The sequence below is a fragment of the Malaclemys terrapin genome, chromosome 6 (genome assembly GCF_027887155.1).
Source record: "Malaclemys terrapin pileata isolate rMalTer1 chromosome 6, rMalTer1.hap1, whole genome shotgun sequence".
Taxonomy (NCBI): domain Eukaryota; kingdom Metazoa; phylum Chordata; order Testudines; family Emydidae; genus Malaclemys; species Malaclemys terrapin.
The window spans coordinates 52391155-52535333 of record NC_071510.1 but is presented as its reverse complement, the minus strand read 5'-3'; the positions used below and the strand labels follow the sequence as shown (position 1 = coordinate 52535333).

The window sequence follows — 144179 nt, the reverse complement described above, 5'->3', positions numbered from 1 at the left end:
TTTCTAATAGTAACAATAGCCTGTGTAGCTTGTTTTTGTTGTGGTACGTTTTGAGAGGTTGACAGAAAATACTTGACTTTGAAGGGTAATGTTGTGGAGGGAGTTGAGAGATATTTTTCTTTTATTTAGATTGTTGTTATCCCTATCCCTCCACAGGGTTTGAGACCCACCAGTTGATGAACACTGAGTGACACTAAACTGATTTCATAAGCCTCTGCTCCTTTAAAAAGAAGGTGAGGGTGAGTGAAGAGCAGAGAGGCAGAGGCTTCAGTCTTACTGATGGTAACAAAACATTGGCTATTTTGGATCAGGGCAAAATGTTACGTTTGAAGACAGAGGCTGGGCAATCACAAGAAATCTGAAAAATGAGACTCATAATAAAATTGTGAGTTGGCAATTCTGCTGCAGTAAGAATTAGTGTTGGATGGAAACTGGGCTTTATTGCCTGTTCTCAATCACATGATCTATATCAAGGTGGTAAAGGTCTGTATACCTGTTACATGACTTGGGGCAGTATTCACTCTCTCCAGCAAGTATTGTTTCATTTCACATGTCTATTTCTGCCACCAAAAGTAGCTATTCAAACTGGAACACTGTTTACCCAGCCCAGTTGGATACTCAGACATTTTTGCCCTGATAGGTCTGAATGTGGTACAGGGAGGGGAGGGATAGCTCAGTGGTTTGAGCATTGGTCTACTAAACCCCAGGTTGTGAGTTCAGTCTTTGAGGAAGCCACTTAGGGGTCTGGGGCAAAAATCAGTACTTGGTCCTGCTAGCGAAGGCAGGGGGCTGGACTCAATGACCTTTCTGGGTTCCTTCCAGCTCTGTGAGATAAGTATATCTCCATATATTAAAAACTTGACCTGCTTTAAGTTAGGATGTGTATAAAAGCTAACACTCAGTGATATTGTGTAGGTTGTAAATGAGGTAATATTTTATGCACATAAGAAAATGCAAAAATTGGTTTCTATTCAAGTAGGAGTAAAGCCAGTAATGTTGTCAGAGAATGAGCTGCCATACAATTTAAACAAAAACCTGTTCTAATCCTAAGTGTACAGATTGATTGCCCTAGCCTTAAAAAGTTTTAAACCTCAATATAGTGCTTTTTATAAATACTCAAATCAACAGCATCTTAGTTCCAAGGACCAGATTGCTATGGAGACTGGATAAAAGTGATTTTATGTTTTTAGAAAGGTTCATCCCAAAGCACTTTACCAGTTAAGATGTGAACTAAGAGGTCTCATTTTACCCACCACTGAAGTACAGCCATCTCTGTTGTGAAACAACCCAGCTTCTTATGATAGGTAGCAAAGAATCTTGAAGCCATTACTTGCATAGATAGGCAGTATCTCCTGTCCTATTGTCAAATATTCACACCATGGTTAGTTCTACATAATACTAGCATCTTCTGCTGTAAATATAATAAAGTCCACTTAATCACGATGTACTTAATTGGGAAACATTTATGACACATCCCCAAGAAGTGATTTACTCTGAGGAGGAGGGAAATGGTAGTGACTACTACTTAATCAGGACAATATTAGTATAACATCCATGTAATGGGAGGCATTCAGTCATTACCAAGGGATTATGGTGTTTAACCAGCTGTTAAATAACTGTAAAACTGTTTGTCTCTTAATACAGAAGTTGCCAAAAGATTAAGTGAAGTGAATGTCATTTGCATTCTTATCCATTTACAACATTGTCATTTAAGTACAAATTTTTAGATTGAAACCTAAGGTCTGAGAGCAAAGTATTGCTTGTAATTGCATGCCTCTATTTGTGTCCATTACTACAACTGTACCTTAATTACAGCATTTATATGTACAACTGTGCACACAGACTATTGTTTTCAAAAATGCCTTCTAATCAGGAAAATCACTTGACCAGAACAGTAGGCTATCAACTCAGATTTCCCAATTAACAGGATTCTAGTTTTTCTAAAGGCTGCTTTAAGTTACACTGGGGCCCATTTCAGTCCAACTGGCCCAAGTTCCCTTATGCCTCCCTCCCACCCCCTCACCCCCATTAACCACATTGAGTGTAAACTCAGTGCAGCTGAGGACTGGTCCCTTGGATTTAACTAGTTTAAAGTTAAGCAGGTGAGAAGCCATACCCAAAAAGCTATCAAAGAGGAGCCATTGTCAAGGGGCACAAGGTGGTATAAGCCATGAATGAAGAAGCACACTCATCATGAGCAATGTAGGAAGAATACAAGTGAACTGGAAGAATTGTAAACATTGTTCTAATTTGTTCTCTCCTCCCTCACCATTTGCTGTTTGCAGACACTTGTAATCCACAAAGCTGAAGCAAGAGTTATTAAAAATATTTGAGTCTTAATTATTACTTTGTCGTGCTATTATGGGTTCTAATCAGATTCCAGAGGGTAAGTGATACATTGCATTGCTTAGAGAATCCCCAGAGCTCTGGAGGTCCCAGTCTGTGCCTGCCCTCTCTTCTCCTGATGCAACATCCAGCAGCTATTTGAGAGGGAAGGAGTGCAGGCTCCTTTTTAATTCAAAGTCTCCATTGACTGGATGTCAGATCTTAGATGAGGAGAATTCTATGACCGTTTGGATTTCTGAGCTGTCATTTTTCCAGGAATGCTGCTGGCAAACTTATTTGAAAAGGGGAGGAAGAAAATCAGGTGTATTTACACAGCATTCACTGTGTACACTTAGTACACTGCTTGCAGTACAGCTGCTTGCTTATTAACAGCAAGCTTGCATAGCAAGGAAAGTGCATATTCAAGAATTCTTGCCACAGCAACAATTTGATCTGATTTCAGTTTTCAAAAGGCAAGAAAGTTGGCTTGCTTTGGTAATACAGTGTAAAAAGGATGCCAGGCCATTTGCTGTTTGGAGACACCTGTAATCCACAAGAGGTGCGGTGAGGTACACCGTTCTTACGAAAAGATTTGTCTGATTTATGAGTTTCCTGTCTTGCTATTCTGGGTTCTAATCAGATCCTAGCACAGTTTAGCGGTATAGTCATCTATTTTACATTAGTAATTATACTGAAAAGAAAGAACAAGGAGTACTTATGGCACCTTTGTGTGGCTGATGTGATTAGGTTCTATGATGGTGTCCCCTGAATAGATATGTGGACAGATATGCAATGGGCTTTGTTGCAAGGATAGGTTCCCGGGTTAATGTTTTTGTTGTGTGGTTGCTGGTGAGTATTTGCTTCAGGTTGGGGGGGTTGTCTGTAAGCGAGGACTGGCCTGTCTCCCAAGATCTGTGAGAGTGAGGGATCATCCTTCAGGATAGATTGTAGATCCTTGATGATGCGCTGGAGAGGTTTTAGCTGGGGGCTGTAGGTGATGGCTAGTTGCGTTCTGTTACTTTCTTTGTTGGGCCTGGCCTGTAGTAGGTGACTTCTGGGTACTCTTTTGGCACTGTCAATCTGTTTCTTCACTTCAGCAGGTGGGTATTGTAGTTGTAAGAATGCTTGACAGAGATCTTGTAGGTGTTTGTTTCTGTCACATATCTATTCAGGGGACACCATCATAGGACTTAATCACATCAGCCACACCATCAGAGGCTCATTCACCTGCACATCTACCAATGTGATATAGGCCATCATGTGCCAGCAATGCCATGTACATTGGCCAAACCGGACAGTCTCTACGCAAAAGAATAAATGGATACTAATCAGACGTCAAGAATTATAACATTCAAAAACCAGTCGGAGAACACTTCAACCTCCCTGGTCACTCAATTACAGACCTCAAAGTCACAATACTCCAACAAAAAAACTTCAAAACCAGACTCTAATGAGAAACCGCAGAATTGGAATTAATTTGCAAACTGGACACCATTAAATTAGGCTTGAATAAAGACTGAGAGTGGATGGGTCATTACACAAAGTAAAACCTATTTCCCCGTGCTATTTTTTTTCCCTACTGTTACTCACATCTTCTTGTCAACTGTTGGAACATGCTGATTATCACTACAAAAGTTTTTTTCTCCTGCTGATAATAGCCCACCTTAACTGATTACTCTCATTATAGTTAGTATGGCAACACCCATTTTTCATGTCCTTTGTGTATATATATCTTCCTACTATATTTTCCACTGCATGCATCTGATGAGGTGGGTTTTAGCCCATGAAAGCTTATGCTCAAATAAATGTTTTAGTCTCTAAGGTGCCAAAAGTACTCCTCGTTCTTTTTGCTGATACAGACTAACACGGCTACCACTCTGAAAATGAAAAGAAAAATTAGCCCTAGGTTTGATTGAGGAAAGCAGTGAAGGAAAGAGTCTTTGTTCAAGGTGCAAGAGCAGGTGTCAGGAGATTTTGGTTATAGTCACTAGCAGAGCTAGGAATATATGACCCTAAGCAAGTTACTGAATCTCCCCATGCCTCAGATTCCCCATCAGTAAAGTGTAGATATTGCTTATTTACTTCACAGGGTGGCTGAGAGGCTATTAGTGTTTGTTTAAGATCCTCTGATAGGAGGTTCTGTGGAAGTACAAAGTATTATTGAGATGATAGATTCTGATTGGATATTTGCATATTAGCAAGTTATTGATGCTACACACCATAATATGCTGGGTATCTTAATGTTAAGACTATGTAAAGTGGACTACTTTTGGTACAGAGGAACAGTCCAAGTGGATTTGGCAAACCATGCTTGTTTATTTTGGTGCAATTCATGAGGTTTCTTACCCTCCCTAGTTTTCTTTTGTGTTGTGTGGTAATGCACTTGAAAACATGCTGAGTTCTGCACAATTTGGATATGAAACCTCATCTGGGAGAGTCCATATTATTGTAGTGTATTCTGGGACATCAGAGCCTGGGTCCATATGGAGTGAGCAGTAGAAAGATAGATAGTAGCCGGAATAGAGGAGCACTTTGTGATCCTGGAGAAGTATGAGGGACAGGCAGAAAGAGAAGAGGGAAGGTCCTCTACTCCTTTTAATGAGGTCTAAATTGCTGGTTGCCACTGAGTAAGAGCTGTTATTGCTCGCTAAGAAGCCCTGAAGAGAAGGGCCAATTAGAAGGCTACATTCTGCTCCCCAAAGAAAGCTAGAAAAAAAGGGGAAGAGAGAGTGATTAGGTCTACCTCCAAATGAGAATAAAAGGTAAAGGAAATGCAGCTGTGGTGAGAGGAAGATAGTCCAAAACCAGGCCCAGCTTTTCAAACATCCAAACCTTTCAGTGAATTTGCATCAAGTTTCTCAGCTGTTAAAAAAACCCAGAGCAACAAACACAAAAAGGCTCACATATCCCTACTTAATACATTCATAGCTGACATACTAAATGTAGGGCTACTCCAGTTGCCTAGTAACAGTACTGTGCTGGCCTCCACTACTAACTTCTTACTCCCTAGATAGGAAGCAGCAGACAAGAGGAAACAAGGCTTTGGGGAACAAAGGCCATGTTATTGGACAACTTGTTCTAAATACAGTATTTTCCCAGTCCTGTTAGGTTTGATGGTCATGATGAAGGGACTGATGTGGTAAGGTAAACAAGAGGGATCATCATAACACACTGCCATTGAAAAAAAGAGCCTCACTGAGGAAATCTAGGCCAAGTGTATGGATTACTAGACAGGTCTCTGTGGAAGTGTTATTGTGTTAGGGGGCACAAAGGTATTGGGGGAGGGAGGAAGAAACCATCTTCCCATTCCTGCACTGACCAGCATCTTCTCTCTCATGGATGAGATACAGATGAAAAATAGGGACAAAGGAGGAGATCAAATACATTTTAAGACTAAAGAGAGCAGGAAGGGCAGTCTGTTCCTGCTAGCTACAGCAAAGAGGCCTTCCTCCAAGATCAAGCCTTATATTGTATAAAGCTTCTTTTTCAAACCGTAGTGTTCCACTGAATATATCCAGAAGGTTCTCCAGTGTCTTCTAAGAAAGAGCCCAATAAGCACAGGTGCCATCATAGACCAATAGAGGTTGGAAGTGGTGCAGAGCCAGAGATCTGTGGCAAAAAAAATTCATGTGTCCTGCAGCTCCATTGAGAGGTACATCAACATGATGGTTAATGTCCCCTGAATACTCAATCAGGACAAAGGAATTATTCCTTTATTCTCCTCTCTATAGTTGTATCTATGGCAAGCAGGGATTTGTCGTTGGAGCCATGTTCCTATAAATACGCTGCTGTCATTCTTCAGGGCTTTAACTGTTATTTTGTCCTTTAATAGGAGAATAAAATTGTAGTCATCCATATTTTCTATTTTATATGCCATGATTTTGTCTGCTTACACTAAATAGGTCTCCTGGAGCCTTGAAATAATAAATGCACTCCTGGAGCCTTGAAATTCCATCTATCCTGTAGAAAGTGTCTCTTTTCCTAATAGGAACTCAATGTTATTCAATAGAATTCACCATGCTGCAAAGGAAATTCCCCAGCAGACAACAGTGATTAAGACTTCAGGTGTGTGGGTTTGTATGTATTTATTAATCTCACATGTATTTGTTTTCTATAATGCAAGTTTTCCTGTGTCTATTTTTCCTGATTGTTTATATCTCATGGATGTGAGATCCATGTAATAAACAACAGAATCAATTTATTGTACAGCTATGACCGGTCCTCTGCTCACTAACTCATCTCCCTTTTTAAACATTCCAAAGCCCTGAGCAGCAGCAGACAGCTCCTTTTTAAAAAAAAGTTATACATGCATGCAAGCAAAGTATTTCCCATTTTGCTCCCCTTTCAGAAATTTCCTCCCACAAACTACTTGTCCAGGGCACAGGATGGGCAAGATTCAGTCTTGGACCAGCAATGGGTTTTCTAGAGAGTGAAGTTGTGATGTTCCCTTCTGGTGTTATCTGGACCGGTGATCTGCTAGGTCACCCCAATCCTCAACTCTGGGAGCCAGCCTTACCCTTCTCTGCTATAAGAACCCCCACCCCTGGGCTGTTCACGCACAGCCTCTGGCATGTAAGCTTCTCCTTGGATTGTGCAATTGAATGACACTAGCCAATATCTCCGGTCCCAGACACAACCCTAGGAATCTCCATCTTGCAGTGTCCAGTTATGCCCGCTGGACACTGCAAGCTTATATGAGTTCATCAATTTAACAAAGAAATTGATATGCACCAGGCTTGTTATCCCAAGGGGAGTCTCTGACATGCTTCAAACCAAACGCAGTGCTTCAGGTAGAATAAACAAACAGATTTACTAACTACAAAGATAGATTTTAAGTGATTATAAGTCAAAGCATAACAAGTTGGATTTGGTCAAATGAAATAAAAGCAAAACGCATTTTAAGCTGATCTTAACACTTTCAATCCCCTTACAAACTTAGATGCTTCTCACCACAGGTTGCCTGGTTGCCCTTCAGCCAGGCTCTCCCCTTTGATCAGCGCTTCAGTCACTTCGTGTGGTGTCTGTAGAGGTAGGTGGAAAAGAGAGAAAGCATGTCAAACATCTCTCCCTTTTATCATGTCCTTTCTTCCCTCTTGGCTTTGCCCCCCCCCCTTCAGAGTCAGGTGAGCATTACCTCATTGCAGTCCCAAACTGACCAAAGGAAGGGGGGTGACTCACTCGAGAGTCCAACAGATCCTTTTGTCCTTGCCTAGGCCAGTATCCTTTGTTCCTGTGAGGCTGGGCTTGGTTTGTCCCATACATGCCCTGATGAGGTGTGAACTGCCCCTCTGCTTCTCAAGAGTTTTTTGCCTGGGCTTGCTTTAAGCCATGAGGACACATTTTCAGTCTCATAACTATATACCTGAAATTACAACCTATAACATTACTATAACAATGATTACTATAACATCACTATAACAACAATGCTCAGTACATCATGAGCCTTCCGAAGACACCCAACATGACAAACTTTGCATTAGATACCACACAATCATATTATAAGGATGAACATGGGGGTGCTGGGTGTTCCCCTGAGGTACAGAATGTCACAGAAATATCACAGTGTATTACCGTATGGCCTGCAGGGCTAGAAATGGGAACCTCCCCTTTCCAGAACTCAATTCTATGAGCTATTCCATGGCTAGAACAACTATTTGGGTATATTTAAGGTGTTTTTAATAGCTCCTCTAAGTCCTTTACAGTTGGAAAAATGTTAACAGGCAGAGAGAGAGAGTAGTCAAGTATTTTTATAACTAAAATATTTATAACAACTTCTCTAACATATACTCTACACAGAGCACACAACAATGTGATATAGTAAAGGTTTCATCTGCACTAGTCTGATATAGCCACATTAACCATCCCAAATTACTGCCCATAAAACCTTTATACCAAACCATCCCCGTAATGAATTCTCTCTGAGGGTTGCATTTAGTGACAGTGATGTAAGTTCCATGCATCCAGCATACAGTAGTAGAAAACAAGTGGATATATGTGGCACAGTAGTGTAACTCACATGATTTGGCTGTATGTAATTTACATACCAAGCAGGTAGAAGCGGACTGGGAGCTGTAGAAAGAAAATCTGCAAACATGAGGACACCCTTCTGCCCCATTAGCCTATAAGTTGTTTTTCATACCCACTAACGAAAAATTGATTTTCAATTTACATTACTTTACCATTGTTGTCCTTGTCAACTTATATGCAGTGTCAAGTTTACATTACTATTTATAGCACTAACGAATTTGGCCCAGAGATTTACATTGGACTTGCCCTATTGCCTAATAGTTGTACTAACCACCCCTCCCTGCCTTTTATTTGAGGGCTATTGACATTCCTTACCCTGCTATGTTTCCACATGTTTTCCCACTGACTGTTAGTCATATGACAGAGGGTTAAGCCATCCCAAGAATAAGTGAGTACAACTCTGTTGGATCAAATTCAACTCCACAGGAACAATGGGATACAAATCAGACCCCTCCACATCCTAGGAGCAGCTGTACCACAAAGGGCCCTGTCTCATGAAAAGACAGCTTTAAAATCCATCCAGGCATCCATGGCAAGTCAGTCTGCCACACTGGTTTCAGTGGCATTGCTTACACTAGCACTGAATTTGGCCAAAGGCTTACACTTGCCAATTTCCAAGTCTGTAGATTATAGCGGAAGACAGGTGAAGTTGCCATCAGGGTATTGCCTAGTAGGTCAGGGTGGCCTGACCACCTCAGAAATGAAGGAAGGAAGCCAGAGAATGTAGCAGTTCTTAAAAAGGGGTATATTTTAATCATTTACATCCACTTACTTTAGTCTCATTTTTCCTTAAGTTTTCCATACTGCAAACCCAAAGCCTTTATAAGGTCAGAGGCCCTAGCCTGTGCCCAAACTCTCCTTATTAATTCAGTACCTTATTTTTCAAGGTTGCTTTTCTCAGATACTGATCCAGCGCTGCCTTTAACACATGCCTCATTAGGACTGTTTCCCAGGACATTCCTCCAGCAGCCCACCCATCTATCCTTTATATTATTTATTCTCCTACCACAGTGGATGAGCTGGGTCTGAATGATACAAGCCCCCAAACACATCCCATTCACAGCAGCCTCTAAGGATTGGTGGTTGATTAGAGCCAGTTGCAGTGAACCCCAGTTCTCATTTACAGGGGTAGTCCTCAACCTCTAGCTACTTGGGGGGTTGTTTATTTTTTCCAATTCATATGACAGTTCACATCTGAGACTGGGATAAGAGCTCACTCTCTTATGAGAGAGACAGGCTTTGAAGCTTATACAGAAGACCTGAAGAAGAGCTCAAAAGCTTGTCTGTCTTACCAATAGAAGTTGGACCAATAAAAGATATTACCTCACCCACTCTGCCTCTCTAACATCCTGGGACCAACATGGCTACAACAACACTGCAAACAACAATGACCCAGTATGTCAAAGTGACTGCTACTTAGGCACATTAACTTTGCATACTAAAAGCCCTTAGGACATTTTTTATATGAATTATTTTTTCATGCACCTGCACAGCAGTCAGGATCCTAAATGAAAGAATGTACTCTTTGTATTATTTCTGGCAAAATAGCAAAAGCAATTAATCACCTGCATATTTTCAATTAAAAAAACACAGCTGAGTTTTAGGAGTATTAAAATTGTCTCTGGAAGCTGAAACAATAAAACCCTAATATTTCTCTAAGTCATATAACCTGAAAGTGTCAAATATGGAGACAGGCCCAAACCAAGACCATAGATCGGGAGCAATATGTCAACATTGCACCTCTAAGTGTAGAGTGACTCTTTTTTCCTGTCTAGGGGAAAGACAAAAAATGTTCCTGATGGGGACTTTTAGGCACAAGTGTTCAAATTAAGCATGCACAATCACAATTATACATTTGTTAATTCCTAAATTACATGCAAAAATGCTATCCATGTACACACCCAGGCATGCACATGGACCAGTGGACACTCAGCTGGCCATGTGTATCTAACTTGTGTATGTCCAGTTAATCACATAGAAGAGTGATGTATGCCAAAATGAATGGTCACATTTACATATATAACTTCATCAAGAAGGTTGGTCTTGTGGTTAATGTGCTAGATTTAGCCTCAAGAGATCACTGTTCAAGTCCCAGTTCTGCCAGACTCTCTATGTGACAAAACAGTGTCTCATCTTTAAAATGGAAATGATACTTTTCTTACATCTTTTGTCTGTCTTATCTATTTAAACTATAGACTCTTTGCAGCAGGGACTGTATCTTGTGAGTATATACAGGCCCAAAGCCACAAATGGACTTAGGTGTTGCAAACCTAACTTTTAGGCATCTTTATAAAAGAAAAAACAACAACACTGGAATCTACAAACCCTTGGGTAGGTACCTAGGCTCTGTGTACAAATGCATGGGGAGAGATAGGTACTTGGGAATGTGACAGTGTACCCCATAAGGCTTCATGGGGAGGGGGTGCTTATAAAGGTATGTATGACATAACTGGAATATGTTTTGTGCTGCCTGTGCCATGTAACATATCTCCGTAAAGGTTATGGTCTACTATATCTATTCATCCTATTTGTACATATATATCATTTTCTACTTGAAGTTAAGAATATCGGCTGTATGCTGGCTTGGTTTCTAAGTAAGCTCTGTGAGGCATTTGGTCAGCTTCTTTAGGAAGGAATTCGCAAGGTTAAGTACCTGTTCAGGAAACACTTGGAGAACAATGCATCTTGGAATGCTCCAATCTACATAAGAAGTCTTCCTGGAGACATGCAAGATACCATGTGGACAATGGCGTCGGCCTGTAAAGACTGAGTCATGCAGGGGCATGTGACTCGCCCAGGTGACTCCAAAACTCCATCTTGGAGCTGGACTTTGCATAGGAGGGGGAGCCCCACCCACAAGAGTCTATTTAAACCTGTGGGAGACCCCTCCATTTTGTCTTCAGCTGGCTAAAGAAGGAGCCTCTCCACCCCCACCAGGATACTTGAAGGAGACTGAAACAAAGGACAGTAACTACAGGGGGTGTGAGTGATTGCTGGACCCAGGCTAAAAGGAGATTAGCCTGTAAAAGGGAGTGGAACTGGTGAGGAAATCATCTGTATTTAGTTTGATTAGACATAGATTTGCGCATTTTATTTTATTTTGCTTGGTGACTTACTTTGTTCTGTCTGTTACTACTTTGAACCACTTAAATCCTACTGTCTGTATTTAATAAAATCACTTTTTATTTAGTAATTTACTCAGAGTATGTATTAATACTGGGGGAGCAAACAACTGTGCATATCTCTCTATCAGTGTTATAGAGGGCGAACAATTTATGAGTTTGCCCTGCATAAGCTTTATTTATTTATTTGGGTTTAGACCCCATTGGGAGGTGGGCATCTGAGTGCTAGAGACAAGAACACTACTGTGAGCTGTTTTCAGGTAAACTTGCAGCTTTGGGACAAGTGATTCAGACCCTGGGTCTGTGTCTGTAGCCAGATGGGAGTGTCTGGCTCAGCAAGACAGGGTGCTCGAGTCCTGAGCTGGCAGGGAAAACAGGAACAGGGGTAGTCTTTGCACATCACGTGGCAGCTCCCAAGGGGGTTTCTGTGATCCAACCCGTCACAGGGAATAACATACACGCTAGGCAGGGAGCTGCCTAAGCTAAGCAATGGGAGATGCCAACTAGAGGGCTATATTCTAAAACCTGCCCCTCTCCTAAAGGTACGTCCAGGCTGCAGGGAAGTACCTATATCTACTTGCAATCTGCAGCCAGGAACCCCTCTTCAGATGACTGGGACACTTAAGCACTTTCTTGCAAGAAACGCCTGAGAAGGAGGTGGTGGTGCTTCCCTTATAGTTTTTAGTCTAGCAGGCAGCACACTCATCCAGGATGCGAGAGAACCAGCTTCAATTTCCCCCTTTGCTTGATGGGGAGAAGGATTGAACAAGGTCCTTCCTCCACTTAGGAAGGGGCTCTAACCAGTGAGGTATGGAATAGTCTGATGTGTGTATCCCTCAATCTCTTTGGTTGAAGCTGTTGCATTTTGGATAAATATTGAAATAGTCATTGGGCCAGAAAGTGTGAGAGAATGATTCTATAGCAGAGGTTCTCAAGCTGAGGGTTGGGACCCCTCAGGGGGTCACAAGGTTATTACATGGGGGATCGTGAGCTGTCAGCGTCCACCCCAAACCCCACTTTGCCTCCAGCATTTATAATGGTGTTAAATATATAAAAGTGTTTTTAATTTAAAAGGGGGGGTCGCACACAGAGGCTTGCTATGTGAAAGGGTCACCAGTACAAAAGTTTGAGAACCACTGCTCCATAGCCTGGTGCTTCAGGCACCCACCTGCGAGGTTGGAGACCCAGGTCCAGTTCTCCTGCTCAAATTATTCTATAATAGTTATTATTCTCATGGTGCAGAGTCCCATAAAGTCATATCACAATGAACAGTAAACAAAATACACAGTAGTCATTGGCCAGCTATCTTCCTCCACATTTCATGGTCTTCACACAGCCTTGAGAAGCTCTGCATACTGCATCCCAACCCATCAGCCACATCAAACCATGCTTGCCACAGACACCCCTGGTACTTGTCCTTGCAAAACTTGTTTCAGCAATTTTCCTCTGACTCACATTTCCATCTGACTCGCATGTTCTGCAAACTCAAGTTTTATTTGTCTGATCAAATTGATAATATGAGATATCACTCCAGTTATGCTGTAAATTCAGGGGATTACCACTATATTAGTAGTGTCTGAGGTATAGTTAACACTCAGCCATCACCTGTAGCATTTCACTTTGAAGACAGGAAGCCTCTCTTAGTGTCCTCCTAGCAATAATATGGCTCAGAGAGGACAAGTTTAATCCTTAGGCAAATAAATCTGAATGTCTCCAAAACAGTATTTGATGGTGGGAACATTAACAGACACTGAATCAGAGCACCTAATAGACCCTTAATTATAACAGCACTAGTGAGAATCTGTGGAAAATAAATGAAGATGATGGAAAGATGAAGCATTAGAAAGAGGGAAATGAGAATATGGAAATAAGGCTCAAGTGATTAAAAACATTAGAAAAAAGATTTATAAAGTAATAACCTCCAATTGTTAATGAAACACAGAAGCTAGGCCATTGCTACTGTACATTATCTTAAGCTTAATTTTATGCCTGAAAGGAACCTGAAACGGGCAACAAAAAAATGGACTCCGTAAACTAAGTGATTTAACTGCTGGCATTCAATATTGATATTCAGTCAGGTGGAGGCAGTCCTGCAGCCCATGGTCTTAATTTGTATCAGCCTGCAGAGGTTTGTTCTCAGCTTCATTTTTGGTGTCTCTCTCTCTCTCTCTCATTCTAAATCAATACTCAAAGCAACACTACATTAATAGTCTGGCTTGAACTCACGAAAACCAAGATCCTGATTCTTAGGGCTAGACACAAAGCTCAATGCAGGACCTTAGGGTTGGGGGTATTGCTGATTCTGAGGTCAGCAGGAATCAGTCCAGTCCCAGTTATTTTTATTTTTAAAAAAATGTACTCAAAGGCACTAAAGTTCTCGTCCTGGACTAATGGAATGCAAAAAAAAAAAAATGTTTTTAAAATCAAAGTTGGTTTTGAGTTACAGGAGCAGGAAAAGCCCATGAAACCACAAACATTTGTATGTATTCCAATAAGTTTTAAATGGCAAACCAAATTAACCATATTTGGTAACAAACAGGAAATGAAGCCTACAGGCTGAAAGCTCTAGTGATAAATTATTACATGGATTAGATATTTTACAGCCATTAGAAATGCTAGAAATACTGTATCTATCTGTCTAGCACTATAAAGTCATTGGCACTCTGACAGATGGTTGGACAGACAAACTACTTTTGTTGTACAAGTGGGACCAGTTATAATAGTACTTTTTAATTGAGTGCACAGGTCCAGATTCATTCCAGGGTTTGTGCTGGTGGCAGACAATGTAGTCTCTAGTGGAAGGAAGGCTCCAAGATTGTAGCAATGCAAAGTGGAGATACTATAAATCCCAGCTTCCAGAGGATGGCAGTGGGGCAAAATGCTACCTTCTCACTCTCTGGAGTGAACCCCCCAACTCACAAGTGTACTGAGGTGTTTAACAACACCCATGTTTCATCTAAGCAGCATAAGACTTCTAGTCCAGTCATGCTTAGATAGTAACCAATATATTGTACAGTAAGTGCCAGGTACAGCTGCACAAAAACCTTAATGAAAAATTCAACCCCTTTGGCTGAAAAATTTCAAAACTGGAAAATTTTCCACCAGCTCCTGTGCCAGGTATATGCTGAAGCCTCTTCTCAATAATATACAAGACCTATTTAGTGAGTGGAAGGGAAGAAAAGTTATGTTGCTCAGTATTTCCAATTTAACAGCTCTGTGAATAAATTAGATGGTACGTGAACTGTTTGTGGAGGTGTATGGGACATGGTCTCTATTGTCAGTCAGCAGCCATGATAAGCTTGTGGTCAGGAGCTTGCTTGGTGTTAAACCACTATGGCTACTGTTTCGTATCTCAAGTGCCAGTTAGGGACCCAGTCTTGTAATGCTGAGCATCTGCACCCTCATTAACATCAATGGAAGAGCAGACTGTAGATCAGCAAGTCACATTACTGAAGTGCACTGGTTACTCTTTTGGGTTATTGTGTGGGAACTTCTATACATAGAGCTGTCACCACTGTAAAATCTTTGGAAAGCATCAAGTGTGTTTAGCCCTAAAAACAACAACCAATACATTTTTATCAGGAAGCAGTCACTGACTGGAGAGTTCCTTTCATTCTCTGCTTGTGCCACAGCAGGCTCCACTTTACAGTGTGTACTAGCAAAGCAGCAGGAGCAGCAGCAGTAACAAAACAGCCTATTCTACAAAGAACCACTTGTTTTGCTGGCTTTCCACAGCATGTGTGAAGTATATAAGACTGACTGCTCTCCAGTGTTCACCCACTCTGTGCTGTACTTGCTGCAGCTGTGGGTGCATATAGGTCTACAGTATAAAAATGTGTTGTACACAGAACCTCCATCACATAACACTGTGCTAATTATTTTTACCAGATTTCCTGTTCAGAGTACCCACCTTGCCCCATCCCTTGAAGGATCCAAATCCTTAGCACATACTTTTGAGTTTGTGCCATCAAATGTATTCACCTTTGGATGGAGAGTGGTGAAATGTCCTAGCAGTTGGGTGGTCTCTGAATTAGGCCTTGTGGTCCCTGGGTGGCCAACTCTGTGCCAGATTTCTCACCTATGATGAAAACATTGATCTGCTTCTTATAAAAGAGAAATGTAGTAATTGATATTAAAAGGATGCTGTAAGGTAAACCAATACCTAAAAACAGTAAAAATATTTCTAGGATTTCCCAGCCCCACCCCACCTAGCCCCAGATGACTTTTGTTCACTTTAAACAAAACCAAAAAACAAATCTCTTATGTGTTTGCAAACCCAATATTGCAACATTTGCTCATCGAGCATCTAAACAGTGAAATTCTCTAGAAACTCATTAAAAGCAAAAATATTATCAACTAGCCTGTTCTCATTTTCTAAGCTAAGAAAAATGAGAAAAATAAACAAAAAGAAAATACATTTTGAAGTTGTTTGTTTTAATAATTGGTGCTGGTATTTCCACAAGTGAGGAATTTTTTTCTTTTTAACTATATAATGGGGCCTGATTCTCCACTGCCTTACACCTAATGTAGTCACTGACACCCATGCAAAGTGAGTGTAAAGTGGGCCTAAAATGCCATTGAACCAGAATGGTCCTATTTTATATATGCTTTGCACAAGAGGAAGGGCCCAAACCAACTCCCATTGAAATCAATCGAAAGGTTCTCTTAAAGGAGCACTACAAGTTGTATGGCAGCAGAGAATTTGTCCCAAACTTATACAAAATCAAATGTATTTTTTCGTGTTTCCATTGTTTACTGAACAGCACCCAAACATAGAAGATGTGTTCTCTTGCTGAGAAGTTTACAAATTCATTTCAGACATGATGCAACAATGGGATAACAGGGCAGCAAGAATGGACAAAAGGGCAGAAGTTTGCTCTTCAGTAAGGACTAGGACATAGCATGATGGGGGTAAGGATTGAGCCCTGTGGGACTTTGGTTCTAATGGGAACTGGGTATTCCAGGAGGTGCTCAACATCTCACAGGAGCAATAAACCATTGTTGAGACGCTAGTGACCCATGAACTAGGGGAGATGTCATTAGTACCACGCAACAGTTCTTTGTTAGCTGCAGGTGATGCAGGTAGATGAGGCATGATGCAGTGTTTTTGAGGGGGGCAGTTACTTGGGTTGACTATAATTTTTCTGTCTTTTTATTCCTGTGGTAGATTACAGTAGTATTCTCCTTGAGCTGAGTGATAAGTGAAACTCATTAAGTATTGTCCTTCCTACCATAATTATCTCAAGGCAACTTCACAGTTAAGGCCCTAAACCTACAAACACTTATGCACACACTTAACTTTACAAACAGGAGTAATCCTACTGCTTCAATGGAATTACTCGCATGCAAAAAATTACTCAGTTGCATTAGTGTTTGCAGATATCAGCCTAAGTTTGTAACTAGTTAATTGCAACCCAAATACCTTAAATGTAATGTTTTGCCAGAGGGAAATTTACCCCAGAAAGTTTGAGATTGCTCAGCAGACATGTTTGGGGAAATATGTGAATTTGAAAAATGAGGTTTTTCACTTCTGGAAAGTATTCTAACATCTTGGAACACTGAGATCAAAAATTGCTTTATCTATTACCTCCAAATTTATTTCAATCATCTGTCCTCAACTAGTGCCTATCATTAATATTGTAGTCATTTGCTAGGGACTGAATCTTTCAACAGTCCATGCTCTCTGTAGGGTTTACACAGTCCCCAGTGTTAAACTTAAAAGGACATTAGGAAGTCCTTAGGGGCCAAAGGATTTACAGTCCAGACTTGAACCAGACAGTCTAAAGTCTTTCTGAAGTCTGTAGACATAGTGGCAAAGAAAATTCAGTACAGTTCTACAAGTGGAAGACAATGATATACAGTTATCCTCTAGCATGTAATCAAATTTGTACACTCGGTGAAGAATTAGATACTTCCTAATAGCAGGGATATAAATATTTTCCCTGGACAATTTTTTATCAAAATCAAGGCAATTTGTATATAAAAAAACTTGGTTATGATTTGGGATATGCTAAAGGATCTGGATTTGGTTTCTACTTTATGTAACAAAAGCCAGAGGTTGTTTTGATCTGAATTCTATTCTCTGAGCCACCAATATTCAGGTCAGTTAGGGAAAAGATTCCAGTCTTGGCCAATTCTTTTAAGTCAGAGATGTAAGTGTATATATGTTACTTAAGAAAACCCCTACTGGAACATTGCAGTTATAAGAAATAGCTTGTGAAAGCCAAGAAATTCTAAATTATGTTATGAAAAAAACATACATCTTTGGGTTTGGAAATTCTTAAGAAAGATTACACATGCAACCTTAACTCCGAGCTCATAGCAACATCTAACTTCTACTTGAACAACAACTCCTCCTCCTCTGTACTCAGTTACCAAAGCCACTTCTCACACTTGCCATAGACCACTGATTCAAACACAAACCCTCTTCCCCTTCAATCGCCTATATTTTCACAGTCACTTCATCTCCTCTAATGCTCCACTCCTCTCTTACAGCTCTGCCTCAGAACCACTATTTCATTATGTGCCAGACACCAAAATGTGTCCTGTATATCAAGACTGTAATATACCAAATAATTGATAGGATTCAGAATACCTGATATGGCTCAAACACTTCAGAGACTTATTTTATACCTACATTCCTACCTGAAATTCCATAGAAACTACAACATGTTGGGCTTTACAGGTAAGAGGTTTAGGGGAAGGGTGGTAGTTACATACCACAAGACCAATGAGTCATCAGGATCTTCATCTGGAGGCCACTAGTAGTGTTAGTCCTGTCCTTTACCTCATAGATCAGGGAGAGGCATTCAAAGGATTTTTGTTTCTGGGATGTAGTGTCTGCTGCAACTGAGGTCAGAGGGGAGCAGGTTTATTTTTTTGTGTTTGTGGTTATTGTCTTGTCTACGAACATTTCCAGAAAAAAAGTAATAGGCATATGTTATTATTAGAAGAGATATAGTGTCAGAATTAAAGTTGTTTGTAGAACCAGGAAACAACCATTCAAACCCTTTTTCTTCATTTGATCCTTTATCTTTATGTTGGGTTTTTCTGGTTTTCAAGAGTTTAGGTTTATTCTAAATAATCATAACAGTCTAATTCTTTTTGACTTAAGATACTTTGTATTTGACAGTTTTACCTATCACTAAGATATTTGTCTGGAAGTAATACTGAAATTTTGGCATGACTCTTCTTAGCCAATAAAAGGGAAAATGCACACTTGGTACTCTCCATATAAAACATCTGACGAAGTGGGTATTCACCCACGAAAGCTTATGCTCCAATGCTTATAGTTAGTCTATAAGATGCCACAGGACTCTTTGTTGCTTTTTCCATATAAAACGTTAGGGATAAAAAAAAAAATCAGGAAAAAACAAAGGAAAGAGACTACAAACTCCAAGCAAGTGACTATATTGCCAGGTGTTTTAAATATATGTATGCAGTTACAAATAAATGGGGGGATTCTGCAGTGTAGAAATTGGGGCAAAGGTTGCCCCTGGCCTGTGTTCTCAAGGATTTGTATCACCCTTCACAGTGACTTTGTTAAATATAAGTATGTAATTAGAAAACAAGGTCTGTGTATGCTGATATTAATGTATTTCCACATGTGTAACATCCCAATGGTTAGAACTAGATTTCTTGGTTTATTTTCACTTAGTAAGAGTTAAATATTGGAACTTAATATTTATTACTGCTGAGGTCTTCCCAAAAGCCTCTGTGAATACTTTTTATGGACTCAGTGTTATTGCTACTATCTGTTTTTCATAGCTATGCAGGGAGGTTTTAGCCTCAAAATGTTGCTATTAATGTAGCTAATTGATCTTTTTCTGGGTAGCAAAACTTTTAATAGAAAACAGTCTCTGTTTCACCTTTCATTGTAAAAATGTATTCAGCAGGCAGGTGACAGCATTATTCATTTTTCACATTACTTCAAAACAACGTTAAAGCCTAGAGCAATTATCCTGTAAGCAGGTAATCAGTGTCATAGTACCTTAAGGTAGCTAAGAATTACGGGAATAAGCCCAGGGCAAGAATTGACAAACATATCCTTAGAAAATGATAATGCCTATAACCTGTATTCCCAAAGGTGCTGAAGGTACCTGGTATAAAGAGCAAAAGAGGAGAATGAGACATTAGTATCAGCTATCCATTTTTATACATCTTTCTTGGATTGGGGGGGAATAGATGAAAACTGCCAGTTTGAAGAACATAATTTAAGGCCTCGCTCAGTTCATTCAAAGAAATGCATTTAGAACCACAATAGTGCCAAGTACCCATATACCACAGTGGTGTGTCTGTGGCATGATGTTCTAGAAGGATTCTAAAAACAGTCCTCAATGTGACCAACAAGGTGTTCAGCCCCGGCATGTAGGGAAATGCCAAGGACTCTGATTTGCAAGCTGGCTGACGCTCATCTTAAAAATGAACAGGAGTACTTGTGGCACCTTAGAGACTAACAAATTCCTGTTCTTTTTGTGGATACAGACTAACACGGCTGCTACTCTGAAATCTTAAAAATGGTACAACACGGTGCCATGTAACCAGTGAACAGGCCAGGTGAGATGGCAGCTGGCTATGAGGGAATTTAAAAAAAACAAACAAAGAACATAGAATCATAGACTTTAAGATCAGAAGGGACCATTATGATCATCTAGTCTGACCTCCTGCACAATGCAGGCCACAGAATCTCACACACCCACTCCTGTATCAAATCCGTGTCTGAGCCATTGAAATCCTCAAATCATGGTTTAAAGAAGGGGTAATTTTTCCTGGCACGCAGCGTGGGCTGAGCCACTCAGCCCCGCCGCCACTCTGGAGTTCCAGCTGCCGGCTCCTGCGGGACCCGCCGTGGGTCCAACTCAGCACCTGCTGCTGGCCTGGGGGGAAGGAACCCCAGGCTGGCAGTGGGCTGAGACCTCGGCTGGCAGGAGCTGCTGGAGAAAACCCCAGAGCCGCGGCGGGCTGAGCTGCTCAGCCCGTCCCGCTCTGGAGTTCCCGCTGCTGGCTCCTGCCAGCTGGGGTCACACCGTGGGTCCAACTCCGCACCCGCTGCTGGCCTGGGTGAAGGAACTCCAGGCTGGCAGTGGGCTGAGACCTCAGCTGGCAGGAGCTGGGGGCAGAAACCCCAGAGTGGCGGCAGGCCAAGCCAGTCGCGGCTCTGGGGTTCTGGCTGCTGGCCCCTCGCCAGCAGGGGTCTCTACCGCACAGCTCCATTCACTTTGCTTCCAGTTGGAGGCTCTCTTGCAGACAGGGTCCAGGCCTCCAGCCCTGCTCAGGCCTACCAGCCACCTACTCCACTCACCTCAGCTGCCAATCTTGGTTTCCAGCTCTTGCTCATCCTGTTTTCGGGCCTGGAGTCCCAGCAGGCCACCCTTTACATATAACAGTAGTTTGGTTATATATTATAGGCTTATAGAGAGACCTTCTAAAAAGCGTTAAAATGTATTACCGGCATGCAAAGCCTTAAATTAGAGTGTATAAATGAAGATTCGGCACACCACTGCTGAAAGGTTGCCGACCCCTGGTTTAAAGACTTCAAGGTGCAGAGAATCTTCCAGCAAGTGACCTGTGACCCACGCTGCAGAGGAAGGCGAAAAAACCCCAAGGCTTCTGCCAATCTGCCCTGGAGGAAAATTCCTTCCCGACCCCAAATATGGCAATCAGCTAAACCCTGAGCATGTGGGCAAGACTCACCAGCCAGACACCCAGGAAATAATTCTCTGTAGGAACTCAGAACCCACCCCATCTAACATCCTATCACAAGCCATTGGGCATATTTACCGCTAGTAGTCAAAGATGAATTAATTGCCAAAATTAGGCTATCCCATTATACCATCCCCTCCATAAACTTATCAAGCTTAGTCTTGAAGCCAGATATGTCTTTTGCCCCTACTACTCCCCTTGGAAGGCTGTTCCAGAACTTCACTCCTCTGATGGTTAGAAACCTTCGTCTAATTTCAAGTCTAAACTTCCTGATGGCCAGTTTATATCCATTTGTTCTTGTGTCCACATTGGTACTGCGCTTAAATAATTCCTCTCCCTCCCTGCTATTTATTCCTTTGATATATTTATAGAGAGCAATCATATCTCCCCTCAGCCTTCTTTTGGTTAGGCTAAACAAGCCAAGCTCTTTGAGTCTCCTTTCATATGACAGGTTTTCCATTCCTCGGATCATCCTAGTAGCCCTTCTCTGAACCTGTTCCAGTTTGAATTCATCCTTCTTAAACATGGGAGACCAGAACTGCACACAGGGTAGATCAGGGAGAGAGGTCACAGGGTTTTGGTGGAGGAAGATTAAACCTAAAAAATACAGTCTCTAGTTCTGACTTTCACTTACACTAAACTGCTCTGGAATTAAGTAAGTAAATTATATTTATGCCCTTTTTTAAGGCTCCTTTGCTCTGTTAGAGCAGCATAATAGGGCTTTAAGGTAAATAAGAATCAGGCCCTAATCTTCTTGAAGAATTCTCCAAGAGCTAAATCCTAAATACCTCACTCAGACAAAGTTTCCATTTACTTCTGTGGTAGATTGCCTGAGTAAGGATGTCAACATTTGGCCAAACATATGCAAAGGATGGGGGTGTAACGTAAAGCCTCACCTTGCATGAATAACACTGGCAATGTCTACTGCTCTTTTTTTCTATCAGCAGTTTTCTTTTTTAGCAGAATTTAAAATAACTTTACATATCAACATATGAACATTGAGATTGTGCCCTTCTAAAACCCTAACCTAAGCATTGGTACCAACAGCAAAGAACATGGGATGTGTCTGCGGGGAAAGTGAGAGAGTAGGTTTTTGAATTACAGATTTGGTGGCAGCAAGCACATCAGTCTTGAAAGGCTGTGTTGTTTATTGTCAATTTTCCAGTAATCCAAGCTTTTCCTATGCACTGCCCACCAACTGAGGCTGTCTCTCGTTGTGCTGGAATACTGAATGTTCTGCCTTAACATTCACACTGTTCCAACCAACGTGTTCAAAACAGGTAATTTACATGCCCATATTGAAAGCTACTTTCCTGTACTCCTCTGCCAACTCTGCCCACATGCAGGCTGCCACTGCACAGCCATATATTTTGGACCTTCTGGATTAAAATTCCATCCAACTAATACTAATACATCTGATTTTTTTATTATTGTTTTGCAGAAGATCAGCAGTGGAAAAAAACAAAGTCAACCTTCAAAAGTTGAAATTGTATCCTGGGTGTCAGTCACAAAAATAACACCCTTGCTCCAGGCAGATACATTCTTTTCTTGAATGTGTCAAAGACGACGCCCTGTTTTTTGAAAGGGCCTCCATTTGTGTACATGCCAACATGCACATGCAAACACCTGCACTTTTCTGGCACTAACACTTGTGCACAGACACCTTAGAATCTACCAACTATGGAGAGAAAGCTGTGCACACACAATACCTCTCTGCTCACAAAACATTTCCCTGGAAATGTTTAAAGGCTATTGTCCTTGGCATACCCCTGAAAGCTTTATTGTGCATTTTCTTTTTATTGAATGAAAACCTTTTTGTAATAGCATCTTCTTTTCTTAGCTTAATCTAATTGCATTACCAAAAAAGAATATCTTGTCTAGACTAACATGTTCTTGACTACCTTACTACTATGTCTGAAATGAAAATTCTGCCTAATCCATAGACAAATAGTTGTATGATCCAGATTCGAGCCACTGCAAGGCTGCTTCACCTGTGCAAGTATTTGCAGGCTGTCCAAGACCCAGATTCAGTAACTACCATAGGAATGTTGTTCTCCTCTTGACCAGCAGCGATGCCAGCTGCACATGGGCAGACATCTTTAATACGGCTTGACTCACTTGAGGTGTGTCTTGCTAGAGGAAAGGTTCAAGCTGCAGAGCTGCTAGTGTAACGAATGAGAATTGACTAACTGATCCTACTAAATTATCCTCTGATACCACTTTATTATAGTGGTTATAATACAGCTTCCAATCCCAAAGCACTTCAAAAGCTTAACACAAGCTGCACATAGGGAACACTCTACCCCTGAAATATCGCCAAGCATGAGTGAAATGAAAATATCTCTACAGAAGAGACAGTGACAGGAAAGTGCCCAACTGAAATAGAAGAGATTTAAAATGGCAGAAAGCAACTCTGATATAAATAATAACAAATCCATTGGAATCTGGCAAGCACATAAAGGGTAATCAGGGGAAACATCAGGGGTGAAATCCTCACCTTATTCAAGTAAATGGGAGTTTTGCTATTGACTTCAGTAGGGCCAGGATTTCACCCTAGATATCTAGTGACCATAAGTTGTCAAGATCTTAATCATACCTATAATCTGATAGATGGCACCTACAGCAGCATTGTGCTCCTGGACACCCTCCTAGGACATTGGTTCAGTACTGACCCAGGCAGGAAAAGGTGGTACCTACTGATTCATCACCACCACTTTTTTCAGCACCTAGCTGTGCATCTTCATGGGAGATCTGCCGTCCAAGTATATAGATAACCTAAGACTGCTTAAGTTGTTTGGTCTGAGCTGGACGTTATCACACTTCAAGGTGATATGGTAGCAAATCTCTCCTGCTTTCTGGAGCCACCTGCTGGGTAATTTTGTACACTGCACTCTTGGTAATGTAGGAGCATGTCAGGAAAGCTCAGAACAGATTGTTAGTTCCTCTTTATGTTTCTTTTAAATTATTTGTATTACATTGTTTCAAAGACATCATAATGCAAGAGGTTTTATATAGAATTGGTTATAACAGTCTGTGTATGTTTTTAGGTCAGGAACCCTTTCTTATTTGATTTATCAGACTTTTGTATGTACACGAATAACTCTGTCCTTCTGAGAAAAGAAGCAGACATTCCATTAATTTTCCATCTGAGTTTGTAATTCATGCTTTTTGTAAAATTACCATGAAAAACATTTTAGCTATAAAGGTCAGATGTGTAGTTTGCTTAATGTTAACAACTGCATGTAAGGAGCAGAACAGAAATCAGTAGACAGTTTCCAGCTCTGGTATTATAGAGACTCTGTAAAACCTTGGGAGTAGAAATTTTTTTCCCCATGCATTCATTCTAGTATTGACTGCATACAGACCTACCATGGCATTTGGATATTGCTTTCTGCTTTTTTCATCTGAGAAGCAGACTATCCAGGACATAGGGAGGGCTTTCTAATAAACAGAAGTTAATCTCAAGCAGTCTTCTCAAAGTGACTATTTTCCCAGTCAAATTTGATAGAAATTGATTCAGGAGTATAGTTCCTAGCCTATCTGGGGAAAATCCATTCAGCTCTTGCTAGGAAAAATAGCTCCATTATACTAGTACCTGGGCCCCTTCCTAACACTTTCACAGTGTGGATCTCTTTTTAATAGACAAATTCACCCATGGACTACCTCCCCTCCCATTCACAAGGGCATAACATAACTACAGCAATTGCTTACAAGGAAAATGACATTAGGAAAGTATTTAATGTATGTTTTAGCTTCTTTCAATGAGAGTTAGCAGCTGGAAACAAGGAGGACTCATCCCCATGTGACCATACCAATTCTCCTTGGACCACCAATAAGTGCCCTATGGCTGACAGCTGACAGGGAATATCTGCACTATTACCCACCCCAGGTAAGAGCCATTGGTGTCAACAATGTAGGGGTCACCATTCTGGCTGATAGGGAAGGCTAATTGTTCATCATCAAGAAGGGGATGAAAAAAAGTGAGCTGGAAAAAGGGTTAACTCTAGAAAGAAGTTGTGGTGTTCAGTGATCACTCAGCGCTCAAGATGCTTGCAAGAGCTCTGCTTTATTCTGTGTTTGGTTCTAACTCACTGTGCATAATAGCAAGCACTTCACAATGCCTCACCCAGACTCTCTATCTGGGAAGCTCAGCCCTTAAAGGCACAGTCCCCAATACAAATACATACAGTTGGGAGGAAATTTTGCTTCGGTGAAAGAGGCAGCAGAAAGTGGAGCCCCTTTCTCATTCTTGTGATGGCTCAAAAAATGAGATTTATGAGTGACATAATATCTGCATGCATCCGAAGAAGTGGGTATTCACCCACGAAAGCTCATGCTCCTAAACGTCTGTTAGTCTATAAGGTGCCACTGGACTCTTTGCTGCTTTTATAATATCTTGCTTTCACAGTCAGCTAAAGAAAAGGAAAATCTCTGTTCCTTAGTCCTGTGCTTCTTGCCAGGACCTTCTTTAATGTCTGAGTTGCCCTATTTAGCATTCAGAAAGCATAATTTTCATTCCCTCAGCACTCACAGAACTATTTATACACAGAATTTGTACCCTCTTGTGTGCTCTGTTTGGGGGTCTCTATATTAATCACCCTTTTTCTATGCCCCACTACTTTGAGGTCCTTTTGCTACCCTCTAATCCTTTCCTTCCATAAGCCTCCTTAGCTACTGCCTTGAGAATCTGACACTTTTTGGCCTTCGCTGAAACCTTTTTAGCAATGTATATCAATTATGCTGTGACCAGAGGCAGAGGGAACCTAGCATAGGGCTATTTTCAGAAATAAAGTACATTTATTTCCAAATCTTTTAGACTCTTGCATTAGAGATTCACCTCTGTGAGGCATCTGTCTTCTAACTTAATCAGAAACAAGACGTGCTAGTCAGGCCTGTTACTTTTCAGGTACATTGTAAGGGCAGTTTACTCTCACTCATGTATCATTACCATCACAGCTCGCTCCTGTGTCATTACCAGCCATGGAAAAATAGGAGTTCCAAAGTGCCAGGAAGCAGTTCTATTACCTGTCAAGTGGCCACTAAACGAGTCCCAGAGATGCTTTTCATGCAGGATCTTGCATGAAAACATCATTTTACATTGGTTTTGAAGGTGGCCCGGAGAGGTTTTGTTGCTGAGGTCACTGAATTTCCAATCACACGGTGAATATTTGTGTCTTGAAAAGTGTGTTTTCAGCATCAGCAGTGAGAGATAAATGATACCTTCCTCTGCTATTTGAACCACATGCTGAGTCTCAGATGCATGAACCCTTAGAGATTAGAAAAGGCACATCCCCATCCCACTTACTCCTGTTTTATAGTCTGTGTGGAAAAATCCACCCTCTCTAAAACATAGACACCCGGTGCATAGAATTAAGTCATCCAGACCCTACGGAGGAGAATACAACAGTAATTACAGAAACATAAAGGAAGTGTTTTCAGTATCAGAAACATAAGCCTTCCACAGCTATTTCTTTCAATGCCAAAATCACTCCAAACTATGGTCTACGTGGTGTATTTGTATTGTGGTAGCAGCTAAAGGCCTAAACCAGGGATTATGGTCTCTCTGTATACACAAGGAATAAAAAAAAAAAAAAAAAAAAAAAAAAGAGGTAATCCTGGTCTACAATCTTAGCACAGTGAAGAACTTGGCAGAGATGGAGATTTCACTGGGCTACAGTGATTTAGGTCAGTAGTTCTCAACCAGGAGTCCGGGGCCCCCTATAGGGCCATGATCAGGTTTCAGGGGGTCCACCAAGTAGGGCCAGCATTAGACTCACTGGGGCCCTTGTCAGAAAGCTGTAGTCCCACTGCATGGAGCTGAAGCCCAGGGACCTAATCCTGCCACCCAGGGTTGAAGCCGAAGCCTAAGCAATGTGGCTTCACGGGGGCTCCTGCTTGCTTTCCCCTAACACTGGCCCTGGCTTTTATATGCAGAAAAACAGTTATTGTGACACAGCTGGGCTGTGGAGTTTTTATAGCATGTGGGGGGGGGGGGGCTCAGAAAGAAAAAGGTTGAGAACCCCTGATTTAGGTGATGTACATGTACAGCAGGATGGTCTCAGTGTAGTGAAACAAAATGACAGCTTTATAATACACCTGTAGTTAAAGTGCATCATCATCAAGAGTCAAGTTTCAAAAGGAGACATAATGCCATCTCTAAATATGTGCATTCTCTTTTGCACACACAATTATTTATACATGCAATTATTCATTAATTAGACATCTACCTAGCTCCCACAAGGAATGAGTTCAAGCTGCAAAATTCACAAGCAGATTTTTAATTCTGCAGAGTTAAAGTGGGTCAGTTTAGCTCATTATAGAAATAGGGACCTGCTGAACGGATAGATCCAGGATTTTGGTTCAGGCCCAGCTCTAATTTGCATGTAAATATATGCAGTAATTGTTAGTTTTCCAGGTGCAAATGTATAGGTACAATTTAGCTCCAATCTGGGTACAATAGGCTCCAGAGTGTTGTCATCTAAAGACTTGGGGCATTAATCACCAGCATTCTGTTCTGAAGGTACATAATGTTGCACAATTAGTTGCATTGCTGATCCCTTGCAGTTTTTTAAGCAACAGACGTTGGTTTCAATAAGGCATGATACTGGAACAAATGGACTGCTAGTCTGCTATAGTGCAGCAATTGCTATCTCTTTAGTTCCAGAGGAGTGGTACATATGACTTGTAATAGGCTTCCTCCATACTCTATCCTTCATGCTCCTCAACTCTAGCCTCTACACGCACTTGTGCCGTAACCTCCTCCACGTCACCTTTTAATTAATCTCTCCGTAATAGCTTCTCATACAACTTTTCTGCAAAATAAATGTGTTGCATACACAATTAGTACCAATAATTATATTTACACTGTTTATTTCATTTAAACAAATGGGTAATCAGTTTTGTTCACAAAGCAATTTCCTGTGGATCTTTTCTAAATATTAAACAAGAGAATTTAGTTCTTATGAAAATGAGGTACTAATAACATGGTCTTGTTCCAGTGTGACCCACTAGTGGTCTGCAAAGCCTTGGTCCACAGGGAACTGATTAGTTTCATGGTCCTGGCTCTCCCCCTTGTTTTTAGCTGTGAGGAACAGAACAGATGGGTGAGAGTGATGACATGAAGAGAAGAAGACAGTGTGATTAATATTTTTCAAAAAGGAACTAATGCAATAAGTGTTTTTACGGAAGATAAAAATACATTAAACACTAGCTTATTATTCTTCCATCTAAGCAGATATCCCAGTTCACTGGAATATTGTGTGACTGTGAATGGAAGAGAAGATGGCCCATGAAACAATCTCTCTGGTAAATTGAGGTCCTCACTATGAAAGTTTGTTATAAAAGCACCCTATATTTCTAGCGAAGAGGTGTTGAGACCCTGTCATAGTCTTGGGCTTGTCCTGGTCCACATCCCAGTTCTGGGCCTGGACCCTGCCAATGATATCCTTCTCCTCTCCCTCCTCCAGGCTTTTGACGGCATGTTGCTATGTGCCTGTGCGCTATCCAAAATGATGTTTGGCTCCATAGAGTACTTGAGTACTGAGAGCGAGCATTAAAGACTCAACTTTTTCTCCTTGCACTAGAGCAGTGGTTCTCAAGTACGCAGAGGTCTTCCAGGGGGTACCTCAATGCATCAAGATATTTGCCTAGTTTTACCACAGGCACTAGCAAAGTCAAACTAAAGTAAAAACTAAAATTTCATACAATTACTTGTTTATACTGCTCTATATACTATACACTGAAATGTAAGTACAATATTTATATTCAAATTGATAATTTTATAATTATATGGTAATAATGAGAAAGTAAGCAATTTTGCAGTACTAGTGTGCTGTGACACTTTTGTATTCTTATGTCTGATTTTGTAAGCAAGTGGTCTTTAAATGAGGTGAAACTTGGGAATATACAAGACAAATCCAACTCCTGAAAGGAGTACAATAGTCTGGAAAGGTTGAGAGCCACTGCACTAGAGCATCAGCCCAGGCTATATAGTACTAGATTTTCAGACTCTATCTTCTCCCAGTCTTTGCAATGCCTAGCTGGGAAAGATGCAAAATGCTCAAGAACCCAGTCATAAATCAGGTGTTCCGAGTTCAGCTGAATATCTATCTCCTCATCACCATAGCTGCCCTACATCCATCTTACAGTCTGCTCATCTGGCTCCTTCTGAGATATGCTCTTAAACTGGATTGGTAACACAAATTGCAAAGTGAATGCTTACAGGAAAGTGCACACAATGATATCTGGCATTTAGGAAGGCTAATTTGCACAAATGAGGAGCTTCCAGAAAGCTTGGCCCCAAACCACTAGAGTAGAAAACTCTACCAAAGATGCCATACAAGTAGCATCCATGAGGATACAGGTGATTTTGGGGATTCATAAAGCTTGTAGCCTCAGGTTCCTCCCTGTTTTCTGGGACCTTTAATAATCAAAGCTAATTTCAACTTTTTTAAAATAAATTTCTAGTCATGTGGGGGGGGGAGGGAAAGTAGCCTTAAAAATAAATTGATCATTAGTGCTGAAAATTTGTCAGTCTTTCCCCCCAAGAGATCACAGGTATCCACAGTTCTACCTATTGTCATCCATTGCTGACCGTTCGAATTAGCCATGGTTTTGAAGGACCCCAGATCAAAATGCAGCTGAAGGCAGATGGTTCTGTCTGAGCTGGCACTGACAGTGCTAGGACTGACACAAGCTCCCTCACAACTATCAGCCGATTGCCTCCAGCTGAACCCTGCACCTTTGCTGGGCAATCAGCATAGTCTCTGATCACAAGAAGGACATCTTAATACTATATTTAAACACAAAAGGCTACATTTGTTTCAGAGGTGAGTACAGAAGTGTGCACGTTACATGCACAAATACAGGTTTTACACATATGTACATATAGGGGATTTGGTTTGGGTTTTGGTGCAACTTTGGTGCTCTTATTTGAAAGTTTGTCCTAAAGGTTATCATTATTACATCAGTAGGATCTACATCAGGCATGACCAAACTATGGCTCATGAGGCTCTTTTATAGTTGAAGTGAGATTCATGGAGTCCCCCACGCACTCTCCCATTCTCCACCTACCATACTGGGCGGGAGGAGCTCTGGGTATCTGCCCTAAGGTAGGATGGTGGGACTAGGGGCTTTAGCCCCAAGTGAGGCATTGGGGCAGAAGCCCCGTGCCCCGGCAGGTGCTACCCCACAGGGCAGGTTATGCATGTTTTGCTGTTCTCAAACTTCTGAAAATTATTGTATGCAGCTCGGAGGATCGGTAAATTTGGCCACTCCGATCTACATGCTAAGTAAATACTAATAGAATATGAAAAGAGTTACAGAAGTGCTGCTGTGTTCCAACTGCAATTGCAGGCAGATAAGCCAAGAACTGAGTTTATGTGGTAAATTAATTCTCACATCTGTGTGAATTCCTCTGTTTCATCTAAAAACTCTGTGGCAAACATGATAAATTATGTTTAGCTGAATCTAGAAGAAATTTCCCTTTGGGCTTGACTCCTTGGCAGATTGTGACATGAAGTGTTAAGCAAATATATGCTCTCTCATTCCCATATGCTTTTAACGTATTGAAAGAGTTATCAATTTGTGTTACTACTAGCAAATCTGCCCTACAGTTATCTCTCCTCCAATGACATAACTATAACTAAAGTAGCTTCGGCTCAATGCTCACTTGTATAATCAATCAACAGTATCTAATTATCATGTTAAATCTGTTACATGAAAATGATATTTTAACTAAACCAGCCTGGGCATATTTCTTTTTCCAATAGATATAGCAGAATTCCCATCAGCAGCTAGAGAGAGTTATGTTTCATAATGATGGTGCCATTAGGAGCCTATATTTCACAGCTGCAAATTATACCCACAAAATACGACAAGTTTAGTGTGAAGGAAACCCCCCAAAAACTTTAGAGCATTTTAACCAATCAATTTGTTGTACATAAATATGCATGCAGCACCCACCGTGAACATTACACTATCGTCTGCCCCATCTATTTTATATACTGTAAATTATAACCATTCTGTGCATTTCCCAGTGTATTCTGGTCTGATCTTTGTCTTCTTGGTTATAATCTCCTCAACGTCTGCATCTTGTGTACCACTGACCACACTCAGAGCTTAACAAATACATAATGAATAACTAATGACTAAAGCCACATGGGGCGACCACAAATCCCATAGTCCCACTGGACTGTTCCATAACAGTCTCAAAATGAAGAGTCTGTATTTAAAAAGCCCCATGACTGTAGTAACAGCTGTCAGGGCCAGATTCTACTGGCCAGGGTGTGTCCAAATGTGCAGGATGGGGAAAGAGGCAATAAGTCTTTCTTCCTTTCTACTGCCCCTGTGCAGAGAGTCTCCGGAATCCTGAGTGTGAGCATTATCCCTGCATCCTCTCAGCACCCCTGTGGGTGCTAGATGCCTGAAAGAGTGAGAAAGAATAGGGCAAGGGAAGGATTAAGGTTCCAAACCCCCTTGCCACAGTGGCTATGCAGAGAGGGGGAACATGCTACACCCTTTTCGGAGAGGTGAAGGTATGTTGGAAGAAAACCCAAAGGAGTCATTCCTCGGGGACTCCAGCTGCTGCAGCACCCTGCCATTCCCATTCTCATATAAGGGGCCTTGAAAAGAGAGAGTTTTCCCTTAATAATGCTATAGTATATTAGTAATTCAGAGGGAGATGGTCCAAACCAAAATTCCAGATGGGAACACCCACAGTCTCTGGAGAAATTCAAATGCAGCTCAGGATAGATTTGGGGGATAGATTTGTGTTGAGGCCTGGGGAGTTGGAAAGTGTAGTTGCGCAGGTGGAGAAATATATAATGAAGGGTGTTTGCTGGGAAAAGCAGGAGAATTAGTTTAAAGGGAAGGTTGACGCTGGGCCAGGAGAATTGATAAGCAATGGTCTGGAAGAACCAATGAGGAAATATACTGGGCAGGCAAGGGGCATGGGAGTTTGTGTCATTGTCGAGGTAATTTGTGTGTGAGCTGGAAAAGTTGCTGAGTTGCTGCACAAGAAATTGTAGGAATAGGTTGGGATTGCTATTGTGTGTTAGCTAGTTCGGTAGATTTGTTGCAAGGAAGTCAGACTTGGTCACAGGAAGGCTGGGAGCTTGGGAATGGGGGAAAGTAAGACTGGAATACTGACTCTTGGGTAGAAGCTCTGTTACCTGTCAAGAGTCCCAGATATGTTTTTAATGCAAGATCTTACATGAAAACAACATTTTATAGTGATTTTTAAGTTTTTTTGAGTTAAACAGTTACTGTTCAGATGTAAGAATGATAGTACCTGATCCTTATCCCACTTAAGTCACCAGGAGTTTTGCCACTACCTTTAATCAGTTGCATTCTGACTCCCTCATTTATATTGAGTAATATTTTATTCCTCAAATAGACCTATTGATTACTAGGAGACTATTCACATGGCAAGGTATTTCTCACAGGAGTACAGTTGTCAGAATCTGGCCCAGCAGGAGCAGGAACTGGACCAATTTAAGGGTGTGAATTTCAAAGATAAATAACAACACTAGAAAAGTATCAGAGGGGTAGCCATGTTAGTCTGAATCTGTAAAAAGCAACAGAGGGTCCTGTGGCACCTTTAAGACTAACAGAAGTATTGGGAGTACAAGCTTTCGTGGGTAGGAACCTCACTTCTTCAGATGCAAGACTTCAGACTTGCATCTGAAGAAGTGAGGTTCTTACCCACGAAAGCTTATGCTCCCAATACTTCTGTTAGTCTTTGAGGTGCCACAGGACCCTCTGTTGCTTATCACTAGAAAAGATGCCAACAAGGTTCAGGATATTTAAAACTAAAAGCAAGATACAAATTAAATGGAGCAATTCAATTTGTACATAGAATTCCAGGGTAATGGTACTGTTACAAAATGTGCTTTTTAAAAAAATAATTAAAATAACTAATCAATGGCTGTTTTTTTAACTGTTGAATGATCTATCATATATGCTAACAGCAGGGCAACTATGGATAAGGCTCTGCCGGCACATCTTGGGGTGTTGATTACATTATAAACCACTTAGCTCCCTAACATGGTTCCCTGTCATGAAGTGCCTTATCTTGCTCACATTGAAGTCAATGGGAATTCAGTCATCAAAACCACTTGATGTGTCTGTAATTATACAGAGCTAACTATGAACACAGATTTAACTCTACATTTGCTAACCAAGCAAATCTTATATTGGCAAAAGGTTCAGGAGAATTAACGTTCATATAAAGCTTTAGGTCCTGATTCCGCTCTGCAGCTGAGCTCAGTTCAACTTGGTCACAGGGCTAAGATGTCTAATTCCAGAGGGAGCTAGGGGTTGCAAGGTGCAATCCCTGGCATAAACTGGAATACCTCAGGGGTTGCTCTAACTTACACTGACTACAGTGGCTCCTTATGGGTGCCCAGCAGCCCAGAATAGCCAGATCCATCCAGCCAAAACTCCTTCCACCCACTTTGTATGGCTTTGGCATCCCCTTGTACAAGACCTATAAGAAAGGCCAAGCCCCACCTCACTTGAGAGTCTCAGTTATGTAAAGGCTATTCCCCAGTGAGATCTGCCAGGCTCATGGCTCCCATGTGCCCATAAAGCCAGGGTCCCTGGCATATAGGCAAGCCCACATTCAGTGCCTTAGTTAGTGGTAAGATCAGTAGAAAATGTGTATTAGGTTAAATATAGATGACAGGGTCCAAAATAAAGCAACAGTATGTGCACAGAGTACTCTCAGAATGTAGTACTTCCAAATACAGAATTGCACAGCTCCAGTGTCTGCTCTTCCAGGTTCACCCATAGGATGATGCATTCACTGGTCTATTTTATCTATGTTCTCATCAAGAGTTTTGAAGAATATTATTCCCTTACTTAAAAAATAAATAAAAGTTTACCAACCATCTAGTTACCAGATGTTTGCAACTGCTCCTGGAGACAGCCACTGCTGCTTCAGCCACAGGTATGCTGGTGCCTTTTCCATTCTACTTTTCCAAACAAAACAAGATGATTTTTCTAGAGAAAGCCATACATAAAAAACTGGGCTGTACATTAAGTGACTGTTTGTACAGCTCATTGAAGGACTGTTAGCCTGCAGGAAGATGCAATCACACCGAAGGAAACGTGGACAATGCAGACCAGGGGTCTGTCCTGTTTCACATCTGTAAATGCTTCTATTAGAGAAAATAATCACTGTTGCTTTTCTTGAAAGACAAGGAGAGGAACAGGGAAACATACCATGCACTATACAAACACACATCTGTTAAGAACTGCAGAGCTCTTGCTAATTATGTAGCTTTAAAGTTTACAGCTGCTTGTTTGCAGTTAAAAGGCTTTGTCTACACTACGAAGTCTGGCCAAATTGCTTGCCCTGAGCTCATTAAAAGGTTGAATAATGGCAAGTCCCTTTGTGACAGACCAAGATCTTCTCTGCTGTAGCAATAATAGTAGCACATTAGTCAGAGAAAAGGAGACATTTTCACTTGCCAACTGATTCATATCTATTTGTAGCTATATTTATTCACACATCAGTTCAAGTGCTTTCCTTTGGAATATTAGTCCCGTTTGGAAAAAAAAAACTTGTGTAAAGCCCCAGACCTTATTAGTTTCCTTGAACAATGGACAATATCAGCTGATACCCATGTAAAGCATTAACTCTAAATATTAGAAATGCTAATGCATTAGGGATTATTCAGGAACGCTTGCAATAGATTTAATGTATACAGGTGCATGGGACTTGCCATGGAGAATATGAAAATGGCCTATTTGTGCAGCTACTATTTTCATTAGCATTGGGCATTTCTAGGGCACTGTAAATGTCCATAGGGATTTATAAAACAATAGAAAGAGGCTCTGCCCATTAACATTTAACAAAGACAAGACAGAACATGGGACTATAGTACCTGCTGTATATATTACATGGTGGGGATCCTATAAATGGACGCATTCATAAAAGTTTTGCTTATTTTGTTCCATTTCTAGGACACCAACATGAAATTCCCTACAACCACACTAGATTACAGCTGCCCTAGAGCAAGGATACCTAGCAACTGGTGGATTCACCCTGCAGAAGAGACCCAGTGGAGGGAGAGAGCTGCAGTAGCAGCTTCATACCATTCCACTCTCGCTGAGGCCTGGGCAGAAGGAGGATCCCTGCACATTGACAGTTCCTGTAACAGCAATTCAGGACTACAATTTAGCAGCCAGCACAAATTTAAAGCAGCCTGAAGGCTAATCTAATTTATGCCAAGGGATTGATCCAGCACAGCAAACCAAGCCTCCAGGAAATGCAAATATGGCTTTAAGAATATCCTCTTGGCTGCCTTGATTATTCCTCAGCTGCAGCTGAGGATCTGGCCCCCTCTCTCCTCTCTTCACAGCCTTATGTATGAATTCACAGCTAGAAGAACTGACAGTATATTAATAAATGGAAAAAAGTATCAAGGACAGTGAAATGAATGGGCCAGGACTTAATGGGCAAAAGTGTCAACGAATAACTATGGGATTGTTTAGACTTGAGGGATGGTAACGGAAATGTCTCTAGAGGAGAAAAATCTGGGAGTACCATGCTATCTTTCAAATGAACATTTAACCTCCTTTGCACAGGGGAGAAAGATCTGGTCTCAAACAAGCTTGTGCACTTTCCTAGTAGTATACAAAGTTCCTAAAGAGTTTGGGTACTGCGTTTCAAAGCTTGCAGAATCTTGCTGAATTACATTGCTTTCTTAAATTGCTGTTACAGTCCCTTCTGAATCACTAATGCTAATATCTATGATTAGAAGTAAGCATATCACATTAATTTCGAGCCTTTTAGGGCCAGATCCACAAAAGGTACATAGGCACCTAAAGCCCAGACATAGGCATCTACCTCTAGGATACAAATACAGGTTTACAAACACCTGCATTTAGGGGATGGCTGCATGTGTGTGTAGTGCAACTTTGGTGCCCTTATTTGAGAATTTGCACCAAAGATTTTCATCATTATTACATCAATATGACCCATTTATGGACCTGGGCCTCACTTGCTATTCAGTTGTCCCAAATTGGGAAGTGTGGGGGAAGAATGTATACTAGGGCAAAAATAGGTTTAGCCTCTCCTTTCCATAAGTTAGAATTAAAAAGGCAATTTGTATTTGGAAAGGACTGACATTTATATTGTAACATTATCAATATTATTTGTGTTTTGTATTCTGGTAGTACATAGAGGTGCCTACCAGGATTAGTATCAAGGGGTAGCCATGTTAGTCTGTATCTACAAAAACAACAAGGAGTCTGGTAGCACCTTAAAGGCTAACAGATTTATTTGGACATAAGCTTTCGTGAGTAAAAACCTCACTTCTTCAGAATACTACCAGGATTAGGGCTCCATTATGCTAGACACTGCACATATATATGTAGTGTGACAAAGTTCTGTCCTTGACTCCGTGGGTCCTGCATTTCCTGACGGATTTTGCTAGCCTCAGAGGCTCACTGTGACCCTCCACATAGCCCTTCTCTCTCTCTAGAGGCAAGGGTCACAGTCTACTGAGCCATTTTCATCATAAGCCAGCAAGGGAGGCAAGGAGAAACAACCCTCCCTCATACAGTCTCTGTTGTCTCCCAGTATCAGTGATTAATCAGGGAGGGGAGGGGGGAAGCCCAGGCCCACCCTTTACTCCAGGCTCCAGCCCAGGGACCCTAAAATTAGCAGCTAGGGAAGCTGACTTTTTGGACATAGGACATGTACAGTTCCCTGGGCTACTTCCCCACAGCAGCCCCCACTCAGTATCTTCTTCACAATTACCTCAGGGCCACCTTCCTTGCACCTGATATGGCTTCCTACTACTTCATTCCTCCAACAGCACAACTCCCTCCTATAACTCCTGACACCCACACCACACTGACTAACTGGGAGGCTTTTAACTAGTTCCAGCCAGTCCTTGATTGGCTTCAGGTGTCCCAATCAATCTAGCTATCTCCACTGCCTTCTAGAAGGATCTTAATTGGCCCCAGGTGTCTTGATTAACCTGGAGCAACTGCCATTTGGTTACCATGGTACCAGGGATTTGTTTAGCCTGGGGCTAACATACCTGTTCCTCACTACTTTACTGTAGCCATCTGGCCTTGCCCCATCACAGTAGTTAAATCTAGACAGTACCTGCCCCAAGGAGCTTACAATCAAACTTAGACAAGACAGAAAAACAGAAATAGACAATCACAGGACGGACGGCCCAGCCACACCAGCTACCTCCCAGCTGAGATTGATCAAGTAATTATAAAAGCCAGCAAGTGCTTGCAGTTGAAAAGGCCTAAGAAGAAGCTGAAATGGAAATTGTCTTATAGGCTAGAGACTGGTAGGGTTAGGGCTGAACAAAGTCTCCTACAGCCTGCCTTGTTCAGGGGAACAGTGTTGTTTTGGACATTTTATGAGTTTTATGTTTGAAGAATAACCTGTGCACAACCTTCTAGGCTGGGGAGACAGATAATATATGAGCAAAATAAGTGGTGGATGTCTTCATAATTACATTTCTAATAAGCAATGCTAGCTACCCCCTAAACTTACCCTCCTCAATCCCATTGTCTAGGGGCTACAACCAACTTGTTCTACTGCACTGAAACTATTAAGTATCTTTAAATATTTTCCAGCCCCTTAGACTGAAAAAACTAGAATAGGATGGAATGTCTTGAGAAGGAGGGAGGTAGGGGTGTTATGGTTAAGGCACTAGGAGTGGAGACCTAGAAAAGCTTTTGCTTTTAGAAAATAAAGTTTAAAGAGTGAGTTGAGAGCCTTGGATGAAGGTATTATATAAGTGCTATTAAAATATTATTAAAACAGTGCTTGTGGGAATCTGAGGGTAGGGAATTAGCTGTTGAGAGGAGTATAGAACTTGTCCATCTAGCAATTAAGTTCAGTGATGCACATACAGATTGGCTGATAGGTATGTGCATAGCCTTGAAAATGTGTCCTACTGAGGTCAATTTACTTAGTTCATACAACTCCTTTATAAGAACTAAATAAATGAAACCATTTCCATTGGGTATGTTTGCAAAAGTCATTTATATGAATCTAGTGAAAAGTCATATCAGGCTCCTGATAGAAAGTGGGAAGAGTAGCACAGACAGCACAGGGTGTGGAAGTCTTTGCCTATGCTACATTGTGTTTGGAGCTTGCTAGAATTCCTTCTAGTTTCATCGGACTCTAGCCTATGTGTGAGACTATATTTATTAGTTGTTTTCACTGAGCATCTGGAATTCATGCCTGTTTGTTATGATGCTGTTGAATCCAACTGTTATTTATTACCCAGTGTCATTGAGCTGTTGATTCTCATTGTCTTGAGCAGAAACTTAAAACAGATCTGCTTGCAGCCCCCTGAGGAATAAGTGCTATGCATTTTAGTCGCACCAATTAATATCAGATCCTGCTAATGACAGAGGTACACAATAATTCTATGTAATTGTTAGACAGCAGACCCACTATGCACCTGCTGACTACAGTGGGAGTTTTGTCTGGGTAAGGAGCATAAGCCTGGCCTCACCCCTCAGACTGCATTTGTTGTTTTCTAACCCTTCGTACTGTGTCTGCTTTCCAAAGAAATGTTCTGTGCCCTGTGAGAAGCTGTAATGTTATTGTTATTAATATTGAACATTTATACTGTGGTAAAGCTCAGAGACCTCAACCAGACAGGGGCCCTACTATGCTGGGCACTGTACAAACGTGGTACATGACAGTCACTGACCCAAACATCTTAGAGTGTAAAAGTGGTAACATTTTTTATAGAATGAACTGAAGGAATGAGGGGGAAAGTCAGGTGTTGTTAATGGGTATTTAACACACAAAAAGTATGTATAGTGTATATAAAATGTGTATCATGGATGTGAAACTTGTACCGATCTTAATTATACCCCTGTCCCTCATACACTGTCTTTTATTTATCGATCTTGGGTATTTATATGGCCCCTATTACTGTGGTATCTGACCCCCTCACAATACTTAGTGTATTTCTTATCAGAGCACCCCATGAGGTAAGGAAGTGCTATTATTCCTGTTTCACAGATGGAGAACTCAGCACAGAGAGATTAAGTGACTTGTCTTAGGGGGAGCAGGGAACTGAATCCACATAACAGTGAGCTCTTCAGGGAAGCATAGATACTTTGGTATATGTGTAGACTATGTCCAACAAGCTGTGGGAGCTGCTAGAGTACAAATAATTTATCATAATAATAATTACAGCCCAGATCATGACTTGCCCTTACATGGCTGCAAGTGGCAAGGGAAGCCTGCAATAATTTTCCTCTCCCATATGCTCCATGAGTGGGTCACTCAAAATAGCAAGCAGGAATTGCATCCTTCATATACTTGAACTGTAACCTCCTTGGGCAGGGACCATCTTTTTGTTCTGTTTGTGCAGCATCTAGCACAATGAGGTCCTGGGCCATACCTAGGTATCCTAGGCCCTATGGTAATACAATAATAATCATCATCTCTGGAAGAACAGGGGGACACTCCAAAAGGAGACGGAAGGAATGGGAGCATGCCCATTTCCCCTCGTCCTGCGCCCCTATTAACCAACGCAGGAGTTGTGTTTGTAACCTGGGTAACCTTGATCCTTTAAAAGAAGTAACATCTGTTTGCATCTTCACTTCCCAGTTCCCTTTAAGATGGATTCAAACCTCTAATATAAGATGGGGAATATATCTATTTGGACCAACATGAAGCCACAGAGCTCAGAATTGGGTTGAATTTCCCAGATAAATTATAATAGCTATTATATAGCACCATGGATACCTAGAAGAGCTGTACAAGTTATAGTAGCTTTTACAGCCTTGTATTTTATAGTTGGATGTCAGGAACAGTATATCATTACCAATGGAGATATTACACTTAGAACTCTAAGGTAACCATTCTCCTATGAATGATTGGGTGATACACCTGAAGTATTACCATGAATATTAATAGGACTTATGCATGTAAATTTCCCTCATCACCTATGTGATTAAAAATAAATCTTTTTTCCTGTTTCTCTCTTCAAATGCTTGTGGAGGGTGATAGATTGTCAATCCTGAAAATAGAAGTCCTCTGTTTATCCCCAGAATATGTACAATATAAGGAGCCTATGTGCAAAGTCTCATCAATGTGCCTCAAATACTATATGGGTGTAGCCCAGGGGAGGGCAAACAATGGCCTGGGGCCGGATCCACTGCTTCCAGAAGCGGCCGGCACCAAGTCCCTGCAGCCTCTGGGGGGAAGGGCAGAGGGCTTGGTGAACTGCCCTCACCTGCAGGCTCCACCCTCTGCAGCTCCCATGGCCGGGAACGAGGAACCGCAATCAATGGGAGCTTTGGGGGTGGTACCCGTAGGCAAGGGCAGCAAGCGGCGGAGCCACCTGCCCCACCCCACCCCCAGGAGCCACTGCCAGACATGGTGGCCACTTCTGGGAGTGGCGTGGGGCCAGGCAGGCAGGGAACCTGCCTTAGCCCCGCTGCGTGCCGCTGTCACCCCAGAGCAGCTTGAGGTAACCCCTTCTTCATCCCGCACTCCAACCCCCTGCCCTGAGCCCCCTGCCACATCCCGCAACCCTTATGCACCCCAACCCCCAGCACTGAGCCCCCTCCTGCACTCCAACCCCCTGCCCTGAGTCCCCTCCTGCACCCCAACCCCTTGCCCTGAGCCCCTTCCTGCACACTGTACCCCCTCCCACACCCCGTACTCCCTCCCACACCCTAACCCCCTGCCCCAGCCCTACATTCATAGCCCTGCATACAATTTCCCCACACAGATGTGGCCCTCAGGCCAAAGAGTTTGCCCACCCCTGGTGTAGCCCCTTGAAGGATGAGAGGGTTATTCAGTCACTCAAATTCAGCCCTTGGTTTCTGAAATGATATCCATGCAGGCAGACCATACACCACACAGAAGTCTACTGAAGTCAACAAAGCTTTGTGCAGGCACAGAGACTCACCCTTTCAGATGAGACTGCAAGATTAGTGCCTAAATTGTAAGCTCACCAATTTGACACAGAGAATAAGAATGTTAAAATGCCACACACGAAAACCTGGGCTTGCTGCTGCCTCGCTGGCAACTCCACCATTCTGCAGAGATGTATTACCAACACAGTGCATGCTGGGCTGTTCCAGAGCATGGTCCAAGGTGGTCCTACACATAGGGGATATACAATTCAGAAGAAAAAAAAAGAATCTGAGAAGTGCTGATTTCCCCTATGGCCCTGACTATCTGGAATATTTAGAGCATAATTCTAAAGCTGCTGCAATGGATGTTTTAAATAACAATTGATTTTTTTTTTTAATCCAACACATTTTTTAAAAGGTTCACCCCCATTCTGAGCTCATCCCCACAGAGCAATTAAATACTGAGAACTGAGCTTGCTGCCATAACACTCTGAAAGACATCCCTTCTCCCCGCCTAACTTTTAACTTTATTACTATATCTGGCAGCTAAACTGCTTTTCATTTATCTGTGGTTTGAACCTGCCATCATCATGCAAACTAGTGATCTAGAACAAATTCTGACAGGTAAAATATCCCTCCAAGCTGTAATGTATATTGCACTGTTGCACCCAGAGGCAAGAAAAAGCCAAAGCTGTATGTTCTGACATGCTGCCAAAATACAAGCAAAAGGTACTGACAGTGAACTAGCTAAATGGACAAAAAACTGCCCACTGTGCCACTATAGATTTACTCTGAAGTTCTCAGAGACCACAAACCTGAGAAACAAAATTCTAACCATCCACGTTTCTATTATAAGTGTTCCGAAGGGGCCTATCACCTTGGTATCTAAGGCCAAGATTTAGCAAAGCACATAATTAATTTTAAGCACAAGTCAGTGTGGGGACCATTCATGATTAAAGTTAAGCACATATTTTGCTGGATCAGGACCTGCATGTCAATACCACTAATCACAATCAGTTCAAGTCTTAGTGTAACACCATAAAAACCATATAACAATAGAAAGCAGAGTTCAGACTGTAGGGCAACAATTCATTTCAAATCAGTATTGACAATTGAGGCCCTGTTTTTCAGAAAAGGTATTGGGAGGAATCAATACAAGTTAGATAACCAAAGTTATATAATTGGAGGAGGCAGTTAAATAAACTAGACAATGATCGAGTTGCACCCTCCAGGACTAGGATTGCACAGACAAATTTTATATGAAATTAAATTGTAAATCTAATTTAGCCTATTACTTTTCTGACAGTCATGTCTCAGATGATGCCTGACTCACACTTTCTGGAAACAGAAAGATTTTAAGTTACAATTGTGGCCTCTAGGGACTGCTATAATAGAGAGAAGGACACTATTCTGCTAAACACTAGAAAGCACATAGTGCCTCTGCCCCAATTAGCTGACCATCTAAATAGACAAGGCATACAAAGAGTGGAGAGATTTGCCCCATGTCATACAATGGGTCAGTGGTTGAGCCAAGAACAGAACCCAGTTCCCCTGGATGCTAGTCTAGCACCTAACCCATCAGCCCATGCCTCCCAGATGCCTTCCTTTTCCTAACACCACAAACTGCTCCCACACATTTCCTGAGAAAAGCAAAGGCCGAAGGACTTGATCACATGTTTGTCCCTTCAAATGTTTCTATTTAAGATGCTTATATTCAGTCAAGGACTAGAAACAATACTATATGACTTAGTATAGTATGACTTGCTATGTGACCAATCACATAGCAATAACAATAAACGCAGTGGATATATGCAGTGACCGGATGCTGTAAGCCATCCAGAGGCTGAAGATTGCTCACAAACTGTTTGTCAAGCAATTAGGAATACATTGAGTCAGAAAAATAAAAATCTCTTAATGAACAATTAGCAAATAGTAAAAAGGGGTAAACTTTGTTAACTTTCTGGTTTTCTATGAATAGTTTGCCTAACCCTACTGATAAGCTCTTTAATGATTCTTAGCGCTTGTACAGTATTTTATAACTTCAAACTGCCGTACAGATATGAGATAATGGATGCCTGTAGCACAACTCAGAGGAAATTAAGTATTATTTGTGATCCACACTTTAGGGAAAACAAGTGATAGGGAAGTTAAGTGACATGCCCAAAATCACACAGGAAGTCAGTGGCAGAATTGTGATCAGAAGGTTCTAGCTCCACACCCTGAGCTCAATCCACTCCATTATTCTGCCTATCCAATGGGTGAAACAGTGTTACTACATTAGTCTAATTTAGAAAATGAATGGGAAAATGTAAATATCAAGATTTTATATTACATATATCCACTCAGGAAAAAATAGAAACAGCACCACAACTAACAAAATAACACAAACATTACATCTTTTCCAAGGAAACAACCAAGTAGGTGATCAAGAATGGTTGTTTTAACATGGATAGAGGATTAAAAGTTTACCCATGAGAGAGCAGGTGGCTTTTGGCAATGATTATACATTTGGTACCTAATACCAGATACTAATGCCGAACACCCTCAAATCCTGATTTAAATCTGTGTTATTTGTGAGTGCTCAACGTATCTCAGGACAGATATTAGGAGATTTATTAATGTTTTTAGCCCCAATTCAGGTAAGCATCCCTGTTCAGTACAGCACTTAGGCAGGTGCTGAAGGCTCATTGACGCCAATGGGACCTACACATGTGCTTATTAGTGAAGCATATGCTGTCCTGAATTTGGATAGACTGAAGCATGTGATTAAGTGCTTTCAGAATTTGGGCCTCAGTTATCTGCAGGTTATTTTTATACAGAGGTTTGAGAAGAATGTGCATTTCTTTTCTTTTTGTGTACAAGCTAATGTTGCCATACTGTCATCTTTGTTGCTATGGCCCATATGTGTCAGCTTTTCCTTTTGTGTAGAAGCTGATGTTACTGTGCTGTCACCTTTGATGTTATGGTATGTGTCAGAGTGAGTGTGAATATCTTTCCTTACCTGAACATCCTCACGCTACTGATTAATGTGTTTTTCAAGGAAGTCGCAACATGACATTTGATTGGAAGATTGAAGAATTAGTTTTTGTTATTCCATCATTGTAGGTGAGTTAAGAGCATTGAGTAGAACTGGTTGAATTGGACAAAAGTTGACTCCTGAATGTTTTCCACAAATGAAAACAATGAGTTCACATCATAATTTTTTGTGGGATCATGTCATGCATTGTTTTCAAGTATTCAGATGACTGCTGGGTATTCAGGAAAACACATGAATCCTGAAAGTTTCATAAATTTTAGCACAAATGACTATTAGTCCAAAAATTCAAACCTGAAAAAAACATTAGCCATTATTCTTTATTTTGGAGTTAATCATTCTCCTGTTTAAAAAGTTTCATTCATCCAATGAATAAGCAGAAACATTACCATCTGACTTTGATGAATAATCACATATCATCAAGAATGATTAACAATAGTCAAAGTGAACAGGTAACAAACAATTCCTAGGCAGAAATTTGTTCATATATTTAATTGCAAATAATAAATACGCTCTCAGAAGTCAGATTGCAAACAGAATAAAGTGCTAAATTAGCTATTAATAATGTAAATTATAATTTGACCAACTCTGTTCTTGACATCACCAGATTTCAGCTCATCTGGTACAATTATCTCCAAAAGCTAATCTTTAACATGATGTAGAAAGAAAACCCAACTTTGGGATTTTAAAAACATCACAAAGCTCTTTTAAATGGAAGAAAATACAGTAGCTTACAAAAATATTGGAAGTATGTATTGTATGTGTGAAGGATACTAGCGACTAAGGTGCCACAAGTACTCCTGTTCTTTTTGCGGATACAGACTAACACTGCTACTACTCTGAAACATGTCATAGATAAAAATCTTAGTCAGAAATTTTCCATTTTTGTTTTATGTAAAGAAGTTGATTTTTTTTCATTTAAAAAGAAACTTGTAAACAATTAAAATACATTGCTGCCTTGTCCTTTTGATTGTCGCATGGCGTTAACAACGTGTTGATTTAGGCTCTGGGATTTTTATTTTAAACAAAACTAGTGGAGCACAAAAATAGTGGCATTTAACTAGAACAAAAACAGAGGCATGAAAAAAATCAAGGAGTTTAGTTTTTAGATTTGTGATAAATATAATGCAACTGAAAAGAAAATATATGACAGCTATGATGGGTGAGTCATGATAATTTATACCCCTTGACAAGATGACACTCACATATCACAAATTTCTGTCTACTTTCACTACTCACTATCTGCAAACATTTTATAAATATTCAGGTACACATAACTCTCAATATGATCTCAATTTAAGTGGACCACTTCTTTGTAAAATTAGTGGTGTCAAGTAACTTTCCTTCTTATCAACCATCCTTTGGAACTATTATAAACTTTTCCATAGAAGTGCTTCAGGATGGGTGGTGAAATTACTTCTTATCTGTACAGGTAGTTTCCTTATCTAGTGTGGAGTGGAGGATATTATGCGGCTGCGTATATATATGTAGACGCGAAAGTCAACAACTAACCAAATATATAAGCCATCAAATATCTTTGCTCACCTAACCACTGGTTTCTTTACAACAGTTAAAAGCAACAGAGGGTCCTGTGGCACCTTTGAGACTAACAGAAGTACTGGGAGCATAAGCTTTCGTGGGTAAGAACCTCACTTCTTCAGATGCAAGACTTGCATCTGAAGAAGTGAGGTTCTTACCCACGAAAGCTTATGCTCCCAGTACTTCTGTTAGTCTCAAAGGTGCCACAGGACCCTCTGTTGCTTTTTACAGATTCAGACTAACACGCCTACCCCTCTGATACTTTACAACAGTTGAGTTAGAGGGGCTGCTCAACTTACTCAACCAGCAGAGGAAAGTGATAAGCACTTGAACAAGTTTAATATGTACTCTATCCAACGCAAGGCTACAAACAAGCCAGTTCATTACAATTGGGTAGGCACAGATATACACTGCAACTACTTATAAGACATCTCTGGTCTGTGGAGCCTTTAGTTAATAATCAATAGAGGTTTACAATACAGCCCTGATTAACAAATCTCCTATAATTGAATTTCTCTGTTAAACAAAGAGTGGTTTCTTTGCCACTTAGATTGCAGTTTTTTTAAGTATTTTAAGCATTTGGACCATGAAGGTTATTTACCTGTTTGACTGCTCTTAAGTGTGTGCAGTCAGGTCAGGAGTTCACTATGCTTTCTGTGTATTGATGAATATTCATAAAATTTTATGAACAAGTTCTCCAGGCAGAGCCACATGGCAAATCTCAGCTCCAATGTTCTTTTCCCCTCAACCTGCCCAGAACTCCCACTGATGTCAATGGCAGTTCTGTGCAGGTACAAAGAACAGAGTATTAGTCAAGGTCCTCCATGCAGATCTGAGATGAGACTGTGGCTGACAATAATGAGTCCATGTTCTTTCCAACTGCTAGCAGATTCCACCTGTGCTAAACAGCAGGCTGGTAATAGAACACTGCATTTACTTTAAAAGTATTTTAAACAGCTGCCCAAATTGACAGGGCAGATGTACATCTGTCTAAATCTATATTGGTGCCACTTTACAAACATACATCATCTCAGGTTTTTCTACAGTGCCCATTACTTCAGTACCTAAGTGCTGCTGCTATCATACATCCATTAGGCACTCAGTGTAAACAATGGGTACATTCTCTCCTTGATTCATGTGCCAAGCTGTCATTAGTTTTATCAGGAGAATTTCACACCCTCACAGTGTCTTTCCCTGCTACTACTGTTTACTGAATTGCCGTTAAAATAATAGGAAAAACAGAAGTAGATATAGTTCAGGGGTTTAGTAACTGTTTATAGAGATTCTGTGTTGTGCTTCTATTAGGCACAGCACAGGACTTGCAGCCCAAAGAGATGTGGGTGGGTGTATAGCAGCTTTAAGCTGCCTTTGCAGCCTTTCAGTCTTGAGCTGCAGGAGACTTCATCCCCTGCATAGTTTAGACCAGTAGCTCTTAACCTTTCCAGACTACTCTACCCCTTTCAGGAATCTGATTTGTCTTGTGTACCCTGAAGTTTCACCTCACTTAGGGCTGGTCTACACTTGGGGGGGGGGGGGAATCAATCCAAGACACGCAACTTCAGCTACGCTACGTAGCTGAAGTCGAAGTATCTTGGATCGAATTACCTGCGGTCCACACAGCGCGGGATCGATGGCCGCGGCTCCCCCGTCGACTGCACTACCGCCGCTCGCTCTGGTGGAGTTCTGGAGTCGAAGGTGAGCGCATTCGGGGATCAACATATCGGGTCTTAACGAGACGTGATATATCAATCTCAGATAAATCGATTGCTACCCACCAATACAACGGGTAGTGAAGACGTACCCTTAAAAACTACTTGCTTACTAAATCAGATATACAAATACAAAAGTGTCGCAGAGCACTAGTACTGAAAAAATACTTACTTTCTCATTTTTACCATATAATTATAAAATAAATATTGTACTTACATTTCAGTCATTGTCTGTGTGGAATTTTAGTTTGTACTGACCTTGCTAGAGCTATTTATGGAGCCTGTTATAAAACTAGGCAAATATCTAGATGAGTTGATGTACCTCACTGGAAGACCTCTGAGTACCCCCATAAATCCATGGTTGAGAACCACTGGTTTAGACAGCCTTGAGGGCCTGTCTAAATTATAGGAAACACCCCAGGCTGCCCAGTGTGCTGCAACATTGCCCTGTATCTCTACAGTGCTGCATGCTGAGGCCATGTCCTTGACAGACCCTCCCATCCCAGCGCATCCGCTATAGCAGGGCTTATAATGGGGGGGCGGGATCCTCAGAGGGCAGTCTTATGTCTTTCCTCTGCAGTGACTGAACCAGGGAAATCTTCCCCTGACCAGATCTAAGCCTTTTAAGGCCGCTTTATGCCACTTTGAGCCTTTTATTGATCATAAAGGGGCCAAAGCAGGGATGTGAATTTAACCCCTTGATCATTCTACTCTGCATCCAGCCCTGCCTGGAAGTAATCTGAAAAGGGGTTTGCTTAACAGATAGACATCCATCACAGTTGGCACCAATATTAGGAATTTTAGAGGACTGATATACTCTGTGACTCCTATACATGATCTCTCCAAAACGAGGTTGAAACACATGGTTAGCACTGTAGAGAAGACTAACTGCTACACATGGCTGTTTTGTAGATAATCAAAAGCCTCTAGTCTGCAGGATTGTAAAGCCAACATCTTTCACAAGTACTTAATACACTCCAATTATTTTTAAAGAAAATAGCATTGATGTAATGTACCTCAGATGATAGATTTGTACAATTAATTTGAAAATTTGAAAATTAATTTGAAGTAATTTATCCTCAGTGTAAAAAGGAATATAAAATAATCAGCATAGCTTTTGTTTTGGTGTGTGCACAAAAAATGTCCTATTTACAACATCTCTCTGGTATTTTCTGGAATACAGAGTACGAACTGTATTATATAGAAGCTCTTTACCCTACTAACCATCCTCTTTATCGCAAATGTTTTAACTTTTGCTGGGAAGCAAAACTGAGTCACACAGCTCTGAATTAATTACCTCTCTTTTTTTTACCTCAGTGGAGCTACTTCTGTGTATTGCACAGTCAGGATGTGGTATCAATGGTTATTTTCATTTATTTCTAACACCATACTGAGGATTTTGTACATTATCAACACGTATCACAAGTTCTTGTTCACCTACCAGAACAGCTACTTCTGTGTGTATGTCATAAAATGAACTGACCCTCCTAGAACAATAGCTCAATGAAACTGCTGACAGTAGGATTTGTAGGAGGTTTGAATCTTGCTTTCCAAATGACACTTAAGTACCATGTTGTACCTGGATCCCAAGTATATGGATCTACTAATTCTGATAGCCCTGATAGTGTCTCAAAATCTGCTGCCTCCCCATTCTGTTCTGATGTCACCCTGCCCATTCTTGAGCAGTGATGTAAAAAGAACTTCCAACATAAACATTTTAAATATATATATATATGAATTTTGAAGAGCATGAAAAGTGTAGAGAGTCCCTAAAGACTGCATAGAGAGAAATTGGCTCCTAGTTGTTTTGGACAATGATCATAGTTTACCAAAGAAATACCTCAATTGTATCTTGCTTCCCATTCAGTTTGACTGCTCAAAAGACCATTCCTTTGATCATGAGACTAGAGCTTGGATCAATCCAAGCTCTATTGGGGCAGGGGGGAAAGGGGCGGGGTAAGAGCACACACAACTGAATGGTAAGCCGGTGGCCAGGGCCTAGCACAGGTCTATATCATTAAGGGAGGGAAAGGGGGTCCAGAGTGCCAGACAAATGTATGAAGTACTTGGGGCTTGGAAACTACTATAGTGGAGACAAAGTCAGTGTCCTACAAAGACAAGACAGGAATTAATAACAAAATGGAAACCCAGCTATTCCACAGAGCTGTGGAGTACTCAAGTTGTGGCTTTGTAACTGGATTTTTCAAAGGAAGGAGTCCAGAATCTTTAGTGGTCTTTTCCCATACCAGACAATCAGAATATTCAGGAAAAAGAACAGGAGTACTTGTGGCACCTTAGAGACTAACAAATTTAATTCAGCATAAGCTTTCGTGGGCTACAGCTCACTTCTTCAGATGCATAGAGTGGAACACACAGACAGAAGATATTTATACATACAGAGAACATGAAAAGGTGGAAGTACGCATACCAATTGTAAGAGGCCAATCAATTGAGATGAGCTATCAGTAGCAGCAGAAGAAAAAACTTTGAAGTGATAATCGAGATGACCCATAGAAGGTGTGAGGAGAACTTAACATGGGGGAAACAAAAAAAAAATTTCAATTAGTGTAATGACCCAACCATTCCCAGTCTCATTTTAGACCTAAGTTAATTGTGTCTAATTTCCATATTAATTCAAGTTCAGCAGTCTCTCTTTGGAGTCTGTTTTTGAAGGTTTTTTGTTGCAAAACTGACACCTTCAAGTCTGTCACTGAGTGATTAGAGAGGTTGAAGTGTTCTCCCACTGGTTCTTGAATGTTATGATTCCTGATGTCAGATTTGTGTCCATTTATTCTTTTGCGTAGAGACTGTCCAGTTTGGCCAATGTACATGGCAGAGGGGCATTGCTGGCACATGATGGCATATATCACGTTGGTAGATGTGCAGGTGAACGAGCCCCGATGGTGTGGCTGATGTGGTTAGGTCCTATGATGGTGTCACTTGAATAGATATGTGGACAGAACTGGCATCGGGCTTTGTTGCAAGGATAGGTTCCTGGATTAGTGTTTTTGTTGTATGGTGTGCGGTTGCTGGTGAGTATTTGCTTAAGATTGGGAGGCTGTCTGTAAGCGAGGACTGGTCTGTCTCCCAAGATCTGTGAGAGTGAGGGATCATCTTTCAGGATAGGTTGTAGATCTTTGATGATGCGCTGGACAGGTTTCAGTTGGGGGCTGAAGGTGGCAGCTAGTGGCATTCTGTTATTTTCTTTGTTGGGCCTGTCCTGTAGTAGGTGGCTTCTGGGTACTCTTCTGGCTTTGTCAATCTGTTTTTTTCACTTCAGCAGGTGGGTATTGTAGTTTTAAGAATGCTTGATAGAGGTCTTGTAGGTGTTTATCTTTGTCTGAGGGATTGGAGCAAATGCGATTGTATCTTAGAGCTTGGCTGTAGACAATGGATCGTGTGGTGTGTCCTGGATGGAAGCTGGAGGCATGTAGGTAAGTATAGCGGTCAGTGGGTTTCAGGTATAGGGTGGTGTTTATGTGACCATCATTTAATAGCACAGTAGGGTCTAGGAAATGGACCGCTTGTGTGGATTGGTCTAGGCTGAGGTTGATGGTGGAATGGAAATTGTTAAAATCATGGTGGAATTCATCAAGGGCTTCTTTTCCATGGGTCCAGATGACGAAGATATCATCAATGTAGCGCAAGTAGAGTAGGGGCGTTAGGGGACGAGAGCTAAGGAAGCGTTGTTCTAAGTCAGCCATAAAGATGTTGGCATACTGTGGGACCATATGGGTACCCATAGCAGTGCTGCTGACTTGAAGGTATATATTGTCCCCAAATGTGAAATAGTTGTGGGTGAGGACAAAGTCACAAAGTTCAGTCACCAGGTTTGCTGTGATGGTATTGGGGATACTATTCTTGATGGCTTGTAGTCCATCTTTGTGTGGAATGTTGGTGTAGAGGGATTCTACATCCATAATGGCCAGGATGGTGTTTTCTGGAATATCACCGATGGATTGTAGTTTCCTCAGGAAGTCAGTGGTGTCTCGAAGATAGGTAGGAGTGCTGGTAGCGTAGGGCCTGAGGAGAGAGTCCACATAGCCAGACAATCCTGCTGTTAAGGTGCCAATGCCTGAGATTATGGGGCGTCAGGATTTCCAGGTTTATGGATCTTGGGTAGCAAATAGAATACACCTGGTCGGGGTTCTAGGCATGTGTCTGTATAGATCTGTTCCTGTGCTTTCTCTGGGAGTATTCAGGGAATATCCTACCAGGATGCCCCTCCTTGCCTGTGCAGTTGGAACATCAAGGCTGCACCACCTTTCTCTAGATCAGTACCTTCGTACAATGTGAGATCAAGATTCGGGATTAAATGGAAAGTGATTTTCCCTTGAATTCTCAAAAGTAGTGTGTTCTAAAAAGAGGTGAAAAGAAGGTGATGCATGGCTGATGCAGAAAGAGACTGTTTATGCCTAATCCATTGGAAAAAATGGTCACAGCGTTATATAAAGATAAATTGGTGGATTGTCTGCACTGCCAGGTTGCATTTAGACAATCTAAAGAAGAGGAGACTTTTGTATTTTTGTACCTTTTGTATTTGCAGCTCATTAAACAGCTCATCACAAAATTAATTCCTTACTCACTGAGTCACAGACATTACCCAAGTACATTCACTTCCTATAGTGGTGTTTCATTTCTGAAAAAAACTCAAAAGTTTACATAGCACACAAAAAGCATCACAGATCAGACCCTGCATAAAAGAGCAGAGAAAATAGTGGGGGAAACATCTTAGCAATATTTTTGCTATTTCTGACTCATATTTCAATCCAGTATGTTCAGACTTTTTGTTAGCTTTTCACAAGAACTCATATATATCAAACTTTGCTCCCATTAATGTTAATAGAAAACAAATGTGTGACTTGTGGTTGAGATTCATTTAAACAAGGAACAAAATTAGTTTATGCAGAAACTAATTTTATTTCATAATTAACTGAAATTCTTTCAGGTAGAAGCAGAAGTAGCTGATAAAGGTTAAGTCATTCAATCAGAGAACAGAAATAATACTATGTGACTTAGGTAGCCGATCATATAGCATGACTAGCAATCTCAAAACACTCCTAGCAAAGAGTTCATGAGCAATTACTCAGTAAAATGTATTTTCACACATGATTAAAGAAATAACTGTGAATAATGAACAGATTATTCCAGATCAAAGCCTGATTATTATTGATCTGTGAACAGAAAAAAAAAAAAAGACTGAATTAACAAGATAAATGAGTCATTTTAAATTGTTGTAGAGCCCCCATCACTGTAGTATCTGGACACTCTTTACATGATTTTGGCCCCAATTCAGTAAGATACCTAAGCTTGTGCTTAAAATTATGCATGTGCCTAAGTACCTAGCTAAATCATAGCCTTATTGTATACCGTGAAACAATAAATGATGCTACCTCCTGACAGGTATACTTGGGGTCTGTCAACTTCAGTGTCCCTGCTGATCAGTGGCCTAGAAAGAGGTGGCTTCTAAAGTAGTCAGGTTAATCAGAATTTTTTACATGAAGATCAGGACATGGAAATTCATTTTTGTATTGAATACATAGTCAATGTAGGGTATGGAGCACTGGCATTGTGTACCAGCTGCAGCTTATGGGTAGCTTTTCTGGTCAACTCCAGGTTTAGCAGGTTAAACTGGCATATCTTGACATGGCTGATATGAATGGGAAAAGTTTAACATCTGCTATTCAACAGTGCGATCATGGAATTCCTAATCTGGGTAGAAAAAAACCCTTTTTGCATTTTTTGAAAATAATCATGATTCCGCACAAAATTAAGAGAGGAGGTGAGTGTTTGGACCAGCTGAAAGTAGCTAGCCACCCTTTGGGACATATGCTACCATTGATCTAGAGCCAGACTTCTTATTATAGATAATAGGAATTGTACATGTAAAATGATGGCAGAATAGTATTTTTCTTTTTGTAGCAAGGGGCTAGAATTATCTTCTAATAAAAAGAGGGGCTAATAAAATAGAACAAATGTGAAAACAAGAAAAATGCAATCTCAACTTTCACAACATGACCTGTCCCCAAATATAACCAGTCCAGACTTCCCTCTTTGGATCACAACAATGAATATTTTCATAGATTCCAAGGCCAGAAGGATCTAGTCTGACCTCCTGCATAACACAAGCAATAGAACATTCCCCCGAAAAATTCTGAGAGCACATCATTTAGAAAAATATCCCCATTTTGATTTTAAAATTGTCAGTGATGGAGACTCCACAACGACCCTTGGTCCATTGTTCCAATGGTTAATTACTCTGATTCAAAAATTTACACCTTCTTTCCAGTCTGAGTTTGTCTAGCTTCCAGCCATTGGATATTGTTATACCTTTCTCTCAGGGCTGGCCTTACCATGAGGCAAACTGAGGCAGCTGCCTCAGGTGCCAAAATGTGATGGTGGGGGTGGTGGGCGCCAGTAGGACCCAGAGTGTAGAAAATTGTGTCTGCTGCTGGTGCATATGTATTCTCTCCGCTCTAGATGCACAGAGATGGTGGAGTGCTGTGCTGGAGGAAGGAGGGCACAAGAGACATAACAGGCAGGCAGGAAAAAGGGTGAGAGGGAATAACAGAAAGCAACAGGAGCTGCAGGGAGAGAGAGGAGGAGGAGCCTCTTATATACCTCTCTAGCAGCCCCAAGAGCCTGGACTGATTAACACCAGCTTCTCAGGGAGCTTCCTGTTTCCTGCTGCTTCCCTGAACCCAATTGAGGAGAACAGGCAGTCAACTGAAGTAGTAGGAGCCAATTAGGCTCTTAAGATGCTGATATCTTCCCTCACTCAGGCCCTGCTACCAGCCTACTTATTTGTCCCCTTTAATTGAGTATTGAGAGCCACTATAGCTGGCACAGAACAGCAGTCATGAGTGAAAGAAGAAAACGCCCCTGTGGGGCAACATTCAGAAAAAGAAAGAAAGCAAAGGAAGCTTTTCTATCTAAGCAGGAAGGAGCTCTTCTGAGATACATAGACACAAATGTTCATGGTGAGCCTTCCGGCCCAGTGAGGATGTGAGTGGTGAGGAGATGCCTGATCTTCCAGTTAGTCAGAGTGCAGGTGACCTGACAGCTACTGCAGCATCCATATCTCCATCTCAGATGGATGTAACCATGCACATTCCTGAAGAAAAGTGTAGATCAGAGAAGAGTGTGGTGGAGGAGCAAGAAACAGTTGCTGCTGAGTTTAGTTCCTTAAGTCTAGATGATCCAGGACTGTGGACCCACTTGAGCAGTAGCCTGAGGGACTTCCTTGTACTGCATGGGCCACAGCAAGTGAAAAACTTCATGTTACCCACAGACAATGAAAAGAGAAGTTTCCATCCAATACATTACTGGTGTAAAATCCCCAATGGTGACAAAGTGGACAGGCCATGGCTTATGTACTCAAAAACCCAGAATGCTGCAAACTGTTTTTGTTGCAAACTTTTCCAGTCTAATGTTCCAGCCACATTCTACGGGAACAAAGGACTGGAAAAATCTGGCATGCCATGAGAAGGCAGCAAATCACCAGAGAGCATTCCATAGGTGGAAAGAGCTTGAGAAGAGACTAAGGTTAAAGGCCACCATAGATGATCAGCATCAAGAGAAGACTGCATCAGAGTCTCTTTACTGGCAAAATGTTCTGAAAAGGCTCATTGCCATTGTAAGAATGCTTGCTACCCAAAACCTAGCACTGCGTGGCACTTCAGATCAGCTGTATGTGCCAAACATAAAATTTTTGGAGCTGATGGCTGAGTTTGATGCTGTACTCCAGGAACATCTAAGAAGAGTCACCGCTCAAGAAATGTACACACACCGCTACCTTGGAAAAACAATTCAAAATGAGATCATACAGTTACTGGCAACAAAAGTCAAACAGAAGATTGTGGCAGATCTGAAGTCAGCAAGATATTACTCTGTTATTCTGGACTGCACACCTGACATCAGCCATATGGAACAAATGACTTTAATGGTGTGTTTTGTAACAACAACAGAACCTAGTGAAAATGTCCTTGCAATGGTGACTGTCAGAGAGTATTTTCTAGAATTTATTGACACTGATGATACTACAGGAGCTGGTATGACAAATATGCTTCTTAAAAAGCTGGAAGATACGAGAATTGTGATAGCTGACTGTGACGTTATTGACATAAACTGGGACCGTATAGATCATTGTTGCAACCAAGGTCCTGTAGTGGCATGCAAATCTTGTATAAAGGGGGTCAAATGGGGTGTCTAGGACAAGGTTATGGTTTACTGGTTATGATTATGCTGTCTATATGTATGTATCAGTTTTGTAGTCGAAGTTATGAATATTGGCTCTATACTGTCTGTATGGCAAACTTATGCTATGCTTCTGGGTGACATTCCAGACAAGCTGAGATTAGCTCTGCCTAGCCTGCTTGATGGCCCATTAAGGACCATCAGCTATACAATGGACCCATTGAGAGAAGGCAGATACGCCTTGTAACTCAGCAAAGTATGCAGGGACTGGCCCATGTGACTCCAAACTCCATTTTGCTGTAATTTTCCACAGTAAGAACAAAGAGGTGTTCTTACACCTGGAAAAGACTATATAAGACTGATGCCTCATCTCCATCTTGTCTTCAATCCTGCTTCTTACCTCTGGAGGAACTTTGCTACAAACTGAAGCTCTGAACAAAGGACTGAGGACCCATCCCAGCTGGGGATGTATTCCAGAGACTTGATTTGAACCTGCAGTTTATTCCATCGCTGCTGCAAGCCTGAACCAAGAACTTTATGTAATTGATGTATGTAAATTAAACTGTATGTAATTGATTCCATTTAACCAATTCTAACTCTCATCTCTATCTTTTTCCTTTTATGAATAAACCTTTAGATTTTAGATTCTAAAGGATTGGCAGCAGCGTGATTTGTGGGTAAGATCTGACTTGTATATTGACCTGGGTCTGGGGCTTGGGCCTTTGGGATCAGGAGAACCTTTTTCTTTTACTGGGGTATTGGTTTTCATAACCATTTGTCCCCATAACGTGTGGCACTGGTGGTAATACTGGGAAACTGGAGTGTCTAAGGAGATTGCTTGTGAGACTTGCGGTTAGCCAGTGGGATGAGACCGAAGTCTTAGTTTGGCTGGTTTGGTTTGCCTTAGAGGTGGAAAAACCCCAGCCTTGGGCTGTAATTGCCCTGTTTTAGCAATTTGTCCTGAGTTGGCGCTCTCAGTTGGGCTCCGCCAGAACCGCATTGTCACAGTGGCGTAGTCGTGCTTGGATCCACAGAACCAGGTCAATTAAGCTTTGGGTCAGAACCCCACGCTATCCAAATTTGAATTTTGGGATTGAGAGTTTTGTTGGTTAAAGAGCTGCTGCAATGGCTGAGCAAAGAGCATATGAGGAACTTGGCAAAAAAGCCCTGGAAAATTTGTGTTCAGAAAAGAGGATAAGCTTTAGAAAGAAAGCTACAAAGGAAGAACTGAGAAATCTGTTAATAGCCAGTGATCAGGGGGCAAGAGCACAGCCCTTACCTGAGGCTGCAGAAGATGCAGAAAAAATTAGGAAGCAAAGGGTGACAAGTAGACTGCAATTTGAGCATGAACAGAAGCTAGCAGATCTTCGATTGCTGGAGAAGCAAAAAATAGCAGAGTTAGAAAGAGAGAGAGAAAGAGGCTGCTGAGAGAGAGAAAGAAGCCGATCAAAGAAAGAAGGAGGCTGATGAGAGAGAAGAGAGAGCTCGTAAGGGACGTCTAGAGCTGCTCGCTGCTGAGCAGGAGACTCACAAGATGGAACAGGAGACGGCCAGACTTCAGCTCCAAGTAATGGAAGAGCGGAGAAAGTCATCCCTACCTGGTACTCCACTTCCCCCCCGCCATGAGAAAAACTGGGAAAGGATGTGTCCCATTTACAATGATGCTGAGGATATAGAGGAGTTTTTGTCTACCTTTGAACGCCTCTGCAATCTGTACCAGATCCCTGAGGGTCAGCGAATGCCTGTCCTGCTGACCAGACTGACTGGAAAAGCCAGGGAGGTATTTAATGACTTGGGGGAACAAGAAGCATTAAATTATGAGCGGTTTAAGGATTCTGTGTTAAGGCGGTTCAAGGTTACTCCTGAATCTTACGGAGTTAAGTTTAGAGAGTTTAAAATGTCTAAGGATTGTACTTTTGTAGAATGTGCTCACAAGCTGATGGGTTTTGTTAAAAAGTGGGTTGTGGGAGCTAAGGTGCATGGGAGTTTTGAAAAACTGCTGGATTTAATAACTTTGGAACAGTTCTTAGACATTGTGCCTGACAATGTGAGAGCAGCTGTGTGTGACAGGGACCCTGAGTCAGTCCTACGGGCAGCAGAGATTGCGGATGCCCATACCCAAAACAGGGCTCGAGAAAGGTGTAAAACCCCGGGGAAAACTAATCACCATTCTCCCCAGTTCAAGAGGAGGGAAGGATTTAAAAATAAACCTGACTCTTCTAAAGGAGTTCAAGGGGGCCTGGAGGGTAGGAACTCACATCCCAGGATGGAACAGGTTACATGCTATCACTGTGGTATCCTGGGCCACATGAGACCAGACTGCCCAACACTGAAGGGCAGCCCAAAACCAGCAACCCCAAATGCCACGGCCAATGCTAACCCTGTTGTTGTAAACTCACAGGCAAGCCACACAGAGCCCAGCATTGGTGCCCTGTGTGCAAATGCTGTTTCTGTGGTCTCTGAAGAATTTGACCTTAAAACTCACATTAAAGCTAAATATGGGGGAAATAATGCAGAGTTTATTAGCAGAAGTGAATGGAGTGAGGTGTATGGCATGGAGGGACACCGCAGCAGATATTACTCTGGTTAAAGCAAGTCTTGTCAGGAAGGAAGATTATTTGCCAGGTGAAGATGTAACTGTTGTAGCCTTATCTAAGTATTTTGTTTGGCTAAAATCCACCTGAAATGGAAGGGATTGGAGGGCACCATGGTTGTGGGAGTAAAAGACATAATCCCTAAGGATATTATGATTGGAAATGATATTAAAGCTATGGTCAGTCAAGTTAATACAAACCAGGCACAAGAGAGGATTGATCCTAAGGTTGTGCCTATGGAGGGTTTCTCCAAAAGTTTGTCTTTGGAAAGTAGCTGTTTGGCTGTGAATGAAGTTTCTGAATGTCTATCTAATGTCTCAGAAGTAAATCTGGAATTAGATCAAGCGAAGGGAGAGGAGAAGAAGGAGATTTTGGATGAGCCTAGGCAGTCTTGTGAGCTGATGGCTTTATCTAGTCAGCAGTTTGGGAAGGCAAGGAGAGTGGAAGATGAGTGTCCCTATACATTATCTGTTTCCTGTGCGAAGAATAGTGACAGTGAAGGAAATGTGCCTGTGTCTGTCAGGGGTATTGACTTGCCTATGGAGGAAGCTACCCCAGTCTCCAAGCAGTTGTCTGTGAACAGCCCGGGGTGCTGGGACAAGGGAAATGAAATCCCAAACTGTATGTCTAGTAAAGGAAAATGCGTCTAGAACTCTTTTTTGTCTGTGGAGCAGACAGAAGGTGCCTTTCGGCCTGTGATGGTTGAGAGTAATTTAGTTGTCTCAGAGTTGGTTCTGGATTCAACTAAAGCCCAGGAAGAGAATGGTCCTAAGTTTGCATCTGCTGGGGAGAATGGCACCGTAACTAGGTTGCATCCAGTTAGTGTCTTAGCAAAATCCCAGAGCAGACAATTCTGGTGCTTGTATTTTGCCCGTTGCTCATGTGTGGTTGGAGAAGGGTGTAGCAACTCTGTCTGATCAGGGTGATACCCTAGCCAGGGCACAAGGAGAGCAGAAAGGTAATTTGGTTGTGGTACCTACGGACAGTTTAACAACTTGTAGCAAAAAGGAAAAAATTCCTAAGCTTGTGTGTGGCAAAGAGAAGGGAAATATTTCTAACCTTTTATCTAGGAAATCTATGGGTTTGCCTGAAAGGGGATTGTGTAGAGATCTGCCTGATGGGCCAAAGGTGATCCTGAATGTAAGTAAGACCCAGACAGAGTCTGTTGTTGCTCAGGAAAGTGTTCCTTTAGAGTAAGCCCTAGGTGAAGAGGGTAAGGGCAGAATTTCTGTGAGGGGTGAATTGCTGCTTAGAAAAGCTCCTGGGGAAAGGAATCTTCATGGTACTCGGTGCAAGCAGTTCCCTGCAACTGAAGGGTGTGAGAGTGATTTAATCAAGAAAGTTTCAGTTCCTAGCAGCCAAAAATTGTCTGTTGTGAATGGATCCACTGACTTTCCTTTTAAAAAGATCCAGTGTGGGTAGCTTTGAGAAGGTCTCAGAGGAAGTAAAAGTTGTTAAGGAATTGAGGCAGCCTGTAGCGGGGCGGCCTGGCTTCCAGGCGCCCCAGGAAGGGATGAGCCAGAAAAGCCGCCAGAGTGGGCGGAGCCACCGCGGCCTGTCCCCGCCCCCCGGAAGTCAAGGGGCGGGACAGGAAGTATAAAGGCCAGGCCCCAGCCCTCAGTAGCTGGCCGGCAGCGGGAGAGGACAGACGCTGGTGCCCGAGCTCCCGCGGACCTGAGCCTGCCGAGAGCCCGGTACCCAGAGGAGGACTGGCCGAGCCGGCCGAGAGCCCGGTATCCTGAGGAGGACTGGCCGAGCCTGCCGAGAGCCCGGTACCTTGAGGAGGACTGGCCGAGCCTGCCGAGAGCCCGGTATCCTGAGGAGCAGTCTGAGCTTCCCCCCGCCGAGGGCCCAGAGGGAGTGACAGACCTACCTGGTGCTCGGGGCCCGGAGGAGCCCATGATCTGCGACCCAGCAGACGGAACTCAGGAGGAGCAGGTACCCATGGAGGAGGAGATGGGAAGTGGCCCGGGGATAGCAGACCCCGAACCCATGTCAGTGTGTTGCGGTCAGGATCCCCACTGACTGCGCGGCAGACGGACTGCTGCGGATAGGGCCCCGGGCTGGAACACAGTGGAGTGGGCGGGTCTGTGTTCCCCCCTGCCACCCCGCGCCGGGTGGCAGTCTCTCCTCCTCCTTGTCCAAGGGGCCTGGGCCCCTGACAGACTATCCGTTGGCTGCCCTGCCCTGACCTAGGGCCTGGGCTAACCCAAAGAGACCCAGCCCCTGCTACAAGGCCTGGGCCTCTGACTGACTATTGGTTTGCTGCCCCGCCCTGACCCAGGGCTGGAGCTGTTAATTGTGTGCTCAGCCCCTGCATAAGGGCCTGAGCTCTAAACTGTTCATTGTCTGCTCAGTCCCTGTCTAAGAGCCTGAGCTCAGAACTGTTAATTGTGTGCTCAGCCCCTGCACAAAGGGCCTGAGCTCAGAACTGTTAATTGTGTGCTCAGCCCCTGCACAAAGGGCCTGAGCTCAGAACTGTTAATTGTCTGCTCAGCCCCTGCCCAAAGGGCCTGAGCTCAGAACTGTTAATTGTGTGCTCAGCCCCTGCCCAAAGGGCCTGAGCTCAGAACTGTTATTCGCTTTGTAGCGGGGCGGCCTGGCTTCCAGGCGCCCCAGGAAGGGACGAGCCCCACCCCGGAACTACTACACGTGGCAAGCCAGGCAGGAGTTCCGCCCAGGATGTGGGCGCGAACCCTCGACTCCGGGGAGAGAGGGGCCGGGGGAGAAAGATCCCCCTCCCGAGACATGGATCTGTCCCAGCTCTTGGCCCTGGTGACAGAAACCCAGGAGCGGCAGCAGGCGGCCCAGCTGCAACAGCAAAGGGAGCAGCAGGCCGCACAGCTGCAACAGCAGCAGCAGCTCATGGAGCAGCTTGGAACTCAACGGAACCAGCTCGTGCAAGACCTGGTCACCCAGCAGCAGGAGTTCCAGCGGGAATGTCTCCAGCAACTCGCAGCGACGCTGGCCCAGCCTGGAGGCGCAGCCGGAACTACGCGGCCCAGCCCCCCGATCCGGCTGACGAAAATGGTGCCCGGCGATGACCCCGAAGCCTTTCTCGTCACCTTCGAGCGGGTGGCCGTTGTCGCCGGTTGGGCCCCGGAGCTATGGGCTTCCATATTAGCCCCATACCTGACTGGGACGGCGCAGATGGTCTACCGAGGCCTGTCGGTGGAAGCCGCCCAAGACTACAGCCAAGTAAAGGCTGCCATTCTTGATGCCCTGGATGTGAGCCCCGAGACTTTCCGGCAGCGGTTTAGGAGTCTGACCTACCCCACGGGGGCCCGACCTCGGCAGGTGGCTCAGGAACTCCGGGAAACCTGCAAGCGGTGGTTACAACCCGAGCACCGAACATCGGAGGAGGTAATGGAACAGGTGCTGCTGGAGCAGTTCACCCATGTTCTTCCACCACGGGGGCGGGCCTGGGTCCTCCGGCACCGACCAGTGACCCTGACCGCCGCCGTGTCCCTAATGGAGGACTTCCTCGTGGCTGACACGCCGATAGGCCCAGGACTCCGAGGGCCCCCACCCGGGGCGGAGCGCCCTACCCCCGAGAAGAAAGGAACACCCGCTCGAGCAGATTCACGGATTTCGTCCCGGGGAGCCGAGGGTGGGACTCGGGCCCCGGTGGCACCCGGGTGACCCGCTCGGACCCCGACCCCCATAGGGCAAAAAGACCACCGAAGTCCGCCGGGACCCCCCCCTGGCGTCCGGCCCCGGACGGGGCGGGCCACCCCGGGGCCCTGTTTCTCCTGCGGGGAGTACGGCCATCTCCAGCGGGATTGCCCAGGGCTGGAGTGTACCTTTGGCCAGGTCTGTGCAGGGGAGGCTCGGGCCCGTCCTTCCCAGGCGGCTAAGATCACCGTGCCGGTGGTCCTTGAAGTAGGGTTACCATTCGTCCGGATTTACCCGGACATGTCCTCCTTTTTGTGCTAAAAATAGCGTCCGGGGGGAATTTGTAAAGCACTCACAATGTCCGGGATTTCCCCCTCCCCCGGCACAGCAGAGCGAGCGGCTGGGAGGGCTGCAGGAAAGTCCCGGGCTGGACTCCGGAGCAGCTGGAGAGGAGCTCCGCCCTGCATTCTGAGCAAGTGTCTCAGCACAAAGTGCAGCCCTCCCCTTTTGCAACTGGGAGCAGTTTCTGCCATGCAGGGTAGCAAAACGGGAGCGAGAGCACTTTGTGCTGATATAAGGGCAGCTCTCCCCTGCAACCCGGTCCGGACCAGGGACCGGGTTTTGTTGTGCAGGGCCAGGGACCGGGTTTTGTTGTGCTGGGGAGCTCAGCCACGTGTCCGGCTCGCACAGAGCCCAACACCCTGTTCTGAGCAGCAGGGTAAGGGGGGGCAGGAGAAGGGGCAGGGAGGTTCTGGAGGGGGCAGTCAAGAAACGGGGGGGGGGGCTTTTTGGGGGGAGTGGAGAAAGTTTTGGGCAGTCAGGGTACAGGTAGGGGGTAGGGTCCTGGTGGGCAGTTGGGGGGGGGTCTTAGGAGGGGGCAGTTAGGGGACAAGGAACAGGGAGTCTTAGGTAGGGGGTGGGGTTCTGGAGGGCAGTTAGGAGCAGGGGTCCCAGGAGGGGGCAGTCAGGGGACAAGGAGCGGGGGGGGTAGGGGGCTGGGAGTTCTGGGGGGGAGCTGTCAGGGGGCAGGGGTGGGGAGAGGGATCGGAGCAGTCAGGGGACAGGGAGCAGAGGGGTTTAGATGGGTTGGGAGTTCTGGGGGGGGCTGTCAGGGGGCAGGAGTGCGGAGAGGGATCGGAGCAGTCAGGGGACAGGGAGCAGAGGGGTTTAGATGGGTTGGGAGTTCTGGGGGGGGCTGTCAGGGGGTGGGGAGTGGTTGGATGGGGCGTGGGAGTCCCAGGGGTCTGTCTGGGGGTGGGGGTGTGGATAAAGGTTGGGGCAGTCAGGGGACAAGAGGCAGGGAGGCTTAGATAGTCCTGGGGGGCAGTTAGGGGCAGGGGTCCCAGGAGGGGGTAGTCAGGGGACAAGGAACGGGGGGAGGGTTGGGAGGTCAGGGGGGGCGGGGCTAGGGCGGGGCTCCTCCCGTCCTCTTTTTTGCTCGCTGAAATATGGTAACCCTACCTTGAAGGATACCCGACGGTGGCCCTCCTCGACTCGGGCTGCGGACAGACGCTAGTCCGCCAGTGCTTCGGTCCCCCGGCTGACGCCCGATTGGGTGAAATTCGCCTGCAGTGCATCCATGGAGACGTACGGCCCTACCTGAGTACCCGGGCCCAGCTGACGATCGAGGGGGTCACCCGATCAATGGTGGTGGGACTGGCCCCACGACTGGCATACCCCGTGATCCTGGGCCGAGACTGGCCGGAGTTTCCAGCACTCCTCCGCCGGCACGCAGGAGACGACCCGCGGGCCATGCCCGCCCTAGAAGAGGAGACCCCCGAGAGTGAAGGAGAGGAAAGGGAAACCCCCGAGCCAACCAGCTCGGCCGGAGAACCAGAGGATGCTTCCCGAGGGGCGGCGACGGATTCCTCGGCCACCATGGACTTCTGCCGGGACCAACGGGCCGACCCCACTCTTCAGCGAGTATACGAACAATTGGCCATGGCGAATGGGACTGTCCTCGACCCCGGTCGAGCGGCCCAGTGGCCACACTTTGAGTTGCGGCAAGACCGCCTGTATCGGGTCGAGCGGGACCCCCACACGGGGGAGACCCGAACCCAACTCCTCGTTCCCCGGCGTCATCGACAATCCGTCATGAAGTTGGCCCATGACGTCCCCGCGGCTGGGCACCTCGGTCACGAGAAAACCCTGGCCCGGATTTTGGGACGCTTCTTCTGGCCAGGGGTGTACCAGGAGGTGAAGAACTACTGTAATTCCTGCCCGCGCTGCCAGTTGGCCGCCCCGGCCCGGACTCCCAAGGCCCCGTTGATCCCGATGCCCCTGATTGAGACACCCTTCGAGCGCGTGGCCATGGACCTAGTGGGGCCCCTTCCCAAAAGCAGTGCAGGGTTTCAATACATCTTGGTGATGTTGGACTATGCTACCCGGTTCCCCGAGGCAATTCCCCTCTGGAACATTACAGCCCGCACCATCGCTGATGAGCTAGTGAAGATTTTTGACCGTGTCGGCCTACCCCGCGAGATCCTCACGGATCAAGGGACAAACTTTACGTCGCGGTTGCTCCGCCAGGTGTGTGAGCTTCTGGGGGTCAAGCAACTGCGAATGTCAGTCTATCATCCCCAGACGGACGGGCTGGTCGAGAGGTTTAACCGGACCTTAAAAAACATGCTCCATAAGTTCCCCCCGGAAGACCTTCGCCAATGGGACCAGCTACTCCCACCCTTGCTCCTAGCGGTCCGAGAGGTCCCCCAGTCGTCGACGAAATTCTCGCCGTTCGAGCTGCTCTACGGCCGTCGACCGCGAGGCCTATTGGACCTAGTGAGGGAAACTTGGGAGCAAACCCCGTCACCGGCCCAGGGACTCTTAAAGTACGTGATCCAGCTCCAGGAGCGTCTTAAGCAAGCGGGAGACCGGGCCCAAGAGAATTTGAAAGCCGCCCAGGAGACGCAAGCCCAGGCCTACAACCGGGACGCCCAAGCACGGGACTTCTTACCCGGAGACCGGGTATTACTCCTTCTCCCCTCCAGTGAGTCGAAGGTTCTGGCTCGCTGGCAAGGACCATATGAGGTGGTCCGGAAAGTGGGCCCGGTTACATATGAGATCGACCAGCCCGACCGGAAGAAGCGGATACAGCAGTACCACATCAACCTGCTCAAGCCCTGGCGGGAACGAGAAGGGCTTTTGATTAACCCCTACCCACCAGAGCCCGAGCTAGGGCCCCAGGTAGCCCATACCCGGGACCCTGAGGAACCCCAACTTGGGGAGACCCTGACGGAGGAACAACTCAAGCAAACCCGGTGCCTCCTACGAGCATTCCGTCACACCTTCACTGCCCAACCAGGAGCCACCTCCCTGGTGTACCATAGGATCCAAACGGAGCCAGGGGTGGTGATTCGCGGCGCGACCAGACCCTTGCCTTATCACCGGAGAGGCGCCGTGGATGAGGAAGTACGGGCGATGCTGGACCTGGGCGTGATTGAACCCTCGCACAGCGAGTGGCGAAGCCCCATCGTATTGGTACCGAAGCCCGACGGCTCCCAACGGTTCTGCATCGACTTTAGACGTGTGAACGCCATCTCCAAGTTCGATGCCTACCCCATGCCCCAGATAGACGAGCTGTTGGCTCGGTTAGGAGGAGCTCGTTACATCACGACCCTGGACCTCAGCAAGGGGTATTGGCAAATCCCCCTGGATCCTACTTCAAGGGAGAAAACTGCATTCGCCACCCCTACGGGCCTATACCAGTTTACTCGAATGCCCTTCGGCCTCCACGGAGCCCCGGCCACGTTTCAGCGCCTGATGGACCGCCTCCTCCAACCCCATCAAGACTACGCGGCGGCCTATTTGGACGACGTAGTCATTTACAGCCCGCAGTGGGAAAACCATCTGGAACAGGTCGCCGCCGTCCTGAGGTCCTTGCGGGCCGCCGGGTTAACGGCTAACCCGAAGAAGTGTTGCATCGGCCGACAAGAAACTAAGTATCTGGGGTACGCTATCGGGCACGGCCAGGTGAAACCACTGGTGGACAAAGTGCAGGCCATTGCGACCTGCCCCCCGCCCACCACGAAACGGCAAGTACGCCAGTTTCTGGGGCTAGCGGGGTATTATCGACGCTTCATTCCCCACTTTGCGGCTATCGCAGCCCCCTTGACGGGACTCTTAACGAAGGAAAGCCCCCGGCAAGTGGTCTGGACCCGTGAGTGTGACGAAGCCTTTCAAGCCCTCAAGACAAGCCTGTGTCAAGAGCCAGTCTTATATAGCCCCGATTTCAAGCAGGCCTTCATCCTGCAAACCGACGCTTCGGAGGTGGGTCTCGGGGCAGTCCTCTCCCAAGAGGTTGGCGGCGAAGAGCACCCGGTCCTTTACATCAGTTGGAAGCTCTTCCCCCGAGAAAATAACTATGCCGTGGTGGAAAAGGAAGCCCTAGCCGCGAAGTGGGCTTGTGACGCCCTGCGGTACTATCTCCTGGGAGCCCCTTTCATCTTGGTCACCGACCACTCTGCTCTCCAGTGGTTGGCCCGCATGAAGGACCATAATATGCGGCTGCAGCGGTGGTACTTAGCGCTGCAACCTTATGCCTTCACCGTTCGCCATCGGGCTGGGAGAGACCACGCAAACGCCGACTTCCTTTCCCGCCTAGGAGGTATGGAAGGGTCTGGCCCCGGTACCCAGGAGCCAGCCTTGAGGGGGGGGCCGTGTAGCGGGGCGGCCTGGCTTCCAGGCGCCCCAGGAAGGGATGAGCCAGAAAAGCCGCCAGAGTGGGCGGAGCCACCGCGGCCTGTCCCCGCCCCCCGGAAGTCAAGGGGCGGGACAGGAAGTATAAAGGCCAGGCCCCAGCCCTCAGTAGCTGGCCGGCAGCGGGAGAGGACAGACGCTGGTGCCCGAGCTCCCGCGGACCTGAGCCGGCCGAGAGCCCGGTATCCAGAGGAGGACTGGCCGAGCCGGCCGAGAGCCCGGTATCCAGAGGAGGACTGGCCGAGCCGGCCGAGAGCCCGGTATCCTGAGGAGCAGTCTGAGCTTCCCCCCGCCGAGGGCCCAGAGGGAGTGACAGACCTACCTGGTGCTCGGGGCCCGGAGGAGCCCATGATCTGTGACCCAGCAGACGGAACTCAGGAGGAGCAGGTACCCATGGAGGAGGAGATGGGAAGTGGCCCGGGGATAGCAGACCCCGAACCCATGTCAGTGTGTTGCGGTCAGGATCCCCACTGACTGCGCGGCAGACGGACTGCTGCGGATAGGGCCCCGGGCTGGAACACAGTGGAGTGGGCGGGCCTGTGTTTCCCCCCTGCCACCCCGCGCCGGGTGGCAGTCTCTCCTCCTCCTTGTCCAAGGGGCCTGGGCCCCTGACAGACTATCCGTTGGCTGCCCTGCCCTGACCTAGGGCCTGGGCTAACCCAAAGAGACCCAGCCCCTGCTACAAGGCCTGGGCCTCTGACTGACTATTGGTTTGCTGCCCCGCCCTGACCCAGGGCCGGAGCTGTTAATTGTGTGCTCAGCCCCTGCACAAAGGGCCTGAGCTCAGAACTGTTAATTGTCTGCTCAGCCCCTGCATAAGGGCCTGAGCTCAGAACTGTTAATTGTGTGCTCAGCCCCTGCCCAAAGGGCCTGAGCTCAGAACTGTTATTCGCTTTGTAGCGGGGCGGCCTGGCTTCCAGGCGCCCCAGGAAGGGACGAGCCCCACCCCGGAACTACTACACAGCCCTATAACCAAGTGGCTGTGTGGGGCCAACTTGTTGGGGAGACAATGGTGTTGGAACAGGAATATCTCCTTTCTGATTCTTTAAATGAGCAGTTTGGGCTTCAGGGTTTGAGGACAGATTTGGTTACTGATGTGTCAGAGCAGAGCAGTTTTATGGCTAAATGCTTGAGGATGCGGGGGAGAGCAAGCAAACTCTCACCCTCAGACTCTTTGGATTTGTGTGGTATCTCTTTAAGACAGAGTCCAGCCTTGGAAATGATAGCAGTTACGAATATGAAAACTGGTGGACTGGCTCTGGTCTGGGGTAGTGCAAATTACTTGCCTGGCTGGGAAAGGAAGGACTTGCTAATAGCTGTTAGCACAGAGGGCCCACCCCAACAGCCAGTGAATTCTGTTAAGCAAGAGAAATCCGGGTTTGATCCTGCAGGACAAGGAGGAAAGAGAACTGAATTTTGCAAAGGGAAGCCACAGGTTAACCCTAAAATGCCCCAACTCCAATGGTATTAAGCCAAAGGTGTGGCATAACAAACATGACTGTAGATGGACACTTGCAATGAACTTGTTGTTATTGCTAAATTTTGTAATGAATGTGTTGCTATTGCCACAAACTGTAAAAATGTACAATGTGCCTAATCTTTTGGAGAATCCCTTGAACATGTTAAAAGGAATACATGAGAACACACATTATGTTAAAAGGCCTTGTTACACTGGTGTTTCACAGTTCATGCCTATAAACAATATGGGAACTTTTCACAGGGGAAAAGACATTCCAGACCTAATGTGCTGTATGAAAAGGAAGACTGAGGCACACTACCATATTGCTTTCATGGCTAAATGCCAAGATTCCTGTACTATGAAGAACATTAATATCTGCATTTATTCAATGTTAATTGGGTTTCAAACATTTGCCCGAGCTTGTGTGGATAAAGTAGCGGTTTTCTTTAGCTCTGGGCAAGATCACATGAGACATATAGGAACGATGCTGCCAGAGCAGATCCAATCCACTATTGTTCTAACTAAGTTTTACCTTGAGTTTGTAAAGAGGTTCAATCATGTGGTTGAACATGATTTTGATAAACCGTTTCTGTTATACACTGGTACGGCTTCTAACCCAATACTAGCTGTAGTGAGACAGAACCCAGGATGGGGAGCTCTTGGGATGCAGTCAATGATGTTTGTGTCATCCCTTCCTGGATCAATTTTGCGTTGGGGGTGTGACGTTATTGACATAAACTGGGACCGTATAGATCATTGTTGCAATCAAGGTCCTGTAGTGGCATGCAAATCTTGTATAAAGGGGGTCAAATGGGGTGTCTAGGACAAGGTTATGGTTTACTGGTTATGATTATGCTGTCTATATGTGTGTATCAGTTTTGTAGTCGAAGTTATGAATATTGGCTCTATACTGTCTGTATGGCAAACTTATGCTATGCTTCTGGGTGACATTCCAGACAAGCTGAGATTAGCTCTGCCTAGCCTGCTTGATGGCCCATTAAGGACCATCGGCTATACAATGGACCCATTGAGAGAAGGCAGATACGCCTTGTAACTCAGCAAAGTATGCAGGGACTGGCCCATGTGACTCCAAACTCCATTTTGCTGTAATTTTCCACAGTAAGAACAAAGAGGTGTTCTTACACCTGGAAAAGACTATATAAGACTGATGCCTCATCTCCATCTTGTCTTCAATCCTGCTTCTTACCTCTGGAGGAACTTTGCTACAAACTGAAGCTCTGAACAAAGGACTGAGGACCCATCCCAGCTGGGGATGTATTCCAGAGACTTGATTTGAACCTGCAGTTTATTCCATCGCTGCTGCAAGCCTGAACCAAGAACTTTGCCATTACTGTATGTAATTGATTCCATTTAACCAATTCTAACTCTCATCTCTATCTTTTTCCTTTTATGAATAAACCTTTAGATTTTAGATTCTAAAGGATTGGCAGCAGCGTGATTTGTGGGTAAGATCTGACTTGTATATTGACCTGGGTCTGGGGCTTGGGCCTTTGGGATCAGGAGAACCTTTTTCTTTTACTGGGGTATTGGTTTTCATAACCATTTGTCCCCATAACGTGTGGCACTGGTGGTAATACTGGGAAACTGGAGTGTCTAAGGAGATTGCTTGTGAGACTTGCGGTTAGCCAGTGGGATGAGACCGAAGTCTTAGTCTGGCTGGTTTGGTTTGCCTTAGAGGTGGAAAAACCCCAGCCTTGGGCTGTAATTGCCCTGTTTTAGCAATTTGTCCTGAGTTGGCGCTCTCAGTTGGGTTCCGCCAGAACCGCATTGTCACACTGACATGAGAGGTCACGGCTACGATAATGGTGCCAACATGAGAGGAAAGAACAGAGGAGTGCCGACACGGATCTGAGAGTTAAACCCTCAAGCTTTTTTTTGTCTCATGCAGTTCTTATACATTGAACTTGGTAGTCAGTGATACAGCATCAGCTTCTAGTGAGACTGCTGAATTTTTTAATGTAATTCAAAGCATCTATGTATTCTTCTCTGCATCAACTCATCGAAGGCAAATTTTGAAGCAACATCTGGGAACATCCTCTCTGACACTGAAACCACTGAGTGCCATGCGACGGGAAAGTCGAGTGGAGGCAATAAAGCCTATCAAACACCAAATTGGGAAGATAGATGATGCCATAGTTGCCATTATGGAGGATAATGCTATGACAGGAACTGTTCATGGGAGAACAGTGGCAGAGGGAAATGGAATCACCAGAAACATACATAACTTCAAATTTCTGTGTGGCTTAGTGTTGTGTTTGAAATAAATGTTGTAAGCAAGAGACTTCAAGTTGTTGACCTTGATATATCTGGAGCAATGGAACAACTGGACAAAGCAAAGTCATACCTACAGTCTTACCGGTCAGATGAGGGATTTCAAAACGTTCTGAAGAGTACACAGAAGTTGGCAGAAGAACTTCACACTGAAGCTATTTTCCCACCCATTCAAAAATACAAGAGTCACCGAAGAAGAAGACATTTTGATTACGAGGCACGGGATAATCCCATAGGAGACCCCAAACAACAATTCAAAGTTGAATTCTTTAACCAGGTGCTAGATTGTGCAATACAGTCAGTTGAACGTTTCATGCAGCTCAAGGAACACAGCAGTATATTTGGGATGTTGTATGATATTCCAAAACTCCTCACTATACCTGAAGAAGACCTACACCAGCAATGCAGGGCACTAGAGACAGTGTTGACACAGGATGACATGCGCAATATTGATGCGAGTGATTTAGGTCAGGGGTAGGCAACCTCTGGCACACGTGCCAAAGGCGTGGGCACGCGAACTGATTTTCAGTGGCACTCACACTGCCTGGGTCCTGGCCACCGGTCCAGGGGGCTCTGCATTTTAATTTAATTTTAAATGAAGGTTCTTAAACATTTTAAAAATCTTATTTACTTTACATACAACAATAGTTTAGTTATATATTATAGACCTATAGAAAGAGACCTTCTAAAAATATTAAAATGTATTACTGGCACGCGAAACCTTAAATTAGAGTGAATAAATGAAGATTCGGCACACCACTTCTGAAAAGTTGCCAACCCCAGATTTAGGTGATAAACTGAAAGCCCTTTCAAGATACTTTTCAGCAGGATCAACTCCAAAGGCTGTTCTGGAATATATATATATATATATATATATATATATATATATATATATATATATATATATATATATATATATATATATATGCACAAATAAGATGACCACCCTCTTTCCAAATGCTTTTGTTACTCTGTGCATACTTCTTACACTTCCTGTAACAGTTGCCAGTGGAGAACACAGCTTCTCCAAGCTGAAGTTAATAAAAACACATCTACTACGCTCCACAATGACACAGGAGAGGCTGGTCAGCCTTACAACCATCTCAATAGAGCATGAGCTGGCCCAGACTGTGGACCTTCAGGAAGCAGTTCAAATCTTTGCAGCCAAGAAGGCACGGAAAGCACCACTTTGATTATTCAAACAGATAAAAATGCCAGTGTTTGCTATGCAGACAAGAAAAGTTACATTTGCTGTTCAGGCGTTTGAAAATTAAGTGTTACTTATAATTTTTGAATAAGGCCTTTTAAGTTGTTAGTTCTCCTTTATTGGGGTAGGTAGCAGAGCAGTCCCACAAGAGGAGTGGAACAGGAAGAAGGCAGAATTGAGACCTTTCAAAGTTTTGGCCCAAGCGAGGAGGCATGGGGGCGTCATTTGAGCTTCCCGCCTCAGGTGCCAAAATGTTGTGGGCTGGCCCTGCTTTCTCTGGTACACTGAAGAGCACATTCTGAAATATTTGTTCCCCATGTAGATACTTACAGAATGTAATCAAGTTACCCCTTACCCTTTTCTTTGTTAAGATAAATAGACTGAGCTCTTTGAGTCTATCACTATAAGGCATGTTGTCTAATCCTTTAATCATTCTTGAGGCTCTTCTCTGAACTATCTCCAATTTATCAACATCTTTCTTGAACTGTAGGCACCAGACCTGGATACAGTATTCCAGCAGCAGTTGCAATAGTGCCAAATACAGAGGTAAAATAACTTTTTTACTCCTACTCAAAATTCCCTTGTTTATGCACCTCAGTATCACATTAGCTCTTTTGACCGCAGCATCACATAGGGAGCTCATCTTCAGCTGATTATCCACCACAACCTCCACATCTTTTTCAGAGTTTTATACCATTTGCAGGCTAAATTCCAGCTGTACCACTCCTGAGCAAGCAGGAAAGACAGTACTTTAGTATGTGAACTTAAATCAGTTTGCAAACATATTAACAATCTTCAGATATATTTAAAGACAAACTGGAAAATACAAGAAGGAAATCTAACTTTTTTCCTGCACTGCAGATTAGGACTCAAAGTGAAATATCCTCCCTCAGATTCATCCATTTGCCACATCTGAATATCTTTTTCTCACCTACCACTTGATGAACATTTTTGTCCTTCAAGACAGTAGAGATTGAAAGAGTATTTAGAGAAATGTGGTATTTTAAAAAATGAGTTAAGTGCTTTTATTTTACAAACAGAACAAATACAAAGCAAACATATACTGGTTTCAAGTGCATATTTTCTTACATTTAAAAATCACCATAGGACCAAGATTTTCAAACCTGTATACCTGTAGTGGGAAACCTAAATCCATACATAGGCACCTATATGTTGTAGCTGTTCTGAGAGGTGGGAACTCTAGGTGCTCAGCACCTCTGCAAATTAGCACCCTGTAGTAGTATTTAGATGCCTAGACACAGGGCCAGACTCTGCCATCCTTTCTCTGAGTAGCAGCCTCCCAGTGATTTGGACAATATAAATTTCTGCTCAAACCTTCTCCCCAGGCTTCTAGAACCCAATGCTGTTCAGGTCACACCATCCATCCATCTGCACACTTTCTCATACACAGGAACCTGCTCTCTGGGCAGAAGCCCTCTGGAATCTGCTTCTTGCTTGTTTATTTCCTCTAGCTCAGGCCTTATCTCCAAGAAGGTTTTGCAGGGCAGGTGGCTTTTGCCCCGGTCAAGTGTGGGATTTGTTCACCCCCTCATGCCCTGATAATAGGCTGGCCCATACTCTAGTGGGGTTCTGTTGTGTGTGCAATTCTGAGGCACCACACAGAGCAGGAGCTGGTGAATCAGAGCTTTGGGGGCAGGGTATTAAAATTAAATTAAAAAAACAAATACATGTAAAGTTAATATTACGCTGAATGCCCCTCCACCTGGCCATTTGGGGCATTCAGTATCTTATTCCAAAATTACTGGAATGTTCATATTTCAATTAAATGTGCTTCATGGTTTAAACACCAATTTCAGCCAATAATAATGGTATGTTAAATGTTTTACTGCGAAAGCAAACCACATTTTAAACAGCATTTTAAATGGCTGCTGCACTGATAACAATAGTGGGTTTGTACCAGTGTACTTAAACTGTATGTATTTCACAAAGAAAGCTAAGGTGACAGACACTTTCAGTTAAGAAGAAAACTGTTTAATAATAGAGTGGTTGTCAGTGCAATCCTGGTTATTATTTAGTGAATGTTTATGACCTATTTCTCTCCCTATTAACATACTGAACACAGTCCTATAGAGTTATCAGTACGATACCACAATCCAACAGCAGTCTGAATAATGAGATGGCTATGACAAGGTTTCAAAAGGAAATCACAAAGTGCTGAGTGTCTTTGTATGTTTCATATGCCTGTGATGGCAATTTGTCAGCTATGGAAAGAAGCTTTCATGCATGTCACTTTTAACACTTGGAATAAAATATATTATTAACAGCATTATGCTGACAGTTGCTCAAAAGGGCCATCCGGCATATATCAAGTTAAATTAACATAACTGGACTAGTGTGTATGCCAGTTCCCTCAAGCACAATACATGGTCCCCAAGGATAACACAAGGTTTCTCTGATCCATCAGGCACTAGCTCTGAAAATTGCGTCAGGCAAATTAAAAGCTAAAAACACTATGAACAGGGACTCCTGGCCACGCTAACTATGCTGACATTCTATATTCTGCAAATGAGTGTTCTGCTCCAGGGAAGAAACTGTTTAAGAGAAGCAACAATGCTAATTTATTTATTTATTTTACTTTAATTGTTAAAGTTGACATTCCAATGAAAATTTGAAAACCAACGGACAGCCAACAGTGAGTCACTGAATTAAAAATACACATTAACTACGGTCTTGCTCTGCCATCATGTGGCAAACCTGGGAAAATGCATTAGGAAAAGCTGCTCAGAAATTAGAACGGCACAAAGAAAATGTTAGAGAGAGACAAGGTGGGTCCTATAAAAGATAATACCTCATCCACCTTGTCTTTCTAATATCCTGGAACTGACACAGCTACAACTACACTGTGTATAGAGAAAATGTTGTAAGACATAGCAAAAAAGAAGCCATTTAACTTTGCTACACAATGATCCATAAATATTTGCATTATGAAAGCTGAGGGGTATATTTGTTGGTGATCTGCCTACAGATTTCTTTCTCTAATAAAACAGGGCCCAGCCTGCAAATGCTTCACCTGCAGAATGCTCACCGACTACAGTGGCAGTTCTGTGAGTGCTCTGATTGCTGAATTGGGCTCTTACAGGGCATACATTCAGCATAATCAGGATTTTTTTTTTTTTTTTAAGAACAATTCAAAAAAAACAATGCAATATATAGTTATGGAGAAAAGGATGTGTGGCATGTAGTCTGCAGGGTTTTCTTAACAGTCTAGATATCACAAAACACAAGTAATAGCAGTTCTTTTTGTATTAACCCAATAATAATGTCTATTCATCTTTTACTTTTTAACATGTGTAGTAAAACTGAAAGACAAAACCCATGTCCCACTGTGTAGAGCTCCTCCTAGCAAAAAAACATTACTTATTTTTCATAACTGTTGTTATATCTATCATGCTGTAGGTGTGCACAGGCCTTGTGCACCAGTGCTGGAGACTTTTCCCTAGCAGTACCTGTAGGGATGGTAGCACCCATCACCGAGCTTCATGTGCTGCAAAGTGAGGGTATGAAGGGCGGAGTTGTTCCACCCCAGGTTCCTTTACACTGGAATCTGATGGTAGAATCCGATGCACTGGGGGAATCAGGAGTGGGTCGTGTAGTGGACATATGCAACACATCTCAAAGAACAACAGTTACAAAGGTAAGTAACAGTTTGTCAGGAATCAGGGCCTGCACCAGAGCCAGGCTCTGGGCAACCTAATGAATGCAGCTGGCCTGTAGTTGGCTGCCTGATTAGCTACATGGCCTGATTGATTGGAAGAGTCAGCAGACTGGCTTTTAAGCTCAGCAAGAGCAGTAGTCCAGTAGCTGCTCAACCATTCATTCATGGCTATGATAGCTCCTACACCCGCTTGTTCCTAGCCTTATTCTGCCTCACTCCAAGTAACCCAGCTCTGATTCTTGATGTCTGACTCCTGTTCCAACCACTAGCTTTGGCCACCCACATCCCAGTCACTGATATGTTTTTTTCATCTTCAAGTGCTTGCACATATCCATTACAGTATATAGGTGGCTTTCAAGCTGTTATCCTAGGTGGTATGGCTCAAAGTCTTATTAGAAGTGACACTGCTTTGCCTACATTTGCATCCTTTCTTGACTGAGGCAATAGTGAGTAATGTCTGGCAAAAGTATGGCTTGAGGATCACGCTGCTGCCCTACAGATATCTATAACTGGGACATGTGCTACGAATGCTGCCAAGTGAGCTCTGGCCAAATGCATTGTAAACTTGTTGGGAGGTGATATACCTTTGGTTGCGTAACACAATTATAAATATAATACGATAATTCATTGCAAAAATCTTTGAGAATTGATTGGATAATCTCTCATGCATTCTGCATCCATAACAAAAAGTTGGGCCAAACCTCAACAGGGCTTAGTCCGATCCAAGTAAAGACTAACACTCAACGAACCTCTAGGGTGTGGAGTCTCCACTCATCCCTATGTGAGTGTGGTTTTGAGAAGAACATTGGCAAATGGGAGTCAGAAACCACTTTCCAAAGGAACCAGAGATATGATCCTAGCTGCAGCTTGTCCTTGAAGAAGAACTGTGTATAGTGGGTCAGTGGCCAATGCATTCTGTTTACATACCCTCCTGGCAGACATAATGACTACCAAGAAGGCAACCTTCACTGACAGATGCACAGTAGCTGAAAGGGAGGGTCCATAAGTGCAGACAAACCAAGTTCAGGTCCTAGAAAGGTGCTGGTTCTCTGATGGGCAGAAACAATCTAGACCCTTCAGGAATCTGTTTGTGAGACGGTGAGTGAAAATAGTCCTACTATCTATGTGAGGTTGAAAAGACAAGATGGCCACTAGATGTATCCTGATGGAGCTAATTGCTAAACCTAATTCCTTGAGGTTCAAGAGATAGTCCAGCACCATTTGAATTTTAGTCTGCATCAGTGAGACGTTATGGAGGTAGACCAGATGCAGCAATGTTTCCACTTACTGAGGTAAGTAGCCCTTGTGGAAGTTTTCTGCTGTTAAGGACACATTGTGGACTGCCTCTGACCCTCTTCTGCATTCAACCACAAGAAAAACCACAAGAAAAGCCATGAGATAGAGTAATACCTGGCCATGGTTCTGTGTCAGCATGGCTCTAAATACTGGTTGCAGCAGGGGTTCTACAGTGGATAGAGCGTAGAGGTCTGAATATCATGTCTGTCTTGGCCAGGCTGGGCCAAGAATCATCCTACCATGTTCTTGCTTGAGCTTGACAAATGATCCTGGGAATCAGGGGTATTGGTGGGTATGCATGTAGGAGCTCTTATTCCACAGAAACGGGAAGTTGTCTGATATTGATCCCAGTCTATGACCAACTCTGGAACAAAAGTGGGCATACTTGCTATTCTGACAAGTTGCAGACAGGTCCACAAACATTCGTCCTGAGTGAGAAGCTTTGAGAGTGACAGAGTTCCAAAAACAGAAGTTCATGTTCCACAGCTAGACTGCCTCCTGGCAGAGGCTGTCCAGTCTGGATCCTCCCTGTTCATTTGCATAAAAGGCTGCTGTTGGCAATAAACACCTGAACTGACTTCTTGAATGTGAGGGAGGAAGTGCTAACGAAAACTGTACATAATTCAAAGACCTTGATGTGTAACCTGGCCTCATGTGCAACCCATAAACCTTGAGCCTGAAGATTGCCCAGATGCATTCCCCATCCCACAGCTGCTGCATCCATTACCAAAGTCATAGTAGGGATGGGTGGAGAGAAAGGGACCTCCTGCGCAGGTTGTCTTGCTACCAGGGCTGAGGGAGTGTGACTGGAGTGCTCCAGTGCCGATGGTCTTGACCGCTGTAGTGATGCCAGACAAGGGTGTAATGGGTCCCCTGGGATGCTACCTGGAACTGAAGTACAACTCTGAGCCCTCTGACCCACCAACCTGGGCTCCCTCTAACACTGTGCTGCTGTGACAAGTTACAAAGCCCTCCAAGCTTGTACTTCCACCAGCAGTCATGCAGGTAGGGACACACACAGCTGCAGTTACATGCAGGCTCTCTAACCACCAGCCTAGGACCCCAGAACAGTACCATTCTGCCCTGCTCAAATCTGGCCAGTATATGGGTTTAACACCTGGTCTGCCTCTCCCTCAATGTGAAGAGGACCATGCACACTTGTAGAAACCAAGCTGAGATTTTCCCCAGACACCTTAGTCAAATGCACACTGGTTTGGATTAAAACATAAAATAGGGTTTATTAACTATAAAAGGATAGATTAAGTGGTTATATGTGATAGCAAACAGATCAAAGCAGATTACCTAGTAAATAAATAAAACACGCAAGCTATGTTAAATATACTTCATAGATCAGATATGAATAGCAAATCCTCACCCTACAAGCAGTCTGCAGATTCTTAAGGGGCACGCTGCACTAGCTTACAGCTTGGAATCCCCCAGGTGTTCCATTCACAAGCTAAAAATCCCTTTAGCCTGTGTCCAGCACTTCCCCCAGTTCAGTCTTTGTTCCTCAGATGTTTCCAGGAGTCTCTTTGGGTGGGGAGTCAGTGAAGAACCATCATGATGTCACTCCCCTGCCTTAAATAGCTTTTGCATATGGCAGGAACCCTTTGTTTCAAAGTTTGGTTCCCACGCCAGTCAGTGGAAAAACACTGATATGTTGGAGTCCAGCACCAGGTGACCCGGTCACATGTCCCTGTAGTGTCGCAGCAGCCATAACGCAGAGGCTGTCTGTAGCATTGTCAGGAAGGTTCCCCTGTGGGAGATAAGCTTCTTCTAAGGCCTATTGTTTTCTCCTAATGGCTCATTAACCTGAATGGGACCTTCCCAGCCAGCCATCTAGACTGAGAGTCTTTTGCCTGGTGAGCATTCCCCAGGTGTAAACACATTTATAATACAGATACATAGTCAATATTCCTAACTTCAGATACAAAAATGCATACAATGGGATATTCATGTTCACTAAATCATAACCTTTTCAATATCTCACATCTCACCTATCTTGCATACAATACATCATAATTATGCCATAAACATATCATAATAATATCTCTATGAAGTATATGGGGTGCAGTGTCACAGAGGGTTCCCCAGCTTGAATCAGAGGGGAGGGCTTGAAGCAAGCACAGTAAATCTCTGGCCACAGCATAGGCCTCCAGAGTGGTCGGGACAGAGATAGGCTGTTGACCTGGAGGAATCAAGGACTGGCCTGTCACAGCCAATGAGGTAGCTGATCTCAGTGGTCCCTGAGAGCGTACCAGTCAGTACCAGGGAGCAGGGAGCTGAAGGATGCATTCTATCATCAGTACCAAACCGATCTCCTCTGAGGAGTCCTGGGCTCTAGACTTCAAGGAACCAGATACCAACTTTTTTCTTATGTGTCTGAGGTCAGGACTGTTCAGTCCTTGAAGAACCTGGACCTTGAAGAACACAGACCTAGTGATAGGGATCTCCTCCACTCTGCTGGTAATGCTGGGAGAGCACTTCAACAAGGGGCTGCTTAACAGCTTCCCTTTTATGAGTGACAGGGTTTCAACACTGGTTTCTAGGCTGCCTCCATGAGGATGTACTGGACATGCTCCTCCCTCAGTTTCTTTGCCCTGGCCTTAAAACCATGGCAACTGGAGCACCTATCTCTAATCTGACCCTCACCCATGCACTTGAGACAGCACAAATGAGGGTCACTGATGAACATAAGCTTTCTGCAGCTCACGCATGACTTAAACCCTGGAGACCTTGGCATAGGCCTTCCCCATACTGGGTGGGGCCCAGAGGCTCTGCTAAGCAAAGCTTTAGCCAGAAAGCTAAAATAATCCAAATAAACTAGTAAAACAAATTTAATAAGATGAGAAATAAAACAAAACTTTTAAGAGTCCAGGATGAAAAGAGTACCACTAGGCAAATAATTCATGAAAAACACTCAGGCTCTGACCAGCAACCACGGAAAGTGAGAAGGAACGAAGGGAGGGGCAGGGCAACTCCGCCCTTTATACCCTCGCTTCTCAACATGAGAAGCTTGATGTTGGGCAAGGCCACCCCTATGGGTACTGCTAGGGAAACTCTCCCACACCGGTGCACAAGGCATGTGTGCACACACCTACAGTGTAAGTGACATATGCAAGCACTCAAAGAAGATTCCATTTTCAGATGGAAATATTCATTAGCAGCCCAGTTAATTAAACAGGCAGGCTTTCTGCAATGTAGGTCAAACAGAAAGTGGTTGAGTTTTCAAGAGCAAGGTATCTTGACGAAAGTAAATTCACTCCTATTCATTCATAACTGACTTGACTCTTGTTTGTCTGCATCTACCGCCAGAATTGAGGTGATGTAATTAAGGCAGTCTAAAAAAATGTGTTCCACATATAGAGCCTGACTAATGGCTTTCAAGAGCAGAATGATTCATTTTTCTCTAGCTAATTGTGGCTAATAATGAATACACTAATTAAATGTGGCACTTCTCCGACTCCTTGGAAAACATATTTAAGCGCAGTAGACTTCAAGAACTCCTGAAATCTGCACAAAACTCTCACTGCATATTCACACTGATCTGCTTTTGAACTAGTTTCTACTCTTTTGGTTAAAAGACAAGATATCTTGGCCCAGGTCATTCTGTTATACCAATAGAATAAAAACCAGCAGGATCTTATTAAGAGGGATAAGGGAAAGATGCCACATTTATTGTAAATATAATGATAAAGCAAAAGATAAAAGTAAACAACTTTGACTACTTATTCCTATCACTACTTATTCCTTATACACACACACACACACACATATATATTCATTCACACAATCATTCATTGAAGTTCTGTATAGGTGTTATAGTTACCAGCCTAGAAGTTGCTCACGCCAAGTTACTGGCCAGGTATCTTGGTCATGAGAATGGAGCCAAGTCCGTGTCAGGTGCACCTGATGCTCCTGGAGGCTGGCAGCAGAACCAGAGACTCAAAGTCATCAGTCTTGAGAGTCCATTCTTATAGGATTTAATTCCTATGTTAGTCTATGGGAGCTGTTTCATTCTGCTGTTGCTGACTCAATCAGCAAATGGCACATTCCTGGACACATTCCTGGGCACATTCCTGGTGGCTCCAAACTGTCCAAAGTTTGTGTTTCTCATCCTTCCAGGTGATGGGGTGGATACCAGTTTACCCTCTGGGGGTTGTCTGGTCATCCACTTGACACATTCTTCGGCCGATGGATACTCCCTTTCTAGGCTGGCACCTCCCTAACCATTCATGTACATCAAGCATTCATCAATATACATTCCATATCTTAACCATATTTTAATTTACTGTCTCCACCACTTTCAGGGTGTGTGCTAATTCATTTGAGACTCCCTGCCCTTTAATCACAGAGGGTGGGGGTCGGCTTATAGTGTTTGTTTACATTGTATCAATTACTTCAAGAACAAAGTCAATTAACATGTTTGTAAGTTTTACATAGTAATAAAGTCTCTTTCACAGGATAGATATAATCAGTGGTTTCTACAGACAGGAGCCTACAAGTTTTAACAGAAGACCCAAGAGATTTTTGTATTTGGTGAAACTGTTGGATTTTAAAGTGTGGGGGACAAATTATGAGGGGGTCACTGTCACTTGGGGGAATCACTGTTAGTACCTTCTTTAATATCCCTACAATTCCCTGTGAGGAACTCCAAGAAGGCAGCACACCCCTGGCATCAGTCTCTTCTCTACAATCTGCAGAGAGCTTTCTGTGGGTTTAGAGGTTCACAGTATCAGGGCCCTTTGGCGTATCCCCCCTCAGCACTATAGAACCTTCCACTGAGGGGAATTCCAGGAGTAGCAGCTAAGGAGAGGGAATCTCTAGCAGAGGTGCCAGGGAGTAGGAAAGGGTACCTCTGTACAGAGCTTCCACACACAATCTCAGGGGAGCTGTGGGTTCCAGGGGCCTGAAACCTCTTGCTATTTGCCTATTGTGGAAATCTCCCCACTTCCCAGGGAAGAACTGGTAGCAAATTCATATGGAGGGAAATCCCCTTGGACTTCCTTTCGCCTGTGCAGATTTTTACTCCAAAGGGGGACAACTTGGCTAGGATATTTAATTTCACCCTCTTAAATCCATGCAGTTTTGAACAGGTAAAGTCTCAACAACATTTCTAATATGGCAAAAGCAGCACAAAGATGCCACTGTCTAGGAGGAAAATAGTAATCAATAGAGGGCTGGCCAAGTCTTTTAGTCTGTATTTTCTCTGTACATTGAAGACACCACTCACCACAGGAATGATTATATCTTTAAAGATGAGCCAGGAAGGAAGCTGGAGGTTTTCCACACAAAATGTCAATGTCGTGTATTGGGCATAAAGTGGAATGACTTCATCTGTAATGCAGATGTTTATGGTCACTCGGGTCTACAGACTCCTGGAGCCATTGTCCACAAGTGGCGTCTTACACTTTTTGGACATATTGCAAGGATGCCACAAGATGTTCCAGCGCTGTTCTCCAGGTGGCTTGTAACATCCGAGGGGTGGAGGAGACCCAGAGGAAGAACCCCTATTACACGGGTTCATCAAGTCTGTTCCGACGTTGGACTCTCAGGCTGTCAAGCCTTTGCAGTTGCACAGGAATGGACCAAATGGTGAACGATCGCTATGGCTGACTAGCTGGCTAAGCATTGAAGAAGAAGGAGGAAGGAAGTGAAGTGAAAATCTGTCCCCAAACTTAGTGATACAAGATCTAAAGTATAAGTGGAACTGCAAATCAGACCACAGTTACCTTCATTTTAATTGAAGCACCATAGAGAAAGAATCAGTGGCTATTTTGTCAATGCATCATGCTGCATCTCTTTTTAACTGTCCTAGAGATGGTTATTGCAACCCGGGTCCCAGGGGGACCACACTGAGGTTGCTTAATCAGGGCAAACTGCAAAGAATGGGCAGACGATCTCCAAAACTGACGGTTATTCTGATACTCAGATTTACCAAGCCAGCAACAAAACAGCTTCTACAACACCTTACTGATTACCCAGAAGCCAAAACACAGTTCCCTTAAAGCAACCCAGCCTTGGGCTTCCTCGCAGACAGCCAAGTTAAATATGATGATGCTTATTGAAAAATCTTGTTCATCATTTACCAATCCCAAAGTATCAGACACATTACCTTCCAGGTCAATGAATATTTCAGATCTTTCCCAAATAAACGCTTACAGCCAATTTTTATTACCTAAACTAAAATGTATTAAAAAAGAGAAGAGAGTATTGGTTAAAAGATCATTATACATACAGACATGGAACAGAGTCCTTAGGTCAGTTTCACAGTAGAGATGGTGAGCTTTAGAATTGCAAAGAGTTCTTTTCAGAATCAGTTCATCAGGTTGTTGTCCAATGCCCAAAAATTCAATATTAGGGCGTTCCAGATGGGACTGGAGATCTGTCTTACAACTCAACTTCCCCTGAATAACGTTTAAGCAGATCTGAGATGAAAGGATCAGTTCCCAAGAGTTTTTATAGAGATTTTTGCAGTCTTTTGACAGCACCAGTCCTTGGGTGAACATAGGCTTTTGTAGTAACCTATTTTCTAAGCATCACTGGTAATTAGCTACATAGATTAACATAAGGCAATTGCCTATCTCACACCATTTAACAGGTGATTTACCACAAACACCAAAGAAAAATTAAGATAGTGATATTAGTACATTTAAATGTTAAGATCTTCTTTTGATCTCTGAATTAACAGAATACAGCATAGACAGGAACTGTTTGGTTACATAGTTAACCTCTAACAATATATATGTAAACACAAAAATTATCTGATATGTCTCTAAAGATTCAATCAGGGTCAATTATCCGGCAAGTTGCTAAATTTTTTTTAGCCCAGTGTCACAGTTATACTCTCATTTATTTATAATTTAATAATGGGGAAGAATCAGGCAATCACCTTGCTAGCATAGTAAGAAAGAAGCAATTCAATACACTATTCCTGCCTACATGTTACATGCAAAGGTAAATACAGATGTATGAAGATAGTCCTGAAGATGTTTGATAATGCTCTTTTTGCATTTTCGGTAATGTGTTAGTATTAATGTTATCACTTGGCAGCTCACCTCATTTTCATTATGGTGTTGGATCCCTTTAACTAGATCTATTACAAATTAGTTCCACAAAATGAGTACTGTGGCCCCACCCACTTCAATGGAAACACTGGCACAAGGAGAGCACTGCTGTAAAAGAACAGTGGCATCCACTGCTTAGTTAGGAAAGCCATTAATAGGCCTGATATTCCCATTGGGCCCATGTTATCCACCTGAAAAGCTAAAAGTTTGAACACCTCATCTTTTATTTCCCTAAATAATACTAAACATTTATATGAAAACCAATGCAATGAAAGAAAAAGTTGCATTTTATCAACCATGAATGAACTCAAATAAGAAAAGAAATTCTGGGGAATGCTGGTGAGTTGCTAAGTGATCCCATATACCCAGAGGTTTGTTAAAAACATATGACATCAAGAGAGAGAAGGAAAGGAGCTGATTAAGTCCCTCAACAAAGAGATAAGATGTTTCAGTAAATTATGGAATGTAGCAGTAATTTATGTGGTAGGATTTACTGAATGAAATGCAGTCCAGTAAATCCTTTATCAGAAGTGATTAAATGTAAGCCACTCATTGTCACCTGAAGCACAGTGAATCATATGAATTTAATAATGATATATTGGAGGGGGAGCCTTTTAATGTACAACAGGACATTTCTAATAATTATTAACCAATTTGTCTATGTTCAGTTTTACAGGATTTTAGGATTCGGTGCATTCAGAAGTGTTGGTGTGTTTTTTGTGCGTGAAAGATTCCTATTCCTGATCTTTTCCTCCCTACCCCCCTTTCTACCCATATCACTAAAAGTCTAGTATGCAGGTCCTCACCACATCCCCGGTTAGTTACTGTAAACTACTTCTCTCTGGCTTTCCCATCACACATATCTTCCACCATTTAGCTGCTGAGATCATCACCCTTGTCTGTTACGTTGCCCCTGCTATCCACTCTTCTGAGTCCATCCACTTGTTCTCCCTTTTCCATCACAAGATTTCTGTCCTCACTCTGTTTCTCCCTGTGCATCTGTTTTGTTTTTCTTATCCTATTGCTCCCGCTGGTCTGTCTTCACCTGCCACCTGCCCTACAACTTTCACATATTCTTCTATGTTCCCCATCACACATGAAAGACCCGCATTCACAAAGCTATCTCCTCCATATCTATCCTCAAGACCCACTTCTTCCATGATGGCTATGAGAAGTTGGCCAACCTAAGAACAGATTTTTGGAGATTGTCAATGGGTATTTATGTCAGAAAACAAAGTAACCCCACTAGATATAAACCTTTCACATATTTTGACTGTAAAACTCTTCCCCGCCCTTCATGGGTTGTTTGCTTTCTTAAACTAAACTCCCTCAGGCAGTAAATAAGTCTTCCTGTGTATATACAAAGCACTTAGATCATTATGGGTATTGTTGGAATATAAATAATAGGACCCAGATTGTGGTAACTATTTCATGTTGAGAAAGGTTGGACGAGAATTGTTATGGACCTTGGCAACTACTTTCTATGGATCAGATGGGAGTTAGCTCAGATTTAAACAATAGGCACGCCCACCCCCACATTACATGGCCAGTCGAGCCACATGTTACCCCTGTGCTGAATTTTCCCCCAACGTATCTTAATTCACAACTGGACCTGAAGAAAGTATCTAACACACAACAGTATCACACCTTAACAATAAAGCAGAAACTCATAACTGAAACAACAATAAAACAGGGCTACACTTCTGTCAAGTTTATTATAGCCCCACTCCTTCTGGCAAAAACCAAAAGAAATTATCATTGTTATTTTTCCCAGATAACCAAAGAAGAAGCAGACTGAATGAAAACTCTATTTAAATCCACAACTAACAATTATATTGAGATAAAAGGTTAAACACAGCACTCAAGATAAATTGTTTGTTTAAAGAATCAACTTTCAGCACAAGAAAATAAGAAGACAAAAAACAAAAAGGAGACAATATATAAAATAACTAAAGTCAATGTGAAGAAAGCTGGTACAAACGAGTTATAATTCTTTCACAATTGCTTGTGTACATTGGTCAGCTGTAGTCAGCAGGCCTGGATTGCTCAAGAATTAAGGGCCACATCCATGAAAGTATTTATGTTCCAAACTTCCACTGAGATCAATGGAAGTTAGGAGCCTAAATAAATACTTTTGTGGATCTGGGCCTTAGCAAAGAAACGTAGAATCTCTTACCTTGAGGTGAGAGTTCAAATTCAGCCTTGGCTATTAGTAACAAAGTTTTACCTTAGGTTGTTATAACAGTGGGTTTTGTGGTGCCCTATATAAAGAGAAGTGTCCAGGAGTATCCAGGTGCATCTCACATTTGTGACTGCGCTCCTCTCCCATACTCACAACAGACTCTAGTCACCTCATAAAATGCTTGCAACTCATCCAGTTGTGCTAAAACTTTTCTTCCTCTGTTCACCCATCCACAACAGAAAGGGTAGCAGCAGGGATGCAAATTCAAAAACTTGAATCAAGACCAGACATAAGGAGAAACTACCTTCAGTTTGGGTAAAAAGAGAAACTGATGAGAAAGAGCTATTAGTTGCACAAGGTAGGATTCAGGTGTGTGCACAGGGCTGTATGGAGCCCCACAAGTGGCACCGAAATAAGTTCAACACAGTTACCTTCTGGTGGACAATTTATGTGAAATGGGTTGATGGATCCAGTGCACTTCTTAGTGGACAGTTGTCCACTCTCTCTGTCAATTTGCCAAAGGCTGAATGAATCTAGAAAAAGGAATTCCCTTTTCACCTCTAGAAGCAGTTTCTCTAGAGGCACACTGGGGCGGGGGAGGGGGGGTGATATAGCAAAAATTCTACAGTTCATGCAGTACATGTTCTCCAGCTAAGATAACTTTACTCTGCCAATGCTGACAATCTAGCTTCTTACACAAGCACTGAATTCATTTAAAGCATTTAAGGAAAATGTGTGTTTTTCTTGGTTTCAGAAATAGATAACCCTGAAAACATGAACCAGTTCTAAGCAGGAATTTTCAGGTTTGCAATAATAGCTGTGGGAGGTGTGAACTTCCACATCATCTCAATGGTAATTCAGATGCCTAATGATGGTTATCTAAATGTCAACATTTGTAACTATTTCTCTGATGACTGAAGCAATTAAGAAAGATGATCATATGAATCTTCTGAGTGTGAAATTGCATTTTGATGCCATGAATTGGGTGATGCCTGGCAGAGTTGTCCCACTAATCTGGTCCATGGAGGCAGCAGACTAGAGGAGAGGAGGAGAACCCAGAGAGCAACCAAATGCCATGAACCCGGCAGGGCACTTGGTACCAATGGGAACTAAATCAAAAGAGCCCTGCAGCGCTTAGGAGGGTATCTGAGCCCCATCAACAGGGAGCTGCGCCCACAGAAGCATGCATGATTATATACACAATCTGCTGCCATTGGCATCTCATTTGAATATTGAAAGTGAGTGGAGCTTGGTTTGTGGGAAGAGTATCATTGTTTATTTTTCCATTCCCAATTTAACCCCTACTTGGCCACCAACCCTGCCTAATGCTACCTGAGGGTGTCCAAAGTAGCTGCTCGTACAAAAATCAACATTAAACTCAAAATCATCAGTAAGGAACATACAAGGGGAGCAGGCCTTGGGAGAGAAATGGCAGGAAGTTGGATGAGGAAGCAAGAATCTTTTTCAAAGTAAATAAAGGTTCCTTTTAAGAAAGGGAGATCACCAACCAAACTGGATGCATCAGTTTTAAGTCTATTGTGAAAAAAATGCTTCTTCTCTTCCTTTTTATTCATGGATCTTTTGCTAGAATAGCAGTGAATAAACATTTGAAAATGGAAAAGCAAAAAGTTTGTGTCTCTCATCAACAGAAGTAGACCAATAAACAATATTACCTCACCCACTGGGTCTCTGTCATACATCATTCTTATTCAAGAATACAGGTACACCATTCAGGATGTTATTTTAAAACAAGAATGGGGGCACTAATTGTGAAGTCACTCTTCATTAGAGGAGTCTAGGATTACCTTTACAATTACTACAATAAGGATGCAGAGTACAAGCAAATGACTCTTTAGGAAGAATTTAAATTTGATTAGAGACTTGACAATGCTCTTCAGCTAAACGCCCCCACATCACTTAATGCCACTTTTTCTTTCTACTCAATCCCAAAATGAGATGATTGTCCCAGTAGCAGCACGTATTATTAATTAAATTGTGAAAGTCACCAAGAGGCAAATTATAATTTGATTGTAGTAGTTTATACCTGGGATATCTCCTTTCAGAAACAGTTGAGCATTGCCATTATGTCCATGTACATAATGGTAGAAAAAAATTTAAATTGGGTTAATGTTGATAAATGTAACACATCGGGTCAGATTTGGAAAGTAAAGGAGATACAAGTAGAGGTAAAAAGTTCCATCCATGTGAATCACTCATAGTGAACTGAATATCTACACTAAATATGAATAGGCATGCCAGTTGTCTCCATAGAGCCCCCATTCCCCCATCCCCGATGTGGGAATTGTACATGCCCATGGGCTCCGCTAGACTCCTTCTTGATGCGGGATTTCAAATAGTGGCAGTCACCCCAAACACCTCCATCCTCTGGAATCAGAGTTATCTGTAGATGTGTGACCCTTCCTCTCTTACATTTAAATGATCAGTACTGCGCACCTGAGTTAATGCTTCACAGACATGAATGGAGCAGCTCACACCTACTGCTGGAAGTATAGCTCGAGGCTCTCTGAAGACTCATCTCTGTACTGGTTACATTCTAATCATTTTTGAAGTTTTCTCAACAACCATGACAGTTAGAAACTTACTTTTTTCTAAATGAAAGTTGAGGTTCTGGAGAACAATACAGTAGCTTCAGAGGTGCTAGTGGAGCATAGTAGCTGTTTTCAAGCCCTGGTTATTCAAAGCTGATTTTCCAAGATTATACTGAAAACATTTGACATTTTGTTACTAAAAATCACAGGTCTATGCAGTGGTTCTCAACCATTTCATGCTGCTGACCATTTCTTCATATAAAAGTAAAGAGCTCTGCTCATAGGCCATAGCCTCCTAATTTACACCTGCCCAATAATAGTAATGTAATTTAGCATTAGTTTAGTTAAGACAGAAGATGAAAACAAACTTTCCTTAATGGGATGGATACAGTTGCATGGTTATATTGCCTCATTTTGTATGTGTATCCTCTCACTTTACCTGCAGCTTGTTGGCCATTAATTTGATCACAACTCAATATTCATCACAGAAACATTTGATCAAAAAACCTAGACAACCTCTGTGCTAAGAACAGAAGCTTAAAAAAATCCACTGGTTAAACAAGCTTTTGGAAACCGTAGGAGTCTTGCACTCTTACAAATGCAAAAAATGCAACTGCTTCAAGACTGACATCTAGTACACCGATACAACACAGGCTTCTCTGTAGACCGCTGGAAGTACTCTGCACACCACCAGACTGCAGACATTCAAAACTTTGCAAGAATGGTCATCCTTTAGCTATCTACGTGCAAACAGTGGAGAAGAGTAATTGTTGAGGTATTTCAGATGTGCAGGAGTTCAGACAACATTTGCCCTTGTTGTTTTCAACACTTGATGCACATATCGATACATACAAAACATGCATTTAGAAAAAACAGTCACATATGCTGTACTCAACATATTCCCTTCTCTATCTCTCATTGTGAGCAAAAAGTCTCGGGGCCTTATCATTAGAAAGAGGAGTCACACACAGTTTTTTAACTGAGGCTACGGCTACGCTAGAGAGCTTACCGTGGCGCAGCTGCACTAATGCAGTTGTGCCACTGTAAGCACTCTAACGTAGCTGCTCTAAGCCCCCGGGAGAGAACTGTCCCATTGGCTTAACTACTCCAGCCCTGCGAGCAGCAGCAGTAGCTATGTCAACGGGAAAAGCTCTCCCACCAACACAGCGCTGTCCAAACCGGCGCTTATGTTGGTGTAACTTACATCTCTCAGGGGCATGGTTTATTCAAACCTCTGAGCGCCATAAATTGTGCACTACAGCTTATATCAGCATAACCCCTTTGTCTGGTTTGATATCATACTGGGATAGGTAAGGGCCTCCACAAACCCAAAGGAAACAAAAGCTGGTTTTGAAGCTGTTGTAAAATATTTCATGAATATATCAGTTGTACTCAATGGAATATAATTAAAAGATCATTGGTAAACTATGCAACCGTTTCCCTGACCGCATACCTGTTTAAAACGGCATAATTATGTTACCATCCTGTTCCATTTCCTGGGTAATTACTTGAAACAGGACTCAATTCTCTCTTTTCTGAAATGTATTGCCATGGTTCCTGACATTATTCTGGTAGAGTGCTCACTTCCCCCAAAATGGACATGCCCTCACTTTCCTAAATCCTATTGTCCTATGCCCCAGCAGTTATTGCTTTGTTTTATTTCCATATTTTTCTCCCTTTCTACTTTGTTCTTTTTCACCAGAAAAGCTTGCAGGGAGAGAAAGCAGGGGCCATTAGTAAAAAAACACCACACACATACACACCCTCATCACGCAGGTTAGATAGGTGTGTCACACCTATAATCTTACTAGCGTGTCACACCTATAGTATTTTAACCTCAGACATCATTTAGACATTTCTCAGTTTTAGTGCCAACCTGCCCTGCCTCTGTGTGTATTGTTCCTACAGTGTTCAGAAAACTGTGAAGAGGTAGGCTCTTGATGAGATATTAAAGACTGGATGTGCTAAACAAATCTCTTTCTTCATATCCTCCCTTATCACACAGTTCGCCACATTCAGTGAAGCAAGTTAGTGAATGCAGTGTAAGCATTATTACATATTCACATTCAGGAAAGACATTGATGGAAGCAGTTTTGTAAGCAAAAACAGGAAGAAACCCCCCCCCCCCCCCCCCCCAGAGATGATGTTATATGCTATAACTTTATTGTGTGAGCATTGTTGAAAACTTTTATTGCCCTTTACAGAAAAGGGTGATTGAACATGTTAACAGTAGTTGGATTCTTGGGCAACGTATTAAATCTATGCAGGGATCATTTCCACATAGAATGGTGATTCTTGCTGAAACTTAGCCAGGAGGCCAGCCCAACTGACGTCCACCAAGAACATGGAGATGTACATGATAGACAGACTGCCCACCATCTGGCCCTTCATTCACGACCATTCGGTATCCCTTGGTCAGGCCCAATTCAGCAGCACACTTCTTGCCAACAATCATTAAATGCCCAAGAAGCTGAAAGGATTAAAAGGGAAGGGAGAGAGAGAAAAATCAACCACAAACACAATTGTGAGTAATTTGAAGAACAATAAGTTTATCAGTTATGTGGAACAACTGGTAAAAAAAATCCTCCAAGTAAATTTTAAAAACTACAGTGAAATGAAATTGCATATAAGATCAAGAATCTTATTTATAAAATGTCTTTAAAAAAGTGGGGGGGGGGGAGGTGGAGGCGGAGGCAAGTTCCAGCCAATGGAAGTCACAGCCAGCCAGCACCTCTCAGGATTAGGACCTTTTCATTCCTTAGGCAATGAAGAAAAATCCAATTAAAAAGAAAGTTGACTTATCTAGTATATGTTCACAAAGACTTGGGGCCCGATTTTCAAGACAGATGAGACCACCTAGTTCTTATCATTTCAGGCACCTCTTGCCAACCCTAACAATTCACTCCAATACAAGATGCCACAAACCCTTATTTTCCATACTAGAACAAGTATTATCTAGTGTAGAACAGAAGGATGGACATTAGAATATATTTCAAAACAAAAGCAACATTTCTGTACTGGAGACATGCATTTCTAAAGCTACATAATATTTTTCGTTGACTATTAGTTATTTGTACTGCAATAGCAACCAAGATACAATAGATGCTGTTCAAATTCCTAAAAAGGAGAAAGTGTCCGTGCACCAAAGAGCTGGCATTCTAGCAACTACAAAAGTTAAAAAGAAGAAATGAAAAGTTACTGCCCTAATGAGACTACAATCTATGCCCACTGTAAGTTACGAAATGTAGTGCTGAGCCAGGGTTCCAGAAAAGGTGATTCTGCCTGTAGCTCTTTATAGTGCGAAAGGGGTCAAGAACAAAAAACATTCTGATCAAGTGTCAGTTAACTTCCTAATACTAAATACACAGCACTTTCATGATTCACCTGAACAAATTTCACATTTGGACTTCCATTTCTTTGGATTTCTTTCATTTTAAAATAAAGTCACTCCTACCCCAATACACCACTTTAAGCATTAACAATCAAGCTGTTTTATCACAAGCATTAGAACAAGTTATCTAGGGAGGTTGTGGAATCACTATCATTGGAGGTTTTAAAGAACAGGTTAGACAAACACCTGTTGGGAAGATCCTGATAATGCTTAATTCTGCCTGAGTGCAGGGGACTAGACTAGATGATCTATTGAGGTCCCTTCCAGTCGTACACTTCTGTGATTCTATGGTATTATAATGACCCACCAGGAGATTGAGAAGGCATTTCTCTAGCTGAGTGACTAACAATTCAGAATGGAAAGTTACACCTGATGCCAATGCAAAGCTGATAATATTCCTCTACTGTTTCTCCTTTCATTGCACATATCTCCATTCCAAGGTGTTGTTTGTTTTTTATTTTTAGGCAGACTTGTACCAACTTCCACCAGCTCAACATTGTAATAACTTATTCAACAAAAAGTGTGGCAGAACCGATTACAGGGTACATCTGCCAGTGAAGGTTTTATGTCCTACGTCAGGTGGTCTCAGAGCAGCCAATGAATTATTAAGCATGCCGCTGCATCTTGTGAGTGTGTTTTGGTCATTTAATATTTTAACTTTCAGAGCTTTTGTTTTAAAGCTATGTTGTAATAACATTTAAACTTGGCATTAAAGCACCACAGGCATGCACTGCACCTTTCAGGCAGAAAATAAAACAAGATTCCTGCCTTAAAAAACCTAATAGTTTTCATATGTTATAATGGCAGATTCAGTGTAGATACAATTTATATGTAGTATAATGTAATAAACTTCACAATACTTACAGATTCATCTGAATCTTCGGCTTCAGATAATTGGACAATAGGCTTCTTAGGAACCACTAGGAAATGCGTTGGAGCTTGGGGTGAAATGTCATGGAACGCAAGGCACTGGAGAAAGAAATGATTAAGAGCTGAAGCACTAACTTTTTAGATGAAAATAAGCCCCATATATAAATCTGAACATCTCATTACTACCTACACCCCTACTGGTACATACTGAATTTGAGATGGTAACTTCAATAACTTTCCAAAATTAGCACTGGTTATTTGATATCCCTTAAAATGTAGTTAGCAATAAGACGAAAACTTTAACTCAAATTCACACAAAATGCCCACATACAGAGGCCTACAAAGAACAGTTTTTAGTATGAACCAAGAACATTGGTTAGTTTATTTTCAGGAATTACTTACAACTATTTCTAAAGCATTCTAAATAATAAAAAGCAAATTTTCAGCAATGAACTTTGCAATTTATTCTTTTCACGGCTGTACCTAATAACTAGTAGAATTAGTTATGTACATTCATATCAAAGAGCAAATATATCACTACAATTTGCTACTATTCTACAAATTTTTAAAGACTATTATAACAGATATCACATGAATGGAAGTAGTGTCACTGAAACATAGATGACATCTTTATTTTCTTTGGAACTGCAATCCTGCATCAGTCCAGTATCCTATGTGTCATCAGAAAATGACAGATCCTTCAGAGGAACAGACTCCACAGTGGACTTACAAAATAACCCAACCTAGGGAAGCTTTTTCTTAAGCCTTTAGGGTATGTTTTACCTAGTAGCTGGCAGAGTGCTTCCCAGGATGGGTAGACAGCCCTATGCTAGCTCTGTTTGAGCTAGTGCACTAAAAATAGCAGTGCAGCTGCAGCAGCTCAGACTAGCTTTCTGAGTATGTACCCAGGCTGCACTGTACTCAGGTGGCTTCAGACGAGGCTCGTAAGTGAAAAATAGGTTCAAGTATCACACTGAAATGTAAGTACAATATTTATAAAATGAATCAATTGGAAAATAATTATATGGTAAAAATGAGAAAGTAAATATTTTTCAGTAATAGTGCGCTGTGACACTTTTGTATTTTTATGTCTGATTTTGTAAGCAAGTAGTTATTAAATGAGGTGAAATTTGGGGTACGAAAGATAAATCAGACTCTTGAAAGGGGTTCAGTACTCTGGAAAGGTTGAAAACCACTGAATTAGCTGATTACACTGAAACATCCTTTAATCCTGCAAGGGCAGTTTTAATTCCCTAAGAGTTATAACAAGTTTCCTCTTTTTATCACGTAAGAGACGATAATCACATAATTACTTAAGCATCCCAAAGTGTTTTAAGACTGGAAACTGGATTTCTCCCTATTTCTCATACTGGGTTATTTATTGTCAACTCACCTGGCAAATTGAAAAGCAGACTCATTTTACTATACTGACTCCAGCAATATATCCTCTACAGTTTATCATGATTAGAGGCAAAGTTTCTTGAAACTTTCACATGGACAAAGAGAAAGAAATACACTTATATACACATCTTGGTTGCAAAGCAGCAGCACAGAAATTGCTTTAGAAACTACTTCAAAACCATTTAGTGTTCTAGAATGAAATTTCCCTTCAACAGCTGTGATATTATCCTGACCTATTAAGATATTGGCTCTTCAACTGTCATTAGCTATAAGAGTCATACAAATGGTATATTTTTCCAATAAGAACCCATCTTCTGCATTGCATTTATACGGGACCTGATTTTCACAAGCAAAGAGCAACCACAGCTTGCAATGATTTCAATGTTCAGTGTCAACCCGAGGTGGATCCAGTCAAATTCAAACTGCTAGATATAAGAACTGGATTATTATGTTGCTCTAGTAAATATGCAACTTTTCCTAACTTTAGGAATCAAAATCAGGAGGCATGCCATCAAATATTAGCCAGATACAACAGGTACCAGTGCCAAATTAGGATTTTGGTAGCTTTCTCATAGCAAGATGGCTGCCTATTTTAATGGTACAAATTCTGGATTTGTGGCCAAAATATGGCATGATCCAGATGCCAGATCAGAGTTCATGCAATGCTGCTGCAGACAGACACACCTATGTCTTGATTTTTAAAATACAAGAGTGGTTAAACATGTTCTCTGTTTAGACAGTAGAATTTAAATTAAATAAATTAATGGAGATATCCCATCTCCTAGAACTGGAAGGGACCTTGAAAGGTCATCGAGTCCAGCCCCCTGCCTTCACTAGCAGGACCAAGTACTGATTTTGCCCCCATCCCTAAATGGCCCCCTCAAGGATTGAACTCACAACCCTGGGTTTAGCAGGCCAATGCTCAAACCACTGAGCTATCCCTCCCCCCCTTCAATTTAGATAATTGAAGCTCAATAATCCAGTGTTTGATCCACGTGTTGGCAGTACTACCATGCCAGGATAAACTGTTGTCTTGCAGGGTCTGTTGGGTTGTTATGGGGTTTTTTGTTTGTTTGTTTTTGCTAAAGGAGGAGCAGCTAAATTTATTCTTTAATAGTTAAGCAATGCAATCTACTAGGGGGAGGGCAAAATGGCTGGATCACACAAGATCCAGGGAACAGACGCAACTATTTGTTGCACTGCTTGTATCAGCTAGGATCCATTAAGGTCCAGAGGGTTTTTGTTTCAGATGGCCCGCTACACTTCTCTATTTATGCTCTGGAGAGGGAGCTGTGGTGACCAAAAATAAGCGGTCCGTGATCCAGGGTTTGGCAGCAGCGCTGCACCAACAGGGAAGCCGTGGAACTTGGAGGGATGGGATCAAAACCAGGCTTCCCTTTTCCCATAAATGATTATTATAAAAGGTGCGGCTGTTAGCGTAGCAACAGCGCCGCGACGAGCTGGGGGGATCGCAGCAGTTTTTAGCCCACTGCCCCAGCGGGGAGGCCGAAGAACAGCGAGCTCTGGCATGCACCACAGAAGCAATTGTGCCGTTCATGCCTTTAGCTCGCGTTTTCTCTCCTCCCGCAGCGAGCCCTGCAGTTACAGCTCCCGCCACAGGAACACACATGGACCCCCAGCCTGTCCGTGACAGCCCGGTGAGCGCCACCGCCCAGCACCCCGCGTGCAACGCCGGGCGCCCCCACCGCGCCCCCGGGGAGCTGCTGCCAGAGGAGGGCACCACGCAGCAGCCGCAGCCGCCTCCCGCCCATGCAAGCGCGGGCGCCCGCAGCCGTTGCTGCCGCCTGCCCCGAGCGCGGCGCACGCAGCCCCCACCTGCTCGTCCTCGAAAATGATTTTGGCCGGGATCTCCTTGCGGATGATCTTCCCGAAGATGGTTTCGCCTCCGGGCCGGGCGGCCTGCGCCTTACGGATCTCGTCAGCCATCGCTGCCGGCTCGACCCCCTGCGTGCTGAGCCCGCCCGCGCGCGCGCGCACTGGCGTGGGGGTGACCTGCCCCCCGGGAGGGCTCCGCCGGCTTCAGCCCACGGCATTGGTGCTCTCGCCTGCCCATCAACCTGTCCCCGCCCTGTTGGGCACGGAGTTAAAGGGACAGGCGGGGGCTTCTTGCCTTGCTGCTGCGCTCTGTCATTGCCATTAAACATTGTCCGGTGAAATCGGCCCCCAAGTGTAGGGGCTGGTTCTGCAGACATTTACTCCCATTTGTGATGGGGCGGGACTGATCCCGTGAGTAGTTATTCACATTGCAGGGTCAGGTCTTAGGTTGTCTTAAAATAAGCTTTAGCCAAACAAATGTGAATAGTTCCGGTACTTTGTTACTCCGGTGGTACCTGGTGGGTTTGGGGTTGTCGGTGTGTTTTTTTAACCAGAAGTGGCCCATTCATTCTGTGACAAGGCAAGGGAACTGCATATTTAATTGTAGCCCATGGATTATGTGCTGCTTTTCAATCTACAGTGCCACTGCCACTGGTATCAGTGGGAGGAGAGCAAAAGTAGAATATGGAAAGGCCCCACTCCTGAATCTGACTCTATGGCAGTGGATCCCTGTGCTCATACGGACCCCCCACTGATGTAATTGACTTCAGTGATTATTCACAGGAGTAAAGCAGACATGGTTTATCCCAAAAGCTCTCACCCTAGGAATCAGCACACAAACTGAGAGGCCTGGCCACGTATTGTTCTGTGAAATGTAGAGGGAAGATCTAGTAGTTTCTGGAGCTCCTACTCAATAGAAGTAAATGGATGGTTTATCAGCATATATATGGAGCAACTGAGCCTACCCAACTGCCCTTGCACTGCCCCCAAAACTTCCCTGCATGTCCATAACTGCGAAATATATCCGTCCTCTGTGCACACTTCCTCTTGCTAAGCAGACTCACAGCAGTTCTGCCTGTTCTGAGCAGGGTAAGGCCATATGTATGCTACAAAGTTAAGTTAATTTTTGTCAATGACGGTAAGTTGTTTTAATAGCATCAGTGAATATATTCACACAACGCTCCTTGTGTCGACTGAGCACATCCACAGTCACTGCATCGGCAGAGAGAACGTTGCATCGTGGGTAGCTATCCCACTGTGCAACTCACCACCCTCTGCTGCTGGAAGCTCTGGGAGTGGATCACGGTGCATCATGGGGATGTACTCGCTGTCCCGTGATACAGTTCTTTCCATCCCATCATGGACTTCCTATTTCATTTTGCTCCATTTTTCAACAGTCCTTGTGAACTGTGCATCCGCCATCTCTGCCTGACAACACAGATCCTGAGCTGCTGACCATTCTGGTGATGAGCGTGCTGAACACAATGCGGCTGGTCCTGCAGTATTACATGAGCTGCGAAACAGAGAGTGTATTGATTATGCCTGCCCTGCTGTCTGCCATGGAAACAAATAATTCAAGATTGCTGCTGGCATTCACAGAATAGCTTGCCATGGTGGAGCGTCGGCATTGGGCTCAGGAAACAAACACTGATGGTGGGATTGCATCATGATGCATGTATGGGATGACAAGCAGTGACTGCAGAACTTTCGGATGTGCAAAGCCACCTCCCTGGAACTGTATGCGGAGTTTGCCCCAGCACTGCGGCACAAGGTCACCAGAATGAGAGCTGCCCTCATTGAAGAAGAGTATGTGGCGATCACTGTGTGGAAGCTGGCAACTCCAGACTGCTACTGGTCAGTTGTGAATCAGTTTGGTGTTCGAAAGTCCACTGTGGGGGCTGCGGTGATGCAAGTGTGCAGGTCCTTCTACCAAGGACTGTGACTTGTGGTAATGTGCAGGAAATAATTGATGGTTTTGAGACAATGGGATTCCCTAACTGCGGAGGGACGCTGGATGGAACACATATCCCAATTTTGGCCCCCAACCGTCTTGCATTGGAGTATATCAACTCAAAGGGCTACTTCTCCATGGTCTATCAGGCGCTGCTAGATCACCACAGCCGTTTCACTGGCATCAGTGCAGGGTGGTCAGGGAAGGTGCACGCATTTTTTGGAACACTGAACTGTATAGAAAGTTGCATGTTGGGACTTTCTTTCCAGACCAGAAGATTCCAATGGGTGTGTGTGAAAATGCCCATAGGGACTTTGGACACCCCACGTACCCCTTACTCCCAGGGCTCGTGAAGCCTTATACCAGAAACCTAGATAGCAGCAAGGAGCGCTTCAGCAACAGGCTCAGCAGGTGCCGAATGATGGCTGAATGTGCCTTTGGCCAATTAAAATGTCTCTGGCACTGTCTTTTTGGCCCGTTAGGCCTCAATGAGGAAAATATTCCATTGGCCATTGCAGCCTGCTGTACTCTCCATAATATTTGCAAATCAAAAGGGGAAAAGTTTTCCCCAGGGTGGGCCGCTGAAGCTGATCAGCTGGCTGCTGATTTTGAGCAGCCAGATACAAGGGCAATTAGAGGGCCACAGCAGGAGGCTATTTGAATCAGAGAGGCTTTGAAAGAGCATTTTGACATTTTGAGCTCCGAAGAAGTGGGCTGTAGCCCACGAAAGCTTATGCTCAAATAAATTTGTTAGTCTCTAAGGTGCCACAAGTACTCCTGTTCTTTTTGACAATGATTGCCAGTCATGTGTCTGTATGTGGTGCATTTGGCAAGGCAATATTTAGTTGCCACCATAAAGAACTTGCTTCTTGAGTGTTAATTGTAGAGCAAATAGTCCTACCTATAGCCAATGTTAAGACTGAGCAATGTATGTATGTATGTATTTCACAAATTAAGATTTATTTTATTTCAAAGACTCAAGTTTAATAACAGAATCAAACACAAACTTTTGGTCAAACAGGGGACATGACAAAGAAGAACAGTCTCGCAGTTAGGGCTCTCGCAGCTGGATGTAACTCCAACTTTCATTGCAAAACCAGTCCCCAGGCGTGGAGTGCACATGGTACTGTGAGGACTGGATATATGCAAGGAATGCGCTGGGGGGAATTTGGGAAGAGCATGGACAGCAGTTCTGTAGTGGCTGGAGGAGAAGTCAGACACAGATTGCTGCAAATGCAGGCTAATGAGGGACTTCAATATCTCTGGTGTTCGAGGAACTTTATCATCTGCTACTGTCCCTGTGTACTTTCCTGTCTATCCAGCCTAAGTCTTTCATTAATTGTCTCCCTCCACACTCTTGTTTCGCACTGTTGTGCATCTGTTGACTGCAGCACCTCGCGAAACAGATCCTCCTTACTCTTCCTCGGTCGCCACCTTATCTAATAGAGGCATTCCGCCGCAGTGGAGGAGTGCGTTCTCAAGGGCACATCTGCAGAAGGCAAAGAAACAATGAATAGAGAGTATTGTGAGTGCGCTTACTTCTGTGAATCACAACAGTTACACATACCTCTTTCTCACTATCCCTTGGCTAATACACAGGTCGTCGTGAGCCCTAATTATGTTGTGTTCACAGGGAAGGAGGTGGTGGGCAAGAAGGAAAGGGCAGGAAGAGACAACAGGTGGTTTGCGAAGGGGGGTTAATAACTACTAGGGAGCCTATTGTAAATACTGGTACCCTTTTCCACTGGCTAGGGTAATAGAACCCAATATCTCACTCCTAAGCATGCATCCTAAGCAAGGGAGCATCTCCTATATGAGTGTGGTTTCAGACCGGCTCCATATGCCGCTCACCCGTGTGCCACTCTGGTCCCTCCAGAAATAATTGCTGGGTGACACAGCAGTGGGAGAAACAGGCAGCCATGGCTCCACTGAGAAGATGGACAGGCTCCACTCTGTTGTTAATTTCTGTCCCTTATCCCTCCTCTACCGTATAACAAAGTACATGAGAGCTTAGTTTCCTCTCACCGGGCAACATGAACACTTGAGCAAAATGAGCACTTACCGGAACTCCCCTCTCCTGCATCCTGTGTGCCAGAGCTGGAGTGCTGGGACTAGCTAGACTCCTCCAGAGTGGAAAAAAAGAGGTCCTGACTCGCCACAACACCAGACAACCCTTGCCGTGTGCTCCACATCGTCCTCCAGCTCCACCTCCTCATCCACCACTTCCTCATCAGGGTTGAGTCCGCTGGTCACTGCCTCCAGACCCCCTGAAGTATCCACGGGACTCTTGGCAGTGGAAGTGGGATCGCTGCCATCCACTGAGGATGGCATGCTGCTCCTCATGTCTGTGGCGCCGTATCGCAGCAATGGTTGGCCTCCCTTGTCTTCTGGCATGCCTGCCTCAGCTCTTTGGTTTTATTATGACACTGCTGCATGTCCTTTTTGTGCCCCTTCTCCTGCATTCCATTAGCAATCAGCCCGTAGGTATCAAAATTCCTATGGCTGGTGCGAAGCTGTGACTTCACAGCCTCCTCTCCCCATAGACTCAGCAGATTAAACAGCTCTGGTGTGCTCCACGCAGGAGCGCGTCTGCTGCGGAAAGCCAGCATGGTCAGCTGGGAAGATGCTGTGTCAACTGTGCATGCTGAGCAAACAGGAAGAGAAATTTCAAAAATTCACGGGCCTTTATATGTGTATGTGGGGGGAGGAGATGTATACTTGTGTACCTTCAGGGCAGTAGAGTTCAAACCACTGACCAGAGCAGTCATGATGGGCATTCACCTCCTGGAGGCCAATTAGGGCGATATAACCAAGTGAGGTGTCTACACTGATGCTGTGTCACTCTAACTACATTACAAAAAGCTCTATGCCACTTGTCAAGATGGTTTTATTATGTTGGCATAGCAGAGGAGTTACATCGGCGGGAGGAGCATTTCAGTATGTACACCTCCACGGTTTTGTTGACGAAAGCTGACTTTTGTCAACAAAATTGTGTAGTATAGACAAGGCCTTAGAGGACAAAATGGCACTGGCAGCTGGTCTACATTAGCATTCCCATCATTGCTAGCACTGACAGGAGATTTTGAGAAAAGTCTTAGCATTTTAGTCCTGCAAATTGGTCCATCTTCCAACCACAAAACTAGACAAATGCACCACACCTCACTGAGATTAACAAACATAATTTCTAAGTGAAGCTGCTTTTAGAGATGTAAAGTTTAAAAATATTAGAAAACATTCCAAAAGCTAAAACAAAAAAACACAGTCCACCTAATTTTTAATCTTCATAGTTTGCAAAGCCCTAGTTTGATTTTTCTCACACTTTCCATAAAAATTCTTATATATAGGATCATTATATACTCTTGTAAGGGAAATATGTGATTTAACCATAACTATGGAGAGAATAGTTGGCAGAATTCTGTTCTCTGACCAGTGTAAATCTTGAGTTACTTCAGTTATTTGAATATGGTGTAAAAAAGCAGAAATTGTCATACTCCTTAGTGGCTGTCTAGTAATATGTCCTGGGGCACTAAAAAAAAAGGTCTGACCAAACAAATCAAAGAACCGTGGGCTGTCATTCTGTCCTTTACCTAACCCCAGTGTCTGCAGGTATTTTGGTACATATATGTCCTAAGGGTACTGCTTTGCTTAGTTGTAAAGGGGTAAGATAAGGACAGAATTCCTGCCTCAGCTTTTAATTTCCTTGCTTTTCTATGTTTGTCAGACAGTGAATATTATTTTAACAAAGATGTTGTTAAACTTACTTTTTTTATGTTATAGGATTAAAACGTCTTTAAGGAAAGAACATAAAAATTGACATAATTGATTAGATACAAAATGATAGATCAATATATTACATAAATACTTATTTAAGGCCCTGATCCTACAGAACTTATTCATGTATTTAACAGTATGCTCTGTAAGTAGTCCAACTGATTTCATTGGAGTCCTTAGCCTCTATTATTTACTGGATATTAGTAGCTCAAAAAAAGATGATAAACCAACATAATTTAAAAACATTGATCTAAATGTGCAGCAGCATTTTTAAAAATGTAATAAACAGACCTGGTTAAATAATTCTTATCAAACTACTTATTTAATTTTGCAATAGCTTAAAAATAGTCAAAAATATTTCTGTTATTCACCCAGTTTTTATGAATAGTTGAATAATTCACTAATGTTGCCCTTGAACCTGAAATTGTATTTGATGAAAAAGATGCTTGCACCTCTTAGTGGATTGTATTCCAGGATAGGGCTATGTTCATTGAATAATTTACTCAACATATTTCAGGAAGTTTTCCAAAAAAAATTTCATGATTATTAAAAATGATTCCTTCAATGTTAGTAATAAATTGTTAAAATAATGTATCTGCTCCTATTTAACAAATTTTAACTCAAAGTAAATTTCCCACAAAGGGAATAATCTCCTGAAAAGAGAAGATGATAATGGAAATGCTGACAGACTGTTACGTATATATCATATGCAATTATAATTAAACAAAGGAATATAGTTATCTATTTAAAACGTCTAACTTAAAGCTGCAAAGATGATTAAGGAATTACAGTTCCTATTCCATCCTCAATTAATCCTATCAAAAGATTCAGCCTCTGGCTATTTTTTTAACTCAGCTATAAACCACTAAAAATATTAGGTGTGTAAAGAAAATGACAACGGATTCTTAAGTAACACATTACAAGTACAACACTTAATGGCTTACACACCATAAGGTTTGACATATCTTAGAAAGATAACTGTCTATTTCTGTTATAGAAATTAATTTTCTAAATTAAAAATTGCATCCATGAATGAAAATCAGAGTGACAGAGACACCTTTAGGTTCATTGTATGCGCTTTCCTATAATTAGACTCGCATGGAGTCAATCACTGGATTCAGGTGTTTTGATGTGAGAAGAAGAAAAGTAATAATATTTTCCCTTTCTCAGAAAAAGGTGATGATAGGGCCACTTGATGGCTTAATAGATAATTAATGAAATGACAGAGCTTTCTACCTCTCAGTCACTGATCTGTATCTAGTGCAGTTGCTAGCACCCCATAATTGCTATCATTTTATGATTGTTTGATGATCCATGAGCTGTCAGTCTCACTTCTCTTTCTAGTGGAGAGGTGTCCACATAATAAAAACCAGCCCCATGACAATTGGTATTAACTGATTTTATAAGCCCCAATCTGGCAATTGGCTCTGCATGGGCAAACTCCTGGAGGCATGTGGTTAGGGGAGAAATGTAGCTTTCTAACCTCATACTTTCAGAGGGCAGCCTCAGCCTGGCTACACCCAACAGCCACGATGTTTAAATCTCATGGGTTTGTTTTGTTTTTGGCAATTTCATGCTGGGCCCCTCCTGCTGCCGCCTAGGGGGTTGGAGCTGGGTAGCCAGGGCATCCCTGACACAGCGCTGCGGGGGCCCAGACTCTGCCTTGCACGTGTTAGCAGGGCAGCCCCCAACCCCCAGGGCCTGAACAGAGAGCCCAGCAGCACCACGCGCGTAAGGCACCCTAGGTACCCATAGGCTGGAACAGGGGAAACTTATTAGCCAATCACGTTTCTTTCTCCTTATTGCAGCCTAGCTACACCCTCTAGTTTCCCCGCTCTCACGGCTCCGGGGGCACCGTCCTGTCCGGAACCAGTGTCCAAGGGACACGGCTCTATCGGGCACAAATGGCCGTTGCACCCGGAAGTAGCCTTGCCGCCACTAGTGGAGCGCAGGGAAAAGTTCGGCGCAGGCACGTCCAGTAACGTTCCTTAGGGGAGGCGCTGAGACGCTACCGGGGCTGGAAAGTGACCTTCCGATTGGCTCCGCATGAGCGTGGTTCCGCTGGCCTGCTGCGTGTGGCGGGGAAGCTGCTGTGGCGATGGGGAGTCGGGCGGAGGTGAGTGAGCGCGCATGCGCGATGCCCCGCTTGCTGAGCATGAGCACAGTCCGTGACAGACTGCGTAGGGCAGGGTCTGGCTGCGGCGAGCCCAAAAGCGGGCTTGGGGCCGTTTTATGCCCCATCCCACAAGGATTGGCAAGGCCCGTGATCTTCCCTCGCCCTACGTACCTGCGGCCTCCAGCGCACTGCGAGGATGGGGGACCTTGGGGCAGGGCGGGGTCCTGAACTTGATTTCTCAAGCCTGCCTTCAGATCACCGACTCCCCATGCTGGAGTAGTTGTGGGTGCTGCAAGTGCCACGGGCTGCACCAGTGCTGCTTATCCCGTGCCTACAAGCCTGAGGCCTTGTCTACACTACAACTTAAGTCAACATAACTTATGTCACTCTGGGGTGTAACCGCCCCGCATCAACATAACTTACATCGACTTAATGCAGTGTCTATACAGTGCTATGTCAGGCTTGGTCTACACTACCCCCCCCAATTCGAACTAAGGTACGCAACTTCAGCTACGTGAATAACGTAGCTGAAGTCGAAGTACCTTAGTTCGAACTTACCTTGGTCCACACGCGGCAGGCAGGCTCCCCCGTCGACTCCGCGGTACTCCTCTCGCCGAGCTGGAGTACCGCAGTTGACGGCGAGCACTTCCGGGTTCGACTTATCGCGTCCAGACTAGACGCGATAAGTCGAACCCAGAACTTCGATTTCCAGCCGTCGAACTACCTGGTAAGTGTAGCCAAGGCCTCAGAGGGTGACGCTTTCCTGTTGACTTAGCTTCTGCCGCTCGTTGAGACGGATTCATTATGTTGATGGGAGAGCGCTCTCCCATTGATTTACCACATCTTCACCAGACCTGCTAAATTGATGCCGCTGTATCAATCGCAGCAGCGCCGATTTAGTGAGGAAGACCAGCCCTGAGACTTGGGCTGTTGGGAGATGGCGGAGGCCCTCAGGTCTCTCTCACTCATTTCCTGACTCTTGGTGCAGCCTTGGCTTCAGCAGTCACAGTCAGTGAAATGGCATCATATAAGCTAAAAGAAATATAGACAGGTGGGACCAAATCTTTGAGTAACTCTGTGCACACATACACACATATGAAAAACAACACCGCTGTTTTCAGAATTCATTTAAAGTGAATTAAAATTCAGGATATTTTTGAATGGGAGAGAGAATCGTGGTGTGGGGGGAAAGGAAGTCAAGACACACATCTCAGCCTTTTCTGTAATCTGTTATGTGTCAGCCATGAAAGTGACATCAGAAAAACTAGAGAAAATATATAAAGATAGGTCCTGCCTTGATGAGCTGGAATTAATATAGTTCCTTTTCTTGTGAAAGTATTTAAAGAAGGGATATATTTTCCTTTTGTTGTTTTTAAATTATTTGACATATTTTATTAAATGACAGACAGAAGTCAGGAAGGTGCAAGGCTGAGGCCAATTGAAGGAAAATCAACAAACTACTTTCTTTTGTACTGTACATAAGAACAGCCATACTGGGACAGACCAAAGGTCCATCTAGCCCTGTATCCTGTCTTCCAACAGTGGCCAGTGCCAGGTGCCCTATAGGGAATGAACAGAAGAGGAAATCCTCAAGTGATCCATCCCCTGTCACCCATTCCCAGCTTCTGGCAAACACGGTCTATCAATGATGGACCTATCGTCCATGAATTTATCTAGGTTTTTTTTTTTTTTTTTTAACCTTATTATAGTCTTGGCCTTCACAATGTTCTCTGGCAAAGAGTTCCACAGGTTGACTGTGCATTGTGTGAAAAAATACTTCCTTTTGCTTGTTTTAAACCTTCTGCCTTTTAATTTCATTTGATGACCCTTAGTTCTTGTGTTATGAGAAGGAGTAAATAACACTTCCTTATTTAAGAACATAAGAATGGCCATACTGGGTCAGACCAAAGGTCCATCCAGCCCTGTATCCTGTCTACCGCCAGTGGCCAATGCTAGGTACCCCAGAGGGAGTGAACCTAACAGGTAATGATCAAGTGATCTCTCTCCTGCCATCCATCTCCACCTTTGACAGAGGCTAGGGACACCATTCCTTACTGATCCTGGCTAATAGCCATTAATGGGCTTAACCTCCATGAATTTATCTAGTTCTCTTTTAAACCCTGTTATAGTCCTAGCCTTCACAACCTCCTCAAGCAAGGAATTCCACAGGTTGACTGTGTGCTGTGTGAAAAAGAACTTCCTTTTATTTGTTTTAAACCTGCTGCCCATTAATTTCATTTGGTGGCCCTTAGTTCTTATATTATGGGAACAAGTAAATAACTTTTCCTAATTTCACTTTCTCCACACCATTCATGATTTTATATACCTGTATCATATCCCCCCTTAGTCTCCTCTTTTCCAAGCCAAAAAGTCCTAGCCTCTTTAATCTCTCCACATATGGGACTAGTTCCAAACCCCTAATCATTTTACAGAGTAACAGCCGTGTTAGTCTGTATCCACAAAAAGAAGAACAGGAGTACTTGTGGCACCTTAGAGACTAACAAATTTATTAGAGCATAAGCTTTCGTGGACTACAGCCCACTTCTTCGGATGCATTTAGTTGCCCTTTCTCTGAACCTTTTCTAATGCCAGTTTATCTTTTTTGAGATGAGACCACATCTCTACTCAGTATTCAAGATGTGGGCATACCATGGATTTATATAAGGGCAATAAGATAGTCTCCGTCTTATTCCTATCCCCTTTTTAATGATTCCTAACATCCTGTTTGCTTTTTTGACTGCCGCTGCACACTGCGTGGACGTCTTCAGAGAACTATCCAAGATCTCTTTCCTGATTAGTTGTAGCTAAATTAGCCCCCATCATATTGTATGTATCGTAGGGGTTATTTTTCCCAATGTGCATTACTTTACATTTATCCACATTAAATTTCATTTGACATTTTGTTGCCCAATCACTTAGTTTTGTGAGATCTTTTTGAAATTCTTCACAGTCTGCTTTGGTCTTAACTATCTTGAGCAGTTTAGTATCATCTGCAAACTTTGCCACCTCACTGTTTACCCCTTTCTCCAGATCATTTATGAATAAGTTGAATAGGATTGGTCCTAGGACTGACCCTTGGGGGAACACCACTAGTTACCCCTCTCCATTCTGAAAATTTACCATTTATTCCTACCCTTTGTTCCCCGTCTTTTAACCAGTTCTCAATCCATGAAAGGATTTTCCCTCTTATCCCATGACAGCTTAATTTACATAAGAGCCTTTGGTGAGGGACCTTGTCAAAGGCTTTCTGGAAATCTAAGTACTCTATGTCCACTGGATCCCCCTTGTCCACATGTTTGTTAACCCCTTCAAAGAACTCTGATAGATTAGTAAGACATGATTTCCCTTTACAGAAACAATGTTGACTTTTTCCCAACAATTTATGTTCTTCTTTGTGTCTGACAATTTTACTCTTTACTATGGTTTCAAATAATTTGCCAGATACTGACGTTAGACTTACCGGTCTGTAATTGCCGGGATCACCTCTAGAGCCCTTTTTAAATATTGGTGTTCCATTAGCTATCTTCCAGTCATTGGGTACAGAAGCTGATTTAAAGGACAGGTTACAAACCATAGTTAAGTGCCGCAATTTCCCATTTGAGTTCTTTCAGAACTCTTGGGTGAATGCCATCTGGTCCCAGTGACTTGTTACTGTTAAGTTTATCAATTAATTCCAAAACCTCCTCTAGTGACACTTCAATCTGTGACAAGTCCTCAGATTTGTCACCTATAGAGGACTGTTCAGGTTTGGGAATCTCCCTAACATCCTCAGCCATGAAGACTGAAGCAAAGATTTAATTTAGTTTCTCCGCAATGACTTTATCGTCTTTAAGTGCTCCTTTTGTATCTCGATCATCCAGGGGCCCTACTGGCTGTTTAGCAGGCTTCCTGCTTCTGATGTACTTAAAAAACATTTTGTTATTACCTTTTGAGGTTTTGGCTAGCTGTTCTTCAGACTCCTTTTTGGCTATTCTTATTACATTTTTACACTTAATTTGGCAGTGTTTATGCTCCTTTCTATTTACCTCACCAGGATTTGACTTCCACTTTTTAAAAGATGCCTTTTATCTCTCACTGCTTCTTTTACATGGTTGTTAAGCCACGGTGGCTCTTTGTTAGTTCTTTTACTGTGTTTTTTAATTTGGGGTATACATTTAAGTTGGGCCTCTATTATGGTGTCTTTAAAAAAGTGTTCATGCAGCTTGCAGGGATTTCACTTTAGTCACTATACCTTTTAATTTCTGTTTAACTAACCTCCTCATTTTTTGCATAGTTCCCCTTTCTGAAATTAAATGCCAGTGTTGGGCTGTTGAGGTGTTCTTCCCACCACATGAATGTTTAATGTTATTATATTATGGTCACTATTTCCAAGCGATCCTGTTATAGTTACCTTTTGGACCAGATCCTGTGCTCCACTCAGGACTAAATCGAGAATTGTCTCTCCCCTTGTGGGTTCCTGTACCAGCTGCTCCAAGAAGGAGTCATTTAAAGTATCGAGAAATTTTATCTCTGCATTTTGTCCTGAGGTGACATGTACCCAGTCAATATGGGGATAATTGAAAGCCCCCACTATTATTGAGTTCTTTATTTTGATAGCCTCTCTAATCTCCCTTAGCATTTCATCGTCCTATCACTGTCCTGGTCAGGTGGTCGATAATAGATCCCTTCTGTTATATTTTCATTAAAGGATGGAATTACTGTTCATAGAGATTCTACGGAACATATCGATTCATTTAAGATTTTTACTTTATTTGATTCTACATTTTCTTTCACATATAGTGCCACTCCGCGCCCCCCCCCCCAACCTGTTATGTCCTTCCGATATATTTTGTACCCCGGAATGATTGTGTCCCATTGATTGTCCCCGCTCCACCAGGTGTGATGCCTCTTATATCAACATCCTCCTTTAACACAAGACACTCTAGTTCACTCATTTTATTATTTAGACTTCTAGAATTTGTGTACAAGCACTTTAAAAACTTGTCACTGTTTATTTGTCTGCCCTTTTCTGATGTGTCATTCTTTTTTATGTGACTGTTTTCTTGTCTGATCTGGCCCATACTATATTCTCTTCCATCCTCTCCTCCTGACTAAAACCTAGAGAATCTCTATCAATAGACTCTCCTCTAAGAGAAGTCTCTGTCCGATCCACATGCTCCACTGCAGCAATCAGCTTTCCCCCATCTCTTAGTTTAAAAACTGCTCTGCAACCTTTTTAATGTTAAGTACCAGCAGTCTGGATCCACTTTGGTTTAGGTGGAGCCCATCCTTTGCATTTGCCTTCTCCACACGAGTCCTGATTTTATAGACTTCTATCATATCCCCCCTTAGTCGACTCTTTTCCAAGCTGAAAAGTCCCAGTCTTATTAATCTCTCCTCAGATTAATATGGCAGCTGTTCTGTACCCCTAATAATTTTTGTTGCCTTTTTCTGAACCTTTTCTAATTCCAATATAACTTTCTTTGAGATGGAGCGACCACATCTGCTTTCAGTAGTCAAGATGTGGGTGTACCATGGATTTATATGCAGGCAATATGATATTTTCGGTCTTCTTATCTATCCATTTATTAATGATTCCCAACATTGTTAGCTTTTTTGACTGCCGCTGCACATTGAGTGGATGTTTTCAGAGAACTGTTCACAATGACTCCAAGATCTTTCTTGAATGGTAATAATTAATTTAGATCCCATCATTTTATATGTATAGTTGGAACTATGTTTTCCAATGTGCATTACTTTGCATTTTTCAACATTGATAAATGCAACTGTAGACCAGAATGCTAAAGACACTAGGGTGCAGAATATGCTGTGGAAACTTCAACATCATAGAACAAACAAGACCTGAGTTTTTAGCATTTCATCTGAAAAGTCTACGTGCACATAAACTGCGTGGTGCTCAGTTTACTCAGGATTACATTGCTGTGGCATTTACAAACTAAACATAAATGTAAATCAGACAGGCAGTGAATTTGGAGAGTGTAGAGTTTGAAGGGATTTTTGCTTACATTTAATGGGTGAGTAACATTTTTACTGACATGGGCTAGCACTTCTGGTCTCAAGAGAAGAATTATTTTTAAGACAGAGAGGACACTAGGTACAGTAGTGCAAAGTGAGTGTTCAGGTGCAATGGCCAGTATTTAAAAAGGCATAAAGGTGGGAATCAGAGGATTATAAAGAGGCAGTGAGTGAGGATTTATTGGCAAAATGGAAGAGGGGCTGAGAGGGAGTAGAAAAACAAGAGCAGAGAAGTAGAAGTTTATCTACCTTGGAAGAATGAAGGGTTGACTTGACTTTTCTGGGATTTGAACCCTTCATTTTAGAAAATATAGTATTTCAAATACTTCAACAACTAAGGTCTTTAGGTCATCTGTGCAGTATCAAGAACATTATCAACACTCAGTAAATAATAAACAGTAATAACAAACCTTCTGTTCCATAGCACATCTCCCTCCATCTCTGTAACTATGTCTGATTCAAGGTGGTGATTTATTTGTGGAATTTCCCCAACGGGGTCGACACAAAGGTCTCCAAGCTGTAGATTGAGGTACTAAATGTTGAAATCTACATGACAAATAAGATAAGAGAAAAATATATAAAGGGATGACAATATATTACTTGCTTGAGAAAATGTTAACCCAGAGAAGAGACAGTTTGATGGAAATGCTGGGGGAACAGTTCATTTGGTTTCACCTCCTATATATCACTGACTCAAAATTCTATGTGATTCTAATAAGACTCTGTTTTGAAGATAGTAAGCTCATTTGTGTGGTAGAAAGCAGTGCTGATGCTATGTAATTTTATCTCAAATTTTTTTTTAAATGTATAGCCTAGAGAAACAATAAACCACAAGCCAAATTTTAAATGTCTCATTTTATGCCAATTCAGATATGTGACTTTCCCCCTCCCTCCAATTTTAGTCAGATGTGTTCTTGCCAGGCCTTAAGGGACACCATGATTAAAGATGAGCAAAGTAATCATAACTATTAACTATGACTTATTAAAGAAAGGAAAAAGAGAGAGACAAATCAAGCAGTAAATAATGGTTACTTCAGACACAATCTCTACTGTATCTCTCTTAGTGGAGAGTTTTATCAGTAGCTAAAATAAAACCAAAGTAACCATAGAACTGGAAGGGACCTCAAGCGATCATCTAGTCCAGTCCCCTGCACTCAAGGCAAGACTAAGTATTATCTAGACCATTCCTGATAGGTGTTTGTCCAACCTGATCTTAAAAATCCCCAATGATGGATATTCCACAACCTCCCTAGGCGATTTATTCCAGTGCTTAACCACTCTGACAGGAAGTTTTTCCTAATGTCCAACCTAAAGTGCCCTTGCTGCAATTTAAGCCCATTGCTTCTTGTCCTATCCTCGGCGGTTAAGAAGAATAATTTTTCTCCCTCCTCCTTGTAACGACCTTTTATGTAGTTGAAAACTGTTATCATGTCCTCTTTCAGTCTTCTCTTCTCCAGACTAAACAAACCCAATTTTTTCACTCTTCCCCCATAGATCATGTTTTCTAGACCTTTAATCATTTTTGTTGCTCTTCTCTGGACTTTCTCCAATTTGTCCACATCTTTCCTGAAATGTGGTGCCCAGAATTGGACATAATACTCCAGTTGAGGCCTAATCAGCGCAGAATAGAGCAGAAGAATTACTTCCCGTGTCTTGTTTACAATACTCCTGCTAATAGATCCCAGAATGATGTTTGCTTTTTTTTGCAACAGTGTTTCACGGTTGACTTGTGATCCACTCTGACCCTCAGATCCCTTCTTGCACATTTTGTATGTGTGCAACTGTGATTGTTTCTTCCTAAGTGAAGTGCTTTGCATTTGTCCTTATTGAATTTCATCCTATTTACTTCAGACCATTTCTCCAGTTTGTCCAGATCATTTTGAATTTTAATCTGATCCTCCAAAGCACTTACAACCCCTCCTAGCGTGTTATCATCCATAAACTTTAAGTATACTCTCTATGCCATTATCTAAATCATTGGTATAATATAGATAAAATAAAACAGTGCATAGATGCTGTGCAGTGTATAGAAATGAAATTCCTTTGTCTAAGGGTTGGTGAATTCGTTTTGTTAGGGTTTTTTTTTTTTTTTTTTTTTTTTTTTTTTTTTTTTTTTAAATTATGGATTACCTAATTGGACAGAGGTAAGTGATCTTAACTAAGTCCTGTGAAACTGAAGAAGGTTTTTAACTTAAAAGAAGCCATTCAAGGAGCAGTCTTAACACAGGCAAATTAATTATTAAGAATCTTAAACTCAAAGCCCACACTTTCTCTGTTTATTACGGTTAACTTATGTCTCCTTTTCAGGAATAAATAGTCTATCTAAGCAACCTGGTGTTTAACAGGAAAGACTGTTATTACTTAAATTATAAAAGTATTTCCATATCCCCTTAAAATCACTTCAAGAAAATTGTAATTCTAATCCTTTGGCAGTGCTTTTGCAAACCAATAGTGTCAAAGTTAGGGTTACCATATTTTCAGCCTCCAAAAGGAGGACAGTCCACGGGCCCGGCCCCCAGCCCCGCCCCCCGCCCCAACTCCGCCCCCTCCCCTGCTTCCCGCGAACATTTGATTCGCGGGAAGCCTAAAGCAGGTAAGGGAGGGTGTGGGGGGGGGGAGGCGCGGCCCAGTCTGGCCCCCCCGGCCTCTCCAGCTTGGGTCGGCTCGGGCCCTGGGGTGCCGGCTCCGGGCACCCCCAGCCCACTCAGCACTGCTGGTCCCCGGGCCCCCGGCTCGGCGTCCCTGGCACCGCCGGCACTCGGCGTCCCTGGCACCGCCGGCGCCCCCGGCGCTCGGCATTGCCGGCGCTCGGCCCCGCCGGCCCCAGGCCCCCCCCGGCGCTCGGCCCCACTGGCCCCAGGCCCCCCCCCGGCGCTCGGCCCCGCTGACCTCCAGACCCCGCTCGGCACCGCTGGCCCCCGGCGCTCGGCACCGCCGACGCTCGGCGCCCCTGGCCCTCGGCACCGCCGGCGCCCGGCCCGGCCCCCGGCCCAGCCCCTCCAGTCCCGATTTTCCCGGACAGGTCTGGCTTTTTGGGATTTCCCCCCGGATGGGGATTTGGAGCCCAAAAAGCTGGACATGTCCGGGAAAATCCGGACGTATGGTAACCCTAGTCAAAGTCTCCGTGATGTCATCATTATGCAGAAGCAGTGCTGCACTGGAAAGTTGCTTCTTCTTGCTGTGTTGTGACTTCCTTGCTTTGAGCTGTGTTGTTGCTGTTTGCTTGCTTGTAGAGGTGTTGTTCACTTGTTGGCTCAACACCTTCATGGAATGGTCCCAGTAGCTTCTTCAGCTCATGAATATGCAATCTGCTAATGCATATGCGGCAGGGTTTTAATTCTTTAAAAGAATGATTATATTGCTTTTGATATGGGAAACTCTTGAACATCTTTAAGTTAGTGTTTTAACTCATTCTTTTTATATAGTCGATTTTTTGAGAAATGCCTTAACTTCTATCAGGTTTTAATTATCGTTGAAATTTCTGTTTAAATAAGTCAAAACACTCTCATTTTCTATGTGAAAGTCTTTCAACTCTTAGAATAGTTTTTTTAAAAGCTTAAATAATTCTTAAGGACTTAATTTTAATGGTCATCAAATAAATTATTGTCCTTTCTCACCATCCTTGGAGAGGTTCTTCTTGTCTTCCTGAGTTTGGTAAGGAGTTGCTTAAGCATTGTCAGATAAGTATTCATTCCCTTATTATGAATATTTTTACACTCAAGAGGTTTCTTATATTAGTAATTGCTAATAGTATGACCATGATATATTTGTTCAGGGGACATCTCACTATTCACATAATGGTAACAGGCAGTTATTAAATGAAGGCTTGCATTTAGATATAATAATACTTGCAAATATGCATCTCAGAAGAAGTTATTCATCCAAGGAATTTGAGGACAAGAAAAGCTTTCACCTTTTCTGTTGATTAGAAGTAACCAATAATTTCTGTAAAACATTTCCCAATCATATAAGTTCTCCTTAACATTTAAAGAATAAGAATTTTAGAGCGTTTATAAAAGAAATCAGTTTAAATAAGATTATTTTTAGAATTCTTTGTGTTTAAAATTAAGGGGCTTTCTTATTTTTCTTTCAAAGAGGTGGGGTGAAGAGGCCCACTTTTATTACTCAGTTTACAGTTCTGATAATACATCCTAAGCACCACCTCCTTTTGGAGTATCCTGACTAAAACCTTCCACTCTTTGACACAACCACGTCTCTTTCTAAAACATAAATATTATACAAAGTTTGTTTTCTTGAGATAAAAATCATGTCTATACCAAACTGGTATCTTCTACAGGTTGGAAGTCCCCTGTTCTTTGACAATCCCCTTGTTGGTTGTTTGCCCTTTTCACCAAATGACTCCTAGATTTATAACCTGTCATTTGTAGTACACTTACAGTTTGGAGTAAAAGACTCCTATCAAATATTCTATACAAGGCACACATCAGTAGCTAACACATTTATACTGTATATTTGAAAGATGTCTATATAAGAAAATATGGAATGTTAAAACTAACTAGATGCTCTAAAGATGCATTCCAGAGTCTGTGTAAATACACTTGAAGGTAATAAATATGACTTTATGGCTAAGGAGGTATCCTCCTCTGACACTTCTGGTGCTTGTCCTTGGTTGACAGAGAGCAGAGATTTCCTATAAATTTCCTTAATTAGCATTTCAACCAAAACCCTAAGCATATGAATTATTCTGTTCTATAAACATATGATGTTTATAAGTATCTACTAAAATTCAGTAAAGGCATAGGCATGCTTATAATAACCTTTAATAATAATAATTAATAATTTTAAAAAACATTTTTGCATATGTATTTCCATCGTGTAATTCAGTGTTTTTGAGTAGCTTCTCCTGACCAAAGTCATTACCTACTGATCTTGTACTTATTGTTAGAGAGGAACTTCCAGTTTGGATGGGTTTTGCTGTATCATCTTTATGTTTACATTTTCAATAGAACCACTTAGTGTAATGTTTGGACATAAGCTTTTCAAGCTGCTGTTTTGAGGTCATCTTATTCATTCAGTTTTGTGACACTGTCTTATAAATGAGTTGATGCTGTCAGTATTTCAGAACCATGGAACTATATCCTCTGAGAGCTGTAGCCTCTGCTGGTCCAGGTTTTTGGTAGAGCTTCTTGGCTCTCTATGAGCTGAGGGATGAAAACATTGTCTAATATTTAATAGTAAACCTAATCTCTGATACCCAGTATTTTCACTTAATTGGGTGGCTTTTACTGTATAGTTGCAAGTCCATATCCTGTAAATTTTACTTTTCAGGCATGAGTGTTTTTGTGCTGGTCTCTTTGCAGGAGTAGGGCCATAGAGGTCAAAATGGTGATTTGAAATAGTACCAGAACTTCTTTTGTGTCTTCAGTTCAGTCTTCAGTAGACCCTCAGGAATGGAGGTTGTTCGTAATGCTGAACAAAATGTTATGGTTGTTCTTTCAAAAGTTTACAACTAAACATTGACTTAATACAGTTTTGATACTTTACTATGCAGAAGGAAAATGCTGCTTTTAACCATCTTAATTTAAATGAAACACGCACAGAAACAGTTTCCTTACCTTGTCAATCTTTTTTTAACTTTCCCTTTATTTTTTTAGTAGTTTACATTTAACACAGTACTGTACTGTATTTTGCCTTTTCTTTTTTTTGTGTGTATGTGTCTCTGCTGATGCCTGATTGCATATTTCCGGTTCCAAATGGGGTGTATGGTTGACCACTCAGTTTGTAACTCTAGTGTTCATAACTCCTGAGGTTCTACTGTATTTTAGATATCAAGAATTGTTATGTCTTCTGTGTTCTATATCTCTATTTTATCTGCAAAAAGTCTGAATTGAGATAACATTTCTGACAGAATGGGTCTACTCCAGCTGCTATGGAGGAAACAATAGAATGCAAAAAAAATACCTTTTTTAATTGAAAAAATATTAATTTTACTTAAGAAATCCTATTAACAAACAAAACACATTTATTGTTGACTTGTATTTTGTTAACAGGTTTTGAAGCTTTTCAGAGCATTGCACAGAACACGACAACAGGTTTTTAAAAATGATGCCAGAGCCCTAGAAGGTAAGAATTTTTGTCTGCCTAGTGGATCCTCTGCATCTCTACAAAAGCTCTAAGGACCCTCCTCCCTTCTGCATGCCCTGGTCGTGAAGGTCATGACAGCAACTATCATCCCTCTGTCTGAGGGGACCTGAACTAGATGAACCCCTTTTTGGAACCTGCTGCTGTTTAAGCAGCTTAAGGGGTTCAGTCAAACAGGGCAAAGAACTCTTTCTTCTTTTGTGAGTGGAGTTTGTATGTAGCATCGGCTGGTCCAGGGAGCAGACAGATGGAACAATGAGGAGTCCTTGTGGCACCTTAGACGCTAACAAATTTATTTGGGCATAAGCTTTCGTGTGCTATAACCCACTTCATAAGCTGCATGCAGTGAAAAATACAGTAGGCAGATATAAATATAGAGCACATGAAAAGATGGATATTTATACCTGCCTACTGTATTTTTCACTCCATGCATCTGATAAAGTGGGTTATAGCCTACAAAAGTTTATGCCCAAATAAACTTGTTAGTGTCTAAGGTGCCACAAGGACTCCTCATTCTTGCTGATACAGACATTTGTTTAGTGCATAGCAGTCCACTGGGGAGCCAAAATGCAATGTTTCACACTCTGAAAATAAATTACTAATTAACTGTTAAAGAACTTCAGAAAGCTTGGAAGACCAATTTGGCTCCTTTTTTGTACACTTATTTACTATATGTTCCATTCTATGCATCTAATGAAGTAGGCAGTAGCCCACGAAAGCTTATGCTCAAATAAATGTGTTAGTCTCTAAGGTGCCACAAGTACTCCTGTTCTTTCTGCGGATACAGACTAACACGGCTGCTACTCTGAAACCTGTCATAGAGGATCTTGAGAGCCTGCCTTCCCACCTCAGTAACTGTTCATGTGGTGAGGGAAAGGTAAATGTAGGGTGCAGAGCGGGGTCTTTTGGCATCAACTCTATTCTGCTGTTCCAGGGAGGTAGCTAATTTGATCCTACTCTCTGCTTCCCTCTTCTCCTCTCCTTCCTCCAGTTTTCCTTTCTTTGCAATGAGGGTCGGTTAGGAAAGCAGACAACAGCAGATCTTGGAGCACTGGCCAACACTGAGTAGGAGATTCTAAAGTTGCTATGTTAACAGAAGCAGCAATGCTAGTGTGAGGAAGAGGGAGCCCATTAATACCAGTTTATGGAAAATGCAAAAAGCAGCCTTTTAGGAAGGGAAGAGAGTTTTCTCCTTGCCAGTTCTAAGAGTCTTCTGTCCTCTCTTCCACCAAACATACATGCATGCACACACTCTATAAAAGATCAGAAACAGGAATGGCTTTAGTGAAAAACTGACTGCAGAAGTGCTGGAGCTGAGGAACAAGGCAGGGAGGGAAATAATGCTTAGAGTATTTGCCTCAAATTGTTGTGATTTTCCCCTTTACCCATCTCAGAGGAATAAGGACGGGAAATCTCTCCTTTCCCCATGCTGCCCATTACCCACATATTCCCAAAGATTAAATTACATCTCTGGCTAGAATCAAGCCAGTAAGTAATTTTTTAAGCTGTAATGTTATGAAAAAAATTTCAGTAGAACAGAACCATGCGTTTCTAAAATTGTAGTCTTGTTGATTTTCTAAAACAGTGAATCTCAGGTGTCCTAGGCAACCAAACACCCGAGTTGTTTATCTTTGTGTACAGTTGTTCTTAAAATGAATAACACAACTCCATCAGATAGTAAACATGCATATTTGAACTGAGCAGATACAAATATGAGTGATATATAGTAGTATTTTGAGCTTTTTTTTTTTTTTTTTTTTTTTTTTTTTTTTTTTTTTTTTTTTAAATTATATTACAACACATTTCTGGTGTGCTTGGTGTGGGAATCAAACATGCTATCACTCAAGTTCCACAGAGATCTTGAAGTACAAGGCTCTGATCTGAGTGAAATATGAAGAGGACAAGAAGTTAGTTAGTAAAAGGACCATGGCTGTAGAGCAGCATCAACAAACAAGGGGCAAATTTGTCTACCTGAGATGGGTTTTAGCTGCTAAGGAATGTGGGTTTTGAGCCAATGACAAAGGACTGATAATAAGTGAGGGAATTAAAAAAACAACAACAACAAAACCTAAACAACTTTATTTTACTTGCCCCCTTTAGCTGCAAGGCAAAAGATAAATGAAGAATTCAGAAACCATCAAGATGAGACTTCTTCTGAAAGAATAGCAGAGGTACTTTCATTGTGATGCTATTCTCCACTTTATACTATTAAGTCTAATAATACTTTATATTCACATCTTTTATCAAAGGATCTCAGAGCACTTTGCAAACACTAATTGAGCCTCGCAACCAGAGCTTTGTGAATTTCAAAATGTAATTTCATGGAACTTTGTGTTTTCTATTTTCTATTTTATTTTCTATTTTGTGTCCTGCTGTCACCATCAGTTTATGTAAAAATTACAAATGGCAGTTTTCACATTAAAAATTGTATGAAAAACAGTTTTCCATGTTTACAATTCAAAGCCATTTTTGCTCTGCCTATTTTCAAGTTAATAACAAAATGAGAATTGTTTTTCCAAATTATTGTCTATTTAGTGGAAATATTTTGCTTGTTTCTCCTTATGCAATCAAGCTAAGTATTAGACTGGTTATCAGAATAGATGATCATAATGGGCCCTCTGGTCTTAAAATCTATGGATGACTCTCTTATACTCGCTCTACAGATGGATGAAATGGGGCACAGAGGTTAAGTGACTTGCCCAATGTCACACGGTGAGGCTACATCTATGCTATGAGCTAGAGGTATGATTCCCAGCTCGTGTACATGTACTCATACTAGTTCACATCGAAGTAGCATGAGTATGTGTATGCAAGCTGGGAGTCACCCCCAGCTCATTTGTTTAGATGTAGGCAATTATTGGCAGAGCTGGCAATAGGGCCTACTAGTTCTGACTCATATCATATCACAAACTCCTTCCCTCCCAAATAATCAAGTGCTTGTGATTGAGTTGTTAATACAGATGCATTGATTACCTCACCTGTCTTTATCTCTCTGGTAAATTAAGGGACTACAGTGTAGAAAATTCTTTTAGCTCACTATACAATTCAGACTCTCCCGGCTGTTATGTAACACATTTGCAAAGTTGTTTTAATTAGCAGTAAGATTAAGAATTTACTTGGGCCTGCAATTATTAACATTGAAACAATGTGAATTGGAGGTTTTATTTTACTATGCATGATGAAGAAGTGAATGAATTGTTGTCACCCTTCTAATTCAGCATGTTTTCCAATTCATTGAATACTCTTTAGAAATCGTCTTGTAGACGCATGTATGCTACTCCTCTTGAATCCATGAGGGGAGGCATTAGAAGAAACCACATATATATTTAAGCATATATTGTAGGAAAAAACAAACTAAGACAATCAGTTCAGTACTTGGCATCCTAGCACCCACATATCACTGACGTTAACACTTCTGAACATTCATTCAGGACTCTCTCTAGCATGTCTGCTTGTTGCCAAGCAACAGCAGCAATATTTCTGTGCGTGTATCCTAGGCATCAAGTTCTGTCTTCTGTTCTATTTTTTAATTTAATGATATAACACTGTTTTAATTGATGTACAGATAAGATGCCAGGTAAAATTCTCAAAGCTGCATTTGTTAGGAGTGGTGATCTACAAAATGCACATGTCTAATATTGACTCTTCTTTTGATGCTAGTTAATTGGCATATTCATTGAGTGAAAGATCAGTGGATAAAATTCTTGGTCTCCAGCAAGGCCATGATTGTATCCATGGTGGGGGGGAAAAACACAACCTGTCATGTTTAGTAATTATTGTGCATTTATATGTTGAAGTGCCATTAATGCAGAAGAACTGGACCAAAGAGTGCTTTACAGAAACAGTCAAAACTGTTTGGCCCCAAGCACCTCAGTACTTCTGAAAATCAGGCCTTCTATTCAGGTATCCGTATATAAACTTTGGTGCCTAATTTAAGGCATCCATTTTTCAAAATCTTGACCCTATTTATTTATTGCTTCATCCACTGCCAGAGTAGAATATAGCACATGTTTTCCAACTCATGACATTAAACAGTTTTTAGGACAAGAAGTGAAGAATGAGTACCTGAGAAACTTTGCAATGTTCCCCCCTAGGCTTCTGACTTGTGCAGCTGTATACATTGCAGGAAGGCACTGCATACAAATAAGTACTAGCCATTTAACAAGTTCTGTCTCTTTGGCAAGGGGCATGCACATGGAGACCTCTGTCATGCTTCCTCTCAAATAGGGAAGGGATTACAGTGTTGTAATCACACACTCCTAATGCTGCTGATCTCTAGGGAGAGGGGGACTGCCCCTTCCCCCGGCCACTCCTGCTGCTTTTGATCTCCTTCCTGTGGCATCTCAGCACTATTGACTCTCAGATTGGGCAGGAAAAGAGGGGCGAGAAGTCCAAAACATACCTGAACTGTAAAGAACTGATTGCTTGATGATAATTCTTGCAAGATGTTCCTCCTGGAGTTTAGGATAATTGGACACAAATTAAAATACAATTACTCTGGTAATCTACCTACCTAAATATCCTCCAGCAGTTTCAATTAAATACAGTATTTTCTATTGCTGTGTGTGTTATCAAACAGTAGACTTGTTTCATCCCGGGGGCTGTACCCCAGAGTGACTTATGTATCAGTTCATAAAGCACTTTGGGATCCTCCAGGATAAAAAGCACTATGTAAATACAAGATGCCCTATTATTCAGAAGATATAAAAATACTGACGATATTTGATTTATACATGTCAAACATGGAAAATGTCTACAAGAGTAATTTTGCACTGTTTTAATTGCTCTGTTTTTTCTTTACCAGCTTATGAAAATAGGTTCAGATGTCGAAGTTCTGCTCAGAACATCTGTTATACAGGGACTTCACACAGGTTCTGACAGTCTGAGTAAGTAGAGCTGCACAGCATCATTTTTTTTTTAATGGTATTTAGAACTGTGCTGAACTTCAGTGACAAAACCTGAAACTGAGGGTGTGTGTTGTGTTGTATATTATTTACCCCAAACTTGGGCCAGGTTCATTTAGATTTGAGAGGCTAGGTCGAATTATGGTGTCTGGTGGAAGATTTGTGATGCTTGCTTGATTGGTTTTGACCTAAAGCTAGTCAAATCTTTGCAGTATTGGGTTCATTCACATCTGAAATTGTCAAACTCGAAAAGTGAACCAGTATGAACCCCAAAAAAGTCTCGTACGTGCCCTCAAGTTTCCCATAGTCCTACATGTGATTGGCGTTTCCTCTAAGCATGCATGTTCATGGCTTTCAGGCATCACAGAGAGCACCGTCTGTGATACACTTCAGGAGATCCTTCACCCTCTTCCTTCTTTCATCTCCTATTGTGGGGAAACTGGTCCCAGCCCTGAGCTTGCTGGGACTCCTCCTGCCATTATCGCTTCACGAATTTGCATGTCATCCTTGCGCAGGGGCCATGCTAATCTTCTCTGTATTGTTCCAGTTTTAGTATATGTGCAATCGCCCATTTTCCCCCTCCTTCTGCATCTGCTAGGAAAATGGGCACTGTGGTAGGCACCTGCTCTTGCTTTGTGTTGCCACTACTGTGAGGAAAGTGGATACAGTCTCAATCAGCTCCTCTCCATCTCCTACTTTTGGGGAAATTAAATTCTATCCCAGATGGCCCATCCCTCTGCTAAGGTGAGAGAGTGAAGAAAAGGAAATAATGTATGAGGACTGAGTGTGGGTTAATGAGGAGTGGACAGGGATGAGAAGGAATGGGAGTGGTAAAGGCTGGCCTTAAGCTCTAGGAGTCATTTGTCTCCCAAGTCGGAAAACTAAATTAGAATCAACATCATGAAGTTCTGTATCCTGAAACTTTAATTGATATGAGTGCCTTTTATGTATTTAACTTTCTTTGCTCTATTTTGAGTTTTATTGAAAATAGACAAACTCAAACCCATGCATTGTGGATCAATTTCACATATCCATGTATGTCAGAAGTGTGTTCTAGATTTGACTGAGGTTACAGGGAAGGTCTCAGCGCTTCCTGTATCATTTTAATGTCTCTTCTTTTTGTGTAATAAATAGTGACACACTCATTTAAGCAAGATGTCGTCCTTTCTGTGAACTTCCTTAAAGCCTAATGCAGGGGTTCTCAAATTGGAGGTCAGGACCCCTCAGGGAGTCATGAGGTTATTACATGGGGGGGTCACGAGCTGTCAGCCTCAACCCCAAACCCCACTTTGTCTCCAGCATTTATAATGGTATTAAATATATAAAAAAGTAGTTTTAATTTATAAGGGGGGGTCGCACTCAGAGGCTTGCTATGTGAAAGGGGTCACCAGTACAAAAGTTTGAGAACCACTGGCTTAATGGTACATAAACATTAAGGATGTCTTTTTGGAATTTCTAACCTGTTAGTGTTTCCTCTCTATCAGTCTTGAATGAGACCAAGCTTTGCCCTTACTCTGTGTTTAACAGCATGTAGCACGATGGGGCCTCTAAGCACCACCTCAATGAAAATTTTTACTTTTTCTTTATAGTTATCTAACTGGCCAGCTGAAGTTAGCCTGAGTATTAAAAAACAAAGTGTAAAAATTATGCATAATGTGTATGATTTGGACTGTATGTCAGATCGAGAAGGCTTTGGATCCCTGTACCCAAATATGAAGTTGTAGTCTATGGTTTGAAATCCCCTTTTTGCAAGAACAATAAAGAAATTGGGCATGCCTAGCTCTCTGTTCTTCGGCTGCTTTATTTCTAGGTTATCCCAAGTAAAAGAATGGAATTATTATAAAGGAGATGGATCAAAGGGGTCATTATAGAAGTTTAGAATGTAATGAATAGTAATAAAGGTAAATAGGGTACTCCTATTTACACGTTCTCATTATAAAGAAAAAAGGAGACATTCATGATGTTAGAAAGACAGTAATTTAAACTGATAAAAAGAAATCCATCTCTGTTTTACACAATACATCATTAATTTATGGAACTTACTGACACAAAATATCTTTGAGACCAAGAGCTTGGAGTTCACAGAAAAAAAAAGTAGATGTTCAGATGCATAATGAAAGAATTAATGCTGACATTAGATGGGATAAAAGCAAAGCATTTTTTAGAAAGCATACACAAACCCTTATGCTTCATGGTAATAGGCCAATTACTAAGTACCAGAGGTTAAGAAGAGACTTTCTCTGTGAACAGGGTATTCCATAACTATCCAGTAGTTGGTTTGTTGCATCTTTCTCGGAAGCGTCTGGTATTGATCACCGTGATCCAGCATGCTGAACTAGATGGACCTACAGTACTATGGCATTGACTACATTCCTGATCTAATTGGTTGTTCTTGGAATACCATTAAAGAATTTATGAAACTCTGATCAGAATATTGAGGATATTAGCTATCATGCAGAGAGAGATATTAAGATGCACTTCATTGAGAAGGAATACATTTCCATAGAAACTAACGTCCTATATTGGTTTCTAAAAATATCCTAGGCGTACTCTTTTTTTAATTTCAACCAGCACTGGACAGTTAAGTCTGAAAAAAGTTTTAAAAATGATAAAGAGATTTACAGCTAGGAGCTTGTGTTAGTCACATTATTCAGAATCTCACTACACAGATTTTTTGAGACATTGCTGTGCAGCCTGTCAAGTCAAATTATCCACTGTTGTGCAAGAGAGTTGGCACTGGTCAACTTGTTTTTATTTTGCAGAATAAACTGATATAAGTAGAGCTTTTCTCATCCTAATTTACCACATATGCAATGCACCCTGATGGTTTTCACTTTGGGTTTGCTATAGTGATGCGTGAGATGTGTGCCAAACTTTTATTTTTCAGTGAGAGGTTAGGAGGTTCTGTCCCCATTAGTCTTTTTTATTTGTCCAAGTATCAGAGGGGTAACCGTGTTAGTCTGTATCCAGAAAAACAACAAGGAGCCCGGGGGCACCTTAAAGACTAACAGATTTATTTGGGCATAAGCTTTCGTGGGTAAAAAACCCACTTGATCTGAAGAAGTGGGTTTTTTACCCACGAAAACTTATGCCCAAATAAATCTGTTAGTCTTTAAGGTGCCACCGGCCTCCTTGTTGTTTTTATTTGTTCATTCTTCCGCCTCTATCCTGTTTGTGCATGAGAGAGAAATACAAGTATAAACCAAAGTCTTGTCCCTAAAATGTAGAGGAAAAAATACATGTGAACACTGGGACATGAATGTTTCCCTCATAGGTAGAACACACACAAAATATTATTCAATCCATTTAAAAATGTGTTTAATACTGTTTTAATACCACAGCCAGAAAATGAAAAAGAAATGCAGCTTCAAGGGAAGCAATTTCCTTGATTTTTCTATAATATATGGAAAAACAACATACTTTGGATGAGACGTGACTGATTACACACATGGAATGGAATTTGGAGTGTTTTAGAAGTTTACTGTACCTTTGTTTAGTACTTGCCTGACTAGTCAAAGTACAGGATTGTGTTTGTAGCCATGGTGCCTCGGCTTGTAGGTGGTGCCAGTTGCACAAATCTGACAGCCCTCAGGTGCAGAACTCCCAAGTGGATATCCAAGGAGCCAGATGGTCAAAACTTTATTAGAGCCAAGGGCAGTTAGCGCAGTGCACAGCCAAGAAAAACCCAACACACTGCTCTTTTCTCCTGCAATAAATGTCATCTGATACTTGATTTTTCTGCTGTTCTTAAAAGAACAGGTACAGCATTAATAAATGTTACAGATTTTAAATGAGGTGTCTATATATTTTAAAGTATGTTTTATGCATTTTGAAATTTGTATTTAAATACATTGGAATCAGGATTGCCAGAAACATTATAATTTGCTATCTGTTTTGCTAAAATGTCTTTACATGAGATGGCAAAATGTAGCAATGACAGACAAAGTATTTTCAAGGATGTTATTAATAGCAAAATAGGTGGAGGAGGTGGAAGAGATTTCTGATGAACAGAAGTAAAATGTTAGTACATTTTTGTTGGCTTAGGAAATTACCATAGTGCTTCTTGTAGGTTTAATTTAAAACTAGATGCTCTGTAGTAAGCTGTTTCATTGCTTGTAAAAATATTAAAGGCCATGTATATGTTTGTAGATCATTATGATAAAATATTATTCTTACTGAGTTTGTTTGTTTGTTACAGTGCTTATACCCAGGAAAGATCTGCTACTAGACAATGTTCCTTACTGTGATACTCCACCACGAAAGCTTTGAACCTTCAAGGAATAAAGTACATCTTTTTTTATTTTCTTTTTCTCAAACCAAAATTAATTTCCTGGAACAAAATCCCTGAAAACAAGTAGCTGAAATCTCTGTGTTCAGACTAAACTTAGAAAATATTGAATCCTTTTGGCAGGAAACAAAGATTAACTCAATCCACTGATTGTACTCTGAACTGGGAAGGTGTGTTTGAGAGAAGCAAGATTGATGTCGTGTTTCTTCTCTTCATTAGGAAGGATTACATTTCCATAGAAACTAAAGTCCTATATTGTTTTCTAAAAATATCCTAGATGTACTCTTTTATCTCTGCCAGCACTGGGTATTGTCAAGTCTGAAAAAAAGACTCCAGAGAAAATGTTTCATTGTCTTTCGGAGGATTTGCAATGATTAATAATAATAATTACAAATAGAAGTAGAGTGTTTAGTCCTGAAAATATTTATTTATAAATTCAAATATATTGACAAACTGCTGCAAAATAATGGTGAAAAACATTCTATAATGTCTAGTTATCTTTTTAATTATAAATTGCACCACAGACCTGTTTTCTGAAATTGTCATTATCTGTACAATAGTGCACTGGTAGATTGAGAGGGTTTTTATAAGGCACACCTAAATAAATTATCAGCCTTTACAGATAGGACAATGAGTCTGTGTTTATATTTTTAATGTGCAAGGGTGACACAAGACTGTATTGGGTTTGACTGTTTGGCTCACACTGGAGCAAGGAAACTTAGTCAGCCTAACAAATTGTGCTATGTTAATTAGACCAAAAAGAACTTGCATGTTATGACCATAGATTGATTTACTGAGGCATTTGTCAAAAATAGAGGCTGATCACATTCAAAGTGGTGATCAGTAATAACATGGCTGTGTATGCATTTTATTGCCAGAGCCAATAATTTTAGTTTCAAAAAATAATTAATTGGAATAACCTGATATAAGTATTGTCAGTGAGGGAGATGCAACCCACCAGTATTTGATAGATACATTTTGATAGAGAGAAATGATGGGGGGGGGGGGGGGGGGGGAATCTAGTCAGTTTATTCAAATGAATGTGGTAGCAAAACTAACTACGTAAAATGTAAAATGTTCACTCTGATTCACAAAATTGCCTTATTCTGTCATTCTTCAAATTAGAAAGTAGTTGTACATTATAAAAAAGTATAATAAAATAGATTGGTAAATGAAAATTCAATCTGAAATTATTTAATAAGCAAGTGTCAAGCAACCTGATTTGCTGACATTATCTTATTTAAAGTAATTTTTATTCAACCTACATCACCTTATTTCATTTTTTTAAAAGAGCCATCTAGTTCTTGCTGTTTAACTAGCTGCTATGGGCCAATTGACTTCACTTTGACTTGGAGCGAGCCCTGCTGAAAGTATACATCAATGTTTGTATATATAAAAAACCTACTGATATCAACAGTAGATGGCAGTCTTCCGTATATATTAAGGAACTGTACACAGTGCAAGTGAAAATAGTTTTTGTAAACTTGTGCGTATTCTGCCACTATGCACATGTCTGTTTGTTTAGTCCTTGATATGCAATATATGGAATAGAAATCAACCCATACTTAAACTGATCAGTATGCTGTCAATGTGTCATCATTATTGAAGTGTGCACTCCCTTGAAAGGAAACATACACCTTAAGGGTCCTCTAATGTAGTGAGTCCCCACACCGTTGAGTAAAGATGGTTCCAGATTCTGTCCCTCAGATCCACACCTAAAAAGGTCCCTCTGCATGGATCTCCTACTTGCAGTGCATAAAAGTGGCCATTTCCTTTGACTCTGCAGATAGTCATCTGTGTAGTATCTATGGCTGCTGAAAGGACAGAAGGACTGAGGGGAGATGCATTGTTTTTCCCCATGCTTGTGAAGAATATCTGGAAAACCCTAAATATGTATGACATTTTCTGTGGTCCTCTTCTGTGCAGTGCACTCTCACTCCAGGAGTGAAAAGGCCAGGGGCAGCTGCTGGTAATGGAAGATCTAGTATGTGGTTCCAGTGGAGCTGGAAGGCAACTCTGCACTAACGAGGAGGTACAGGACCACCTCATGGTGGCCCAAACCTTCTGTTTGTTCTTTGGTTTGGGTGGATGAATAACTTTCCCTCATCCTTGTGAAACAGTTGGGGAAAATTCAATGGGACAGATTAGCTGATCTTAGGGGACTAATGCAGGGAGAACCTAACCAATAATCAAATATCATGGAACTGCAGATTCAGCATCATATTCCAGACATGGTCATCAGCATGCATGGAATTCCATGAGCACACTGTATACCTCCATTTCCTTATATATTGTAATATATATAAAACTCTAGAGCTGTTTTTCCCTGAATAATATATATCGCTGAAACCCCTCTGAGTTTTGCCCTTGGTTGAATGGACATAGGTTTGTAGGAAGAATTGTATCAGTGCATTCTGCTTATGGTTCTAATGCATTAAAATTACATGCTCCTTGCTGTCATCATATATTCCTGGGCAGTGGACCCACAGTGAAGTTTCAAATGCAAGGAGGAAAGAAATCAGTCTTGACATACAGTGCTGTTAATGCAGAGCATTGCCAAACCCTACTGGTTGCTCTTGAGTCTTAAATGAGAATTGAAACCCAGAACTGGTTTTGAGTAGGCAGGTGATTCTCAAAAGGTCTGTGATCAGGGCAAGCCCTAGACCAAATGATGCCCCAGGCAAGGAGCTTCTTTGGTGCCCCCTCCTCCCCCCCCCCGCACCATTTGTTAAACATTTTAATACCTTATTTTTTTATTGCATTTGTAGCCCGTTTCACAACTTTGGTGCATGATTTATCCCTGTCATGCTAGGATCTGTAAATCTGTATTTATTCACATATGTAAGCAAATAAAGAAAAATTGTTTCCTCTTAACTTATAGAACGAAAGAACGGCCATACTCGGTCAAACCAAAAGTCCATCTAACCCAGTATCCTGTTTTCTGACAGTGGCCAATGCCAGTTCCCACAGGGAATGAACAGAACAGGGAATCAAGTGATCCATTCCCAGCTTCTGGCAAACAGAAGCTAGGGACACCATCCCTGCCCATCCAGGCTAATAGCCATTGATGGACATATGCTCCATGAATTTATCTAGGTTTTTTTTGTTTTGTTTGTTTGGTTTTGAACCCTGTTATAGTCTTTTTAATTTTAAGAATACTTTTTAACTTTAAGAAAAAAAAATTATTTTAAGAATAACTGAAATGTACTAACATCAAGAAATTGAACTGTGCACCAACATTGGGTGGACCAGTATTAAATAGTGTTACAGTAAGTGACAGCCTGAGACTATTAACCCTAAGTCTTTAGTTCTAAAGGTCGCTTTTCTGACCTTTGCCCTTGCGAACCGAAGCCCAGCGTCGGAGATATCCAAAGACTGGCCAATGGCATTTTCAAGCAATAAAATAACAAGCGATGTCACTCTCGTCAGCCATCGTTAATCAAAGACATGTTTAATGAGCCTGAACTTCGAAAAGCTGCACTTACCACTCGTGACTGTGACTGGCAGCATGAGCAGAATCCTCAAAGCTATCCACACGTTAGGAAAAGCATCCGTCAGCTCTGCATCATGAATGAATTGGAGAACTTGGAGAGGAGAGTGCTTCCTGTGTGGAAAAATGTGACTGATGTCCAATTCAACATAAAAACCTCTATCATTGATGTCCGAACATTCCCCATGTGTCAACGTCCAGTGAAGGTCCGTACAATTGTTCGAGTGTTTTCCTGTCCACTGGCAGTTTACTATGGTCATACAAACCCCTTCAGGTCTTTTTGTGGTGCTTCATTTGTCTGAAACTTTCTTCGATGGACACTTGAGCAGTGTCAGTGAGCAAACAGAAAAATTCTCTCTTGAATTTTTCTTCCGAGCTTCCCATCACCTCATCTCTGCCCTCATAACCAAACTGTCTCTTCTTCCGCTGAATACGAATTTCCTTGAAGACCGGCTCAACTCCTAAGATTTCTGCCATTTCTTTGGCAGCAGTGATGGCATCTTCAAATCCGACAGCAAAGTCTATGTTCTGCAGTCTTACAAAACCATCAAACGTTACATGTTAAGCATGGCAAAAGAAGTGACAGTATTAAGATAGGGGTTCGATATTTAATAAGACGTCAAAGATATCTATGTCCTTTATTAGTAGCTACTTAAAACACAAGTACGCTTTCACAATTACACAATAAAGTAAGGTTCACAATATTGCAGCTGGGCTCTCACTTCACTTCACTTTGTTCTTATATCTCACTGACTGACTGGCAAGGCCTTGCCCTTATATAACCTCAAGCACGTAGCTGACAACATTCTAGGAGATTCAAGGAAAATGCAGTTCTCAAAAAGTCCGGAAGGTTCCATGAGATTCTACAAACATCCAAAACATTCTAGGAGGTTAGTGAAAAATGAATCCATATACGGAATGCTTGAAACTAGGGCTGTTGATTAATCACAGTTAATTCACGCGATTTAACTCAAAACAATTAATTGCGATAATCACAGTTTTAATTGCACTGTTAATAGAATACCAATTTAAATTTATTAAATATTTATGGATGTTTTTCTACATTTTCAAATACATTGATATCAATTACAACTCAAACTACAAAGTGTATACTGCTCACTTTATATTATTTTTATTACAAATATTTGCACTGTAAAAATGATAAAAGAAATAGTATTTTTCAGTTCACCTCATAAAAGTACTGTAGTGCAATCTCCTTAGCATGAAAATGCAACTTACAAATGTAGATTTTTGTTTTGTTATATAACTGCACTCAAAAGCAAAACAGTGCAAAACTTTAGAGCCTACAAGTCCACTCAGTCCTACTTCTTGTTCACCCAATCACGAAGACAAACAAGTTTGTTTAGATTTATGGGAAATAATGCTGCCCACTTCTTGTTTACAACGTCACGAGAAAGTGAGAAGAGGCGTTCGTATGGGACTTTTATAGCCGACATTGCAAGGTATTTATGTGCCAAATATGCTAAACATTCGTATGCTCCTTCATGGTTCGGCCACCATTCCAGAGGACATGCTTCCATGGTGATGACACTCATTTAAAAAAATAATGCATTCATTAAATTTGTGACTGAACTCCTTGGGGGAGAATTGTATGTCTCCGGCTCTATTTTACCTGCATTCTGTCATATATTTCATGTTATAATAGTCTCAGGTGATGACTCAGCACACGTTCGTCTTAAGAACACTTTCGCTGCAGATTTGACAAAACGGAAAGAAGGTACCAATGTGAGATTTCTAATGATAGCTACAGCTCTCGACCCAAGGTTAAGAATCTGAAGTGCCTTCCAAAATCTGAGAGGGATGAGGTGTGGAACATGCTTTCAGAAGCAACATCCCAATGCGGACACTAGAGAACCCGAACCCCCCAAAAAGAAAATCCAACCTTCTGCTGGTTGCATCTGACTCAGAGGATGAAAATGAACATGCATTGGTTCTCACTGCTTTGGATTGTTATCGAGCAGAACCCATCATCAGCATGGATGCATGTCCTCTGGAATGATGGTTGAAGCATGAAGGGTACATATGAATCTTTAGTGCTTCTGGCATGTAAATATCTTATGATGCTGGCTACAACAGTGCCATGCAAATGCCTGTTCTCACAATGTCTTTCAGGTGACATTGTGAGTAAGAAGCAGGCAGCATTATCTCCTGCAATGTAAACAAACTTGTTTGTCTGAGTGATTTGCTGAACAAGAAATAGGACTGAGTGGACTTGTAGGCTCTAGAGTTCTTTACGTTGTTTTATTTTTGAATGCTGTTATTTTTGTACATAATTCTACATCTGTAAGTTCAACTTTCACGAGAAAGAGATTGCACTACAGTACTATGAGGTGAATTGAAAAATACTATTTTGTTTTTTACAGTGCAAATAAATATAAAGTGAGCACTGTACACTTTGTATTCTGTGTTGTAATTGAAATTAATATATTTGAAATTGCAGAAAACATCCAAAATATTTAATCACACTGTTAAACACTAATAAAATACCATTTATTTAATCACAATTTTTTTAATTGTGTGATTAATCGCGATTAATTTTTTTAGTTGCTGACAGCCCTACTTGAAATGTTACTTCAAATATTCTATTTTCCCTTTTGTTGCTAACAACAAAAACAGCACCCCAGGCAGTCACCTGGGTGACCTACCCATAAATCCATCCCTGTCTGGGAGTTATAGTATCCAAACTGTTGGATGCTTATGCAAACAGAACTTTCCCCCCTTTAAACGCTCTCCCAAACGTATTTCTCTGCAGATTGTTATTCAAGGTTCCCCTGTGCTATTGACTGCATATCCTTCCCCACTAAATGGTAGCTCATGTTCCAGCATCTAACCCTCTCATACAGCTATCCTCTTACTGTGAGGCTACTGCTCAATACTGCTGGTCTCTGTCTTCACACCCACATTACCCTCTATATTTTCTTTAAAAAGAAAGGAGGTATGATGCATTCTTCCAGAAGAGATTGAGTTGGTGAATATAACATTGTGTCTAGAGCATTATTCATCCTTCAGTTAATGGTGTAATGGAAAGAAGGCTCTACCTTTATTGAGAGAAACTGAGATTTGATCTGCTCACAACAATATGACTTGGTGACATTCATTATTTTGTTTTTTTACATATATAGGATCTGCGTACTTTTTAATCAGATGAAATCTACATGTTGTCCTTCAAGACTACATTACTAATAATTTAAAAGAGGCTTAGAGGTGATGGTATCTCTTACGTGGTCACAGCCTAAGCTGTAATTTTATTTAAAAAAAAAATCAAAGGAGTGTGCAGTAGCCAAACAGATGGAAATCTGCTGTTAACTGGAGATGATTATTGATGATCAGCTTCTTCAGATGTGCAAGTCATGCTTGTGAAATGCTTGCTACCGTGAATGTCATCTCAGTGTGTACACTTAATAAAACCCAGGCAGTTCACTTTTTGATACCTGCCATCACAGCTGTATCCATTGCCAGCCTTGCATTCTGCTTCAGGAGATCTTGGCTGTATGTGTATTAGGAGGTTAATAAACGCATTCATATTAAACAGAAAAATTCTTAGGCTGTAATTATTTTTCTGTTATAAACCACACTTCTTCCCACTCCCCTTCATCTAACAAAATTTTAAGGGGAGAGTTTTCTACTGTTTTGTCTGCGAGGGCTACCATGGTGAGCCACGTTTATTCTGGCTGCTTTTTAAAACCTGCATAAAGTGTTTTGTCCAGTGAGGAGCCGTGGAATTTGTTCCCTGCTGTCCTTGTGGTGGTGCTCTGCTTGGTCTCTGCCTATATCTGTGAGGTACCAATTCAGCAAAGCATGAGTCCCATGGAATTACTCATCTGCTTCAGCACTTTGACTCAAGACCCAATTTCCTGATCTTCCATCATACTGTGCCTTCTTAACTTTGCATAAACCTTCACAGAAGAAAGCACTTTTCATGCACCGCTGCTCGACAATTTGTGGAATCTGCAGTTGGAAGACATTGGTGGCCCCAGTCAGCTAGTAAGCTGTTGGGGAAAGGGGTTGTTTTTTATTATATGTCTCTACAACACATAGCACAGAAAGGCCTTGATCATATCTTAGGGCCTCTAGATGGTACAGTAATATAAAAAACACCAATATTCCTTGTACATCCTGAGTCTCCAGTGACATCAATGAAGTGCACAAGGAGTGGGCCCATATGAGCCCTATTCCTTCATCCCTTCTAGAAACAATGCTTCATTGATACTAAATGCTATTTTTAATGTTCCTATGTGTTTACTACATCCTGTTGTCATGGAACACCCACTTGGAGGGTTTAGTCTGTGAATTAATTGTTTAGTTTTGGTTTTTTTTATCATATGTAAGGTTGGAATTTGTTTCACTAGAGGACCAGAAACAGGCTTCAAAGTGGCCTTTCTAATTTAGCTGGGCCAAGTTAATACTTTGCATAACTCCATTTATTTTAATACAGTTTCCGTGAGGGATGAATTTGGCCTATTATATTTACAAGGACTGGTTATTGCACACCAAAATGTGACACCACAGACAGTTCCACGTAGGAGAAGCATTACGGGTCTGAAACTGTGAGATGCTCTGAACCTCCTCCAAGGTGCTGAGTGCCAGGGGGCAGTGATCGCCAACCGGTGTAAATTTTCATAGCTCCATTGACTTCAATCATGTTATAGGCTTGAGCCTTATCATCTGTTATACCCTCAAAGCATTGGACTGGGCTCAATGCTACAAACCTTCACTGCAATTGTGTGTATCAGAGTGGAACTGTGAATAAGGCAATTCAGCTTCTAGTACTGGCAGTTCCTTACACTTCCTTTACAAAAGGGGAAAAAATACTGACAATTGAAAACTAAAAATAAAGACTGACCAACTATTACAGGAAGAGCTGAGTCCTAGTACTTCCCTGTCTGAGATAAAACTTTCCAAAATATTTGCAGTAGAAAATACAATTTATCCTAAAACCTTCAGTTCAGTTTGCTGTGAAATACCTTGATCATTACTGTTAAATAACTGATCACAAATATAATTAAACTCAAAGTACAACATGAATGCAATGATAAGGTTGGTATTTTGCAGACATGAAGGTCAGGAAATTCACAGTTCTGGTTACTCTAGCAGTCAAACTTAGCCCTGTGTGGTGTGTCAGCTTTAATGCTAAATTCTCTGCGTACAATGTGCTGGGGAGACCGTTGTAACTCCTGAATTTTTCAGATTTCATATGTAAGACTATTCACATACATACGTATACACACAGAGTTTTCCTGGATTTTTGTTTTGTTTTTTGTTTTTAGGAAAAAAGGGGGAAGAAATAGTTTTGTCTAAATGGGTTGCTTCTTCTGTCTGCAAATTTTCCGTTTAGTCAGCACTGTTCATGTTCCAGTGCGTAGCTGAGAAAGAAGTAAAAACAGTATCCAGTTTTCAACACTGCATTCCTTTTTCTCATAAAGTATATACCTCTCCTTTGTCTCTAACTACACTGAGGGTCCAATCCTGGACTCAGGCCACCGCCCAAGTAAACAGCCTGTGCAATGGAGAGCTCTGTAGACATCAGGGAGAGAGAGAATCCTCCCTCATAGGCTGCAGTGTGGTGGCAGAGCTGCTCTGTGGCACTGCTACTGCAGACTTAATAGTCCCATAGCTGATGCCCCCTCCCCACCTCTTCTGAGGGGAGGGGTCAGTGGAGGAGGGTGGAAATTGATCTGCCTGCCACAGGACACCATTTAGATAATGAGAAACTTGGGGTGTGGCCTCCTTTCCTGGGCCTCAGGACATTGCCTTCATGCTTTCCATGCAGCAGAATTGCACTGGTGGAGAAGAGCAGGCTCTGACCCATGTAGTACTTCTTTACAGATTGTGGCTTAAGAAGGGACAATCATCAAAAGGTCATTGCGCAATTTCCTTCCTATTCTCAGCATATATTTAAGATAAGTTTTGTTCTATTTGGAACGCACCATGCAAGCTGTATGGCAGCTAGCTGAACCATGGTCTATGAAGTAGGGTGCATTTAGGGAGAAGAAGGGAGGAACTTGCTCTGTCTACGTGCCTATCTGTCACTACACAATATGGCCTTTAGACAGTAACTTCCATTTGACATTACTTCAAAGGCTGTGTGTACATTAGGCGTCCTCCAGCAGTTTGGCCAAAATGTCACACTAAAACATCAGGGAAGATACCTTGTATGAGAGCATAGTAGTCAGAGATGAAAAAGAGAGAATATTTACACAGCTGGAAGTGGTCCCTGAAGGAGTTTCCCTGTATGGGCAAGAATGTACCTGGGTTTTGGTCACTACTGTTTGATTATGCAAGTGGGTTCCTCCTTAAGAAATATTCCCTGAATGTAGATCTTGATCTTGGAAATGCGAACAGACAAGTGGTTTCTTACCAAAATCAGTAGACTATAAGCCTGTGGGAGGCTCCTGTCAAACAAATAATGCATATGAACCAGTCATGTCAGTGCTCTGAAAAACAGAAATGGCTTTTGACCAAAGAAAACAGAGCCATGAAACAAAAACAAAATGCAAAACACATGAGAACATGAATGAGGATGAGGACATCAAAATTCACAGAAGGAAGAGTACAGAAAGCAAGCTGAAGAGAGATTAAGGAGAGATCTCACTAGAGATCTCTGTCAAGAGAGAGAAAAAAAATTACTGTGTTCCAAATGGTTCTTTAAACACTAGTTTAACTATTAAATATATAAAAGTTGCTTAAACTAATGGCTACAATCTATAATGTAGCTAAAAGTTTAAGGTGTACTGAGTATCTGTGGAGCAAGGAGATACAAAAGATAAAAGTGAAGAGAGCAGGTAGTTATGGCTATGGCCTGCATTTGGCTGCAATTCTGTTGCACTGAATATATTCAGCATTAAGAAGAGAAAGGATAGTCAGGCCAGGCAGGGTATTAGCTTAGAATTTTGGAGAACTGGGTTCAATTCCCTGTTCTGCCCCAGGAACTCTCTGTGACCTTGAGCTAGTCACTTAGGGCTAAATCCACAAAAAGGGCTTAAACTTATCATTGCAACACCTAACTTTTTGGCACCTTGCTGCCCATTGGAGTCCACAGCCTTTGGGCAGGAGCTTAGGCTCCCTATATGATGCATGGGGAGAGTTAGGTGCCTAAGAAGGGGATTCACAAAAGCCAGCATGCTGAGCCAGGAGTTGCCTAAGCTATCTACCAAGGAGGGAATTAGGTGTTGCATGGAAGGCGAGATTCTCAGCCAAGAGCCCTCTCCTGAAGTTAGGTACCTAAGGCAGGTCAGTCCTTTCTCACGTAGAATGGGAGAGGAAGAGACGGTAGTTGAATCCAGGTTTCCTATCTCCCATGAATGCCCTAACCACTGGGCTATGGAGTATTTTGGGGCAGACTTTCTCAGTCTCTTCTGTTGAAAATGTGCCACTGTGTATAAAATAATTAAATAGTCCAAAGAGGGTCAGATTGGCTCTATAGCCCAGTGGTTAGACATCCTCCCAGGAAGTGAGAGAATCAGGTTTCAATCCCTGCAGAACTGTAAAGTGTAGAATATGCAGAGTCCATTTGCTGGATGAGTGATTGCTAAGTAACTCAGGCTACCTGAGTGTCTGCCCACCTACCTGTTGGCTGACAACAACTGGAAATACAGAATTGGTTCCGGCACACAGGTCTCCTGAAAGAAGAGGAAGTCAAATACATAAACAGTATTTTCACCTAAGATGACAGTCACACAGGGCCTACTGGCTCACAAGGTTCTAATCTCATTCAGCTGGTAGGCAAACCTTCTGTATGCAAGGTTATTATGACTAAGGGCAGTTTTTTCCACAGGAACAAGTACATCTTACTTCTCTATTGTGTTTGTGCTGGCTCTCTTCCTCTGCCTTCTAACTGGTGGCACAACATTTTCTCCCAGCACCTCCTCCAGAAGCATGAGTCTGCTTCTCCAATACAGGCTGCAACGATTTTCCTTCCTTATTTCTAATCTGCTGCCTTCAATATGTAGGTGATATTCCTCTGAAATGCTGTTGCATCCAACTTGGCTAGTGTAGTTGTTCTTTTCCCAGGGATTGGCTGAGGTTGGAGACTGGATCGGAGCTAACAGGCTGAGACTGAGGTAATGTTGGCTTGTCAGGGGAAAACAACAGGAGGATGTGGCAACAGTTATAGTAGCTCCCTCAACAGAGGAAATTTGCTTGCCTTTTGTTTCTCAGTCTGGAGGTCCCAAAGAATCTTCAGATAATGTGCCATTATTATTGGAGTGAAACTGCTGCAATTGTAGTCTGCAAAAGAGACGCCCTGGGGAAACAAATGGCATTAAAAGCATCAGCTCCTCAAGGCATGTGCCTTTCCCAAGCACAATTAGCCTGAAGGTCTGCACATCAGCTAAAATTGAATATGAAGATAAGGTTCCCGTCTTCCTAGGAGGAACAGATTTTTCAGGTGTGCTCTCAGCTATAAACAGGAAATGCACCACAAAATTAGGAGGAGGGCAGAGAATCATTCCAAAAAGAGTGTGAAAAGTCTTATTCTCTCTTTTGCTGTAGTACTAGTCTCATGGACTCAAAGAAATTAGAACTGTAAAAGGCTTTATCTAATCCTCCTTCCTGCTGGTGAAGGAATATTCACTGCAGTCCATTTTCTGGTGCTTTATGAGGTCTAGCTTTAAACATCGCAAGCAAGTGGCTGCCTCCATTTTTCGGGGGGATAGGGGAATATTCCACAGTCTAAAAGAACTCTCTGAGCAGGCTCCCATTCATTTCAGTTGGACGTGAATCAGGCCCCAGGTGTTTTTCTTGACATTCAGCCTATATATTCCTGGTTTAAAATTCATCCTATCAGTCCCAGTTAGATCCTCTTGAACCATCCTAATATTCCCTTTCATCCTTTGGGTTTACACCCTCTGAATGTTGATAGATATATTGAGCCATTTCATGGAGCAGTGCTAGTTTATGCCAGCTTTGTTTGCTTAGGCTGGCAATTGGATATTTGGATGGCTTAGCCACTTGGCTAAGCTTTGTTTATTCCTCCCTTCACATTTCAACCAGTATCATTTAAAAACAAATATGTTATGTTATTTATTTTAAGATTTCAGTTGGTTGCTTGCACCTCTGTTTTTTAGCTATTAGGAAAGTCCCATCATAAACTAGTTCTCTAAGGGTATGTCTACACTATGAAAGTATTTCGATTGTACTTAAATCGAATATGTGGATTCGATATTACAAAGTCGAACGTGTGTATCCACACTAAGGACAGTAATTCGACTTTGTGAGTCCACACTAACGGGGCAAGCGTCGACGTTGGAAGCGGTGCACTGTGGGCAGCTATCCCACAGTTCCCGCAGTCCCCGCTGCCCATTGGAATTCTGGGTCGAGCCCCCAGTGCCTGCTGGGGAAAAAAATGTGTCGAGGGTGGTTTTGGGTAACTGTCGTCATCTAACCGTCACTCCCCCCCCTCCCTCCCTGAAAGCGCCGGCGGGCAATCAGTTTGCGCACCTTTCTGGTGAGTGACAGCGTGGACGAAACAGCACTGCGAGCATGGAGCCCGCTGCGACCATCGCTGCAGTTATGGCCGTTGTCAACACCTCGCAGCTTATCATCCACCTTTTCCAGACGCAGATGCTGAGAAATCGAGAGAGGAGGCAACGGCAGCGCGGTGAGGACATGAAGTCTGAGAGTGGCACAGACTTCTCGCAAAACACGGGACCCCGTGCCGTCAACATCATGGTGGCAATGGGTCATGTTGATGCTGTGGAATGGCGATTCTGGGCCCGGGAAACAAGCACGGACTGGTGGGACCGCATAGTGCTGCAGGTCTGGGATGAATCACAGTGACTGTGAAACTTTCGTATGCGGAAGGGAACTTTCCTGGAACTTTGTGAGTTGCTGTCCCCTGCCCTGAAGCGCAAGGACACCCGGATGCGAGCAGCCCTGACTGTCCAGAAGCGAGCGGCCATAGCCCTCTGGAAGCTTGCAATGCCAGACAGCTACCGGTCAGTCGCAAATCACTTTGGCATCGGGAAATCTACCGTGGGGGTTGCTGTGATGCAAGTAGCCAATGCAATCGTTGAGCTACTGCTGTCAAAGGTAGTGACCCTTGGAAATGTCCAGGTTATCATAGATGGCTTCGCCGCAATGGGATTCCCAAACTGCGGTGGGGCTATAGATGGAACTCACATCCCTATCCTGGGACCGGACCACCAGGCCAGCCAGTACATTAACCGAAAGGGCTACTTTTCAATGGTGCTGCAAGCACTGGTGGACCATAGGGGACGTTTTACCAACATCAACGTAGGATGGCCGGGCAAGGTTCATGACGCTCGTGTTTTCAGGAACTCTGGTCTGTTTAGACGGCTGCAGGAAGGTATTTACTTCCTGGACCACAAAATAACTGTTGGGGATGTGGAGATGCCTATAGTGATCCTCGGGGACCCAGCCTACCCGCTAATGCCCTGGCTCATGAAGCCCTATACAGGCACCCTGGACACTGAAAAAGAACACTTCAACTACCGTCTGAGCAAGTGCAGAATGGTGATGGAGTGTGTTTTCGCTCCTCTCAAGGGGAGATGGAGAAGCTTACTGACTCGCTCTGGTCTCAGCGAAACCAATATCCCCATTGTTATTGCAGCTTGCTGTGTGCTCCACAATCTGTGTGAGAGCAAGGGGGAGACATTTATGGCGGGGTGGGAGGTTGAGGCGAATAGCCTGGCTGCTGATTACGGCCAGCCAGACAGCCGTGCGATTAGAAGAGCCCAGCGGGACGTGCTGTGCATCCGGGAGGCTTTGAAAGCTAGGTTCCTCAGTGAGCAGGGTAACCTGTGACTATTAAGTTTGTTTAAAGAGAAGCTGAACCTGCCCCCGTTTCTTTACCCAGTTACTGTTGACTATCCTCTCCAGTTACCAACCCCCTTCCCCCCCCTTCCAACACACGTTTAAAAATAAAAGACCTGGAACTTTGTTAATGAACACCGTTTTCTTTATTACGCATTTCGCGGTAAAGTGTTGAAACTGGGACGCAGACTGTGGTGGATAGTGGGCGTACTGATGGAAAGAATGCTTCTAAACTCGAGGAATGACAGGCTCCTGCTAATAGAGTGGTCCGCAGTGGTGGACTGGTTGTTTCAACGGAGCCTGCCACCCCTCCTTTTCGGGACTCTGTGTGTGGGGGCTATGTGACTTTGTGGTGGTGGAGGACGGTTACAGATCCCCTGCTGTGTGGCTCTGTGATCCAGGACAAGGACCGCTGCCTGAGATCTCTATCCGCCCTCCCCCACCACAAAGTCACATGCCCGCCCCCCCACAGAACATGAAAACCACCTCCCAGACTGACCAGGGTGCCTAGTGACTGCAATGTGTGTGTGACCTTCTGCTGAAACTGCCCCCGTGTCTGCACCCTGGTAAAGGTGACTGTCCTCTCCAATTACCAACCCCTTTCCCCCCCTTCAAACACAGTCTCCCCTAAAAGAACATGATGGAAACAGTAATTAACAGAAACATATCTTTTATTATCATCTACACACTTAGGGGATGAAACTGGGACGGGGGCTTGGGTGAAGCGGGAAGGAAAGGACTTATCACATTTTTGGGAATGAGAGCCTTCTGGTACTTGAGCGCTCTGCAGGGGTGGAGTGACAGTTTTCATGGCCCCTTCCGCCCCTCCTTCTTGGGACTTTGGGTGAGGGGGGTATGGAAGTTTGTGGCGGGGGAGGGCGGTTAGAGATAGACTGCAGCGGTGCTCTGTCCTCCTGCCTCCGGTCCTGTAGAACATCCACAAGGCGCCGGAGCGTGTCCGTTTGCTCCCTCATTAGTCCAAGCAGCGTTTGAGTCGCCTGCTGGTCTTCCTGCCGCCACCTCTCCTCCCGTTCGCTGTGTGCTCGCTGTATTGCAACATGTTCTCCCTCCACTGAGTCTGCTGTGCCGCCTCGGCTCGGGAGCAGCCCATAAGTTCTGAGAACATGTCTTCCCGTGTCCTTTTCTTTCTCCGCCTAATCTGCGCCAGCCTCTGCGAGGGGGATGCCATGGTAGGTCGGGAGACATTCACAGCTGTGGGAGGGGAAAAAGGGAGTGAATTCCTCACAAAGATAATTTTTTGTGAACAATGAACATAGTCTTTCTCTGTGAACAAGACCATGCACAGCACCTATCACATGCGCACTCAGGACAAGGTCGAATTTTCGGCCTTCTCATTCAGTGCCTGGGGTCTTGCAGTGGAGATCAGACAAGCGGGGCAGGACAGCGGAATTCGGGTAGCAGGCTGACATGGTAAGCCGTAGACTTTTGGCTGCTTAAAACTTACATTATAGCTGTGCCCTCCTTTCACGTTCAAAGCAATGCTCCTATCGTTGGCCAGTTCCTGCTGCCGGCAATCCGGCAAGCGTGAACTCTGCCCCTTTCCCATCCCCTCATGGCTGTCCCCGGGAAAGATCCCTGTATGCTGCCCCTCTCCCGCCTCCACCGCGTGGCTCTAAACCGCCGGTGAGAGTTCTGTAAAGGAACAGGCAAGCAGTCCCAATAGTAACATTCCTCTAATTCTAAGCAGGTCCCCATGAGCGACATCACTCTGCTGAGAATTTCTGAGACCGAGAAAGAACGCATGCTGCGTGAAAGCCAGCAAAAACCAGGGCCGTATGCTGCCATGCTCTGCAAGGCAATGATCCCAGAGTACTTGATGATAGCCTGGCGAGGAAAAGTTTCCTACTACTGAGGACACAATAAGGCTGCTCTCCCCATGAACCTCATGCAAAGGCTTTCCAATTACCTCCAGGAGAGCTTCGTCGAGATGTCCCATGAGGATTTCAGCTCTATCCCCGGACATATAGACCTTCTTTTCCAGTAGCTGCACTGGCAAGGACTAAAAAGTAGAGTGCCCAGGGCAAACTAATCATGATAAACCGGACACTGTTAGATTCTTTTGCAGTAGTTACACTGCCAAGGACTAAAACGATAAGCGCCTAGGGCAAACAAATCATGAAAAAGCCATTGATAATATTCCTGTTCTGTTCAAAATAAATGTTTACATGTTTAAAACACTTACTGACTGATCCTTCCCCTGATTCTGGGTCCGGGTTAACGCCTGGGGACGGTTGGTAGGGGATCTCTGTGAGGGTGATGAAGAGATCCTGGCTGTCGGGGAAATCAGCGTTGTAAGCGCTGTCGACTGCCTCGTCCTCCTCCTCACCTTCCTCATCTTCCCCGTCTGCTAACATCTCCGAGTAAGTGGCCATCGACAATATCCCATCCTCAGAGTCCACGGTCAGTGGTGGGGTAGTGGTGGTGGCCGAACCTAGAATGGAATGCAGTGCCTCGTAGAAACGGCATGTATGGGGCTGGGATCCGGAATGTCCATTTGACTCTTTGGTCTTCTGGTACGCTTGTCTCAGCTCCTTGATTTTCACGCGTCACTGCATTGCATCCCGGCTGTACCCTCTCTCTGTCATGGCTTTGGAGATCTTCTCGTAGATCTTTGCATTCCGTCTTTTCGATCGCAGCTCCGAAAGCACGGACTCTTCGCGATTGATAAAATAACAAAGAGGTTTTCCTGAAGATTTATTACTGATAAAATTTTCACCACAGAGTCAAAATGCTCTCAAAGTTTGGCTTTTTATGAATCACCAGAAATCTTTTTTATTTTTCTGAAAGGGACCAAATGTTACTAGTGATTTAGATGGGATTTTTTTCCTGCTTTTTCCAGTGGCAATTTATTTTTCTGCAATCCTTTCTTCCTTGACATATAATAAAGGAGGTTGCGTTGTTAGAACAAAGTATTGAGACACACTCTGATTTACTGTATATTCGCAACTCTGATTTATTGTATATTTGAACCATTGACTCATTGTATGACCTTGGACAGATGTCTCAATCAACCCAAGTAGAAAAATGGATTTAAAAAATTGAACTTTCTGAAAACCAGATGCTGCATCTGAACTGATTGTTATTGGATGCTTATATTATAAATCTAATGCCCTGTGCGTTCCCTTGTCTTTTTTTTTACGCCCTAGTCTCATATGTTTATTACCAACTAATGATATTACATATATATTTGTAATTTTTCTCTACTTGAAATGTTTGCAGCTTCAAAATGGTAAAGAAATAATTAGAAATGATAATGAAGGGAGCACCACTGCACACCCTTGGGTAGACTCTGAAGCTACCATGCTATTCTAGTGGAGGTGGAAGGGTGGCAAACTGCTGTGGTCTGTGCTGTGTGATTCAGCTTCTGATGTACATTCTGCGGATGTGATCTCTCTGAAAAAAATAGCACAATATCCTTTTGAACCCCAGCCCAGGTTTATTACACTTGTAATCAGTAAATCCCTGATCCTACAAAGACTTACACATTTGCTTAACTTTACACACTCTGAAGTGGACTGAGTTCAATGGGATAACTCACAAGGACTGGGCTCAAGGAAGGTGAACTTATTTAAGAAGTGAGCTTATTTAAGAACAAGAAGGAAGCAGATGCTACACAGATGTACTCAACATACTTGACTTTGTTACTAGAAAGTGAATCAGGTCAGATGAAGAGCAAAGCAAATCAGAGTTGAAAGGGGCAGAAGCACCTTGTAGAAGTGAGGATCCTGCAGCAGCCTCTACACAGAGCTATGCAGTTAGAGCTCTATAGGTCTGAGTGGTATAGGATTGGGGATCAGTTGCTCCCTGTAGCATACTTCCTGGGGAATCCAAGGTTTTTTCACTCCAAGCCAAATTTATTGGGATTAAGGGTGTAAGTGGGGCGGGGGGGGACCCGTTGCAGAATGACTCCTAACTACCTGTGGAAAAGTACTGGGAACAGATCTTCCCATAAATGTTTTTGAATATAGGATCAGAATTTGTCTTCTCTGTGCAGGAGATGTGGGCGGAGCACAGCAGCAACCTCTACTCTTCCTAGGCGAAGGAGCTCTCCCCTCTGAACATGCAGTGGCAACTCTGCAATGCAAACCTTGTGAAGTTTCTTAAGTGCCCTTCCCTCCTCCCAGGGGTTTTACTTGGGCTTAGGATAGTGGTGTTAGTCCCCAATTAAATTGTCCTATTTCAGTTTCTCCTGACTCTTAATGATTGTAAGGTATTAAACTATGTAAATATTTTTATGGAAAGTATTCATAACAATGTACATCCTACACTGAGCACGTATATCTACAATGTAACTCAAAGTTGTGGTAGCTCAGTCCCACACCCAGTTAGAGTTGGATTTCTTCTAGAGGGTCTCTAAGGTTCTGGGCCCGAGTGCCTGTTTCATGCTGGCCTACAGCAAACTTTAAGTTGGATCTAGGAAACATAGAAAGTAGTGCAGAAAAGTGTCCTTTATTGTGGTGCTTTGTTTTAATTTCTGTTTTCCTTCTGCCTTGGTCTTCTTCAAATTTTTGTCAGTTGCTTTTTAAACTCTGAAATAAAGGGAAAAGGGGGTGAAACCCCCTCTATTTCAATATTTATTGTGGCCTCTGAAACATAGTACATAATGTTACAACACAAGAGCAGTAGGCAATATTGTTTTGAGCTATGTCGAGGGCCAGCTTTAGGCCGATTCCCCCGATTCCCCGGAATCGGCCCCTGCGCCCTGGGCATGACATCATTTTAAAATAAATATTCAGATTGGAACTGCTCTTTCTGCTGCTTAATGATGTGAAATTCAGCCAGCGATTGCCTGCCCTTTTTGGCAGACAAATGCCAATTTAGGCATATATCTCAGGCAGTTCTCTTTGAAAATGTAGCCCTAACTCTGTCCTTCATTAACATATCTGAAAAAGGAGAAGAAAAGGTTGATGCTGTATGGCACTTTTTCCACAGACCTGGAGGAAGAGTATGTTGTAGTGTGCTCTATGCAAAACAGCCTTAACTGTGCATAGAGTGCGTTCTTTTTATTTGCAACATGCAAATCATAATTTTATTTTCTGTGATCACTAAAACCAGAAAGGCTAAAACTGCTCCC

The 144179-nt window shown here is 42.7% G+C and overlaps 2 protein-coding genes and 1 pseudogene across 2 annotated transcripts; 1 reads left to right on the top strand and 2 right to left on the bottom strand.

The window, feature by feature from the left end:
• Window positions 1–90296: 90296 nt before the first annotated feature.
• HINT1 (histidine triad nucleotide binding protein 1) lies at window positions 90297–95806 on the bottom strand. Its single transcript, XM_054031890.1, has 3 exons — window positions 95654–95806; window positions 92411–92515; window positions 90297–90625 (listed from the first exon to the last, which is right to left on the bottom strand). Exons 1-3 carry the CDS (start codon window positions 95762–95764, stop codon window positions 90461–90463), a joined length of 381 nt encoding a protein of 126 aa, XP_053887865.1. The 5' UTR covers window positions 95765–95806; the 3' UTR covers window positions 90297–90460.
• Window positions 95807–103232: 7426 nt separating this feature from the next.
• LYRM7 (LYR motif containing 7) lies at window positions 103233–125425 on the top strand. Its single transcript, XM_054033129.1, has 5 exons — window positions 103233–103491; window positions 115518–115590; window positions 117709–117779; window positions 120413–120494; window positions 124711–125425. The coding sequence occupies exons 1-5, from the start codon at window positions 103474–103476 to the stop codon at window positions 124779–124781; spliced, it is 315 nt and encodes a 104-aa protein (XP_053889104.1). The 5' UTR covers window positions 103233–103473; the 3' UTR covers window positions 124782–125425.
• On the bottom strand, window positions 120983–121082 carry LOC128839894 (U6 spliceosomal RNA; annotated as a pseudogene).
• Window positions 125426–144179: the final 18754 nt, after the last annotated feature.

Bases quoted from the DNA above. Each gene is read 5' to 3' on its own strand.
- HINT1 (XM_054031890.1), bottom strand. From the start codon at position 95,764: ATGGCTGACGAGATCCGTAAGGCGCAGGCCGCCCGGCCCGGAGGCGAA. The intron at 92,516-95,653 runs GTGGGGGCTGCG...TTCTTTCTCCAG, and splicing joins TCATTTTCGAGGACGAGCAG to TGCCTTGCGTTCCATGACAT. The intron at 90,626-92,410 runs GTAAGTATTGTG...TAATCCTTTCAG, and splicing joins CCGAAGATTCAGATGAATCT to CTTCTTGGGCATTTAATGAT.
- LYRM7 (XM_054033129.1), top strand. The intron at 117,780-120,412 runs GTACTTTCATTG...TTTCTTTACCAG, and splicing joins CTTCTGAAAGAATAGCAGAG to CTTATGAAAATAGGTTCAGA. The intron at 120,495-124,710 runs GTAAGTAGAGCT...TGTTTGTTACAG, and splicing joins CACAGGTTCTGACAGTCTGA to TGCTTATACCCAGGAAAGAT.